This window comes from Humulus lupulus, chromosome 2 (genome assembly GCF_963169125.1).
Source record: "Humulus lupulus chromosome 2, drHumLupu1.1, whole genome shotgun sequence".
Lineage (NCBI taxonomy): Eukaryota > Viridiplantae > Streptophyta > Magnoliopsida > Rosales > Cannabaceae > Humulus > Humulus lupulus.
The window spans coordinates 253,603,105-253,747,283 of record NC_084794.1 but is presented as its reverse complement, the minus strand read 5'-3'; the positions used below and the strand labels follow the sequence as shown (position 1 = coordinate 253,747,283).

At 37.2% G+C, this 144,179-nt stretch overlaps 5 protein-coding genes, 1 non-coding gene and 1 pseudogene across 7 annotated transcripts; 3 read left to right on the top strand and 4 right to left on the bottom strand.

Annotated features, from left to right (window-relative positions):
- Positions 1–30,037: 30,037 nt before the first annotated feature.
- On the top strand, positions 30,038–31,721 carry LOC133819208 (uncharacterized). Its single transcript, XM_062252394.1, has 2 exons — positions 30,038–30,490; positions 30,593–31,721. The coding sequence occupies exons 1-2, from the start codon at positions 30,084–30,086 to the stop codon at positions 30,810–30,812; spliced, it is 627 nt and encodes a 208-aa protein (XP_062108378.1). The 5' UTR covers positions 30,038–30,083; the 3' UTR covers positions 30,813–31,721.
- Positions 31,722–31,743: 22 nt separating this feature from the next.
- Positions 31,744–33,558, bottom strand: LOC133819207 (uncharacterized). The gene is made up of 3 exons (XM_062252393.1): positions 33,113–33,558; positions 32,407–32,915; positions 31,744–32,232 (listed from the first exon to the last, which is right to left on the bottom strand). The coding sequence occupies exons 1-3, from the start codon at positions 33,543–33,545 to the stop codon at positions 31,774–31,776; spliced, it is 1,401 nt and encodes a 466-aa protein (XP_062108377.1). The 5' UTR covers positions 33,546–33,558; the 3' UTR covers positions 31,744–31,773.
- Positions 33,559–43,600: 10,042 nt separating this feature from the next.
- LOC133816646 (sugar transport protein 13-like) lies at positions 43,601–53,084 on the bottom strand. Of its 2 annotated transcripts, XM_062249021.1 has the most exons (6): positions 52,952–53,084; positions 52,542–52,867; positions 51,905–52,029; positions 51,514–51,805; positions 50,650–51,280; positions 43,601–43,641 (listed from the first exon to the last, which is right to left on the bottom strand). In XM_062249021.1, exons 1-6 carry the CDS (start codon positions 53,082–53,084, stop codon positions 43,601–43,603), a joined length of 1,548 nt encoding a protein of 515 aa, XP_062105005.1. The 2 variants fall into 2 exon arrangements, with proteins under 2 accessions (XP_062105005.1, XP_062105006.1); XM_062249022.1 differs by lacking the exon at positions 43,601–43,641 and having other exon boundaries at positions 50,428–51,280.
- Positions 53,085–69,840: 16,756 nt separating this feature from the next.
- Positions 69,841–69,947, top strand: LOC133820565 (small nucleolar RNA R71). Its single transcript, XR_009886970.1, has one exon. It is a non-coding gene; the product is annotated as a small nucleolar RNA R71 (small nucleolar RNA).
- Positions 69,948–74,648: 4,701 nt separating this feature from the next.
- Positions 74,649–84,556, top strand: LOC133819206 (uncharacterized; annotated as a pseudogene).
- Positions 84,557–111,068: 26,512 nt separating this feature from the next.
- Positions 111,069–112,268, bottom strand: LOC133816645 (uncharacterized). The gene is made up of 2 exons (XM_062249020.1): positions 111,669–112,268; positions 111,069–111,569 (listed from the first exon to the last, which is right to left on the bottom strand). The coding sequence occupies exons 1-2, from the start codon at positions 112,217–112,219 to the stop codon at positions 111,350–111,352; spliced, it is 771 nt and encodes a 256-aa protein (XP_062105004.1). The 5' UTR covers positions 112,220–112,268; the 3' UTR covers positions 111,069–111,349.
- LOC133815380 (uncharacterized) lies at positions 112,245–116,600 on the bottom strand. The gene is made up of 6 exons (XM_062248227.1): positions 115,928–116,600; positions 114,221–115,060; positions 113,497–114,129; positions 112,886–113,023; positions 112,499–112,788; positions 112,245–112,404 (listed from the first exon to the last, which is right to left on the bottom strand). Exons 1-6 carry the CDS (start codon positions 116,345–116,347, stop codon positions 112,245–112,247), a joined length of 2,481 nt encoding a protein of 826 aa, XP_062104211.1. The 5' UTR covers positions 116,348–116,600.
- Between the last annotated feature and the right edge of the window lie 27,579 nt (positions 116,601–144,179).

Here is a 144,179-nt window from a genome sequence, read left to right as displayed (position 1 = left end):
TAGTCGTAATTTACAATCACACATATTATTCTAGAAAGTTAAAAGGAAAAAAATTTAAAAATATATGGAACTATTTAACTCATCCTAAACACATTTTATATATATATATATGTGTAATATTTATGTAAAGTGATATATTATCGTAAAAAGTTTAAAAAAAAAAAGTTTGGGACTATTTTAACCCACCCTTTAGTTGGGTTAAAATAGTCCCCTAAATATGGGATTGTTTTGAGCATTGGACAAAAGATTCCACTCCCTATATGCTTACCAAACACATGTCTGGACACATTTATCCAGTCTCAAACGTTTGTCCGGCCTAACAAGTAGGCTCTGAAGGGATTCCTCTGACATAGTATCAGGCCATAAACGACTCCTTCATTATGGCTTCTGAGGTGAGCATCGGGTCTACCCCACCATTAGGGGAGAAACAAACACCAAATTGAACAACAGTCGAGAAACCTCAAAACCCAGATGAACTAAACACCATACAATCGCCTCTCACAGCACCCCTTCCACGTTCATCCTCTTCCATAGTCGACCCTCTCTCCTTCAGTTTTTTGTCTATAAACCAGACCATCGCCGTCAAGCTCGACGATTCAAAATATCTAGTATGGAGGATGCAAATAAAAAATATTATTATAGCCAACAGTCTTGAAGGTTACATAGATGGATCTATTGCTTATCCTCCTCAGTTCCCTACCACTTATCCATCTCAGACTGATCTAGCCTTTATATCTTGGCATCGGTATAATAGGCTTATAATGAGTTGGCTATATGCATCCCTTTCCGACAACATGCTCGGCCAGATCGTGAACTTCACCATAGCCTCGAAAATCTGGGCTTGGGTCCGGAATACAATTCGTTTGTTACACCACTGCAAGCACACCCTGCCACACCTTCCATTGAAGAGGTTAATTCCTTACTTCTCAGCTTTGATGCTCACCGGGACAAACAGAATGTCACTGCTTCCATTAGCTCCCTTCAAGCCAATTTCACTAACCTCCAACTTCCAAAACCCACGCCTAAACCCACCCCACAATATTTTCCTCCTCAGTTTCGATCTACTCACCCAACTCGCCCTCCTTTCTCCTTTCCCTCACAACCGTGGCTTTCTGATTCCCTTTGCCCACCATACAAACCCAAGTGCCAAATTTGTTTTAAACTCAGTCACACTGCTAATGCTTTCTACCATAGAACCAATATTCAATTTCAACCACAACCTTCACCACCACAAACACGTCTCTTCAATGCCTTCCTCACTCACCACAGCCTCTCACCTCCTCTGCTCCTTGCACCAAACATATCCACAAGTGTAACTGACCCGGCCTGGTATATGGATTCAGAGGCCTCTCATCACTTCACTTTGGATCTCAACTTGCTGGAATCTCCTCAACAGTTTCATGGTGGTGATTAATTCACTATGGGCAATGGTAAGTCAACTTCTATTTCTCATGTGGGCTATGCATCTTTACCTACTCCTACCTCTACTCTTAAACTCTATCAAGTTTACCACTCTCCCTTTTCGTCCAAAAATCTGCTTAGTGTTTCCAAATTATACCAAGATAAGCATGCTTATGTTGAGTTTCACCCTTCCTTTTTCTTTGTCAAGCACCAGGACAGTCATCACATTCTCCTTACCAGCGTACTTGATAAGGGCATTTATCGAGTCTCTGCTCCATCCTCCTCATCATCTGTTGTATCCTCGCCGCCTCAACTATTGTTGTCCACAAAATCATCTGTTGATCTCTGGCATTCCCGTTTAGGTCACCCGTCTCGTGATATTGTGTCTACTATTGTTTTTCTTTGTAATCTTTCTTTTTCCAAGAATGAATGTATTTATTTTTGCTCTTCCTATCAACTTGGAAAGTCACATAGATTGGATTTTCTGAACTTTGTATCCTGGGCTTCACAACCCTTTGAATTAATACATTCTGATCTTTGGGGCGCTATCCCAGTTACTGCCATTACTAGTGTTCGTCATTTTTCTTTGTTCATTAATGATTATTCTCATTTTACTTGGTCGTATTTACTCAAAACTAAAGATGAAGTTTTCCAAGCTTTTTACACCTTTAAAATGATGGTTTTTACTCAATTTAATTCTCACACCAAAATTGTTCACTCTGATTGGGGTGGTGAATTTTGCTCTCTTTCCACCTTTTTCAAACAACATGGCATTCTCCATGAGCTCTCTTGCCCTCACACACCTCAGCAAAATGGTCGGGTTGAACGTAAAAATCTTCATGTCGTTGAAACAGGTCTCACCCTTTTAGCACATGCTCATATGCCACTTCATTTCTGGCCTTATGCTTTCTCCACGGCTGTCTATTTGATTAATTGTCTTCCCACTTGTGTCTTACAATCTTGCAGCCCTTACCAAGTGTTGTATAATAAAACCTTCAATTACTCTCTCTTCTGTGTCTTTGGTTGTTAATGTTTTCCTTTCCTTCACCCATATAATGCTCATAAATTGGAATTTTGAACTTCTTCTTGTGTGTTTCTCGACTATAGAAGCCAACATAAGGGTATGTTTGCCTACAACACACCTCAAGTCGTGTTTATGTCACCCACCATGTTGTCTTTAATGAATATTATTTTCCCTTTCTCAATGCTCCGCCTGCTTCCACCCCCATCACAAACCCGCGTACTATTATAAACTTTCTTCCCTTTCCACCTACTGTTTCTCCTCCTACTACTCCTATATTTCCCTCTTCCCCACCTCAAAGTCCCCCTTCTCTTTCCACACCCGGTTCGTCCTCTCCTATCCAATCATCTTCTTCACCTTGTTCCTCCTCTACCACACCTACGGGTTCTACCTTTTCTTCTCCACTTTCTCCACCCACAATTCCCTTAGTAGTTGATTTGAATGGTCCTCATGAGCATACTATTGCCCCTTTGAACTTGCACCCCATGGTTGCTCGTGCTAAAGCAGGTATACACAAGTCGCGACTGTTCGTTTCTGTTGCTACTGGTACTCCGGTGGAACCCTCCTCATTTAAGGAGGCTAGTTCTTGTGTGGAATGGAAAGCGACCATGCAAAAGGAATTTGATGCCCTTCAATCTCAACACACTTGGAATCTTGTCCCTTCACCTCCTCAAGCAAAAATCATTGGATGCAAATGGGTTTTTCGCATTAAGCTTAATGCAGATGGCTCGGTGGATAGATACAAAGCCCGTCTCATTGCTAAAGGGTATCATCAAACCTCTGGTCTTGATTTCCATGAGACATTCAGCCCGGTTATTAAGCCAAACACCATTCGGTTGGTGTAACGACCCAAATTTACTAATAAGGCTTAAGGGCCTTGATTAGTGTGTCGGGAGGGCATAATTGGATTATATGTGATTTAATGGTTAAAAGCATGTTATATGATTATTTGAATATCTGAGATGCATGACTATGTGTATTAGTATGCATGTAGGCCTTGATTAGGTTAGAAAGGTGTTAACCGAGTTTTTCGGTAACTATAATTATGAAAGATAAGAGAGCTTAAAAAGAAAGGATTTCGAAAATGCAAACGGGATTTTTACGTGGTTGGGGCGTTAATGAGCCTTAGTACATGTTGACGCGGTTCTTCGGCAACAGGTAATTAAGAGAAGAAGAGAAAGAGATTAGCACTCAAGGTAGAACCGTCACATATATGAAATCTTATATAATGAACTAGGTGACTCAAGACACGTTTTTAAGTGGTTCAAAGGTTAAAATCCTTCTACTCCACTAGTCAATATTATTCATCCTCTCTGGGTATTTGGTTTACAAAGTATATAGTTCTTCAAAGACTATTTTTCCCAACCCCTATCAACTCCCAGGGTCTCCATATTTATAGGAGAAGGCACCTGGAAGTTGGTAGGGAGGTCATCCCGTGACCTTACCATTTGTCATATTAACTCTGTGGCATTCATGATTAATTCCTAAACCTGACACATAAGTGTGGTCTAATCAGCATGGAAGGAGATAATGGGCCGCACGGCCCAACCCATCCGTGGGTGTCTGACACGCACGTTCCTACTGCGTGTCTGAGAAGTCAGGGGGATATCAGACACGTGATGTCAGATATATGCACGTTTATCTTGCGTGCGTTGACTTCATAAAGGCTCAGAGCTTCCTGGGCTCCTCGTGACACGAACAGCTCGTATTACGAGCTGTTCTCCTGGCGTGGCCTTCAGATGCCCCTCTCGAGCTGAGAAGACCCGCCCTGGAAATAGGATCTTCGTCCTGTGGGCACCTCGGACTAAACCTGATTAGTCCGAGGCTCGTCCTGCTAATCAGCCCGTGGGAAAATCAGGGCGTACATCTGCCCCCCAAGCTCCTGCTCGTGGTATATGACGTCATGTATAGGAGACCACAGTAGGGGCTTTTAGACTTCCCCCACAACCCTTCGCATTCCATTCTTTTCGCAGGCGTCTGATACGTGGAACGTCGTGGGTGGCGACGGTACACTCTACGAGAACCGCATTAAATGGCCTAGCCTACTGACCAGCCGTCGTTTCATATTTCGAGTGGAGGGTCTTCCAAGAGCCTTTTACACGTGATCATTCCCTTGTATAAAGAGGGGGTGGCCACCCTACGCACGGGCCACCCTATCATTCAAAAATTTCTCAAATTTCCTTCTTCCTTCTCTGACTTTCCGAAGGACGAAACCCTCATCTCTGCTGTTTTCATCTTCTCCATTCACGAAGCCTAGGCGTACGAGTTTCTTCAAAGCCTTGGAAGCCACTGTACCAACGAAGCTCCTACCAGCGCAGCAATCTCGCTCACCATCCAGCCATACACTGTAAGTTTTCTGACCCAGTTTATTTTGAAAGCATGCCACTGTAGCTTAGGTAAAAAAATTTACTATAGCCACATGCAGGGGTTATCTGGGTTGCGTGGATATGGAGGGTGCTAGCCCTTCTTAGATTAGGGCACGCCTGCTGCAGGAAATCGTTTTAGAATATGGGTTTCAAGGTGTTTCTTCAGGGACAATTTCTGGGTAGGGCCTTTAGGAATTTTGGGTGCAAAACCGGGTAGCTTAGGGAATACGCCTCAAAAGCGGTTTTGCAACGTTTTGCCTATTGAAACTTTCCCCCCAAGGCAAATTTTTACTCTAAGCCCCCTGACACACGAATTCCGAGTAATCTGGGATCTGTTGAGGGCATAGGCGCGTGTTCATTGAACCGTGTGGTTCCACTCTCCACGGGCTGGGCTTACCCCAGCTCGTGTAACTAATACTTGCTTCATCCTTCTGCTTGGGTCGCCTTTTCTAAAGTGTTTTCTTTTGTTCGATAGGCGACCAGATGGCCCCGAAGAAGAACCTGCCCCAGAAGAACGTGGGAAGCTCGGCCTCCCAACAAGATAAAGGAAAGGCGGTGATGCCCAGCTCGCCGATTCCCCACTTTGGCCCGGCTGTGGAGAAACAGGCCGAGGTGGCCCCTGACGCGTTTTTCGAGGCGGAGAGAATCGTCTCGAAGATAACCGAGCAGGCCAAGATCACCAAACTCTTCATCACCCACAACATTCCCTTGGGGAAAGCCTCAGTGATTGCCCGACCTGCCGCAGAGGGAGAGCGGAGCTGCACGCCGCTCGATGAATCGTTCGCGGCCTGGAGCGGTGAACACTTCAAGGCAGGGGCCTTCCTCCCCCTGGACCAGTACTTCGCCGACTTCCTGAATTATGTGGGGTTGGCCCCATTTCAGCTCCCTCCCAACTCCTACCGTCTGCTGGCGAGGTTGAGGTATTTATTTCAAAAGCACGAGTGGGAGGTCCCCACTCCTGCTGATATTCTATACTTCTTTTGCCTCAAGGCCAGCCCGGACCAGCGGGGGCGAGGCGACGGGTTCTATTACTTAACCCGTTTCCCTAATACAGCGGCGGTCATTGAGCTGCCAAGCCACCCGAATGACTTCAAGGACCAGTTTTTCATGTCAACTGGGTTCTGCAACTGCGATCATCATTACTTTAATCGCCCTCGTAAGTGATCCTTGACCTTAGCCCGCCTTTTAATGGTTATATTATTTTAGCTCCCTCCTTATCCCACTTCTGACTTCAACCAATCTTGCAGCCATGTACGCGAGGACCGAAAAGTCCGCGACCCTCGGGGGTCAATACGACACACTGGCGAGCTTGCCCCCCAGTGAGAAAGACTACCGCGTGCTCGTGACTGACGAGACGATGGTATTCTGCAAGCTGATTTTCCCAAATCAGACTTTGAATTTGAAGAGGCCTCGGGGGCCGCCCCCAGCTCGCGACAACAGACCGATCGTCGCGGAGGAGATCGCAGACGACGAAGGTGAGGAAGAGAGTGACGAAGTTCCTCTCGTGAGGAGTAGGAAGAGGACCTTGGAGGTCGCCCAGATGATGGACGAGGAGAGGGTCCAATCCGGAGCAGCCGCGGGTCCCTCCGGCCAAGGTAATCCTTACTTATTTAAGAATGTAGATAGGGCCACTGCAGACCCCCGGCTGGTTAGGTTCAATCCTAGGAAGCTCGTCCATCGTCACCCGAGGAATCCGGACCTGGATACGCTCTTGCTCCATTGTGTTGACCGGCTCGTGCTGGATCACCAAGAGAGTCGGCCTAGGGGTACCGTAGTAGATAACACCCTAGCTTTTAGGTCGATCCTTTTTTAGGAGTATGGGACCAACTTACGCACGTGGCCGGCGCTCCAGAGGAGCATCTATGCTCCGGGGATTAGGCAGTATGTAGAAGAGTCCAGCCCCGAGTCAGAACCGGACCTAGAACCTGCGCCAGTTCGTGAGATAATCGTCTTAGGCTCTTCCAGCTCGGGGGGTAGGGCTCCCTTAGTATTTGCTTACTCATTGCCTTTAAACCTTTTGCCTCTATTTCTACACGATTGCTACCTTGTAATAACCATGTTTTTTGTTCTTGGCAGAAGAGATGTCTCAGTCCGGAGGTAATCTGTGGGGCATGGTCTTTGGCAGGAACCCCCCAGCGGGGCCAAGGTTGAAAAGGCTTCGAGAGTCCAAGAGCTCGGCTGGGACCTCCACCAAATCCCCGGCTAAGGAGAAGGAGAAAGCCCCTCCATCCCAGGTCGCGGGGGCGATCCTTCCTGTCGCCAGGACAGGACCCATGCCCCCGCCACCCCAACGATCTCCATTAGCCGCCCAGGACGGGGTAATGGAGATCAGGAATCCGGCCGCGGCAGCCCCGGATGTGCGTATCCCGGTCGATCCCCAGGATCTGGAGAAGATGCCAGAAGCATTCCGGGGGATGGTGTATGAGTCGGCGAGCTACGCCGTCAGCCATTTCTATAAGCTCAGGGAGAAGGAGCTCCGGGCCATCGAAACAATGAGCCCGGTCCGAGTTATAGAGTCTTCGATGGACATGACCTTAACGGTAAACTGCCCCATTCTCTTAAAGCTTTAACACTCACACGCCGCCTTTTTTCTTCCAGTTAGTTAATTTATCCTTCCTTTCTTGCAGGGCATTGCTGCCGCATACAGAGGCATCGCTAGGACCAAGGCCCAGCTCGAGGGTATGGAGGCTGAGCACCAGACCGCCCTTCAGGAGGCTCAGGAGGCGAAAGACGCGCTGGCGGCCTCTAAAGCCGAGCTAGAGAAGATCCGCTCCAAGAACCGAGAGCTTAAAAACTCCCTGGCCGCATCGCGGACAGATCTCGAGGTAGCGAAGACCGAGGCCCAGGCCGCCATGGAAGCTTCTTTGGAAGCCGAGCGGGCTGTCTCGGAGCAGTCCTTGCAAGACCTGTTCTATCACTGCTGGTCCCACAACCCGGATGCGGACTTTTCTTTCATGCCGCCGAACCTCTGGGCGTTTTTGCTGCCGAAGCTCCAAGCCCGCCTAAATAAAGAGGTACCTCCCTCGGAGACTGGAGAGGCCTCTGTCGCGGCGGAGCAGGACGAGACCGCGACCTCCAAAGGGCCAACTGATGGGTCTTAGGATACTTCTCTTTGGGCATTTTGAACTATTTTATTTTCCATTGTAATTTTTTCATGAGGTGTTTCCACCTTGAGACAATTTGCTCAGCAACCTTAACATATATATATATATATATATATTTTTATGCTTTTGGCTACAATTCATCTCTTTATTTTTATGAACTTAGTTCGGGTTAACCGTTATCTATATCCCGGGCTTTTAAAGAAGAGCCACGATCAAAATTAAAGTTAACCCCTAAGTTTTATGACCTGGTTAAAACCAGGAACTTGTTTTGAAAACTTAGTTCACGTCAACTTTTATCCATATCCCGGGCTCTTTAAAGAAGAACCGCGGTCAATAAATTTTAGTTAACTTCTAAGTTTTATGACCTGGTTAAAACCAGGAACTTATTTTGAAAACTTAGTTCGCGTCAACTTTTATCCATATCCCGGGCTCTTTAAAGAAGAACCGCGGTCAATAAATTTTAGTTAACTTCTAAGTTTTATGACCTGGTTAAAACCAGGAACTTATTTTGAAAACTTAGTTCGCGTCAACTTTTATCCATATCCCGGGCTCTTTAAAGAAGAACCGCGGTCAATAAATTTTAGTTAACTTCTAAGTTTTATGACCTGGTTAAAACCAGGATAGGACTTAGTTTGTGATAACTCTTATCCATAGATAAAAATTAACACCTAAGTCGTTAAGGAGACCTGGTTATATCCAGGTACCATATGCCCCCCAAGTAACTGGGAAAGGGTCTTTCGTGGTTACTTTAAAATCACACTTGCAAATAAAGAGAAACATTTGATTTTTATTTATACATGGAAGGTGACCTCCTAGGCCTTACAAGTGGCTCATTGATAGTATTTCTTTAGGTGGATGGCATTCCAAGTCCGCGGGACCGCCCCTCCACCAAGTCGAGCTAACTTATAAGTTCCCTCTTTGATGACTTCGATGACCTGGTATGGTCCTTCCCAGTTTGGTCCCAAAACCCCATCTTTGGGATCTTTCCCGGCCAGGAAAACTCTCATTAAGACCAAATCGCCGACGCTAAAGGCACGTCTTTTGACCTTAGTGTTGAAGTAGCGAGTGATCTTCTGTTGATAGTGGGCGAGCTGGAGTTGTGAATCTTCTCGCCTTTCATCCACTAAGTCTAGGGAATGGCATAGGAGCTCGTGGTTCCTGTCTTGGTCGTAGGACTGGACCCTATGTGACAGAACTTTAACCTCCACGGGGAGGACTGCTTCACTCCCAAAGGTTAGGGAGAAAGGCGTGTGACCCGTGGGAGTCCGATGTGAGGTCCGGTATGCCCACAGGACTTGGGGGAGCTGTTCTGGCCAGATCCCCTTTGCCTCATCTAGCCTCTTCTTGAGGCTCGCCTTCAAAGTTTTGTTGACAGCCTCGACCTGGCCGTTCGCCTGGGGATAGGCCACGGACGAGAAGCTTTTCACCATTCCGTGCCTTTCGCAAAATTCGATGAACAGATCGCTGTCAAATTGAGTGCCGTTATCGGAGACGATCTTCTTAGGTAGGCCAAATCGACATATGATGCTTTTAACCACGAAGTCTAGCACCTTTTTCGATGTTATTGTCGCCAACGGCTCTGCTTCGGCCCACTTGGTGAAGTAGTCAATGGCTACTACGGCGTAACAGACCCCGCCCTTTCCGGTAGGCAGGGTGCCTACTAGATCTATCCCCCAAACGGCAAATGGCCAGGGAGACGAAATCATTTTTAGCTCGACCGGAGGAGCTCGGGCAACCGCAGCGAATCGCTGACACTTGTCGCACCTTTTTACATATGAGATCGAGTCTTTGGACAAAGTCGGCCAGTAATAACCTTGCCTGAGAACCTTTAAAGCCAGGCTTTGCCCCCCAGTGTGGTCTCCGCAGAATCCTTCATGAACTTCTTGCAGGATGGCCTTCGCTTCACTTGGAAGAACGCATCGGAGGAGAGGTAGGGAATGTCCACGTCGGTACAACACCCATTCGACTAGCGTATATCTCGGAGCTTGATAAAGGACTCGTCGTGCGTCGTTGCGCCCTTCGGGTAACTTGCCCTCGACGAGATACTCAATAATGGGAGTCATCCAGGTCGGCCTGATGTCAATCATTTCAATTTCTGCCCGATCCCCGTCTATGCTATGTTTCTCCAAGAACTCAACTGGCACCAACCCCAGGGTTTCTGTCTCTCCCGAGGCGGCGAGCTTGGCGAGAGCATCTGCGTTGGCGTTCTGCTCCCGAGGTATCTGTTTGATTGACCCTCGCCCAAACGCAGACAGCTCGGACTTTACCTTTGCCAAATAGGCGGCCATCTTGGGTCCCCGCGCCTGATATTCTCCTAGAACCTGATTCACCACGAGCTGGGAATCGCTGAAGCATTGGACAGAGCTCGCCTTTAGCTCACTAGCTATCCTAAGTCCAGCCAACAAAGCCTCATACTCTGCCTCGTTGTTAGACGCCTTGAACCCGAACCTTAGCACCGAGTGGAATCTATGTCCCTCTGGGGATATCAGAATGATTCCGGCCCCGGAGCCGTTCTCGTTAGATGAGCCATCAACGAAGATCTTCCACGATGAGTGTGGGGAGGCGACCTGAGGTGAGTCTCCTGATGGAATCTCCTGGAACCCCGTGCATTCCGCCATGAAGTCGGCCAAGGCCTGACTTTTTATGGTAGTTCGGGGAGTATAGAAAATCTCGAACTGACTGAGTTCGACCGCCCACTTTAGCAAGCGTCCCGATGCTTCAGGCTTTTGCAAAACCTGCCTTAAAGGCTGATCGGTCATGACGTGTATAGAGTGGGACTGGAAGTATGGCCTGAGCTTTCGCGAGGCTGTGATTAGGCAGAACGCTAGTTTTTCCATCATTGGGTATCTTGATTCAGCTCTGAGGAGTCTCTTGCTGATGTAATAGACCGGTTTCTGAGCCTGGTCCTCTTCTCGCACCAGAACGGCACTAGCTGCGTCCTCAGTGACGGCCATGTAGAGGAAAAGAGGTTCTCCTACCTTGGGCTTTGATAGCACAGGCGGTTCAGCCAAATGCGCTTTTAGGTCGAGGAATGCGCTTTCGCACTCTACTGTCCACTCGAATTTCTTGTTTCCCCGGAGCAGGTTGTAGAAGGGCAAACACTTATCGGTCGACTTGGAAATGAACTGGTTCAGTGCTGCCACTCTTCCTGTGAGGCCTTGGACATCTTTCCGCGACTTGGGGGAAGGAAGCTCGAGTAGTGACCTGATCTTGTCGGGGTTTGCCTCGATTCCTCGGGTATTGACTATGAAACCCAAGAATTTCCCCGATGCAACACCGAAAGTGCATTTCTGAGGATTGAGCCTCATGCCATATTCTCGCAGTATGTTAAAACATTCTTCCAGGTCGGCAACGTGGTTGCTGGCAGTCTTTGACTTGACAAGCATGCCATCGACGTACACTTCCATGTTTTTCCCGATCTGGTCCGCGAACATTCTGTTTACTAGCCTTTGGTAGGTAGCTCCGGCATTCTTCAGACCAAACGGCATGACCTTATAACAATAGACATTAGTTAGGGTCATGAAGCTGGTATGTTCCTGGTCTGCCGGATTCATCGCGATCTGATTGTAGCCTGAGTACGCGTCCATGAAGGACATGAGCTCGTGCCATGCCGTGGCATCCACCAATTGATCGATCCTTGGCAATGGAAAGCAATCCTTGGGGCAGGCTTTATTCAGGTCGGAGAAGTCAATACAGGTCCACCACTTCCCGTTGGGCTTTGGAACTAGCATGGGATTGGCGACCCAAATTGGAAATTTGGCTTCACGAATAAAGCCACACTTTTTGAGCCGGGCCACCTCTTCTTCGAGGGCTTCGGCTCGGGTTGTTCCCAGACGCCTCTGTTTTTGAGACTTGGCAGGGACGCTTTTATCCAGGTGGAGCGTGTGCATGATGATGCTCGGGCTGATTCCTATCATGTCCCCATGCGACCATGCGAATACGTCTAGGTTCTTCTGCAGAAACGTAGTCAGCTCCGCCTTTCTTTTATCGCAGAGGTTCTTTCCGAGCTTAACCGTCCGTGATGGGTTTTGTTTATCGATGCTCACCTCCTCGAGCTCCTCAATAGCCTATCCTCGCCTACACGGGGGTCAATGTCCTCACTTAGGGCGAGCTTTTCGTCTTCGGAAATCTGAGGTTTTTCAATCTCAGGAGCCGCCTTGGGTCCCTGAGATTCCTCTTCATCCTGAATGCCCATCGTCACCTGCCCGGGTTTAGATTTTCCCTTCATGGAAATGCTGTAGCATTCCCTGGCAGCGAGCTGATCGCCCTTGATAGTACAGACCCCTGTTGAAGTAGGGAACTTCATGGCGAGGTGCCGGATGGAAGTGATAGCCTCGAAGGCTATGAGCGTAGGTCGGCCCAAAATGGCATTGTAGGCAGCGAAGCAGTCAATGACCACGAATTCGAGTAGTTTGGACACTGTTCGGGACTCCTCTCCTAGGGTGATCACCAGCTCGATTGTCCCTATCGCTGCTGATCCTTCTCCTGAAAGACCATATAGCATCATCGAGGTTGCCTTAAGCTCGGCAACAGTCAGACCCATTTTTTCTAAGGTGGATCGGAACAGGAGGTTCACCGAGCTCCCATTGTCCACCAACACTCTCCTTACTTTCCGGTTGGCGAGTTGGACTGCTACGACCAAGGGATCGTTATGAGGGAATTGGACATGGCCTGCGTCTTCCTCCGTGAAAGTTATCGGCTGTTTCTCTAATCGTTGCTGTTTTGATTGACGCTGTTCCGGGGCGAACTCCGCTCCGTTGTGGGCCTTTAATTCATTCACATACCTCTTCTGGGCGCCCCTACTCGTGCCAGCCATGTGTGGTCCTCCAGAGATGGTGGATATCTCTCCCTCGACCACGGGGGGAAGGACGTCCTGATCTGCCCGACGCCCGGGATGACTGGCTGGGACCTCTGGAACGGGTCGACTTGCCGGGACCCTGTTCCGCGAGTATTGCGCCAATGGACCTGCTCGGATAAAAGTCTCTATTTCATCTTTGAGGTACCTGCAGTCGTCGGTATTGTGCTCGACGTCGTTATGAAAAAGGCAGAATTTGGAAGCGTCTCTCTTTCCCTTAGGGTGCTTCAATGGCTCCGGCCTCTTCCAGGGGACCCGAGTAACGTTGGCCAGGAAAATATTTTCCCTGGTCTGGGTGAGCTCGGCATAGGTTGTGAACACGGGCTTGAACTTATCCACAGACTTATTCTTCTTCTGGTCGTGCTGGTTGTTTTCACCACGTCCTTTTCTTTTGCTAACACCGGGCTGGTTATTCTACGCGACGTTGGGAGTCGCCACTACGATTTTCGTCCCCGTCCCCGCGGTCTTCTCGGGGACCTGGCTGGTCCCGGCGGCCGAAGCTTCAGCTTCTTCCAAGTTTATCCACTCTTGGGCTCTGTTAAGGAATTCGCTAACCAAGCTGACTCCCCTCCTTTGAATATCTTTCCACAGGTCTCCGCCGACTAGGATCCCGGTCCTCATGGCCATGAGTTTGGAGCTATCGTCAGCATCCCTTGCTCGAGCAGCGACATTTGCAAATCTGCTCAAGTAGGCTTTCAACATCTCACCGGGCTGCTGCCTCACGTTAGCTAAAGAATCGGCCAGGATTTGGGCGGCCTGAGAGGCACGGAATGCCCTCTTGAAGTCCGCCGAGAAAGTCTTCCAGGAGCTGATTGACTGCCTTTTACTCTGCTTGAACCACTACCTGGCAGGTCCAATCAGGGTGGAGGGAAAGATCAAGCAACGCAGCTCCGGGCCGATGTTATGGGCCATCATTAGGGTGTTGAACATCCCTAAGTGGTCAGACAGGTCTCCATCCCCGTTGAACTTTGACAAGTGGGGCATACGAAAGCCAGAAGGGTATGCTGTTGCTGCTATATTGGGGGCGAAGAGTTCCATCTCATCCCCTGAATCATATTCGTCTTTTTCTTTTTCCGATAGGAGCTTCTTCATCAGCTCCTCCATCTGAGTTAGGCGCTCTAGGGTTTTGTCCTGAGATCCTGGGTTATTCCGGGGCTGTTCAACAGCTCCGGTCCCGTTGTACATATTAGGTGGGTTGTTGCCCCTCCTATCTTGAGATAGGTTATTTGGGACATTTCCACCGTTACGTACTTCGGATCGAACTCCCACTGAGCGGGCCTGGCTACCATCCCTAACTCGATCCTCTCTGTGAGAATTGAGGCAATCTCGAAGGTCGCCTCCCTGGGTAGTATGGTGACTTTGTGCTGAACTTAGTCGCTGGCGCAGGTCTCCTCCCGAGAGATCACTCCGTCCACTACCGGTCCAGTGACTCCTGCTGGACAGGCTCGGGGTGCGTCTTTGGCGGCTACGACCTGATCATTCCTCCGGCACCCTGCCGCGCCAGGAGGGTCCAGCTGACGGCGGATCTCTCCTGCTATTTCCGTAGGTCGGGATGTCTCGGACGAGCTGAGGAGACGGATATCTGATGGGAGAAGGAGGATGCCTGACCGGGGAGGCGATCCTAGTGCCGTCCGGACGGACTAAATTTGGTGGGGGCCTCTCGGCCCTGTCAGCTTGCTGGTCCCGCGCTGGGCGAGCTGGACGAGGAACTGGACGTTCTTCGGGGACGGGCTGACGTCTCTGGCCTTCCTCGGCCCTTCTTCGGGAATTTCCTCGATCTCTTCTGGGCATCCTCGAGGAAGGCTCAAAGCTAGGGGTTGACGTCCTAACCGAACGGCTGTACTGCTGCTGTCCGGTCCGAGGCATTTCCCTGAAGTTTGCCTCCTGATGGTGTGATGAAGGGGTGGAGATGGCTGCAGGAAGTCTACCCGAACGTCTATGCCTGGACCGATTACTCCGGCGAGACTTAGGAGCCTCGCCTTGCCTCTCTCCAACGTTACCGTTGGTTGTGAGAGGGGGTAGTCGGCTCAGAATATCCTGGATTTGCTGACCAGCTGTTGCTAACTGGCTCCTCAGCTGAACATTCTCCATCTCCACCGCAGAATAATAACATGGATTCGGATTAGGCGGCCGGGGTGCTGAACTACCAGTGTCGTCTTGGCCCGCTGGCTGCTTTCCTGGCCTCTGCTGGACTTCAGGAGCTTGCTCATCAGGGATGGCAACCTGGTGGGCCTCCTGCCCATCATGTTGTTCTGTCTCGTTGCCATGCCTGGATCGAGTGGTCACCATAGTTGGATGTCTGCGGTAGTACTAATCGAACTTGCTCTCAATGAAAGCACCAAACTGTTGACGCGGTTCTTCGGCAACAGGTAATTAAGAGAAGAAGAGAAAGAGATTAGCACTCAAGGTAGAACCGTCACAGATATGAAATCTTATATAATGAACTAGGTGACTCAAGACACGTTTTTAAGTGGTTCAAAGGTTAAAATCCTTCTACTCCACTAGTCAATATTATTCATCCTCTCTGGGTATTTGGTTTACAAAGTATATAGTTCTTCAAAGACTATTTTTCCCAACCCCTATTAACTCCCAGGGTCTCCATATTTATAGGAGAAGGCACCTGGAAGTTGGTAGGGAGGTCATCCCATGACCTTACCATTTGTTATATCAACTCTGTGGCATTCATGATTAATTCCTAAACCTGACACATAAGTGTGGTCTAATCAGCATGGAAGGAGATAATGGGCCGCACGGCCCAACCCATCCGTGGGTGTCTGACACGCACGTTCCTACTGCGTGTCCGAGAAGTCAGGGGGATATCAGACACGTGATGTCAGATATATTCACGTTTATCTTGCGTGCGTTGACTTCATAAAGGCTCAGAGCTTCCTGGGCTCCTCGTGACACGAACAGCTCGTATTACGAGCTGTTCTCCTGGCGTGGCCTTCAGATGCCCCTCTCGAGCTGAGAAGACCCGCCCTGGAAATAGGATCTTCGTCCTGTGGGCACCTCGGACTAAACCTGATTAGTCCGAGGCTCGTCCTGCTAATCAGCCCGTGGGAAAATCAGGGCGTACAGTACACGAGTCATTTGTCTTAGAGCTTAGAGAGCTTTTGACAATGGAGTTTTCTGCAAATTTGAGCAGAGTAATCGCTTACAAGCCAAACCTGGGATCCCCCCCTACTGTGCACAACTAGCACTATTTATAGGCAGTCTTGTGCAATGGGCTTGGGGCTGGACTAATCCTGGCCCAATAGAGATGTAATCATAGTTTGCTCACTAATGGAGCCATAATACAAAGGATTTGAAATATACAACATATATTAACCAAGGCCCATTGGGCCAGCCTAAACATGCTCACATTATAAGACTCGCGACAAACAGTTGCTTCAGTCTGGGTGTTACAATCCACGAGGATGATTCGGGGGACAAGATCTGTCAGTGTAGTAGCAGCACTGTTTCCCAAGAACAGTGTACGCTCCATGCATAACTTCTTGTTCATAGTTGAGGAGACCAACTTCTGTGTTTCTCGGGGACCTGTCAGCTTCAAGGAAGACCAAACTTTCCCTATCTGGAAATCTTGTCCGGGTTCATTCACTGATGGCCCGGTTCATTCTGGACAGGGACACCTTGTCCAGGATCATTCATTGATGGCCCGGACCATATGGATGGGGCACCTTGTCCGGGATCACTCATAGATGGCCCGGACCATATGGACAGGGCACCTTGTCCGGGATCATTCATTGATGGCCCAGACCATTATGGACAAGGTCTATCGGGACTTTCTTCCCTGTTCATTGGGCTCAGGGTGGGCCTGGATCTCTTTGAGGGAGCCCATGTACCCATCGTGCCACGCCACGCGTCCCGGGGGAAAACAGGGAAAACATTTACCCCCCAAGTCTTCATCCATGTTTGTATGGTGGAGACTTGCTTTACTCTCCCGGCTCAAATCCAAATATCCCGGGTATGAATTTGGGCCTCCCGGACCATTCATGTCCGGGATGAGACTAGGCTTTGTGCCTTGCGTCCCATTTGGTTTTAAACCCCCGGACCATTTGGTGTCCGGGATGGGTTTGTACCCGCCCGGACCATTTGGTGTCCGGGATGGGACTAGGCTTGGGCCTCACGTCCCATTTGGGTTTGTACCCGCCCGGACCATTTGGTGTCCGAGATGGGACTAGGCTTGGGCCTTGCGTCCCATTTGGTTTTAAACCCCCGGACCATTCATGTCGGGGATGGGTTTGTACCCGCCCGGACCACTTGGTATCCGAGATGGGACTAGGCTTGGGCCTTGCGTCACATTTGGGTTTGTACCCGCCCGGACCATTTGGTGTCCGGGATGGGACTAGGCTTGGGCCTCGCGTCCCATTTGGGTTTGTACCCCCCCCCCCCCCCGGACCATTCATGTCGGGGATGGGTTTGTACCCGCCCGGACCATTTGGTGTCCGGGATGGGACTAGGCTTGGGCCTTGCATCCCATTTGGGTTTGTACCCGCCCGAACCATTTTGGCGTCCGAGATGGGTTTGTACCCGCCCGGACCATTTGGTATCCGAGATGGGACTAGGCTTGGGCCTTGTGTCCCATTTGGGTTTGTACCCGCCCGGACCATTTGGTGTCCAGGATAGGACTAGGCTTGGGCCTCACGTCCCATTTGGATTTGTACCCGCTCGGACCATTTGGTGTCTGGGATGGGACTAGGCTTGGGCCTCGCGTCCCATTTGGTTTTGTACCCGCCCGGACCATTTGGTGTCCGGGATGGGTTTGTACCCGCCCGAACCATTTGGTGTCCGGGATGGGACTAGGCTTGGGCCTCGCGTCCCATTTGGGTTTTAAACCCGCCCGGACCATTCATGTCGGGGATGGGTTTGTACCCGCCCGGACCACTTGGTATCCGGGATGGGACTAGGCTTGGGCCTTGCATCCCATTTGGGTTTTAAACCCGCCCGGACCATTTGGTGTCCGGGATGGGACTAGGCTTAGGCCTCGCATCCCATTTGGGTTTAAACCCCCAGACCATTCATGTCGGGGATGGGTTTGTACCCGCCCGGACCACTTGGTATCCGGGATGGGACTAGGCTTGGGCCTTGCGTCCCATTTGGGTTTGTACCCGCCCGGACCATTTGGTGTCCGGGATGGGTTTGTACCCGCCCGGACCATTTGGTATCCGGGATGGGACTAGGCTTGGGCCTTGTGTCCCATTTGGGTTTGTACCCGCCCGGACCATTTTTTGTCCGGGATTGGTTTGTACCCGCCCGGACCATTTGGTGTCCGGGATGGGTTTGTACCCGCCCGGACCATTTGGTGTCCGGGATGGGACTAGGCTTGGGCCTCGCGTCCCATTTGGGTTTGTACCCGCCCGGACCATTTGGTGTCCGGGATGGGACTAGGCTCGGGCCTTGTGTTTAACGCCCAAACGTGACTTCCACTTAGCGGTGGTTGTAGTATAGATCGGGCGGTCGATTCCACAAGGAGGCAAAGAAATAAAGTTAGTCAATAAATAAAGTTTAAAGATAAATAATGTGAGGAAAATAGAAAGAGTGATATTTTTTTGTTGTTTTTTAGATTTAAAGATTAGAAATAAAGATAGATTAAAATGTGATGTAACAATAGGTAACAAGTAGGAAGGATCAAGAATCACCAATATGCATACTCATTTATTTGGATCTTTGATTCTCAAAAATTACACAAATGGATAGTTCACATCCCAACTATTCATTTGGAAGATTTAACATTAAAGCACATATATATTTTACAAAAATGTATTCAAGTGATTATTATTCCTTACTATGGAAAGATGAGATAAATCTTATGAGAAATCTAAAAATGACATTATACCATTGGCAATAATGTAATAAAAATTTGGACATAAAACCTAACACAAATATTACTTTTACCATTTATAAAATACATAGAAAGAGCATGACTAATTCTATATAGATTTTAGCAGAAGTAAATATATATGGGTGAGATGGAGAAAATGATAAAGATATTATCTATATTATTTTCACTAATTTGATAATACATAGAAAGTGCTTGACAAAATCTATATACTATTAGTAAACATAAATATAGATAACAAGATGAAGAAATAGAGATGAAAGAAAATAAATCACTCAAATATATAAACTTTAAATGAATCAAAAATACCAAACAAAGTCACAGTGCATATAGGATCATCCTAACCTTCCTAAGAAGGTTAGCCTATTATGTTAGACATTCTCATGAAATTCTAGAGAGAAAATATGAGAAATGAGACTAAAATTTGGTAGAGTTTTGCTACCTAAAAATTACATAGAAAATGTGAAGAAAGTGTCCCTATTTATAGATGGAGAAAATGACTAAAAAGAAATTAAATAACAATTTGGGTTTACAAAATAAATCTGAAATATTAATAATAAAATATGATTTTGAAAAAATTAAATCTTATTATAAATATTAACCTAGTTATTTTGGTGTGTGGTCAAAATACCCTTTTTCAAAAGCATCAAAAAAGATGAGCTTTAAAGCTCAAAATGGTAATTTTGCAAAGCCCAATACCCACAAAATATGGGTTGAAAGTGCCTGTGGCAGAAATGGGTTTTGACCCACTCCCAGCCAATGGGAAGGCGCCACGTAGGCGCTGGCTGGGACTGCTTGGGCCTTCGTGTGGCTGAAGGAGGACTGAAGGCAGATGGGCCTTGGTGATGCTGAAGGTTGACCGGGTCAACGGCTGGAGAAGTTGGGTTGTATTTGGACCTTGGAGGCTGGGAGTGAAGCTTCAACGTGAAGGAGTCAAGGGATGTAGAAGACAGGTGGCGCGCGAGCAAGGCACCACGTGGCGCTGGATGTGGAGAAAGAAACCAGGTGGGCCTGGGTTGATTTGGGCTTCAATTGTGCAAAAATGCCAACTTTTCATCATTTCTTCAATTTTATTTATTTATTTCTTCTTTCTTTTTCTCTATGCCAAAATGCACTTTAATTCCTACAAAATAACAATAAATTAAATTCTAATAAAATATTTTCATTTATAAAATAAATCATATTAATTCCATGAAAATATTAATTAAAACTTAATTTATTTTGACAATTAAAATCAACAAATGTACATTTTTCACCACTAATCACCTTGCATCCCATTTGGTTTTAAACCCCCGGACCATTCATGTTGGGAATGGGTTTGTACCCGCCCGGACCACTTGGTATCCGGGATGGGACTAGGCTTGGGCCTTGTGTCCCATTTGGGTTTGTACCCGCCCGGACCATTTGGTGTCCGAGATGGGACTAGGCTTGGGCCTCGCGTCCCATTTGGGTTTGTACCCGCCCGGACCATTTGGTGTTCGGGATGGGACTAGGCTTGGGCCTTGCGTCCCATTTAGTTTTAAACCCCCGGACCATTCATGTCGGGGATGGGTTTGTACCCGCCTGGACCACTTGGTAACCGGGATGGGACTAGGCTTTGTGTCTTGCATCCCATTTCCAAAGTAATGGGAATCGTCAGGCAGAGGGCCCTAATGAAGGTGTATCCTCAGGTTTGTCTTGAAGGAATGGTTGACTAAGCAATGGTTCTTCATTGCCTTGCTGTTGTCGGTGAGCAAGATCAAATACAACATGCCTTGTGTTCACCATTGTTGCAGATGTTCAAGATCAACTCAAGCTTTCTTTAGCTCTCAATGAAAGCACCAAACTGTTAACCGAGTTTTTCGGCAACTATAATTATGAAAGATAAGAGAGCTTAAAAAGAAAGGATTTCGAAAATGCAAACGGGATTTTTACGTGGTTGGGGCGTTAAGGAGCCTTAGTCCACGAGTCATTTGTCTTAGAGCTTAGAGAGCTTTTGACAATGGATTTTTCTGCAAATTTGAGCAGAGTAATCGCTTACAAGCCAAACCTGGGATTCCCCCCCTACTGTGCACAACTGGCACTATTTATAGGCAGTCTTGTGCAATGGGCTTGGGGCTGGACTAATCCTGGCCCAATAGAGATGTAATCATAGTTTGCTCACTAATGGAGCCATAATACAAAGGATTTGAAATATACAACATATATTAACCAAGGCCCATTGGGCCAGCCTAAACATGCTCACATTATAAGACTCGCGACAAACAGTTGCTTCAGTCTGGGTGTTACAATCCACGAGGAAGATTTGGGGGACAAGATCTGTCAGTGTAGTAGCAGCACTGTTTCCCAAGAACAGTGTACGCTCCATGCGTAACTTCTTGTTCATAGTTGAGGAGACCAACTTCTGTGTTTCTCGGGGACCTATCAGCTTCAGGGAAGACCAAACTTTCCCTATCCGGACATCTTGTCCGGGTTCATTAACTGATGGCCTGGTTCATTCTGGACGGGGACACCTTGTCCGGGATCATTCATTGATGGCCCGGACCATATGGACGGGGCACCTTGTCCGGGATCACTCATTGATGGCCCGGACCATATGGACAGGGCACCTTGTCTGGGATCACTCATTGATGGCCCGGACCATTATGGACAAGGTCTATCAGGACTTTCTTCCATGTTCATTGGGCTCAAGGTGGGCCTGGATCTCTTTGAGGGAGCCTATGTACCCATCGTGTCACGCCACGCGTCCCGGGGGAAAACAGGGATAACAAAAGGCATAGTCGTAATTTTGGCCCGTTGAGGGCATAACTATATATATATGTGAAAAATTGTCGAGACCACATTATTATGTGGATATATTTGTAATCTGTGATTCGAGGCGATCCTAGTGAGCGATTTAGCGAAAAATTCACGGCGGGGATTTATACCTGGCTTGGGTCAAGCCTGGGGGTATTTATGGGAATTTAGAGAATATATTGGAGTCTATTTTGATAATGAGGAATATAATTGGTGATTAGTTAGGTGTCGGGAAATCAGCGGTAAATATTAGAGACACTCGAGAAATTAGCGGGAATTTGGTGTAATGACCAAAATGCCCCTTGGTTGATTAAAGGCATAGGAATAAAGGGAGGGCAAATTGGTCATTTAGTTTATAAGGGATAAATATTATTAAGTTTTATACTTAGTGGATTGTGTAGAAAGAGCTGGAAGTCTGAAGGAAAAGGAAAAGAAAGGGGAATTGGAAGTCTTTTTCTCTCTCTCATTCGGTTGGAGGTCTCTTCTCCATTTCTTGAGGTTTCTTGGAGCTAAAACTCAGGAAGATTCTAGGCAGGAGCTTGAGGCTAGGGACCCTGGTTTGGCTTGAGGGATTGACAGGGGATACTCATCATTTGAGGTAAGGTTAAAGGTAGTTTTCAGTTTCTAGTTCTTGGTATTGTTGTGGATTTTGAGCTGAGTTTTGGTGGGGAATTTTAGGGAGTTGAGGTTGAAGCTTCGAGGAGGTGAAGGCCAAGCTAGTGAGGAGGATAACCTAGGTTGAGCTCATCCATCAAAGGTAAGGAATTCTAGTTCAAGTTTTGTGGTTTCAGCTGTTGTTCTTATTGAGTTTCTGAGCTTAAGGTTCAGCTATGGTGATTTCCTTGATTTGGGGTGCATGTGATTGAGTTATGTGTGGTTGGGATGTGCAGGGTGAGTTGGAGATGTCGGTAGGCTTGTTTTTATGTTTGGTTGAAGTTTGGAAGAGTTTTGGTAAGGTTTGGCTCGGGGAAAATCGAAGGAGGAAAATGCAGGGTTTGCTGTGCTGTGACTAGCGCTACATCACTAGTCATTGGGCGCTATAGCGCTAGGCTGTGTGGTTTGGGGCATTTTAGGCTCTGTTTGTAGCGCTATAGTGCTCTCCTTAGAGCGCTGTAGCGTTACCCTGTTTCCAGAAAGGGGGTTTTTGGGTTATTTTCAAGGGTTTTTTCCCGGGGGTTCGGGGTTTGATCCCACCACCTCGTTTGGTGGAATTAGGGCTTCGCGAGGACTCGGGATTGGTCCCGATGCTAGGTTTTGGATTTGAGGTTTGGTGATGATTCTGATTTATGGCTGTGATTAGGTGTACGCTAGGGCTCAGGCGGGATCGTGCTCGAGAATCAAATTGATCAAAGGTAGCGAATCTAAAGGTAAGAAAACTGCACCCAGTTATGTGTTTGTGATGGGACTAAGAGCTCCCTATATCTGTATGATGTCATAGATGGTATTATGTCATGGAACATGTGATAAACAACCTAAGGGTGCCGTAAATTATACTTCCGCACAGGGCGCGGCTCGGTCACTGGTAGCTGAAGACAACTTAATATTCACTGAGCTCGGTTTAAGCGGGCCGGATTCAGTGGGATAAATAGAGGGTGCGGCCTAAGAGCGTTAACCCTAGTTATCATGTGTGAATTGATTATTGATAAGGAATGATATACTTGGTATGCTAAATACTTGATTAACATGAATGCTTAGACTTTGAGTACATGCTTATGCGGTATGAGTTATCTGAATGTCTGTTGAATGATTATGATCTGTTATTGTGTTTTCTTGCTGGGCCTTGGCTCACGGGTGCTACGTGGTGCAGGTAAAGGCAAAGGCAAGTTGGATCCACCCTGAGATGGAGAGCTGCGGGGCTGAATGTACATAGTCAGTTGTTCAGCCGCCACGGCCGAGGAGTGGATCAGGACGAGAAATGCTTAACTGTCTGTTTTTCCTTAGAGTGGCTAATCACTGTATTTAAATCTTGAATCTTTTGTAAACAGTCTTTAACTTATTATTTTGGGATCCCACGTTAAAAGAATGTTTATCTAAGAGAAATGAGGCTTTTGAGACCAAAATCTTTTAACCCTGGACCAAATATAGTTTCAGTAACACGTTTTGAATTAAATGACTTGATTAGTAAGTCTTGCACCTTTATAAACATACAGTGTAACGGTCTTGGCTATCCAGGGCGTTACAGTTGGTCTTAGCTCTTGTTATCTCTTCCTCTTGGCCTATCACGCAACTGGACATTTAAAATGCCTTTCTCCATGGTGACTTGACCGAAACTATTTATATGTCACAACCCCAAGGTTTTGTTGATCCCTCCTCCCCACATCATGTTTGTAAGCTACAAGTCTCTCTATGGCCTCAAACAATCACCTCGTGCTTGGTTTCTTAAGCTCATCCATGCTCTTCTTGACTGGGGTTTCGTCGCTTCGAAAACTGATTGTTCCATGTTCATTTATTTATAATTGGTTTATGTTGACAACATCATTGTTGTGGGCTCTTGTGCCACTACTATTGTTGTTATTCTTCGGCACTTAAACACTAAATTTGCAGTCAAATATTTGGGTCCCCTTCACTTTTTCCTTGGCATTCAGGTACTTCCCACTCCCTCTGGTCTTCATCTTTCTCAAACAAAGTATATCAATGATTTACTCACTAAGACCGATCTCTTAGACTCCAAACTGGTCACTATGCCCCTTGATCTTGCTCCGCCTTCTCTTCATGATGGAGATCCTTTATCTTATGCTACGAAGTATCGACGTTTGGTGGGTGCCCTTCAGTATTGCACCTTCACTCGGCCTAACATCTCATTTTCTATCAACAAGTTGTACCAGTTTATGCATGCTCCCACTTCTGCTCATCTTCAGGCAGCTAAGTGAGTCTTACGCTATCTTAAAGGTACTAGTCATCTTGGTCTCTTTATTCAACTGAGCAACTTTTTTTCAGTGACATTGCTTTACTGATGCTGTTGGGCATCGTGTCCGGATGATCGTCGAAGTACTAGTGCTTATTGTATTTTCCTTGTTCTCAACCTCATTTCGTGGTCTTCCTCCAAGCAAAACATTGTCTCTCGCTCCAGTACTGAATCTGAATATCGCGCTCTTGCTAACGGAGCTTCTGAAATCTCTTGGCTTGAGTCTCTTATTGGGGAACTTGGATTTCGTTCCAAGCAACCCCCACTATGCATTGTGATAATATAAGCACTCTTCATCTCGCTTCCAACCCGATTCTTCATGCTCGCATATGTTGAGATCAATTATCATTTTGTTCGTGAACGTGTCAACCGTCGTACCTTGTCTCTCTCGTATACTCCTTCTGCAGATCAAATTGTTGACTGCCTTACTAAGCCGCTGGTTGCCAACAGTGAATATACTATGACTTTTCCTTATTTTGTGGCTTTACTCGGTGTGTATTGGACAGCTGTCCATATATTGCTTTTTCCTTCTTTTGGTATAAAGCCCTGTACCTTGTATTACACAAATTAGGGAGAATAGTAGATTGAAGGGATTCCTCTGAAATTATCCAGTCAATTTATGTATCAGATTATAATATAATATAAATTTGAACAATTCACAGTCAAAACTATTGATCTGGATTATGAACGGTATGAGTTTCGTACGTACTGGAACGGGACTAAATCATTGCTGCCTTTAAAACCTTTCAAAGTGAACTTTCTATATTTGAGTAATAATAATTGCTTTGGAGCGCACTATAAACCACAAAATTAATCTAGTAACATCATCATACTTTTCTAGAAATGTTAGTTATCATCACTACCAATATGCGCATCACATGTTCAATGACCCAACCAATATATAAGTTAAAACAATGAGCACGAGCATGCATTAAGGTCTTTTCAAAATTAGAGGGATATGACTCACCATCTTATATCAGGGCACTTTAAACTAATAAAATACCAACACGTTAGAGTTTATATCGCATTGAAAACTCACATTTTTTACAAAGTGCTACTTTTAAAAAATGGGCCAATAACCTAAAACTAAACACACGGGCTTTGTAAACATATATTGAAGTGGAAATTACATTTTATATGGACTTTTAATTGATATTTTCAAAAATATGGCTTTTTTTTCATCTTAACTTTTGTATGGCTTTTTATACTTTTTTATCACTTTTGTGGTTTTTTTTCCCATATTTTTGTTAAGATGTCTTTATTATGCCATATGCTGTTTCTAATGATAATTTTTTAATTCCAGGGGTAGTTAGGTGATTTTATTTTATGTAATTTTTTAAAATTTTACATAGGTAGTTTTTTTACTTTACCTTTTCCGATCAGTTGTTTCCCCTTTGTTTCCCGAGCGTTATTTCTTTTCTTTTTTTCAGTTGGTTGCATGCGGTTTGAGTTTGGTGTTCGGGGTTTGTTGATGAGTATTTTGGTGTGATTGGAGTCGTTTTCGGTCATCGTAGTTGTTGTTTAGGAGTTTGGTCGTCTGGATTTTTCAGAAATTTTGGTGAACTATCTTGATTGTTGTCGGAATGCGCCGATCTCCTCGAACTCCGACGGTTCCTGCCGACAATGCAGGAGCTAACGTTAAGGTATCGTGTTTCTTTCAGTGTTTTGGTTTGGTTGTTAGTTTGATTTTTGTTTTTTTGAGTTGGAATCGAATATTATTTGTATGTTGTTTTCATTGTTTATTTTTTCAATTTTTGAATTTATGTTTATGTTTTTTAAGGGAGGTAATGTTGGTTCTTCATCAACAAGTGTTGATGGCGGTTTGCGTTCTTCCCCTCAAGTTAAGGGTTCTTCAAGGATCAAGAGAACTGCTGCTGGGACAAAGAAAGATCGTCAGAGTAGAGTAAAGGTACCTAGTTACCTTGATTTGTTTTTTCCTATGTGTATTTGTATGTTTTTCCTTTTTGCTGCATGTTTCCCTTGAGGGAAATCTTATATGATATTTGTAATTCCCACATATATGATTAATATCATATGCTTTCATCTTTATATTAGATTATGATGAAACTGGCTCTGACTTGCTGTAACTTCAAGTTTAGAGCATGTTTTTTTATATATATATATATATATATAAATATCTTAATGTGTGTTTGTGTGTGGTTTTGTCAATTAAATAATGATAAAACTTCCTCATACTCCTTGTCGTATACTACTGATTTCATTCATGTCCAGTTCGACATTTAACAAAGTTCAAAGTAACTAGGTAACTAGAAAAACATACATATAAAACAAAGTTCAAAGTGCATTCTAGAGGTATTGTTTTCTGTTTGTGGTGCTTTGTTTCTTTGATATGGTTTAAGTATATGATTATGTTTAGTTTTTTTTGTCATGTGTTCTCATGTGGTCCCTAGTTTTTTTCAATTGATTTACTTTTATCATTTGTTGTTATTTTAATGTTTTTAAGTTTCCCTGTTATCTATGTTATGCCCTTACTGTTTCTTTTTTTATTATTTTTTTTTGGCTTTTTTAGGTTCCTAGTTAGTTGTTGATGTTTAGTGTTTTTTTTTTTTAAAGTTAATAGTTTATATGTGTTTGGCCTTGCTTTTCTTTCTGTGGTTCCTGTTTACTTTTTATGGTTTAATCGTATTATTATGTTTCTTAAGTTTTAGTGTCTTGTAATGTGTTATCATGTGGTCCCTAGTTTCTTTTGTGTTGATTTTATTGTATAATTTTTGTTTAGTTTAATGTTAGCTTTTCATTTTTCTGTATGTTTTCTACTTTTCTTTTTATTTTATTTTTTATATTTTTTTGTTGGATTTTTAGGTACCGAGTTAGTTGTTTACATTTATTGTTTTATAATAGGTACCTAGTTACCTTGTTTGTTTTCCCCCCTTCATATTATTCATAGTTTCTTTATTATGTTTACTGTTATTTTATAATAGGTACCTAGTTACCTTGTTTGTTTTCCCCCCTTCATATTATTCATAGTTTTTTTATTCTGTTTACTGTTATTTTATAATAGGTACCTAGTTACCTTGTTTGTTTTCCCCCCTTCATATTATTCATAGTTTCTTTATTATGTTTACTGTTATGTTATCAGTGTGTAATTGATTCTCATGTTTGTTTTTAGGATGCGCATTTCAGAATTAAACCTGACAGGCGTTTTGGAAGTAAAGTCCAACAGTGGAATAAGCCGTCTGTTATTAGTGAGATTAAGGCAGTTTTAAGTTCGAAACAAAAAGCAATGTTTCGAAGAACTCCTTTTGGTCACTTTTTGGATATGCCTGATATTACATTTCAGGCACAGTTATTTCATAGTGTTTTGCTTCGGGAGGTTTATCAAAAAAATGAAGAATCCGAGTTTTGGTTTAACTTGGGTGGCACATTAGTTAGGTTCTCAATCAGTGAGTTTGCCCTGATTACTGGTTTGAAATGTGTGGGCAGTGTTGACTTTGGGATGTTCAAAGAGGCTGATTTAGGGCTTAGGAAATCTCTTTTTCCGTTGTACGAAGGTAAACCCAGGAAGGAAGAAAAGCTTAGGAAAGAGGAGGTTGCATGTGCATTCAATGATAAAAACTTGAAGAAGAAAGGTGACGAGGTTGTCGTTAAGTTGGCTATTGTTCATTTGTTAGCCAATTTTTTGTTCGGGACACAAACTGAGACTCGCGTTGACAACTCATTCTTTGCCATGGTTGATTCCAATTTTGCTGAGATGAAGAAGTTTGCTTTTGGGAAAGTGTTGTGGCAAAGAACTAGATGTGTGATGCGGGCAGTTTTGAAAGATAGGAATGCCATGTATGATTGTGTTCCTAGGAAAGCTGATGGATCACTAGATAACTATAGTTATAAGTGCTATGGTTTCCCTATTGCTTTCCTTATATGGATATATGACACAATTCCCTCTTGTTCTCAAGCTTTGTGTAGACGGGTTAATTGTTTGTTTCCAAGGATTCTGAATTGGACAAGCAGGGGAATGTGTCATATCAGTATTTGGTTGATAACGTTCTGTTGGAGGAAGAGGTATTGATATTGTTTTATTTTTTCAATGTTTCTTTTCTTTTTTGTCGTTTTCTTTCTATTTTTTATTATGTTTGTTTTATAGTTGGGTAACTAGTTACTTTGTCTCATTTATTTTTGTGTTGCCTGTTTTTTTTTTAAAAAAATTGATTCTTGCAGTATGATGTTAATGTCATAATGCCTACTACTGAAGAATTGAGACTGCCTATTCTGAGAGGGTTGTCTTTTTAAAGCAAGTTTTCGCCGACAGATCCACCCGATGACGATGCTACTAGTTCCTCAGATATGCATCAGGATCTTATTGCCATTCAATCAAAATTGGTTGAAGTGCAAGATTCGCAGAAGTCTATATTGATTGCAATTTCTGAATTGAAGGCAGCCTTTGCATCTGATTTTGCTTCTGTTATATCTTTGTTGGATGGTATTAAGGCATCTATGGCAGCTGGTAATCATAATGTTGGTGGAGAGTTTGAAGATCTTATGCATGCTGAGGCTTCTTCGGAGGTAACTGGTTTCTGTTGTGGTGTGTGTTTCCCTTTTATGATGTCTATTTTGGTTCTATTTTGTTTAAAAATTGCTGGTTTTTGTATTTTTTAGGATTTTTTTGATGGTCATTCCTCTGGGGGTTACCAAAATGTTGATATTGGTGAGGAGTTGGGGGCTGATTTGGAGCATTCCGTTCAGATTGCTTCACAATTTTTTTCTACTGTTAAAGTAAGATCTTATTTTCGTTTTTTTTTGTTTAAGCAATTGGTTTTTTTCCTCTGTGTTTTCTTGTTTGTAATGTAGTATTGGTTGTATATTTTTATTTCTTTTTTCAGGAGCCAATTAAGGTTGACTCAAGTGTATGCTCAAGTCCTCAAACTCCCACATTTCATGTGTCTAATGCAATATGGAGAGTTATTAATGATTCAGTTGAGAGGCCACTTAAAGAGAGTAGTTCTTTGGAGGATAAAAGTAAGTGGTCAATTGTGAAGTATGATGATGCACAAGCAGTTGATACTGGACTGATTTTGGGAAGGAAAAGGCAAGCGAAGCCAAGCGCTGTTGTAAAATCTCCTTTCTTAACAAAATTTGGATCTTCTGAAGTTGGAGTGAAACAAAAAAGAAAGAGGACGATATTGGATAATATTTGTCCCTTTTCCAATGACCTTGGTGATAATCACACTAAAGAACAACTGTCTGAGTTTGATTCCTGGATTAATCATGGTTTGAAGAAAAGGAACAAGTATGTATAACCATTATTTGTTTTAAAGTTTGTTATATGTGTAATATGTATGATTAATTTGTTAAGCTTTTTATTTTGTTTTTTAATGTATTTTTCAGGTTTAAAAAATATGATGATAATTCAGTGGAGCCACCAATTAATTTCACTTTTGTTCATATTTCTGAGAAGGCTTGGTTTCATAGCCTTTATTTCTCTGGGCAATTCGTTGACTCATCGGTGAGATTCTCGCTTTTTTAATTTATCTGGTTTTTCATGTTGGAGTTCTTTTTTTTTTTTCTTTTTTTTTTTTTACAAGGTAATAAGTCTGGTGATCTATTTTATGTTATATATTATGATGTTATTGGGTACCCAGTTACCTTACTGTTTGCTTTGTTGTAGTTCATTGGGTAACTGGTTACCCAAATCATAGTAGATTTGTTTCTACCCATATCATTTTATAATCATGTATTTTATTTATTATGCAGCATATTGATGTGATGATGTATTACTTGAGGAGAAAGGTTAAATTGTCTACACATTTGAAGAGAAGAGTATCTACGACTGACACTTGTTTTGGGCAAAACATAGTGTTTATGTATGAAGATTTTAAGAAAAAAGGTAGTGGCGCATTTAAAATAGATGAGAGATGCGTTGCTTTGAAGATAATGAAGGGGGAATCCATGTTTTGTGCAACTCATTGGAATTTGCTTGATGATGTTGTCATGCCTGTTAATGTGAATGGTCTTATGCACTGGATTTTGTTGCACTTTAATGTACAGCAGAGATCTCTTACGGTGTATGATTCAATGTCTGGTGCAAAGCATGAAAATCAGACTTTACCTGTCGTTGAGGCATTTTCTGTTTTGATTCCTCTTCTTCTGGAGATGATTGATTTCTATGTTCGTAAAGATATTCATCTTGATGTTAGCCCGTATGATGTGGTAGAGAATGAGGCTTTGAAGTTGAGCATTGCTAAAGGCATTCCTCAACAGACTGATTGGTTAGTTTGTTTATTTGATTTTAGTTTTTTTTTTCTTTTGTGTTCTGTTTTGTTTATATGTTCTTAGTTGTTTTTTTTCTTTTTCTTTTTTCTATTATGCAGTGATTGTGGTGTGTTCTGTACTTATTTTGCTGAGCAAATAATTCTTGGGAAGGAGAATGAGATGCCTAAAAATATTGATGTTCGCCTCCTTCGTAAAGACATTGCTGTCAGCTTGTACTATCATGGAAAGAACAAAGAACTTGAGGGATACTTAACTAGCGATGAGTTCACTGAGAAGCTTCTGGAGAGGAGACAGAAAAGAATGAAAATTGCTGCATAGGCTTTTAGTGATATTATATTTCTTTTGGTTTTTTAATCTTTTCTACAACTGTAATTAAATGGTGCATCAATTTCTAGTTTAACAGTTAGCTTTTTTAATTTTCTTCTTATGTAAAACATTGGGATTCTTAAGGTCATTTTATATATACATATTAGTATATCGTTTTGTTAATTCTTTTGCTGTTAGCTTTTTGGAAGAATAATTTAGAGGGTAACCAGGTACCCAGGTTGTTTATTTTCTAACATACCAAGGGTAACTGGTTACTTAATTGTTTTCTTTTTAATTTTTTCCCCATTGGTTTGTTGTTTGTTAATTACATTTATTAATATATATTTTAGATAACCCTTTAAATCAGGTAGCTAGTTTTCTGTTTGTTTTTGTATTTTTTTCCACTGTTTTATGGAATAACTTGAGGGAAACTAATTCCTAGTTGGTTTGTTTAACTAATTTTAATGGTGATATTGGAGGGTAACTAGGTACTCAGGCTGTTTGTTTCATAATATACCGAGGGTAACTGGTTACTTAAGTGTTTTTTTTTTTTTTTCCCCTAAGCTTGTCTTTTTTAATAGTTATGCAACCAGTTTATTATATTAATATTAAAGTAACTTTAATATTATATATAGACGAGTTTGTGATAGAAGAAAGTAAAGGGTTTAATTCTTTTTTTCTTTTTTTTTGGCTTTGAGATTGTTATAGTGGGGTAATTTACCTTGTATTGAAACTTCAGGGTAACCAGTTACCTATATCGTTGTTTTTGTTGTTAGTGATTGTAGCATTGAAAAATAGAAGCAAACAAATCCAAAAAATTATTTTGAAAGGATTTTATAAGTTTGCATAACCAATCAATGTGTTTTATTTTGAAACAATCTTATTAAAATTCTGAATGATACTTGATGAATATGAAAGTATCTCTTTCAATGAGGAAAGCTATGAAAGGTTTGTTTTTCTGTAGAATGTGAATCTATGTCTTTGGCTTTTTCTGTTTATTTGGCTTCTGAAATGGAGGATTCCTGCAAGTCTTCCTGTTATGTCCTGGTTGTGCACATTTCCCACAGGTGATTATTACGTTATTTTCCCCTCTTGATCTTATTCGTTTCTTTCTTGGTCTTCCTGCAGGGATTGTTGAATTTGGAGGCAGCACTAGTATGTCCAAGTGTTGTGGGAGATTCCATTCATCTTTATGGGGCAAAGGATGAACATTTTCTTGATACAATGCTTTCAACGTTTCTGTTCTGTAGAATTTTGCACAATAATCATAGACACTCAAGTTTCTTTTTGCAATGACAGCTACTGCATGGCCACAAGGTATTTCATCTTCTTGGAACCTATTGCAAGTGCATGTTCTATTATGTATATTTACTGTGAAATTTATCCCCTTTTGATCACGAACTTGGTATTCTATTGTGTTGAAAGGCAAGACCTAAAAATAGTTTGTCATGAATTAGAATCAGATAATAAACATTTTAAGTAGACTTAAGATTTAAAGTAACTAGTTATGCTTCTGTGTAAAAAAAAATTCATGTTCTTATGGAAGGTAACTGGTTACCATCAATTGACAGTATAAGGATTTGTAAGAATATGTTTAGTTGCATACCTCATACTTCATTTTTGAAACAATGTCATGTCTCAATTCATTTTCTGTTGCTGTAGAGACTTTTGTGAATGTTCCATTTGCATTATTTGAGTTGTTCCAAACCCACTTTTGAACCAAACTTCTAAGGCATTCAACCAAGATATCAATGGGGAGATTTCTTGCAGCTTTTAGTGCAGCGTTGAGTGATTCTGCGATGTTGGATGTCATCATGGTGTATCTTTTTGTTGGCGAGTATGATCTTGCCCAAGTTTCATACTTGGCTTTTTCTAAATAGGGCCTAATGCGTCTATCAATTCTATCAAGGCCTTTCATGTAGTTTTCACATTCTGTCTGTGTGTATGCTTTTGCTGCTGCAATGAATTTCATTTGTAGTTCTTCTCCATGGCTCCCATACTTGCCTTTCAAATTATTGAGTAAGTGAAACATGCAAGCTCCATGGAAAGCATTTGGGTACACCATATGTACTGCATTGTCTATGCTCTTATGTCTGTCAGAAACTATAGCCAATCCTGTGTAGTACACATATTTTAATATAAAAAAACAAAAACCAAGTATTTTTCAATTTTTTTTTTTATTATTATTTTAGTGAAGGTAACCAGTTACTTTGGTCATATTCTAAAAGAAATAGCATGTATTTGTGTATTTTGTTTTGGTAAAATGTTCCTGTTTGTTTGTAAACAAGAATATATCGTTGAAGCTATCATACCTTCGGGTTCTCCATAGGTTTCTCGCAGTTTGGAGAAGAACCATAGCCATGAGTTATCATTTTCGGAGTCTGCTATTCCAAAAGCCAACACGAAAATGTTGTTGTTTGAATCTAACGTTGATGCTGAAAACAGGGTACCACCATGTGCATTTTTCAAAAAAGTTCCATCAACAACAATTATAGGCCTCAAGTATCTCCAACCCTTGATTGAGTTAGAGAAAGCTATGTATAGGTATTTGAATCTATCTTCCTTGTCTGTGAGTAGGTGTGTTATTGTTCCTGGATTTGCTTTTTTCAACATGTAAAGATATATTGGCAACTTCTGATATGAATCATCGGGGTTCCCTCTTACTAGACGCAAAGCTTTCTCTCTTGATCTCCATGCTTTTGTGTATCCCATAGTTACTCCAAAGTCATCATTCATATCATTCATGATGTCATTTGGAGTGTAATTTCTTTGGATTGACTTGTACTTATTCTTTATTAATTCCCCAACTATGATGCTTTTTGCTTGCCTATGGTCTTCCAAAACAATTTCAACAGAGCAAGTGTGATTTGGATTGCATTTCCGTACCTTGAATAAATCTTGATTTCTGTACTTAGATGCTCTCACCAACCAGTTGCATTTTTCATCTGCGCAAGTAACTAGGTACTCTCTAGGTTCTGATCTTTTTGTTTTGAACTGGAAGTTATGCAGCATTGCATAGTAGCTAAGGGCTGATTTGACTGTGTTCTTATCCTTGTAAATTTGTCCTTGCTCTATTGTGTTCACTCTGTAATCAGATATTACTAGTTGGATTTCATCCAACTTCTTTTTTCTTTTTGTATTGTCCTCAATTATGAAATCAGCTACTTCTTCAGCAAAATGGGGTATGTATGACACATTTATGCCCTCATTTGTTGTGCTTGACATTCCTTCTTCAAGTAACATTTGTTCATTGATGGAAGCTTGATTTGCTTGCATTAATAATGTCCCCACCTCCATTTCTTCTGCTGTAGCTTTCTGATTTGCTAGTAGAAGAAGGTCATTTTCATTGTTTGATTCTTGAATTATAGTGACACACAATGGTAAGTCTGTTATTTTAGTAGCAACTTTTTTCTTTATTTCCAGGAAGAACAACACTGAATTGTCTGTTACAACCTTCATTGGTGGTGTTCCTTTTTCTACTTGATAAGAAACTTCAATAGTTGCTGTTTTTTCCTTTATCTCCTTTTTTATCAGATTCACCAAGTTGTCAAGAGAACAATTTGGTGGTATTAATATCCCAGACATTGTGTATCCTTGGTACTCGTTGTTTTCATTCCAATTGCCTCCATATTGAACCAAAGAAGTAATATTGTCCATATCTGTAAAATTTGGCAATTTTTTAAGCAGTTAGTTGGTTCTAAATGGGCTAGGTAACTGGTTAACTTAATATTTAATCACATATTATCCTGAAGCATTTAGCTTTTGTAGGGTAACTGGTCACACTTAGTTTTATATATTTTATGTTTTTCAAATTAGTTATATATATTGATTGTTGTTGCAGGGTAACTTGTTACACTTAGTTTTACACATTGTTTGTTTTTTTTTTTGCAGGGTAACTGGTTACCTTAATAATGAATCATATATTGCTTATTTTTACCCTTAGTTTTATATAGTTGTAATTTCCTCTTAGTTTTATTTATTTTCTGTTTTTCAGGGTAACTGGTTACCCTATTGTTACTGATTGTTTTTGTAGTAAATCTTCTCAGATACATCAAATAATTTTTCAGAGTTCTTGTTTCTTGCCTATTTTTTTTTTTGGTTAATGAATGTAGAAAAACCAGTGGGAAGGTAACTGGTTCCCTTAATCTGTAATTGCATACCGTACTGAAACATTTGAGTTGAATTTATTGCATGTTATTCCAAGTAACTGGTTGTCGTAATATTTCTGAATGTTTCTTGTTTTTTTTCTGGTTAATCAATGTATACAAACCAGTCTTCGATATTTTTTTTCTATTTTTTAGTTTATAAATTGTTTTTGTTTCCAGCAAGCACATTTGATCATGATCATTTTTATTATAATCAAGATAATAGTTGCAAATAATATAGTAGATTGAACATAGTTTGCAAAAAAAAAAAAAAAAATGACAACAGAACAGAGTTGACAGAGGAAATGGTTTCTTGCTAACCTTGTTTTCTTGATCGTGTAGTGGATATGCAGGACGCCGGAATCTTCAAAGATTGCAGCTGGTTTGATTGGAAGAATGTTGGAATTTTTTTGATTTCTGCAGAAAGGGACCATTTGTTTAGTGATCAGATTTTTCTTGCATTTTTTTGTCAGAAGATGGGGTCAAACCTTTGCTAGAGTTGGTCGATTGGTGTGGTGATCGCCGGTGATCGCCGGAGATACTACTCGTTGCCGGAGAAGGAAGCTATCACCGGAGAATTGCTTGCCGGAGATGGAAGAAATAGTAACGTGTTTTTTTGATCATGTTTCACGCATGAGCAAATGAGCAGAGGAGAGGAGGATTGAATAAAAATGAGCAGGGTAATTACATGTGTACCCCTGATTTGTGCTGATGTGTTGTTGTTTAAATTTCAATTATGGCATATACTTATTTTTCCCATATTCTAAGTTTTCCTTGTATAAAATCTTCCATACATATTATAAAAAGATTTATTCCCATATTTTTGCACAATTATGGCTAAAAAGCCATATTTATGAAAATTTCCCTATATTGAATCATTGGGCGTAATAACATTGGGCCAATATATTTTTCTATGGGAAAATTATAAATTGTACGGTTTATTTTTAAAAAAAATCTAAATTTACGGTTATATAAAATAATAACAAGTTTACGATATAATTATTCGCTCTCCCTCATTTGTCACATAATTATGACTTCTGCTTTAGTTTTCACCCACAAGTTATTTTTTTTTTGTAGGTAACCATTTGGTACCCTGTGTTTTTACAAAGTATCATTTTGGTACCCTTTATTTTCAATAATACTCATATGGTACCCTGTATTTTAAATCGTACATATTTGGTACCCTAAACTCAAATTTAATTAATAAAATTTTACTAATTTAATCAAACTGCTGTCAATTATGTAAGTTCCAAATTTAAATTTAATTACTTAATTACATATAACTGATGACAGTTTGATCATATTGACAAAATTTTATCTATCAAATCTGAATCTAATGTATCAAATATGTATAATTTTAAAATATAGGGTATCATATAAGCATTATTGAAAACAGAGGGTACCAAAATGATACTTTGCAAAAACATAGGGTACCAAATGAGTAAATTCTCTTTTTTTTCTAAATCACCCACACAATAATTCCAACGATTCTATAAATATTTTTTATATGTATATATCAACTAAATTTATTTTTCCTTTTTGGTAATATTCTCCATTTTTTTTTTTGTCTTTCATAGTCTACATTTTATTTTATTTTTTTCCTCTATCTCTTTGTTTTTTTTTAATATTTTATTTTTTACCTTATGTTTAAATAGTTTAACAAAGCAATATATAAACAAAATAATTATGATATTGCTTCAAGAAAACATATAATGTTACTAATAAAAATAAACTTGTTTTAAATAAGTCAATCAATAAATTAGTAGTATATATGTTGAGAGATGAGATAAAAATAACAAAGGATAAATAATTAAAAAAATTGATCAAACTAAATAAATTTATGTTTTATTTATTGTGTTCGAATTCAATATCTATGAGATACATTAGTTATTGGTTTAATAATTATATGTTACAATATAGTTAATGATCGTCACAATATTATTATTTTAATATTTTTAAATTAGATTTATAAATCTTTATTACAATTATGCTAATAAAAATTATATAATATTTTTGTAAATATTAGTTACAAAAATATATTTTCTAATTATAAAACTAGTTTTAGAAACTTTTGTTACAAAAATAATTTTTTTAGTTACAATTTAATCTATTTTTAAACTAATTTTCTAAATATTAGTTACAAAAATGTAAAAGTTGTTTACCATTTAGTAATAGATGTTTACAAATTTGTAACAAATATTTACAATTGTAAAAAATATTTACAAATTTGTAATAGATTTTCATATCTTTATTAGATTTTAATGTATTTTTTATTTCATTTTAATAAAGTATTTTATAAATAATGAATATCTTAAATTTATATCTTTAAGTTGTATAGTATAAATATGATGGTTCAAGTAATTTTTTGGTACAATATGAAAAAGTATAATATTTTTATGTAAATTTTTGTTACGATTTCTTAACAATAAATTATTTTCGTAAATGTTAGTTACAAAAATGTCTTTCTTAGTTATGAAACTAGATTTGTAAAATATCGTTAAAAAAATAAAAAATTTAGTTATGAATTTGTTCGTAAGTTTTATGTGAAAAAAAAATACAATTCTAAAACTGATTTTTGTAAATATTATTTACAAACATGTAATAGATGTTTACAATTTTGTAACAGATATTTACAAGTTTGTAAACGTTGATCACAAAAAATTATATTTTACCACTTTTATTTACGATTTTAGCACTCCGTATTTACACTTTTACCCCTCTATGTTTTTATCCAAAAATTCCGTATTTTTGTAATGCACCGTATTTTTCAATTTTTTTTTTAACTTTTAGTGCATTTTTGTAGATTTCCCTTTTTCTTTCACTTTAGGAAATGTAAATTCCCCTCCCTGGAATAAAAGATCATAGATTGATCTTCTCCTTCAAGGTATCCTCCTTCCTACTGGGAATGACCTCGCCACCGACCTAATCGACGGAAAATACAACTATCGTTAACTCCTCATTGCTCTTGAGTCTATCTCCTTCTTCATTTAGGTTTGTTGTTCGCTTCTTTTAGATCTATTTCGTTTTTATTGTGTAAACACTACACGAATTTCATGTATTAGCGGCGGGGCACTCCGCCGCTAATACGCCGCGCCTAAATATTTGTTGCTAATAATGATTATTAGCGGCGGACTGACACACCCACCACTAATAATCATTTATTAGGGGCGAATATTAGTGGCGTAGCCCGCCGCTAATACCTTTGTCAGAGACATTATTATTAGCTGCGGAGTCTGCCGCTAATATTGTTTTTATAATATTTTTTAAAATAAATTTTAAATAAATTAATATTTATTAAATTTAATTATTTTAAAAAAAAAATTTATAATATAATTTAACAAAAATAAACATTTAATTAATTTAAACATAACTAACATTAAAATAAATATAAATAGCTTTAATATTTATCAACCTAGTAAATATCGCTATTGTCATTAAAAATAAATAAAGTATTAATTCAGTCCAAATATATAAACTAGTAACTAAATAAAATCATTAAGATTAATATTGAAATTGTCCTCATCTTCAACATTTTGGTTTGGCTGTGAGGACAACGGCTGTGGCGGTGGTGGTGGCTGTGGCGGTGAAGGAATATAAGGTGGGTGTGATGATCGTCCGAGCGTGAGGTCCCCAAACTGATCTCGGGGTTGTGGCTGTGGCTACGACCCGCCTCCAACCTCCCCATATCTAACATTAGGTAGTAGAGGCTGCATCGATCCTCCTGGAAAATCGGTAAAGCTAAAATATAGTGGAGGAGACTGGGAAGAGGGTCCAAAAGTGTATTGGTTTTGATACTTAGGAGGTTGTTGCGACGATACATGTGGCGGATACATTGGGTGAGGCTGGTACAGCTGCTGTGGCGGATACTGTGAAGGAGGCTGGAACTGCTGCTGTGAAGGAGGCTGATACTGCTACTGTGAAGGAGGCTGGTACTGCTGTTGTGGCGGTGTATGAAGGTCAGGATTGGCAGTGTTACTCTGAGAAGACGAACCACCTTCGGATTGTGGTGGCAAATACCTCTGCATAAAACTGTCAAACATTGGGTCATACAGTTTACTGGGATGCTCAGGTACCACAGTCTCAAACGTCTCACGAATTGCCTTCATCATCATAGCCATAATTTTCATATCTTCATTAGGCGTAGCAGCAGTATTTGCTTGGGACTGACTTTGATCTGTAGAGCTAGAGGATGTCTTTTTTGCCTTCCCTTTCGCCTTATAACCCACTCCTCTTTGGTAGTCAGATCTCTCCCTGAGTACTTTACTTAGTATCTCGTATTGATCGACCGGGGACGAATCAACGCCAGATACATTTAGAGATGCCTCACTCTGCTGTTGACTTTGCCTCTCAAGCTATGACCTCTGAACCTCTGCCGCCATTTTTTTCTGTATAAAGATAACATTATAAACAAAAATTAGAAACATTAGAAACAAGAAAACAATACTATTCACTTACATAATCTTGTTGAGCTGCCTCATTGACAAAAGATTTTGTCGATTTTCTCATATGAGCATCCCTCCAAGTATCAACAACATGCGCATCCGGGTTCTCCTGTACAAATGTAAACAAAATGTTTCAGAATGTGTTATTTTATAAAATTAAATTAACATATTGATGACGCTTAGCTGCCAACGACTTTGTGCCTTGTGTTATTACATACTTCATTTGTCTTCTGTTTGCTTGATTTTTAGCGGAACGAGCCAAAAATCCTTCGCTCAAAAACATTTCACAAATAAGCTGCCAAGCTGATAACTCTACAAAATAGAGTTATTTTACCATATTTTATATGCTAATTGTTACTTAGTTCTTGAGTTTTTAATTAACTTATTAAGTTTTTATGTAATTTTTAATTTATTAGTCTTATTGTAGTTTTCTAGATTTTTATATGTTTTTATAGATATTTTATTATAATATGTTGTAGTTTAATTATTTGAAATTTGTATTGTTAGATTATAAGTAAAAAAAATGTGATTTTATTGAACTTAATTGCCAAAGTAAATTAAATTTCAATTAATATTTTCATGGAATTAATATGAGTTATTTTATAATTGAAAATATTTAATTTTAATTTAGTTTATAATTTATTTTGTAGGAAAATTATTTCATTTGTGGCCCTTGAAAAGCAAGGAAATCAAAGGAAAAGTGGTAGTTTTGAAAGAAAGTAACAAGAAAAATAGTTTTTCTCCAAATGCCCACCAGGCCCACGCTACAGCCCAAGTGCCAAGCCCATTTCCTCCACCTCCTTCAGCTTCTCCCCAGCTGCCCCAAGACGCCACCTGTCGCAGCCATCACGCCTCTCAGCTCGCGCCACCTGTCCAAGCAGCCTTGCCCAGCCTCCACACCTTCAGCCTTCACATGCCCCAGCCTGATGCAATAAGCACATCCCTAGCCGAGTTTCTCTTCAATTTGGGCCAGCTCTCCACCACATAGCATTCGGCCCAAGCATCCCCTTCAAGCCCAACCGGCCTAACCCCCCTGCAGCCGACTGTCCCCAGCACCCAGTCGTACCAAAATCCCCTTGAGCCCATCAACTTGCTCATTTGTCCCCTATGACAAAAATGCCAACTTTTTACCCTTTTGCCTACACATTTTCACCACAACATCATCATTACACCCTATAATTTATCTCTACATACCATATTTATTTTATTTAATTAATTTAAATTGATTATTTTAATAACCTCACTTTGGCTATAAATATGGAGTTCCAAGACCATTTTAGGGTGCTTAATTTTTGGTTACTATCTTCTTTTCTCCCATTTTCTCTCTACCATTCTCTCTTCCATTTTGGGTTTTTCAAGAGCATTTTGCAAGTATGTATGTCATTTATTTTGTAATTTCTACTCTAGTTATGTGCTTCTAATCTTTTTCATAAGATTATTAAGATCATGATTAAGCAACTTGTAACTAGGTAATATTTATGTGTATGTTGATTTCCCTTGTAATGCAACAAAGTTTATGGGTTTTTCTTTTTCATATATTTCTTTCATCTTAAATATCTTGTATTTTAGATTGTTAGAACACATTTACACTTTGCTCTTCATTAGTGCATAAACATAATATTCTTTGTGTAAGATGTATCATTAAATTGTACACATCCATGCTTAGAACAAAAATATTATAAATAATGTTCATTGATTTATTTGTTATTTTATTAGATTGATTTACACTAAATTCTTTGAAATAATAATTTTGAAAAGTGAAGAAAAATCCTATCTTTTTAGAAGTAATTTGTGCTTAAAATTATAAATCTATTTAGAAAATGATAGTTTAAATTATTTTAACTATCACTAAAACTTGGGAATCAATATACTAATTAATATTATTAAACTTACATTTTGTGGATTCTAGTATCTTAATAATCTTTTCTTTTAACACTTATTTTCAACTCATTATTGCTTTATTTTTATTCTCTTAAATAGTTTTATTTTTCAATCTTTTATTTTATGTTCATAATATTAAAACTCATCAATCTTTGGAACTAGGTTAGAATTTATTACTTTTGATTTAAAATAGTTTTCTCTTTTCAATTTTAGACAACTCATTTGGGTTCGACATCCTTGCTTACACGATCACTATTCTATATGAACGATTCGTGCGCTTGCTATTTATAAATTTTTAAACATACCCGTTTTGGGTCCATCACAAGCCTCTTTAGTGCAATGGTCAGGTGGCTTAGAGAGGACATTCTCCAAATCTTTTAGTCCAACATAATGATTTTTGAAGTGTCTATGTCTATAGTTCTTTCTCTAGCGATATCTTTCCCCCATCTCCTTGTTGACAGTTGCCAGAACTGACTCACGTTGTGGATGACCGTCTATATTATAGTAATACTGCATTAAGAAAAAAAATATTAGATAACTTTGTAAATAATGGAATTAAATAATGAAAAGTACAAGATTTGTAATTTTTTTACCCTCATACGATCAAGCATTTGATCCTTAAACTGTTGAGGTACATCAGCAAAATCCAAATAATGGCCAGGACACAAAATGGAAACTAGAGTGCCCAACATGCGAATAAAAGCTTGATCCTCCTGCCCAACCACTTTGTTGGTCACAGGATCAAGCTCTAGATCCAATGGTTTCCCAGCTTTTTTCCTTCGTTCTTCAAGAACATTATTACTAGCAAGGCCACGACCTTTTCTTCTCGTCGGCGGGGCTTTAAAATTTATTAACAATAATCAGTATTAGTATTGATGTTATATTTATCTAATAATATAATTTATAAAAATAATTTTGATATGCAATATTTAACCTGACTCGCAAGATGATGGTACCCTAGAAGGATCTGGCGGGTCTTGACCCCCACCATCTCCGCCGTGATAAGTAGCTATATCAGCTGACATTATACTTCAGTTTAAAATTTATTAGTTAGTAATTAGCATTAAAATAGAAGTATATCACATTGAATTCATAATAATAATAATTACAAAGAAAAAACTTCATTATATTTAAATATATAGTTCTGTTACACAAATAGAAAAAACTAAACAGAGTAATCACTATCATTTCCATTAGTAATCGGAGACACATTTTCATCTTCACAAAACTCAACAAACAATTCATCTTCTGCATCTACAACGTCCTCATGTTCTGACATATCAGCTTCGTCGTCACCTGATAACTCTACAAAATAGAGTTATTTTACCACTTTTTATGTGCTAATTGTTGCTTAATTCTTGAGTTTTAAATTATTTATTAAGTTTTTAAGTAATTTTGAATTTATTAGTCTTATCATGATTTTATATACTTTTGTGTGTTTTTATAATTATTTTGTTGTAAAATGTTGTAGTTAATTATTTGAATTATTAGTGATAAAAAAATGTTGTATTATTGAACTTAAATGTAAAATATAATTAAGTTATAATTAATATTTTCAAAGAATTAAATTGATTTATTTTATAATTGAAAATATTGTATTATGATTTATTTTATATTTATTTTGTAGGGAATTTATGCTCTTGAAAAGCAATCAAAATGATGAAAAAATATGGTATTTTTGTGAAGAATAGCAAAGAAAATGGGCATTTTCCCAAGCAATTCGGGCCCATCAGCACAAGGCCCAATGCCAAGCTTCTCCATTCCTCTCCATTACACTGCCTCAAGTCTTCCACGCCCAACAAACCATCAACCACGTGACCCAGCAGCATCACTCCTCAAATCCAAAAGCACCAAGCTTCCTTCAGCAAATCAACATCACGCCTCCCAGCTGAAGCATCAATTTAGCCTTTTATTTATCTTGAGCCCATAAATTGTCCAAAAGCACCATTGTCCCCTTATGTCTAAAAATACCACTTTTTACCTTACTTTCTACACATTTTACCCCAAAACATCATAATTACACTCTATAATTTACCCATATTTTCCATATTATTATTAAGTTAATTAATTTAATCAATTTAATTAATTTAAATTGATTATTTTAATTTACTCATTTTGGCTATAAATAGGGAGTTTTGAAGACCATTTAGGGTGTCCATTAGGGAGAGGTTACTATACCAAAAACTCTACACATTTCAAAACCTCTCTATTCTCTTCATCTTATTCTTCTTTTTATTTTTTTCTATGTATTTTTAGAGGAAAAATTTGGGGGTTTCTCTTCCAAATTTTCCTATTTATATTTGTAATTTTTAGTGTGTATTTGCTATTCTAGTTATGAGTTTCTAATATTTTTAAGATTATTAAGGTGATGATGAAACAATATGTAACTAGATAGTGTTTATTTTGTATATTGATTTCCCATTTTGTGCAACAAAGTTTATGGAATTTTCTTCTTCAAATATATTCTTTCATCTTAAATATCATGTATTTTGGATTGTTAGCACATATTTAAACTTTGTTCTTCATTAGTGCAAATACATAATATTCTTTGTGTAAGATGTGTCATTAAATTGTACACATCCATGCTTAGAACAAAAATATTATGTTTTGCCTTATAAATAATGTTCATTGATTTATTTATTATTTCATTAGATTGATTTACACTAAATGCTTTGAAATTATAACTTTGAAAAGTGAAGAAAAATCTTATCTTTTTGGAAGAAATTTGTGCTTCAAATTATAAATCTATTTAGAAAATGATAGTTTGATTTATCTTAACTATCACTAAAACTTGGGAATCAATGTACTTATAAATATTATTGAACTTATATTATGTGGATTATAATCCTTAATAATCTTATTTTACCATCTTGATTTCTAATATTAATTTATTTTTATGTATTGTCTTAAATTTCTTTATTATTGTATCTTATTAGATTTTATTGTCACAAATTCTCATCAATCTTTGGAAATAGGTTAGAATTTATTACTTTTGATTTAAAATAGTTCTCTTTTCGATTTAGACAACTCATTTGGGTTCGACATCCTTGCTTACACGATCACTATTCTTTATGAATGATTCGTGCGCTTGCAATTTATAAATTTTTAAACATACCCATTTTGGGTCCATCATCACCCTCTTCAACAGCTCCAACATATGCAGCAGGTTGATCAGATTGCATAATCAACTCTCCGAGGTCCACAGTCAACACAAAATTTGATGAGCTTGTTTCATGTACAATATCAATAACATCATTAACCTCATCAGAATTGTCCTTAATGTCCCAAATCTGTCGATGATTCACATCTTCTACAACTTTCCAATCACGACCTCTAAGTAAATCATCGAGATAGAAAACTTGGTTAGCTTGAGTAGCAAGTATGTACGGCTCATCTTTGTACCATTCACCATTGACATTTATACTGGTGATATTATTTTCAATGGCTGTTTTCTTCATTCTTGGATTTGTATTAAACCATTTGCACCGAAATAATGCCACTGAATATGCACCAGTGAAAGAAAGTATCACTACTTCTTCAAGTGTGCCATAATAATTAAAACCTTCTATTCCGGCAACAGACACTCCACTATTCTGTGTGGTGCGCTTTTTGTCTCGATCGTGTGCAATAAATCGAACACTATTGACTATACAACCTTGGTAAAAGGTTGACAAATGATCTGACCCAGATGCTAAAGCTAACAGTTCATTACCATTTTCCAAAGACCCAAGCTTGTGCAAGTCATATATCTAAATACATAAAATGATATTAGATTCACAAAATATACCATTAATAAAATCACTGTTCAAAGTTCAAAGCTACCATTTTATGAAACCACGAACGAAAATTTTTCCTATGCAAACGATCATGATCACCATCTGGGTATTTTTGTTTAATCTCTTGTAGGTGTTCGCTGTTAATTAGAATAATGTTACGATTCTTGATAACAAAAACTGATAATAACCACACATGTTCTAATTTATAAGAGAATAAACTTACTCTAAATAAGGCTCAATTTCAGGAGAATTCTCAAGTATGAACCACTCAGCTATTTCACGAGTATTATGATCGAGAGTCTTCAAAGTTCCCTTTGTGAGTGGACGACATTGAGATTGGAAAACTGTAAGATTTCGTGGGATATAAGTTGCATCTTCATTTCGATCAAGACGGTTAAATCTTGTTTCAATGTCTTTGAAATACATTGAACAAAATGTCAAAGCCTCATATGCAACATAGCCTTCGGCGATCGACCCTTCAGGGCGAGTTTTATTTCCCACATAATTCTTTAATTTTTTCATGTATCTTTCAAAAGGATACATCCACCTCATAAATACCGGGCCACCCAATATTGCTTCTTCTGACAAATGTAATACCAAATGAATCATTATGTCAAAAAAAGTTGGAGGAAAAATCAACTCCATCTTGCACAATATCTGAATAAGATCATTTTGTGCTTCCTCCATATCTTTAACATTTAAAGTCCTCGAACATATTTGCCTGAAGAAATTGCACAATTCTGCAATAGTGGTCGATATGGATTTTGGAAGAAACTTGCGAACACCGAGAGAAAGTAATCGTTGCATTATCACATGACAATCGTGTGACTTCAACCCAATAATATTTGTATCATTCTCGGACACTTTCTTCTTCAAATTTGAACAAAAGCCATCTGGAAATCTAACTCCTTTTATAAACTGACAAAACTGTTACCTCTGCGCCAGAGTTAACATATAAGGAGCGTGCGGTTTCATCAGCTTCCCATTCTCATCTTCATAAATCCATAATGATTCTCTCACACCCATCTTTTTCAAATCATGTCTGGCATTAGTGGTGTCCTTAGATTTATCATTGTCTAAGAAGGTGCCAAGGAGAATATCACACACATTCTTCTCAACATGCATGACATCTATATTGTGATAAAATTTGTTTGTACACCAATACTCAAGCTCGTAAAAAATATTTTTTTTCCTCCAATTACCTTCATATACTCCTCTTTTACGTTTCACATCCCCAAACTGGACATGTTTTCCTGGAACTTGCGCTGCAAGAGCATTAACTTGTTCTAGTATATCGTCACAAGTAAACTGTCTCGGAGGACGTCTTCTCTCAACTTCTCCATCGAACTCTTTGTCTCTTCTCATTCGATGAGTACTTGGCAAGAATCTTCTGTGACCAACATAAGATGTCTTACCGATCACTCGGATGGACGTTTTGTCCTCATTGCACGTAGGACAAGCTTTGTATCCCTGACCACTCCATCCAGAAAAACTACTGCGAGCTGGAAAATCGTTCACTGTCCACAAAAGGGATGCCCGCATCTTGAACATCCTGTTGGTCGTACTATCTCTTGTATTAACTCCGTTAACCCACAGATCCTTCAACTCATCCACCAATGGTCTCAGAAATACATCCATGTCCTTACGGGGTGATTTTGGCCCAGGAATAAGGAGGGTCAACATGAAATAATTGTCTTTCATGCACAACAAAGGTGGCAGATTATAGTTTGCCAACACCACAAGCCACATGCTGTATGCAAGGTTCATGTTTCCAAATGGATTAAATCCATCAGCAGCTAAGCCCAGACGAACATTTCTGGGATCCCTTGAAAAATTAGGATGCTTGGCATCAAAGTCCTTCCACGCAGAGCCGTCCACCGGGTGTCGCATCACCCCTTCATCTTTTGATTTCCCGGCGTGATGCCATATCCTGTGTTTCGCTGTAATCCTTGAACTGTATAATCTTTTCAACCAAGGGGTCAACGGAAAGTAACGCATCACCTTGTGTGGCACTTTTTTCCTTTCGTCATTTCGGAAGTAATCCATCTACTACTTCCGCATACTGGACATGTCTCTTTAGGTGCATGCTCATTGTAAAATAAGCAGCAATCATACTGACACACATGAATGGACTCGTATCCCAACCCTAATTTTTTCAATCTCTTTTTCGCCTCGTAGTACGACCCGGGGATTTTGTTTTCCTTAGGAAATGCAAGCCTTAACAACTTTAGCAATTCATCAAATATGTTGTTAGGCATCTTCCCTCTAACTTTTAGATGCAATAACTTTGCTAAAAAGTTCAGGGATGAAATCCAATCACATCCAGGATACAACTCCGCTTCAATCTCCTCAAATAACTCGTCATAATACTGACTCCCACCGGGATCCCTTTCTACTTCCTCAGTTGTCGGTAAAAGGAAGTCTTCCACAACGTGAATCATCTCATCGTCTTCATTCTCATCAACCACCTCATCAGCAACAATTTCTTCCACCTCACCATGAAAAATCCACTTATCATAAGCTTGATGAAAGCCCCTATCGAATACGTGTGTCCGAACCACATCTAAAGATTCAAATCTATTATTATTGCATCTCACACACGGGCACCTAATTCGTCCATCAGAATCTTTATGTTCCGACGCCATCCTCAAAAAATCTTGGAGACCATTCCAATATTCTTGACAACCACGATTTCTCAATGTTGTCCAAGTCTTGTCAATCGCCATCTAAAGTGTTATAAGAGTGTGAGTTTTAGTAATGTGAATAGAAATGGATAACAAAGGAGATTTGTTACTATTTTTTAAATCTTATGCAATATTATAATATCTTATGCTATTTTATGATGTTTTATTAGATAATGTTATTTATAAATTATTAAAAATTAATCAAAAAATAAATTATTATTTATATAATTATTTATTCTTAATTTTTAAAACTTTTATTAAATATAATTATCAATTTCTATATTCATGTAATTTATATTAAATAATGTTATTCAATAAACAAATTAAATTAAATTATTTAATTAGACAATATTATATCAAACTTTTATTATTTAATTAATCAAATTAATAAAAAACAATTAAAAATAAATTATTATTTATTCATAATTTTTTAAAATTTTATTAAATATAATTATCAATTTCTATATTCATGTAATTTATATTAAACAATGTTATTCAATAAACAAATTAAATTAAATTATTTAATTAAATAATATTATATCAAACTTTTATTATTTAATTAATTAAATTATTAAAAATTAATCAAAAAATAAATTATTATTTATATAATTATTTATTCTTAATTTTTAAAACTTTTATTGAATATAATTATCAATTTCTATATTCATGTAATTTATATTAAATAATGTTATTCAATAAACAAATTAAATTAAATTATTTAATTAGATAATATTATATCAAATTTTTATTATTTAATTAATTAAATTATTAAAAATTAATTAAAAATAAATTATTATTTATTCATAATTTTTTAAAATTTTATTAAATATAATTATCAATTAATTTATTAATTTTTCCTTGAGAAACTTAATATATTTATCCATTAATATATTTATTAATTTTTCCATTTAATTTTTTCTTATAAAATAATATATATATATATATAAACATTAGTGAAATAACTATTGTTCATTGAAAACAATTCATCAAATGGTTTCCTATATTCTCATTTTTTTTAAACAAAAAATAAACAACAATATCAAAATGTCTCAAGTCTGTGTAATACATATTGAATATGATTTTTTAGAAATTGTATTACTTACAATTCTCAGAACACAGAGAAAAAAAAATTGATAAAATCCAACCAATTCATAATTGATAAAAGTTCAATTTTAGAATCTAAAAATTACAAAATATAAACATTGAAATTTTGTAATAAAAAATAATAATAAAATTCATTTGCAACACCCGACTACTAACTGAGAAATAAAAACGAAAAAGAGAGGAAAATGGACAAACAAATCAATTTGACGATACATACATATTATTAACATATATCCTTCATTTCTAGAATGTACTTTATATATATATTATCTTATATCAGAGAACACTATAATTAGAGTCAATATATTTGAAAAATGTGTCAAGAAACGTCCTACCTCGAAAAACTTGAAGTTTGGCTCCAAAGTGAAATAGATGCCCTCTTGAGTCAATAAAGAACGAATAACAAGATAAAACCTCTCTGCCATAGATGACACTAATTTTAACAAGGGCATTATAGAAATAGGAACTATGTAGCAATTGAAAATGAAATGTAACTTACGACGAAGGCGGCGACTGTGGGTGTTTCTCGCCAAGGGTGATGCTTCCACTGGTTCGGTGTTTCTCGGCGGTTTCGTCTGGTTAGAGAGAGCAGACGGAGAAGAGAGAATGTGAGAGGCGAGGAAGAAGGGATGCGATGAAATTTTAAACTGCTCAAGAGCATTAGCGGCGGGTCTCGCCGCTATTATTAGTCCCCGTGGCTAATATTATTATTAGCGGCGGGTAGTCCGCAGCTAATAATAGTAATTACCCGCCGCTAATATTATAAGTGGCGGTAAGTCGGCGGCTAATAATAGTAATTACCCGCCGCTAATAATAGTAGCGGCGGGTAGTCCGCGGCTAATAATAGTAATTACCCGCCGCTAATAATAATTAAAAAATTCTCGGGCTTTTTTATTACGTCTATTGGCGGCGGACTATACGCCGCTAATATATATAGATATTTTATATTTTTTAAAATACTCAAATATTATTAGCGGCGGACACCCTTGTCCGCCGCTAATAGTCTCTCTAATGGCGGCGGACTGAGCCCACCGCTAATGACCACGCCGCAAATGCCTATAATTGTTGTAGTGTATGCTCATGAACAGTTGTAACATGTCATCAGATCATAAGGCACACGCCTAGCAGATATAGCCCTATTCCAGCAGGCAAATGAGTTCACGTAATGTTGAGTATAACACATCAACCAATGACCATAACAGTTATCCAGGGTTTTTAGCACCTAGAAAAATAATAAATTTTGTAGTGATTTAAGAAAAAATAAGTAAAATTACTAGGAGAATACATACTAAAGTAACTTTCTTTTTCCATTTTCCTTTTACATAAAATAATGTTCCTTGAATTATTAGACTGAAAAATCGTTAATACATAGAAATGAATATTATGCATATAAATTTACTAATTTGAATATATGTCAACTTTTGCACTATCATTACATTTGAATTAGGCTTTTTTAAGAGTTTAAGAAATAATTAACATTTTTAAGAAAAAAAAAAGTGAAATAGTGCATTTTAAGCTAATTGTGCATTTTTTTTTCTTCTTTCTAAATACCATATAAAAATTTGTGAAAATTTATCTATGGTAGCGAATTAGTGTAAATAATCTAAAACCAGTGCTAGTAAAAAAACCAAAAAATAAAACAAAAACAAAAATTAATTCCTTCAATTTTGTTGGTGTGGAAATAAGAAAATCATTACAAAATCTGGGATACAAATGACCATAATAAGCAAAAACAAATTTGTAAATAACTTGGTAATATTCCTAAGCAAATTTAAAATTTTAAAAATCTTAAAACTAGCAATATATATTCTAGATCCCATTTCCCCCCATGAACCTCTTCCAAAACCAATGTTTCTTCCAAACCAACTCTGTCATTTCTTCAATCGGAACGTTCTTAGTCTCAGGAACCAAAAATATCACAAACAGAGACATTACCAAAACCCAACCCGAAAAGAACAAGAAGATCCCAAATTTGAAGTGGCAAAGCATGGACAAGAATGCCTGAGCTATAATAAAGGTGAAAAGCATATTCACGAACACAGTCACACTCTGGCCGGCCGACCTTGTTTCGAGTGGGAAAGTCTCACTAGGGATGAGCCAACCGAGGGGCCCCCACGACCAGGCGAAGCCCGATACGAAGGTGCACACCATGATCACCACTAGCATTGCCAGCCCCTTGCTCATTTCGTCGGAGTGGTCCTTGAGTTTTAGCCCTAGGATCACAGCGATCACCGTCTGGGATAGGAACATCTGAACTCCGGCTTCTAAAAGGAGAACTCTCCGCCCGACTTTGTCCACCGAGTAGATCGATACGACGGTGGAGAGAACGTTCACGGCACCGGTTATGACAGCGGAGTAGAGTGAAGCGTCGGCACCGAAACCTAGTGTGTTGAATAGAACTGGCGCGTAGAACATGATTGCGTTTATGCCTGTGAATTGCTGGAAGATCTGTACGTACGTATATAATTAAATATGTCTTTATTAGTTATGATTGGTTATAAAATTAAGTATAATTCAATATATAGCTCTCTTTTCTCTCTCTTTATTATTTTTCAAGCAAACAATTTATCTTTTTTCTTATCTTTCCTCTTATTTTGTAAGAATTATGAAAATATATAAATTAGTCTATTATATATATGTGTGTGTGTAGTCGATCGTGAGAGAGGAGTACTAGTGATAACCTGCAAGAAAATAGCGATGATGAGCTGAGGACGACTTGAGCGGTGAAGGAGATTTTTAAAAGGGTGTTTGACTAGTTTAGCAGAACGACTGGCCTCGACGATGTCAAGAAATTCAGCATCGACGTTGTTAGTTCCTCTTATCTTTCTCAGAACAGCCTTCCCTTCCTCTAAACGACCTCGTTCTATCAAGCTGTTGGGAGTGTCCACCACAAATAACGCCCCCAATGTCAGCAACACTGCTGGAATTCCTGCCAATGCCAGTGACAGCCTCCATCCCCATCCTCCTTGGATTCTGCATATGTTTTTAATTAATTATATATTAAGATTAATTATCTTCATTAATCTACATTATGAATAATATATATATATATATGTTTGTATTACACATTACCTGGCAGTGCCATAATTAATAAGGTTTGCAAAGAGAATGCCGATTGTGACATTAAGCTGGAATAAGATGTTTAGTGCTCCGCGAATCCTCGTTGGTGCAATCTCAGACAGAAACAATGGCACGGCCTGTTATATATATATATATATATATATATAATTGAAATTAGCAGATGTATAATTATTTAAGAAATTAAATATCTTATTAATCATATATAGTGATTCTGATATATCCAAAGAATTATATAAAAACAGCAAAAAAAAAAAGTGATAATATATAGGGAAAAAGAATAGAAATTTTTTTAAATAACAATCTATAATATTATTAAAAAAATTATGGAGAGTTTGCTAGGCCAAGTATTTTTTTTTATGGAAATAACATATGTCGTGTATAATTATTTAGTATATATAACAATAAATTAAATAATTAATTAAGACAGAAAAAAATGAAATAAAAAATAGGAAAGTACAAATAATAATTATTTAGGATTGATTGTTGTAATAGAATGTTTCAATATATCCTAATAACTACTTGAAGTTTTGTATAACTAATAAACAAACAAAATTACCGATTAAATTGCAATAGATTTTTAAATACATGGATAAATATATATATATATATATATGTATAAGAAATAAACCTGGTTAGCAAAACCGACTCCACAACCAAGCATGATCCTGCCAAGAACAAGCATGAGGAAGTTGATGGCAAGAGCATTGAGAAGGGTGCCGACTATAAAGAAAATGCCGGCAATCAACATGGTCAGCCTACGCCCGAGCTGTCTGGTGGTGTAAGACGCAGCGAATGTCGCAATCAAAGCAGCCAGGTACAGCGACGACGTGAACATTTGCAGCCCTTCGTTGTCGTATTTACAATAATTGCTATCTACTAATTCTTTCTCTTGAGTCCTCTTGTACACCAACGGGAAAAACTTTTTCAAGAAATCCGGCATAGCTGTCACACCCCCTTTATTTTTTTTCCCCAATTAAACAACATGTTAGTTAATTAATAATTATATATCATCATATAAAATATTCAAAAAACGCATACCTGAAATTCCAACATCGTAACCAAACATAAGACCGCCGGTGGCCGCCATTATACAAGAAATAACGACAATGGGAGTGATCTTCGCTTCATATTCTATTCCTCCGGCCGCCGTACTCAATCCTCCTACTGCCATAGTTGATGTGATAATAACTAAAGTCTTTTTTAATCAATAACTGATTTGTGGGAAATAATTAAGCATTAGGGGTGAAAACGACACAGTGTAAGATAAAAAAAAGATCTCTAAAGGAGAGGACAGGGAATGGAGATGAGTTATATGTAATTGAATTATAGGAGCCTTTAGAGAGATTAGTGAGTATTTATAACTACATTATTAGAAGAAATCTACATAGGTGACAGCTAGGTTATAGCTAAAGATAAGGATAATGGTAAATGAATAGGAGTAAATACAGATCATATCATATATCTACCAAATTAGTGTTAAGATTATATGGATATATACTTAATTGATATTATATATTAACAGCTGTTTATTTCTTTTTAATTCTTCCTAATATTGCTGAACTTATCCAGTCAACAGTTAATGTGTTGGATTTTATCTCTATACGACTAAGTTTAATATTTCCAAACTTTTTTTTAATGGGAGATCTGTTATCACCTAACATAAAGGAGAATCGCCTGGTTATATATTAAAATAGAAAAAAAATCCTTTCATTTGTGAATAATGATGATATATATAGCCAACTTTTTTTTTAAAAAAAAACAATAATAATAATATCTTGATCCTTGCTGATTTTGAGAAATCATAAGTATTCCTTTTTGGTGAATCAATTTTAGTATATGTAATAGCACAATTTTCCCCTTTTTTTTGGAAGTACAGAAATTCTGATATGCAACCAACAATTTTGTTTTGTTTTTTTTTTTTTTAACAACAACCGACGATTTATCTTAAATGCAGATAGTTGGACTCAAAACCACATGTCGTTATTACTTTCTTCAAATTTCATTTCTGCCCTGAATTTCAATTGTTTAAAATTGTACCCTTAAACTATATATTTTTTATTAGATTGTACTTTATATATATATAAATAAGGGGGTCAAACTAATTAAGACAATATAATAATATATATCATATATGCTCATACATTTAATAAATAAATATATCAATATTATCACCACTTCCATAAATATTTTTGTTGTATTGATTGTTAATATTGTTTTGGATTAATGCTAATATCCTTAGACAAAATTAACAAAGTCATTCACAAACACATTTTCTTCTATACATTTTCTCCTTTGTTCTTGATTTTTTTGTTTTTTCATCTTCATTTCTCCAGCTTTTCATTTCCGTTGTCATTACCAATCGTCGATTCAGGAGTATAATTTGTTCCCTTGTCTCTTGCTTCCATCTTTTGGAAATTTTAACATAAAACTTTGAATATCAAATTAGACCAAAGACGTTGCATGTCCATGAATACAATGTTTCAACAAAAAGAAAATATACAAAAAAGAAGATCTTCAAAATAATTAGAGTTTTAATATTCATATAAATTTTTATAAAACAGTTAATACAATTAAGAGTAACTTTATCATCTTATATAACTAAATATATAGATTATATCCGTTAGGTGATATTCATAAAGTGATTTGGTTTATAGTTATGTTTCGTTTAATGTTTCATCTATTAGGAAGAATTACAAAAAGAACAAGGGCAAGACAAAAATGGATTATTAGTTTTAGATTTTAAGTTGTGCTTTTTGTTTTTATTTTTAATGAACAAGTTCTCATATGATTTGTTTCAGTGTTGTTTGAACTGATTATCTCTTTTAAGTATATAAAAAAAAATCTCATTGTAGGACGTTTTAGCTATGTTTTAAATGTTCAACAATGTAACCGGTTATAGTTTATTACATATTTGTTTTGTAACTATAGTTAGAGTTGTTATATAAAGTTTGCATTTCAATGTTTTGTTTTGTAATTTTTGTTTTTCATTTATTTATTTATATATATTTTGTTTACTTCAAAAAATAAAATAACCACTTTTAAAGTCAAGCCTTATTTTCATTTATGTTAGATTGTAACTGATTTTCTTTGTCTTTATCATTTTAGTCTTTCACTTTTTTACAAATATTGTAACCGGTTACAATGGCTGATTACACACAATATATAATAAAAAAGAGAGTAAATGATGGCTAAATAACCAATATTTTCAAAAAGTTATACTTTTATACTTTATTTTTTTTTTGTAATAAATATACTTAATATTTTTAAAATATTGTACTTTTATATATACTTTATATTATTTTGATAAATAATAAGAAAGTGAAAGAAAAATATAAGATTTTAATTAAATTTTAAATAAAAAGAAAAATAGAGGAGCTGAAAGAGGAAATGGTGTGGTTTGGTTTGAATTTCAAATATAAATTTAAGAAGTTTGTTAAATTTGATTATGGTATTTTAGGAAAGTTAATTGGCTGAAAAAACTATATTAGTTATTGTTTTTAAAAGTTAACTTTATAAAATTTTCATATATGAGAAAGTCATATTTTTATAGAGTAATGTTAGGCACACACTTATTTTATATACCGAAAATGCACATAACGATGTTGCATGCATATTAAACTATTAAAAAAAATTAGAGTGGGACCCACTATTTTTATGTGTGATTTAAGATACATGTCACATGATCATTGTGTGCATTTTAAGAGTGTAAAATGACTTTAGTGCATACCATTACTCTTTTTTATATATATATTAACTATTAAAATCTTATATTTAAAAAATATCTCATTTTATTTTGGGGCTCATAAATTGACTTATCTCTGGTTAGACAATCTATAACTGTGTTTTTTTGCAATATTTGATTTAACACTTTCTTTTTTGACAAAAAAAAAGTCTTGTTTGAAAAAAAAAATGAAACAATTTTATTTGCTAACCACAGTGATTGGATTTGTAATATAATTACATCAACGTCGTTGGATTTGTAATATAATTACATCAACGGGTGTGATTAATTTTAACTTTTAACATGGCTTCAGGCCTAGTATTTTTTTTTTCACTTTTTGAACGGGTTACTCTCTCTCCAGCCCATTACTCTTTATTGATCCTAAGCTCCTCACCAAACCTTTGCATCAAAGTTCAACACGGTCGCAGTCCTGACCGAAGCTCTCCCATTGTCTTGAGTAGGGATGAATATTTGATCTGAAAAACTCGCAAACTCGCTCGACCTGTAATCAAAATCTGGATTTTTGCAAAACCCGTCAGATTCTGGTGAAATTCAATCTGAATCCGACATGGTTCGAGTAAGGTTCGAGTTTTGAAACTAAGGACACACGAGTTCGAACCTGAATCCGAACATAATTTTATTAAAAAAATTAGACTTTATAGATTAATGCATTTTTAAAAAAAAATTACCATGGCCCAATTTGTAAAAAAAATCAACATTACCAAACTAACAAAAAAGTTAAAAAAAAACATATGAAAAGTAAACAAAATTAAAAAAGTGTAAAAAAAATAGTATTTTTGAATTTTTTTTACCAAGGCCCATTTCCGGCCCAAAGCCTATTTTTGGACCAATCCCACCTGAAACCCGAAATCACCGCAAAAACTAAAAACTTCAGAGCGGGTTCGGTACCCTATTTTCCCACCCGAAACCCACAAAACCCAAACCCGAAAACTCGACCCGTATGCACCCCTAGTCTTGAGCAAACTTTGGGAGGTATTATCCTAATTTTATTTTTTACTTTTTTTTCATTTTGTAAAGTTTTAAAATTTTAATGCACTCTATTATAGGGCAAAGTATTTGTAAACCGCCGAACCCGAATAAACCGCTCAAACCAAACCGAAAAAATTGTCAAAAAATGAAACACGAATAACTTGACAGAAATTCACACCATCCAATTATTATATTGGGCGGTTTGAGAATTATACCACCTGCCCAATATAACATGAATAAACCGATTAATTTTTTTATTTATTTATACATACATATATTACTTATATTATTACATATATTATATGTAATATTAAATATTATTTTAAAATTTTTAACAATAAATTTATAATAATGTTTTAAAGTTTCAATTTAGAATAATATATATCTAAGTTTGGAATATGTATACTCTATTTTTAGTTTGTTGAATCTAATTATTTGAACATTAAAAGAAAAAAAACTTAAAATTGGTTTGGGCAGGTTAACCCGACCAAACCGCCTAAAACATTAAACGGATTAAACTTTTTTTTTCTTAATTGGACTATTAAAGTTTGATTTTTACAACCCGATCTTTACATTAGGTTGACTAAAATATGTTATAACCCGACTAAACTAACCGATAAACACCCCTACTCTATTAGTTAAAGTTGAGGTTTTGTGTTTCGTTGTTGGTAAACATTCTTAAGAACATGAAGTCCCATTTGGACATTTATTTGAATGATGTTGTTTAGGTTTTTGAAAGAAAATGTTAATGTTTGTATGAGAAAAGTGAATGTATTATAATACTTTCTATAATCTTACTCAACTATTTTTTTTTTTTACATAATTTAACGGCTTAATGATTTAAGAAGTAAAAAATTAAAGTCTTTGTACTTACCAACAATTTTAAAATTCCATGCTTTATTGAAAAAGATAAGCATTGTGATTGTAGTTGCCTTAAAAGTCATAATATGTAATAAAGTAACTGGCTGAGTTTGCAAATATATAGATTTGGGTTTGAATATTAATTAGAAAATAATGTAGTCTTGTGTAAGACTAGGATCCATATTATTTGATAGAAAGTTTCAGAACACCGCTTTAAGTAACTCGTATGGGAGTTGTTCTAATATATTATGGGGTACTTTTGCAAGTGCATATATCAATTATTCAACTTACAATTTTTATATAAAAAGTTATTCAATTTACTATATTTTTAGTATTCAATTTACTATTAAGAGGTATGAAATAATTGATTTCTATTTTTACCAAAATTAAAGTAATATGTTAATAGATATTCAAGGTAGCACTATAAAATTAAGTATATTTATTTTGTGTAACTTCTCTATCAATGTTAGAAAGTTTCTTGTGAACCAACTACCAAACAATAATTGGGACAAAAAATAGTATTAATCTGAAATAACTAAAGATGAAAGTATGGTGCTGTAAAGATCAAATCAGATCTTCTATTTTGGTAGTTGTAAATTTCAAGTATTAATTGTTAGCTTCTTGAACGTGTCTTCTCATTATTGTATGATCTTGCAGTGGTCGTGATCTATCATGATCCGGTTGCGACTTGATTTCATGTATTTTTGTGCCTATTAAAATTGTTGGGATTGTTAGACTTAGTTAATATGGTTAGGTTTGTTAATTGTGTTTCCGCTAAAGTTTGTTAAATCTGTTATTGAGGTAACTTGTTACTGTTTGTAACTTTGCCTTAATAAAAAAAAATTCACCTATTGTATGAGATTGATTCATTGTCATTTCAATAAAATTCTGCACTATTTTCTCTACTTCTCTTCTCTAAGTTTATGATTGGAGTTTAAAATAAAATGTCTGAGGTTGGTGTTTTCTATAAATATGAATTTGGATGGATAACAAGTTTAAAATAGTTCTCCACCATTAAACAAAAAAAAAAAAGAAATTCAAATTAAATCTAAAAACAAATATATTTTTTTTAAATTGACTTTTAAAAATTAAAAATAAAAATATAGTTAAAATAAATTGATTTTAATTAAGATAAAGTTCAGTATTGAATATAAATAAAACTACACACCCTAATTTTAAACTAAGTTTTTTCATTCCACTCAACCCTTCTTCTTCTTCTAGCTCTCCTCTCCTCATTCCTCACCTTCTTTGGTGGATCATACAAATGTAGGAAAAGAGTCACTCAGATAGTGGAGGCTTGCAGAGGAAGAAAGGTTGGGCCAAATGATCGGGCAAGGTGAGTCTGCAAGCGACATGGTAAGTTGGGTGGTGGGCTTCGTGACGGGGAGGCCCTTCAATTAATGCAAATAAATTTTTTATTTTGATATATATAAAAAGTGATATTCTTCATTAAACAAAAATCTATATAAATTGTGTTATTCAAAAATAAAAAATTATTCTAAGTCTACGTCTACCCTACCTATAGCTAGGATTGGCTTGAAATCTCTCCAATGCTTGAATGAAATAGATCTTGCAGATTGGATTATTAACTAGAAAATAATTAATTTTAATTTAATTATCTTTGAAAATTTTGATGTGTTTCTAATTTGGATATATTTGGATAGATCACAAGTAAAAAATCTCTGTGTTGAAAAATAGGGTTGCCTCTTCTTCCTTGAGCGCCACCGCTCTGATATTCCTCCTCTCAGCTAGAGCACTCTTGCGGTTGCGTGTAGGATGGTGCTTCTCTAGCCGAGTGGAGTGTGTGTTATTCTCCTTTGAGTTGTGTCGATCTCTTTCTCTCCTCTATTATTTAGCATCTTTGACCTCTCTTGCATTTCTGGAAACCAGTACATATTTGAGATAATCATTGCTATTGTGACATGACTTGGAAAAAATAATTTGACATTTTGAGGAAGTAGTGAAAAGCTATATAATGTGTAACAATGAGATTTTTTTTCAAATGATTAAATTGCTTGTTGAATTTGATTCAACCATGCAAGAACGTGTGCGTCGTATTATAACACATGAAACTCATTATCATTATTTGAGTCACAAAATCTAGAATGAAATAATATAGTTGTTGGCATGTGAAGTAAAAAAAATCAATCATTGGTAAAATTAAATAAGCTAAATATTTTTTAGGGTTACTTGATTGTACCCTAGATGCAAGTAATGAAGAACAAATGTCTCTTGTTTTAAGATGTGTGAATGTTTTAGATAGTCCAATATTGGTTGAAGATTATTTTTTAGAATTCATTAAGGTAAATGACACGTCAGGGCATGGGCTACTTAATGAACTTCGACATGCATTACATACTTTTAATCTTGATGTTGATAATATAAGTGGACAAGGTTATGATAATGGATCTAGCATGAATGGGAAAAACAAAGGTGTGCAAAGTAGACTACTTGAAATGAATCTAGAGCATTTTACACTCCTTATGCTTGTCATTCTCTAAATCTTGTATTTTCTGATATGGCTAATTATTTCTCCAAGACGGTGTCTTTCTTTGGTGTGCTACAACATATATACTCCCAGTTTTTAGCTTCTACAAAGAGATGGAAAGTTTTTACAGATCAGGTGCAAGGTTTCACTATTAAGTCATTGTCAGAAATATGTTGGGAGAGTCGTGTTGAAAGTGTTAGAGTAGTAAGAGATCAAGCTCCTTGTTGCGATATTTATAGCTATGCAAGTGCACACAGTCGCAGTTCGTAATAAAATGGTAAAAACCAAGTATCGTCCTCAAGAACTGATTTATCAATTACCAACCATTTAATCCTTTAATTCTATTTGATTAAACAATTATCAGAGAGTTTAAACTAAGAAAAATACTAACAAAGCGCAGTGAAGAATTAAACAAATTAACAAAGAAAACACAATTAGGACAATTATGATTCTCTATTTTTCCACCCTGTTATTTCCTAATGCAAACATCTATATCCCCTTCTCCCTATTCAAAAATAAGTTGCAACAACAATTCATAATCTGGTCAAGACTTATGAAATTCAATCTAAATGACAACTTCCTATATTTCTATGGTAAGTTGAATCATGTAGAGGGCATTAGCCACGCAACTCAGAAAATAAACAAATAATCTAGATACTTTCGTTCTAAATTAAATTTGCATCCAAACAATCAAAGCATATCAAATTTCACTTTTCAGATTTCAATTTGATTCATAAAATAGCAATTAGAGGTGATCAATCAATAATCGCACAATTAACATAGATTACAAGGAATTGAAAGAGATGAAGAAGAAAATCAATTTTGCATTAAACCATAACAAGGGTTTCCAAAAGATTCACATAAAAGCCCTAAAAGAGAATTTAGCCTATGATCTTCATTCTAGCAATAAGATAATTCAATTACAAACATGAAAATTGACAGAAAAAGATGATGAAAACTCAGGGACGAATCCTCCAATATGGTGTTCTTACTCCAGCCGTCGTCGTCTCTGATTAGCCTCTCTCAGTCGCCTATATGACTCCCAAAAACCCTACTGAAAATTCCCTCTCAAAAAGACTGAATTGCCCATAAAAAATAACCAATTATGCCAGAAATCGCGACCCCAGCGCTATAGCGCTAACATTGTAGCGCTGTAGCGCTAAACTCAGAAGAAAAACGGGAAAAAACTAGGCACCAGCGCTGTAGCGCTCTTTTGGTAGCGCTATAGCGCTAAAGTTAGGAACTATCTTCCTGAAAACTGCTTCCCAGCGCTGTAGCGCCGATGTTGTAGCGCTGTAGCGCTTAAGTCAGTGCTGAAGCTCTTCAAGAATTCTTCCTAGCGCTACGGCGCTCCCAAGGTAGCGCTGTAGCGCTACTTACAGAAACACCCAAAAGTCACAAATCCGTCTCGATTTCATTCCATTTTCGCTCCTTTTCAATATTTGCAACACTTAACGTCAATTACCCTGAAACAAGAACAAACGAGCATAAATCCGAAATAAAACAATCCTAACTAAAGAAAAATAACCTAAAAACTAGAACCATAAACGAGCCTAAAACTCGTTTATCAAACTCCCCCAAACTAAATCTTTACTCGCCCTCGAGTAAATCCTAAGTTAAACTAACAAAACGAAACAAACACAAAACGAACACATTAAACCATCATTACTATCTATACTACTTTGCCAAAACTCATGAACTCTCAATTGCAATAACAATAACCAGAATTTTAGCTCAATTGCCTTAAAGTCCGATTTGTAAAGTTCAATTAGGGAAATCCCAAATATATCATGAAAATTACTGCAACAATTGGACTCTATCATATATGCTCAACTCCTTTCAGACAATTCCACAAACCAAATTTTCAATACGCTTGCATCACTTGACCTTCTCCACTAATGTCAATAACATGTGTTTTGAAATCAAGAGGACTTTCACAGGTTATAGCTTGGCTTAGGCAGGGGTAGATAAAATTGTCATTTAAGCTCATTCGTTACCATAAGCATAAAACCTTAAAACCAACCAAATTTTTCTTTACCACACCAAAAATCACCCTTTTATACAATTAGAGAGAGAGAGATGACAACACTTTTCATTATTTTTCTTCTTTTCTTTTTCTAGACTTATCACTTTTTTTTTTTTTTTCAAATCACACTCCCCCAAACTTATTATTTTCTATACATATATATGATCAAGGAGTGTGACAAAGTGATAATATATATATATATTTTTTTTCAAAGACTTCTCTCTCTCTCTTTTTCTTTTTTTGTACAATCATACTGTATTCCCATCATACCAACTTCTTACTATTTTTTCCTTCTTCTTTCCCACAGATTATATGCTTATGATAACAAAAGGAAAAGAAAACAAAAATAAAGAAGTTAAGAAATTTAGGCTCAAATAGTATGATCAAGAACAAAAACAAAGTTTAAGGTTCAAAAAGGGTGACTAAGGATAATAATCAAGGTTGGCTTGAAAGGCACAATCGATCCAATAAAATTGCCTAAATCACTTTTCTAAACACATGTCATCAAGGATTTCGCCTCAAAGGCCAAACAATGCAAGTTCTATCGAATTCAAATTGTCATACCACCAACCCTAGTCCAACATATATAATAAACTCCAAAATGTTGCATTTTCAAAACATATTAAAAATTTCCCACAAAACCTTTAAATTAAACGCTAAACCAATTGAACCAAGCACACAGTTGAATTCAATTTCCTTTTCATGAGCAAAAACAAAGCAGCAACAGACACGAATGATGGTTTAACGATTACACTACAACTCAAAAACAAATTAAACAGAAAAATAAAAACAGCATAAGCCGCCCCCCCCCCCCCCCCCCAAACTAAAGATGCACATTGTCCCTAATGTGATAAAAAAATAAAAAACAGAGGAAGAGAACTTACCTGACCAGCCACATCAGTATGGCGGTGGTGGTGGATGGAACGAAGGGCCTTCGAAAGGCTGAGATTGCGGAGGTTTAGGTGCAGGAAAACCAGCAAAAGACGGTGGTGGAGGCGGAGGGTAAAACGGAGAGTACGGTGGATAAGGTGGAGGTGGAGCAAAATACGTGCGATCTGAATCATCTAGCGACCAGCGGTTCACCAAATTGTTTAGTTGAGCCACATGACTCACTTCATAATCATAACGCTGGCCTAAATACTGATTCACCATATGCTGCTGCTGAACCACATATTGATTATGTTGGATTAGATAATCCAACTTCTCATTAACTTGCTGCAAGCTTGAATTGCTATCGCTACCCACTAAAGCTGGTTCATCGTCCTCCTCCACAGCAGCTTCCATACGGCGCTTTCCCTTTTTTCTTGCTTGTGGCACATATAAAGAAGGCTCGGGATAGTCATTCATCAGATTAATGGATAATGGTTGCTGCAGCGAATGATAGATATCAGTAACGAACTCTGGGACACCAACCTTACAGCATAACATTATGATGACTGATCCATGGGCTAAACCACCAGTAGTGTGCCCTTTTTCAATGAAATTGATGTTGGCCTTAATCCAAATACCCGGATTAACACTCATTCCCTGCATCAATGCGTACATTAATAAGGCTCGATCCTTAGTCATATCAGATACATGACTAACAGGCATGAATCGAGCACAAACAAGGAACGCCCAAAATCTCGCCTCCCTGTTAAGCTGGCATGGTGCTATACTTTTAGGGAGGCTGCCAGATAAATTCCAAGGGGCGCCTTCAAAACACAGTTTATCAGCCACGGCCGCAAAATCTATAGAACCGCCCAAGAATTGGGCATATTCCTCCTCCTCTTGTTTGATATGCGGGACCTTGAACACCCTATTAATCGCTTCAGCAGTGAAGGGCACACGTTTCCCTCGAACAAAGACTGTGTCATTGTGTTTATCTCGTAGGTTGGCATAAAACTCATACACCAACGACACATTAGCCTGAGCCAGCCTTGTTACAAAATCGTCCCATTTCCTATTCATGAGATTCACCCGAACCCGTTCAAAGATCGGATGAGCAAACGGTTCAGACTGAAATTCCACTTCTCTCTCGGAGATCAAAGGTTTCCTGACAAATTTCTCATACCGCTCCTGAGCCTGGAAATTGATAAATCGAGTCTCATCATACTCATGCTCAGAACTTTCTTCCCTGGATTGAGACGCAGAAGCTTGCCCCTTTCCCTTGTTTCTACCCGCTCTTTGCTTGGGTGCCATTATCTCTAGTATCACCACCACAAGACAAAATTTTTACAGCACCTCCCCTATTAATGGACCTTTTTCCTCTTCACACACAGTAGCAATATTCAACCTTTCAAGCAAATCAACTAATTTCCCCAAACCCAAGTCAAAGAAAGGATTCACCCTCTTCAATCAATCAAAGCCAGCCAACCTCAAATATCGCAACAACACAAATCGGAAGAGAGGAAAGGGAAGAAGACCACTTACCAAACCTTTGCAATTGATTCCTTTACGCGTGAAAGTGAATACCCCCTTCAGAATTTCCTCTTTTTGCAAGAACTTGGATCATTGAAATTCTAGGGTTTCAAAATAGATTTGGGGCAAAATTGAAAGAGGTTGGAATGGAAGGGAAGAAAAAAAAAGAAAATAAGATGAAGAATGAAGGAAAGATGGAAGGTGTGTGGGGAGTTTCTGGGAAAAAGGCTGTAATGGCAAGGCTATGGAGGTATGGAGAGGATAGGAAGAAAGAAATAAAGATGAAGAAAAAGAAGGCAGAAGAAATGAGGGAAAAAAATCGCACCTTTCTTATTTTTAAGTGGTTTACTGGGCCGAGCGCTATAGCGCTATATGAGTAGCGCTATAGCGCTCATACGCGATTTGGGAGTGGGCCTCTGGAACCAGCGCTATAGCGCTGGTTTAACAGCGCTGTAGCGCTTGTTGAACCCCGAATGGCCTGGTCCTCTCTGAGAAGGGCGCTACAGCGCTGGGAAGCCTTGTTTTTTTTTTTTTTTTTTTCACGATTTTCACAGTTCAAAATTCATGAAAATAAAAAATAAAAATAACAACTAATTACAAAATCCCATCATTGTTCAAAACCAAATAAAATAAAATAAAATTTACAATTGAGAACTGCCTTCTCAAAGCGCTGTCTTTAACGTCATTTAGCCGGACGCTGGATCCCTCTTCAAAGAGGCTTCAGAAGAAGGACAGACTTTGCTTGATCAAAAGTACCACCCAAGTAAGGTTTCAATCTCTGGCCATTGACTTTAAAGGAATCACCTGAATTGCCCCGAACTTCTATAGAGCCATATGGAAAAGCTTGAACTACAGTGAAGGGCCCTGACCATCTTGACTTCAATTTGCCAGGAAACAGTCGAAGTCTTGAATTGAACAGAAGTACCTGCTGCCCTGGTTGGAACTCCCTTCTGATTAAGTTCTTGTCATGCCAAGCCTTTGTTCTTTCTTTATAAATCTTGGCATTCTCATAAGCCTCATTTCTGAACTCGTCAAGTTCATTCAGCTGCAACAGCCTTCGTTCACTAGCAGCATTCCAATCAAAATTCAACTTTTTCATAGCCCAGAATGCCTTGTGCTTCAATTCAACTGGTAGATGACACGCTTTACCAAACACCAACCTGTAAGGAGACATGCCTATCGGTGTTTTGAATGCAGTTCTGTATGCCCAAATCGCATCATCTAACTTTTTCGACCAATTCTTCCTCGAACTGTCAACGGTCTTCTCCAGGATGCTCTTGATTTCTCTATTCGAAACTTCAGCTTGCCCATTTGATTGAGGATGGTAAGGCAAAGCTTTTCGGTGATAAACTCCATAACGAGCCAACAATGCATCCAGTTGCTTATTCACAAAGTGTTTCCCTTCATCACTAATCAGAGCTCGGGGAGTACCAAATCTAGTAAAAATATGTTTCTGCAGAAAATTAAGGACAGTTTTTCCGTCATTGGATCTAGTTGATGCAGCCTCCACCCATTTAGATACATAATCCACTGCCAATAGAATGTATTCATTGTTGTAAGATGGTGGAAAAGGCCCCATGAAATCGATGCCCCATACGTCAAACAGTTCTACCTCAAGAATCCCTTGTAGAGGCATTTCGTTTCTCCTCTAGATATTGCCAGTTCTCTGACATCTATCACAAGCCTTGACAAACACATTGGCATCCTTGAATAAGGAAGGCCAATAGAAACCTCTTTGTAATACCTTAGCCGCCGTTCTTGATGCTCCAAAATGCCCTCCGCATTGTTGAGTATGACAGTGATTAAGAATGGAATGCATCTCTTCTTTAGGAACGCACCTTCTGATAATCTGATCAACACAGTGCCTATAGAGAATAGGTTCCTCCCAATAGTAGTGTTTCACCTCAGAAAAGAATTTCTTTAATTGCTGCCTTGACATTTCAGAAGGCACAATCTTGGCAACTAAGAAGTTCACTATGTCTGCAAACCAAGGGACAGCTAAGGTTTCACTTACCCCAAACAACTGCTCGTCAGGAAAATGATCATTGATTTGCACTGCTTTCTTATTTTCAGTCTCCTCCGCTTCAAGTCTAGAGAGATGATCAGCTACCACATTCTCGCTGCCCTTTTTGTCACGAATCTCCATGTCAAATTCTTGAAGCAACAGAATCCATCTAATCAGGCGGGGCTTGGCATCTTTCTTTGACATCAAATATTTAATGGCAGAGTGATCAGTGTAGACAATCACCTTGTTGCCAATCAGATATGGTCTAAATTTGTCGCAAGCAAACACAATAGCTAGCAACTCTTTTTCTGTGGTGGCATAATTAAGCTGAGCATCATTTAGAGTCCGACTAGCATAGTAAATAGACCTGAATACCTTGTCAATCCGCTGTCCCAGAACTGCCCCCACTGCGTAATCACTGGCATCACACATCAACTCAAAAGGCAATTCCCATCTCGGAGCTATCATAATTGGAGCAGAAATAAGCTTTTCTTTCAAGAAATTGAACGCCCTCAAACATTCGTCATTAAAATCAAAGACAACTCCATTCATAAGCAGATTCGAAAGAGGCTTAGACACCTTTGAGAAATCCTTGATGAATCTTCGATAGAACCCAGCGTGACCAAGAAAACTTCTAACTCCTTTTACTGAAACTGGTGGAGGCAGCCTTTCAATGGTAGAAATTTTCGCTCTATCTACCTCAATTCCCTCACTTGAAATTTTATGGCCAAGAATGATCCCCTCTTTTACCATAAAATGGCATTTCTCCCAATTCAACACCAGATTAGCCATCTCACAACGACGCAGCACGTTCTTCAAATTACCCAAACAGAGGTCGAATGATGAGCCAAAAACAGAGAAGTCATCCATGAAAATCTCAATACACCGGTCTACCATGTCTGAAAATATGGCCATCATGCACCGTTGAAATGTTGCAGGGGCATTGCATAGTCCAAATGGCATTCTCCTGAAAGCAAATGTGCCATAAGGACATGTGAAGGTTGTTTTCTCTTGATCCTCTGGTGCAATAGCGATCTGATGATACCCAGAATACCCATCCAAGAAACAGTAGTAGCTGTGGCCTGCCAATCTATCAAGCATCTGATCAAGAAAAGGCAAAGGAAAATGATCCTTCCTTGTTGCCTTATTGAGCTTGCGGTAGTCTATACAAATCCGCCACCCCGTTACAGTCCTTGTTGGAATGAGTTCATTGTTCTCATTTTTCACCACAGTCATTCCACCCTTCTTAGGTACCACTTGCACAGGGCTCACCCATGCACTATCAGAAATTGAGTAGATCACCCCAACATCCAAATATTTAAGAATCTGGTCCAATACTACATCCTTCATGGCTGGATTGAGTCTTCTCTGGGCCTCTATGGATGGCTTGCTATTCTCCTCCAATAAGATTTTATGCATCACTGTCCCTGGGCTTATTCCTCTAATATCTTCCAAGGTCCACCCAATGGCCAATTTATGCTCCCTTAAAACCCTCAACAGTTTCTCCAATTCTACCTTTGACAGGTCAGCTGACACAATGACCGGTAAGGTTTCATTCTCTCCCAAAGAAGCATATTGCAAGTGATCTGGGAGAACCTTTAATTCCAACGGTGGTGGCTGCTGAATGGAGGTTAGCGGTTTTTCAGTCGCATCCGCTAATTCTTGGAACTTTTTCCAATATGGTAAGAAAGAATTGATCCAGTTGACACATTCTCTGATCTCAACGTCCTCATCATCATCGCCTTCATCACCCAATAATACTGCCTCTAAGGCATCACTGCTCATCCTTCTCTTGGAGACTGCCTTTTCTATCACATCCACACTAAAGCAACTGTCACTAGCCACCGGATACTTCATAGACTTGAAGACATTAAAGACCACCTCATCTCCTTGAACTCTAAGCTTAAGCTCTCCTTTTTGAACATCAATAAGAGCTTGGCCTGTGGCTAGAAATGGCCTACCAAGAATAATAGGGACATCTGTGTCCTCCTCCATGTCCAGAACAATAAAGTCAGCGGGAAATATGAACTTATCCACTTTCACAAGAACATCCTCAATAATACCTCGTGGATGTGTTAACGATCGGTCTGCGAGCTGTAAAGTGACAGTTGTTGGTTTTGCCTCCCCCAAACCAAGTCTTTTAAACACAGATAAGGGCATCAGATTGATACTTGCCCCCAGATCACATAAGGCGTGCTTACATTCAAACTTGCCAATGGTGCAAGGTATGGTGAAACTCCCCGGATCTCTCAGCTTTTGGGGTAACTTCCTTTGTAAAATAGCGCTGCACTCTTCAGTGAGTGCTACAGTCTCATAGTCCTCCATTCTCCTTTTCTTTGACAGAATCTCCTTCATGAACTTAACATAACTGGGCATCTGCTCCAAGGCCTCCGCAAAAGGAATGTTTATGTGCAGCTTTTTAAACACCTCAAGAAACTTAGAAAACTGTTTATCAAGGGTAGTCTTTCTAAGCCTCTGAGGGTATGGAACTCTAACTGGCTGCTCAATGACAACTGGGGGACTCTGATCTGACTTCTGATGGTCTTCAGTAACCCTTTCTGAATCAGACTGTGCACCCATCTCTTTTTTCTGAACTACTGCCTGTGGAGGTCTAGGCTGCTTTGTTTGCTTTCCACTCCTCAGAGTAATTGCCTGAACTTGCTCCTTGGGGTTGACTTCAGTATTACTAGGCAATTTTCCCTGAGGTCTGTTATTGAGCATATTGGCCAACTGCCCAACCTGTGTCTCAAGGTTTCGAATGGAGGATCTGGTCTCAGTCATGAATTGAGTTTGTGTATTAGTAAGAGTCAACAGGGCAGCTTGCAGTTCATTAGGTCTCTCAGGTTGAGGCATTGGTTGTTGAGGCCTAGGCTGCAGTGATGACGAAGCTTGATTCATAGGTGGCTGAGACATGTTATTCTGAAATTGGCCCTGAAACGGAGGTTGTTGGCCTTGATTATTCTTCCACGAAAAATTTGGATGATTTCGCCACCCTGGATTGTAGTTGTTGGAGAATGGGTTATTGAGTGGCCTCTGAAAATTTCCCACCGCTTGAACTTGGGCGTGATCCATTAGGGTGTTATTATTACAGATAGGGCACTGATCGAAAGAATGAGCACCACCACACATTTCACACCTCACTGCCATCTGAACCGCATTAGCAGACATACTACTCTGTTGCAACTGCTTGGTCAAAGAGGCTACTTGCGCTGTTAAAGCAGTAATCGCATCTAGCTCATGCACCCCAGCTACCTTTCTAACTCCTGATGATCTTTCCTCTGACCACTGATGGTTGTTTGTAGCCATGTCCTCCAGCAGCTCATAAGCACCAGCTGCACTCTTGCTCATAAAAGTACCACCTGCTGCAGCATCTATAATAGTTCTGGTTGTTGGACATAAACCATTGTAGAAATTCTGTACTAGCATCCACTGTTCAATGCCATGATGAGGACATCTTCTCAGGAGTTCCTTAAACCGTTCCCAAGCTTCATACAGTGACTCCCCGTCATTCTGGCAAAAGTTATTTATCTCTCCCCTCAGTTTAGCAGCCTTTGACAGAGGGAAGAATTTGGATAAAAATTTCTGAGCCAAATCTTTCCAAGTGACAATGGAGTTTGGCTGCAGAGAATTCAGCCAACTCTTAGCTCTGTCCCTTAGAGAAAATGGGAAGAGCCTAAGCTTGATTGCGTCATCACTCACCCCATTATATTTGAAGGTTCCACACAACTCCAGGAAGTTGGACAAATGGGTGTGAGGATCTTCAGAGGGCAACCCATTGAATTGCACAGAGGACTGCACCATTTGTAAAATAGCAGGCTTGATTTCGAAGTTGTTGGCCTCTACAGCTGGTGGGCGTATACTATTTTGTACTCTCGTCAGAGTGGGTAGCACATAATCTCTCAGACTCCTCTCAGCGTTGGTCTGAGCCTAAACCCCTTGGACAACTCCTGGATTTATACCATTCCTGCCATCCCCATCATTCTGTGCCATCTTCACAGAATTCTGGGTCTCTCTCTTATTCTTTCTGATTTGATTGCAAGACTTTTCGATCTCGGGATTCAGAGGAACAAGTGTGGCTTTTCCTTTCCTGCCACGCATATACCAAAATTCACCTGAGATAGACAAATTAAGCAACTAAACAGATTAGAAACGAGAGAAATAAAAATCAAATTAGAATAAAAATTAATTAGACTGATATTGATAATTTTCAGTCCCCGGCAACGGCGCCAAAAACTTGTTGCGATATTTATAGCTATGCAAGTGCACACAGTCGCAGTTCGTAATAAAATGGTAAAAACCAAGTATCGTCCTCAAGGACTGATTTATCAATTACCAACCATTTAATCCTTTAATTCTATTTGATTAAACAATTATCAGAGAGTTTAAACTAAGAAAAATACTAACGAAGCGCAGTGAAGAATTAAACAAATTAACAAAGAAAACACAATTAGGACAATTATGATTCTCTATTTTTCCACCCTGTTATTTCCTAATGCAAACATCTATATCCCCTTCTCCCTATTCAAAAATAAGTTGCAACAACAATTCATAATCTGGTCAAGACTTATGAAATTCAATCTAAATGACAACTTCCTATATTTCTATGGTAAGTTGAATCATGTAGAGGGCATTAGCCACGCAACTCAGAAAATAAACAAATAATCTAGATACTTTCGTTCTAAATTAAATTTGCATCCAAACAATCAAAGCATATCAAATTTCACTTTTCAGATTTCAATTTGATTCATAAAATAGCAATTAGAGGTGATCAATCAATAATCGCACAATTAACATAGATTGCAAGGAATTGAAAGAGATGAAGAAGAAAATCAATTTTGCATTAAACCATAACAAGGGTTTCCAAAAGATTCACATAAAAGCCCTAAAAGAGAATTTAGCCTATGATCTTCATTCTAGCAATAAGATAATTCAATTACAAACATGAAAATTGACAGAAAAAGATGATGAAAACTCAGGGACGAATCCTCCAATATGGTGTTCTTACTCCAGCCGTCGTCGTCTCTGATTAGCCTCTCTCAGTCGCCTATATGACTCCCAAAAACCCTACTGAAAATTCCCTCTCGAAAAGACTGAATTGCCCATAAAAAATAACCAATTATGCCAGAAATCGCGACCCCAGCGCTATAGCGCTAACATTGTAGCGCTGTAGCGCTAAACTCAGAAACAAAACGGGAAAAAAACTAGGCACCAGCGCTGTAGCGCTCTTTTGGTAGCGCTATAGCGCTAAAGTCAGGAACTATCTTCCTGAAAACTGCTTCCCAGCGCTGTAGCGCCGATGTTGTAGCGCTGTAGCGCTTAAGTCAGTGCTGAAGCTCTTCAAGAATTCTTCCTAGCGCTACGGCGCTCCCAAGGTAGCGCTGTAGCGCTACTTACAGAAACACCCAAAAGTCACAAATCCGTCTCGATTTCATTCCATTTTCGCTCCTTTTCAATATTTGCAACACTTAACATCAATTACCCTGAAACAAGAACAAACGAGCATAAATCCGAAATAAAACAATCCTAACTAAAGAAAAATAACCTAAAAACTAGAACCATAAACGAGCCTAAAACTCGTTTATCACTCCTCAAATAAAAATAGTTTTACTCCACTTGGAAAATAATTACAATGAAGATGCCAAAACAAAAAATGATGTCGAGACTTTAGCAACATATAATATTCAAAATTTTGAATTCTTGTTGCTGATCGTATTTTCTGCATACGACAATGTGGCCTAAATCGGTTGTCGTTTAGCCTTCCTCGAAACCTAGAACATAATATGTGGGTGTCACTCCTATCACTGCTGAAGAACATGCTCGGCTGGTTATCAATGAGAGCCACCTCCCGAGAACCTAGACGGGGAGTTGCCTTCTAAGTACCAACATTAGTCCAACGAAGCTCCTCGGGTTGTGATCAACTTATTAAACCTCGAGGACCCTTCTTCACGGAAGGAGAACGCTCTTTCCAAGTGTCAACCAGAAAGGCACTCGGGACAACAGACACATGCCTAACACATCTAGTGGTTGCAGAGATCGTGTTTTCGGTTCCATACAAAGGGCAAAGGGTATGTTCCAAGACGCCGCCTAACATGGGGATACATGCAGCTACCCCTTGACAAGTACCAAAGAGCACATTTCCCAATAAAGCAGTGGGCTTGACATCCTCGTATTTGGCCTGCCAAATAACTAATGTGACCCACAAGCCTATTTTATGAGAAGGAAATCATCATTTATGTATAATTAATCTCATTATGGGAATACTATCGTAATCAACTCCCACTAATGAGCTTAACCCCCCTCAACCGCCTATAAATAAGGCTAGGGTATCTCTTGTAAATGATCCCCAACTTTTAGTGCATGCAAAGACGCAGGCTAAATTCTCAGAGAACTTGAGCTTTGCAATTTCTTCATCCTCAATACAATTGATTCATAGACTATGATTAATTAATAGCTTGAACCACGTAAAATTTGGTGTTTGATTTCCATTTTCTTTGAGCCTCTACTTTTATTTGTAATTGACGAAAAAACCATTCAACATTTGTTAGGCTTGATTAGTTGGTATGATCTATTGTCTGTTGTGAACAATGTTAGAAAAATTCGTCGAAGTGAAGATATGCAATTTGATGCAACTATTAGAGAATTGAAAACTCTTATTTCCTTTCTCAAAAAGTATAGAGAAACTAGGTTTGAGGAGGCTATGGTTGAAGCTACAAAGATAGTAAGTGAAATGGAAATTGAACATGTGTTCATTGAAAAACAGACATGTCGCAGAAAGAAACAATTTAATGAGAGTACTAGCAATGTGGTCATACAATCACATGTAAACTCTTTTAAAGTCAACTATTTCCTCTACATAGTTGATCAAGGCTATTTCTTCATTTGAATCCGTTTTGACTAAATCTATACTCATTTGAAATATTTTATTATATGTATATAACTGATAACAATATCTTTTCTTCTACAATTAGATTTGAACAATCTGAGAGGTTTGAAGAAAATTTGGGCTTTTGTTAACTTAGAGAAATTAAAATCTACATAAGGAGATAGTTTGAAGAGTTTTTCTGCTAATATAATAAATTTAATTAATCATGGTAGATTTCAGATCTTAACAAGGATGATCTATATCATGAGTTACAAATGCAACGACATAATTTGCCAAAAGAAACAAAAAATAGCAATTGTTGTATTGAATGATATAAAAGAAGTCGATGGCAGTTACTCGAATGCTTGGATTGCTTATATGATTATGCTAACGATTCTAATCACTATTGCCCATGCGGAAATGAGTTTTCAAAATTGAGGTTGATTAAATCTTATCTTCGATCAACTATGTCCCAAGAAAGATTAAGTGGTTTAGCAATGTTATCTATTGAGAAAGATATCGTTAAAAAAACTTGATTATACGAGTTTAATTAATACTTTTGCATAAAAAAAAAAAAGCAAGATGAGTCATGCATACTTAATATTTTTTAATATGTAAGGTTTGTCTAATTACGCATTTCTTGTTAAGGAAAAAAGTAACGGTTACAATAAAAAATAAAGTTTAAGTATTTATATTGTTAAAAAAATAAGTTAATTATTTATGTCACTAATATTTTATTATATATTATATTAATATAATTAATAAATATTTATTTTTAATTAATTTTAAAAGTATATTTAATTAAATATATGTAATATTCTGTTAAAATTAATAAAAAAAAACCGTTATAATCAAAAGAAATCTTTAAATACACACTTTTAGATAGAAGATATGATAGGACAACCAATTCTACATCATATGCCAACTAAATGAGAACAATACAAGAAACTATAAGTGCTGAAAAAGTGTGAACATTTATAAGCCTATAAAAGTGTCCCCCATTAAATATAACAAAATTTTAAAACACTTATAGCCAATAATTTTTTAATTTTTTTTTAATTTGAATAGGTAATCCACAAGTATCGATTGGAAGAAAGAAAAAGAAATAATACAGAATTATATTTATTTTAGTTTTATTTAAACTTTAGATTCTATTCGAATTATTAGTTGATTTGTAATTTTTAGTTTTAATTTAGTTTGGCTTTTATTTATATTTTAAAATTAAATTTTTTTTTTTTGGAGTAAATTTTTAATTATATAATTTAAAAAATCTGCGATGGGCAGCAGTAGCCGAGTCACGAGTGTGGAGTAACATATAAAAGCCTCTCGCTCTATTCATTCATCGTTCATTTATTTAGTATTATTAATATTAATATTATTATTTAGGGTTAGTAGGTCTGGGACAGAGAACATGGGTGCTGTTGACTATGGAAGCAACGACACAAAATTTGATGAAGCTGACTTCACTGACTCCCAATTGGTACATCACGTCAGAGATGCACTTAATTCAGTAAAAAGGGTATCCAATCCTATTCTTTCTATTCTGTTCTGTCATATTATCATATCATATTATATCATATGATTGCTCATCCTTAAATAAATGTATATTATTACCTTTACCTTTTTTTCTTCTTCTTCTTCTTCTATTAATTAGAAAGAACAGTTAAAGCTCTCTATATATGTATTTATATAATATTGGTACATATTACCCTTTGTGAGACATGTGATTTGGTTTTGCTGATATGAACAGGGAGATACTGACAATTATAATCAACTTGTTGCTGTATTGCACTACAGACCACCCCTTAAGCCTGAAGCAGTTGCCTTGCTTGTTGTGAGTCTTGTATAAATATAAATATAATTATATGAATCTAATATATTCTACTTAAAGAAAACTAGCTAGCTAGCATTTTCAAGTTAATTAGTCATAAATAAATTTTGTTTATGTGATTGGCAGACAAGTTTGAAGGCACTCACCGGTTCAGTTAGGTGCCTAGATAATGTTCATCATCATTCACTTCTTACTTCGGTTAGTTGGTTCATACCCTGGACCTCTCATCATTACTACTCTTATCTCTCAACCTTTTATCTTTCTTGATTAAATGTTTGAAACCAAATTGTTTGTTGTTTCAGATATTTTCTATGAGTCTGTGGAGCTATGAACCAGATGTAACAGATGCATTGCTTGAACTAATCACTTTGCTGGTATGTAGTGATCTTATTTAATTGGAGCATAACTACATATATGTGCAAAATTAATATATATATATATAATAAGTACTGTTCTATAAGTTATACAGAGTTTTAAAAAAGGATTGTACTAATTAATTCTTATAAACTAAATAACATCAGAGCATGTGAATTGTTGTTAGTTAATAATGCCAATAAGATAAAAGTTGACTGACAACTAAGTCTTAATTCAAATTAGTAAGAAGAAATAAATGAAAAGAGAATAAGGACACTTAGAAAACTGAATTGGAGGGTATGTTTTTATCGTTCTTTGAATAATCTCATAGTACAGTTAAATTACGATATAATCCTTGGTACTGTTTCTTCTTGAAAATGTTGCAGGCTGCTACTAAAGGAGAATATCGAGATTCATGTTTGAATATGCTAGTACACAACTTCACACCTCCTCATTCATTCATAAATGTGGTGAATCAGCCACGTGGAATTGCCAGAAAGAACCAAGTTCTATCTCAGGTTCATTTAACTCTAAATGTTATAATTGATTTGGCTCCTCTTACCCCAATGAAGTTATTGCCAAAAATAATAGAGAGCATGCCAAAAGTAATATATAGAGAGAAACTCTACACCCCTCAAGAAAAAGTGAGTCCATTGAATTATTAAGTCTGAAAATATTATAACTTGATTACTTTATGATCGTGTATATAGTTCAAAGTTTCTAACACAGTGAAATGTACTTTCCTTGCAGATGACTTTTACATTTTATGTGGAAAATATGTTGAGATTGGAGAAAAGTTCATTTGGTGAACTTTTCAGAAGCACAATTCTATCTGGTGTGGTGGATTTGCTGAGAGATTTGGATGTAAGGAGATTGAAACATTTTTTGATAACTGAGTTTATTATTTTAACATGACAATATAACTATTGCATACTCTAATTACAGTTGCAGATTGGATGTGGTGACACCTCTCTAGATGACTCATATAAAGGAGTATTTAAGATGGAACTAGAAGATGATGAATTGAAGGAGTGTAGTAATGATGAGGTATGATTCTAATGATTTCACTTCAATTCAATCATAGAATTTGGAATTTTCCTGGTTTCTAACTAATGGGATCAGACTAGCAATAGCAAATTAGTTATTATTGTTGAAAAGTTCAACAAACTTTGTGATCATGTGTCTAGCTCAACATTAACCAAGGAGTTATTTTGTGCAGCTTCTTAGAGATCTAGGTCCACAAAGTAAGGCAGCGTCACATCGGTGTGCTGAAATATTGGATAGCTTGATGGAGGTAACCTTTGAACATCTTAAAACATGTCAAGTCAATGGCCGTTTAATTGAGGTATCTCTTAATTCTTAACGCCCCCGAAAAACTCTGTTTCTCTCTGATCTTATGGCCTCTTATGTCTTGGACTAGCACCCAAAAGTTAGTGTTGTTTTCAAAACTGTGTTTGTAGGTCTTTGAAACTCTACTTCAATCATTTCAGAAGACTGTTATGACTGCATATAGATCAAAATTTTCCCAGGTTATAATATATCTTCTCTTCATATTGTGTTCATTTCATTTCTTTTGTTGTGATTAGAAGTAGTTTATTGTGATGCATGAGCTGAAAATACAAGGTTTTATTTCTTTCTTTGTTGCAGTTTGTAATGTTCTATGCCTGTGTTCTTGACCCTGAAAATTGTGGCTCGAGATTCACTACGATGCTCACAGATACTTTTGCTTCTGACCACCCCCCACCTTTAAGGTAATATTTCTTGGTTTAATTTAGTCTTCTGTGTTTCTTTCCTTTTAATCAGTTGGGAACACTTAAGATTTGGAATGAAATATTCATTATTGGTGTGACATGACATGGTTCTGGTTTTGGAGAATTTTAAACATGCCTGCTTTTGTCAAGTATACTATCTGCCATGTCACATGAACAATGGAAAACCTGGGATGAGTGAGTTGTAAATTGGACTGAGATGATCACCTAATTTCTTCCAAATATATTTGCAAACTTTTGATTTGAAGACATTTCCCTCCCTTGATTTTTGTGAGTTAATACAACTTCATATTATCTATAATTGAGTAGGTTAAGTACTCTTGTCCTAGAAAGCTTTATATAGCTGTCTATATGCTATAAACTTCTTGGAAATTCAATACAGTTTTAACTTTATATCATTAACAGTTGAGGGTATGTAATGTTGTCCAAGAAAACTTGATAGACCAGGCTAGTATATGTTACAAACTTTTTGGGAACTCAGTGTTAAGGAATGAATTTAATCCTAATCCTCTGTTACAGCTGTTAATAACAAATTGCTACAGCTGTCACAATTGCTGCTTTTGTGTGCAGGACCACACGTATCTTTGTATTATTTTGCTCGTACAGTTTGTTAGAATATTTTTTGTTATTCTTTCTGTTATGATGAAATGCTGTAATATGTACCATGTCCTTTTATGAATATAAATACAATATTGCAGCACTCAGCATATTCAAGCTGAGATTTCCATTTCTTTTCTCCCGTTATATCCAAATTCTCTCTTGGTATCAGGAGCCATTCTCCGGCGTCTTGCCTCATGTCGCCAAACACTGAGCTCTCTGGTGACCAACCAGCTCTCTCCGATAGCAGCGTTGCTAATCAAACAGCTGCGGTCCACCATCCAGGCACCAACAGTATGGTTGCCGTCTCAGCTTCACCCTCTCTTGTTTCTTCCCCTTCTCCGGTGCAGAGCACCCTTACTCAACCTTTTTCTGTTAAGTTGGACCGCAATAACTTTACCATGTGGAAATCTATGATACTCCCGATGGTTCGTGGTCATCGTTTGGAAGGTTTTTTAACTGGTACAAAGGTCAAGCCCGCTGAGTTTCTCCCTCTCTCAGCTAGAGCTCCAGAAGGTAGTGCTCAACCCAATCCGGCATTTGAGCAATGGATAGTTTCTGACCAGCTTCTACTCGGCTGGTTATATGGTTCGATGACTGAAGGCGTGGCCACTGAAGTTATGGGCTGCAACTCTGCTGCAGACCTCTGGCGTGCTCTTGAAACCTTATATGGTGCTTATTCTCGAGCTAAAATGGATGAGTACCGTACGAAAATTCAGACGACAAGGAAAGGATCGTCTTCTATGGCAGACTACCTCCGTCAAAAACGGCAATGGGCAGATGTTTTGGCTTTGGCAGGTGACCCCTACCCTGATCATCATTTGGTTGCTAACGTTCTCTCTGGTCTTGATGCAGAATACTTACCTGTTATTTTGATTGTGGAGACTCGCTCATCTACGTCTTGGCCTGAGTTACAAGACATTCTTCTGAGTTTTGATAGCAAAATGGAACGACTGAACTCACTCTCCGGCGGCACTAAGATCCTCAACGGCTCCTCCTCTCCTATGGCTCATGCTGCTACCAAATCGCCTCCCTACCCCTCGGGCAGAAACTCTTTTTCACCCAACCGTGGTTCTCGTGGTCCCTCTCGGGGTGGTGGTCGCTTTCGGAGCCGTGGAGGAAGGGGTGATTCGAAGCCTACCTGTCAAGTGTGTGGACGTTTTGGTCACTCTGCTGCATACTGTTACAATCGGTATGATGAAAGTTTTATGGGTTCTACTCCATCGGGTGCATCTCTGTCTCAAAGAGGTCCTCACGGTTCTAATTCTGGTGCTGCCGCATTCATAGCCACTCCAGATATGGTCGCAAATGACTCGTGGTATGCTGATTCTGGTGCGAGTAACCACATCACCAATGACCCTAGCCAAATGACTCACAAGACAGAGTACGATGGTAAGGAGACCTTGACCGTGGGAAATGGGAATCAGTTGAATAGAGCGCATGTGGGAAATGGTGTTTTGAATACTACTGCAACATCTCCTCTGTTGCTGACAGATTTATTACATGTTCCTCATATTAAGAAGAATCTCATAAGCATTTCCAAACTAACACTTGATAATAATGTTTGTGTTGAATTTTTTCCACATGTTTGTTTTGTGAAGGACATTTCCACAAGGAAGGTGGTTCTGCAAGGGGAACTTAAAGATGGACTTTATCAATTTCGAGAACCTCCAAAGACTTCATCCCACCAACAACTCATCCATTTCAATCAAAGCTCTTTCTCAAATCATGTTCAGTGTTTTTCCAGTGTTATGTCAAAAGAAAGCCAGCCTGTTGCTGAGCATTTTCCCCTTTCCATGAAGGATAAGTGGCATAGGCGCTTAGGCCACCCATCCAGTAAAATTTTGCATAGTGTTCTAAATGTTGCTAATGTAAAACTTCTCAAAACTGATAATGAAACTTTTTGTGAGGCCTGTCAATTTGGCAAATCGCATGCTCTCCCCTTTCCTTTAAGCAATTCTCATGCCAAACACCCTTTAGATCTAATCCACACCGATGTATGGGGTCCTGCTCCGATTATGTCAAACACAAATTTTCGTTTCTATATTCACTTTGTCGATGACTATAGCCGTTATACTTGGATTTATCCTCTTAAGGCAAAGTCAGATGCTCTTGGTGCTTTTAATCAATTCAAACTCTTAGTTGAGAACCAATTTGATCGAAAAATCAAAATGCTTCAGACGGATTGGGGAGGTGAGTTTCAATCCTTTGCTAAATTGGTTGTTGAAAATGGCATCCAATTTCGTCATTCATGTCCTCATACCTCCGCTCAAAATGGACGAGCGGAACGAAAACATAGGCACATCGTAGAGATGGGGTTAACACTCTTAGCACAGGCCCATATGCCATTGAAATATTGGTGGGATTCATTTCAAACTGCCGTCTACCTCATAAATAGGCTCCCTACCGCTGTTCTAAAAAATCAATCCCCCTTTGAGGTTCTTTTCTCCAAAAAGCCTGATTATAACTTCCTCAAAGTTTTCGGTGCCGCATGTTATCCCTGCCTTAGACCTTATCAAACACATAAATTCCAATACCATTCCGTGAGATGTGTTAATCTTGGCTATAGTGAAGTGCACAAAGGGTATAAGTGTCTAAGTAGCATGGGTAGGATGTATATTTCTCGAAATGTTATTTTTAATGAGAGTGATTTCCCATTTAAATCTATTTTTTTGAATACTTATGCTCCAGAACAAACCATTGATGTCCTTGTTCCATCTTGGTCTGCTTGTATTAACCCAATACCAAGCACTCACTCACAACCTCATGCGGCATCCATGTCTCCATTGGAACCAGCTCACAGTGATAAAGGTCCACCTGTTTCTCCCTCTGCAGAACCACCCTCACCCGAGTCAAGTGGATCCTCTAGTGCTTCCCACGAGCACCATCATTCACCTCAAGTATCTCCTCACTCTATTGGTCAGCAAGTTGATGGTTTATCTCCTGCAGAAATGGTTGATACTCAGTCCGAAGCTGTTGCTCCTTCCCTTATTCCAGTCGCTCCTAGTCACCCCATGATAACTAGAGCAAAGGCTGGTATATATAAGCCAAAAGTGTATCTTGGTCAATCACAGTGGCCCTACGCAGATGAGGAACCGAATTCAGTAACTGAAGCACTTCAACATAGTGGCTGGCAGCAAGCCATGGTTGAAGAAATTACAGCTCTAAAAAATAATAAGACTCGGACTCTTGTACCTAAGGAGCCACGGATGAACATAGTCAGCAATAAGTGGGTTTTCAAAGTCAAGAAAAATGCCGATGGAACCTTTCAACGACTCAAGGCGCGTTTGGTTGCAAAGGGGTTCACTCAACGCCCCGGGTTTGATTTTGGAGAGACATTTAGTCCAGTAATAAAAGCTTCCACTGTCCGTATTATTCTTGCCATTGCCGTGTCCAAGTCATGGGAGATACGCCAATTGGATATCAACAATGCATTTTTAAATGGCAAATTGGAAGAGGAGGTTTTTATGTGCCAACCAGCTGGTTTTGAGGATAAAGCCAGACCTGATTTTGTGTGTAAACTCTCCAAATCGCTCTACGGACTAAGGCAAGCCCCGCGGGCCTGGTTTGACAGATTGAGAGCAACTCTTCTTAGCTGGAAATTTCAGAATTCTAAGGCCGATTCTTCTCTATTTTTCTACAGATCAGCTGCTGTCATAATCATGGTCCTTATTTATGTGGATGATATTATTGTAACAGGAAATCACTCTGGTCAACTTCAACTCTTTATCTCTCGGCTTCATACAATGTTTGCTCTCAAAGATCTGGGTCCACTTCACTTCTTCCTTGGCATTGAAGTGCATCGAGATGCAACAGGCATTTACTTGAATCAATCTAAATATGTTAAGGAGCTGCTCTCACGGTTGGGAATGCTACATCTCAAACCTTGTCCCACTCCCATGACTATTGGTAAACCTCTCTCACGTACAGATGGTACCTTGCTTGAAAATCCCACTACCTATCGCAGCCTAATCGGTGGCCTACAGTATTTAACACATACAAGGCCTGATCTGAGTTTTGTCGTGAATAAACTTAGTCAATTTCTACAAGCCCCCACATCTGTACACTGGCACGCTGCAAAACGGGTACTCAGGTATCTCAAAGGAACAATTCACTACGGTTTGCACATCAAATTTTCAGAAAAGTTACATCTCACCGGCTTCTCCGATGCGGATTGGGCTTGCTGCCCAGATGACAGAAAAAGTATAGCAGGGTACTGTGTTTATTTGGGAGATACTTTGGTCTCATGGTCCTCTAAGAAACAAGCCGTGGTCTCTCGGTCTAGTACCGAGTCAGAATATCGTGCACTTGTCCAAGTATCTGCCGAGATAGCATGGATTCAAGCTTTGCTTCAAGAATTTGGCTTTCCACTGCCTGCCACTCCCATTACCTGGTGCGACAACATGGGAGCAAGTGCACTTGCTGCAAACCCAGTCTATCACGCTAGAACCAAGCACATCGAACTCGATGTTCATTTTGTTCGCGATAAAGTACTACAGAAAACTTTGGATGTGCGCTATGTGCCCTCTTCAGACCAAGTTGCCGATTGTTTCACAAAGGCTCTCACTAAGGATCGGTTTCATTTCCTTATTAGCAAACTTGGAGTGATTGATATCCCTCAAAGTTTGAGAGGGGATGTTAAGGAATGAATTTAATCCTAATCCTCTGTTACAGCTGTTAATAACAAATTGCTACAGCTGTCACAATTGCTGCTTTTGTGTGCAGGACCACACGTATCTTTGTATTATTTTGCTCGTACAGTTTGTTAGAATATTTTTTGTTATTCTTTCTGTTATGATGAAATGCTGTAATATGTACCATGTCCTTTTATGAATATAAATACAATATTGCAGCACTCAGCATATTCAAGCTGAGATTTCCATTTCTTTTCTCCCGCTATATCCAAATTCTCTCTCTCAGTACAACTTATATTTATTAATAGTTGTGGTTGGTAATTAACTTTGTCCTAGAAAGCTTTAAATACTGGCTAGAATTTTTTATTCTTCTTGAATGCCCATGTAACTGTCACTTGGAAATTCTAGAATTTATTACTCTATGATCTGTTGCTAACTTCAAATTTTATTTATTCCAGGATGAGTGCTGTAGCTTATCTAGCCAGTTATTTGTCTCGTGCAAAGTTTTTGTCAAGAATCTCAGTCATCAATACGCTGGAAAGGTTGCTACTAAAAGTATAATATGAAAAGAAAATCACGAGAAGTGTATCATATTTAATGCTATTTGTTTTTTGTGAATCTGGTGTTAGGTTGGTGAACTGGTGTTTGGATTATTGCAAATTGCAGAAAGGCAAAATAGACCCAAAAGTGCATGGAGTTTTCTATTCTGGATGCCAGGTAACTAATAGTAATGTCGCCTCTATTTCCTATAGCAGTAAAAAAGCATCATCACTGACAAACTCAAAAACAGCTTACAGTAGTATACATATAATAACAATAATATAAGCCTCCATTAACAAAATCTGTGTCCAAGCATCACCAGTAAAATTATTGAGCTGCATTACATAATCATTATGCTTTCATTTCTTTATTTTCTAATTTAATAACTCAAACTGATCAAATTTTTTCTTGATGCAACTGTGTGTCTTTTGTATAGGCCATCATGTACGTGTTGTGCTTCCGTATGAGATCAATGATGACTATTCCTCTGTTCAAAGCACAACTATATGCTTTAAACATTATCTTGTCTCACAAATTGAACCCTTTGAAGGTAATGAGAACATGATTTAAGTACTTTATTTTTGTTAGTCCTTTTATGTCAACGACCTTGAGCTAGCTTCATCGCACCATTCACGGTATCTAATTTCACTTACTTTTCTTGACAAAACAGATTTGTCTTCATACAGTAGTAATTGAGTTTCTACAACAGGCGAAAGCAGCGCGGTTGTTCACTACATCTGACAAGTTCAAATTCGATAACTATCTTTCATCCGAAGTAGTCATAGATTTTAAAGACAGGGAAAGAGAAAAACTACTTGACATGTTCTTCCCATTTGATCCATATTTGCTCAAGAATAGTGAAAGGTTTGTATAGTTTTCCTCACACTCTCTAAGAGCTTTGGCCTTTTAAAGCCTCTCATTTACATGTTTTTCTTTGCTTTCTTCTTTTCTACAAAAATAAAGATTCATTCGGCCAAATTTTGTGTACTGGTCAATGGTCAATGGTCAAATCCACTTATGATGACGACGAATGTAATAAGGATGAAGAAGTAGCGGAAGAATTTGTGGAAGAAAATGAAGAGAAGATGATGAATAGTGTGACTATGCAATGGACAAAATGCCCCCAAGATTTAGACCCTCCACAAGTCCTGAATCTTAATTATTGTAAATCATTTTCCTCTTCTTCTTTTTCCTTTGGTCAAAATGCATTTTTTTAAGTTTTTTTTTTCTTTCACAAATGAGTTTTTAAATGTTTTTCTTTTAATTGAAACTTTTTCAAAAATATTTGTTTCTGTATTATAAAATATATATCCAGCATACATAGTCTATTACTTAATCTAAAAGAGTAAGTTTTGGTCAATTTTTTTTTGTTAAGTATATTTTGTCCTTTTGTGGATATTATGCCACTTTTTGTAGCATCTCCTTTTCTCCTTTTTTTTTGAGACAGAGATGTAGCATCTCCTTCCTGATGCTTCTTTCTTTTTCTTCTTCCTTTCTTTATTTTTTTTTTCTAATTAACAGAATGTTTTGAGAGAAATTTTAATTTTGATCATTTTATTTTCTCACTTCTATTTCAATTTTATATTAAGCTAAAATGTAACATTTGTATTATATTTAACATTTTATATTCCAAATCAAAACTATTAATATTTTTTAAAATTTAATCTTACATCTAAATCTAGATAAATATTTTTCTGAAATTAACAATAAAAACTATTAATTTTAATTTATTTTATTTTTTCACAAAAATATTCAATGACTAGAATGGGTTTAACCATTCTGTAATCACCAAATATGACTAATATATATATAAAAAAGTTATTTAGGATTTTTGCTCCCCGAATTATGACGTATACATTATCATAACTGTTGACGCCGTTTTTCGTCAACAGTGAAAGGAGAGCACGTAAACAATAACTGATAATGGCCAATTAAATTATGACAATACAAATACACGATTTTTACGTGGTTCAGCAGTTAAATTTGCCTAGTCCACGAGTCTCTGTTATTGAAAATTATTCAAGGATGAATTCTTCAGAGTTTTCTCCCAAGGTTCAGAATTTCGGGCATTTACAATAGTGCATGACCTCTCTATTTATAGAGAAGGTTTGCAGAATATTATCCCACATATTTTGGGTAATTACTTTTTTTGTGTAAATAAAATAAATGGCTTTAAATGCCTATAATCAGATATAAAAGGAAACGTCCCCTGAAGACCAGGGGGCGTATAACTAACCAAATAATATCCCATGATATTATGGGATTTACAACAATAAATGCAGACTGCGTCTCTTGTGGATAACACTTGTGGATATTCAAAGTTATTATCACATATCTCTGAGGCTTTATTCTCCCAGGTCTCTCACACCATCGTTCGAGCTAACGACATCTCCCGAGGTCACATGTCTTTCGAGATCGTATGCGCGTCTGGCTCGGAACCCCTGATCCGAGGTCATTCCTGAAGGTAGATGCATCTCGGAAGCTACCTTTCGAGATCGTGAATATTTCGAGGTCACCACAATCGAGGTCGTCTCAGTTTTGCAAGCTCGATATGTAACCCTGGAGTATACTTCAAACTGCACGAGTTCATTCGCTGCGAATCCAGCTTTCGAGGTCACATTTAACATGGCTCGAAAACTGGGTACAACACATACCCCTTGATTATTTCAGGCTTTTAAAAATTTCTCTCGAACTATTCACAATGTTGTAAAGTGGGACTTTCGTCCAATTTTATCAAATGTGGCTAACGATATGCTGAGTGAAATTTGACTATGATGCATTAAATGGGGTACCATAGCAAAAATATCTTACCTACTGTATACATATGCATTTGATCCTAGTATTTCCATTAGTTTCAAAAATACCCCTCTCATTTGTTTCCCACTTTCTCTCTCTACTCTCTCGAACTCTCTCTATTCTCGGTCCCGAAACCAAAATCCTCAAAAACTTTCACTCTCCTTTCGCGCATTCACTATGGCTTTGTCTTCCACGACCACGGCAGCACAAAAAGTGGCAAGAAAACCATTGCCAGAGTAGGCGGGTAGGCAAGAAAACCCACGAGATCGACTAAACAACCCCGAAATAGGCAAAGGTGAGGGATTTACTTGTTTATTCTGCAATAAATTGTCTGGGCCTGGTTTATTTGTTAATTTTTTGTTCATAGGATAGATCGGGGATGAGGTATGAAGAAATCTGTTTTTTTTTTAGATTTTTATTCACCTCGATAGAAATCGATAGGCCTCGATAGTATCGGTTAGGTTCTGGCCTCTATAGAATAAGGCATATTTCTGATTTAGCGTGTTCCTCGATAAGCCTCGATAGAGTTAGATATATTATGATTTTCCATTGCCTCGATATACATCGATAGGCCTCGACAGTGGTGCCTAGCATCAATATTATTGAGGCCTCGATAGAATTAGGCATTTTTATGATTTTGCATGGGCCTCGATAGAACTATGCATTTTTTGATTTTACATGGGCCTCAATAGGCCTCGATCTGCCTCGATAAAATTGGGTATTTTCTGATTTTACCTATGCCTCGATAGACCTCGATAGGCCTTGACAATAATGGTCAGCATCAATATTATGTGCTACCTCGACAGGCCTCGATAGGCCTCGACAGACCTCGATAGTTTATATGCTGCTTAATTTTTTTAAACCTCGATGGGCCTCGACATGCCTCGATGGTCCTCTCGATAGTTACCAGATTGTTTAAAATTGTATTTTTAACATTTTTTTTTTGTTTTTTTTTTCAGATGCATGATTTCATTGTACCATTGGAGAAGCATTTTCCTAGTCAGGTCACCTATAGGGGTAGTGCTTACTTGGAAACCCTTATAGAGCAGTTTAAGAGGCACATGCTAATTGAACAGGCACAGGCATGCCTGTTGGGACAGTTCTTCAAGGCTAAGCCCTTTAGTTTTTCTGGGGTTTTACTGCATCATCTTATGTTGCGGAAGGTGGGAAGCAAGAAGCCTGAAGAGGGCTAATTCTACTTGGGCAACACTCTTTACAGATTTGGGATTGCAGAGTTTGCCCTACTCACCGGGCTGAATTTTGGGAACACCCCGTCCCTAGATGAGTTGAGAGAGCATCTTTCAAGTGATTGGATCATCCAAGAATACTTTAATGGTGATTCCAAGGTTAGTTATGGCCAATTGGAAGATGCTTTGAAGGCCTCGACAAACCCAGAAGATGCATTTAAGCTGGGTTTATGCTATTTGATAGAGCGGGTACTGAATGCCCCAGAGAAGTCAACACGGATATGGGGTGATTCCCTGAAGATGGTTGAGGATCTTCACTACTTTTTCAAGTATCCATGGGAGAAGTTGTCCTTCAAGAAGGTTATTAGAGGAGTTCAAAAGGACATGCAAAAACAATTGAAACATTATGAGGACAAGAAGAAAGAGGGTTCAAGAAAAAAACAGAAGGAGTCGAAGTATAGTATATATGGCTATGCCCCCGCACTTCTGTACTGGGCTTTTGAGGCCATGCCAGTTATCGGGAGTAAGTACGGTGAGAATAGTGGGAACTATATTCCCAGGATGCTTAGCTGGGCTACAAAGATCAATATCACTCTTTTGACAGCTGAGTTGGTTCCTATGTTCGCCAAGCGTAGAGTAAGTTCCAGGCAACCTTACTTCAGAATCAGACTACGATCATGGCTCAGTTGGTGCAACTAATTTTAGTGGTCTCAAATCAATCCACCCACTTAAAATCAAATACAGAGTCTGATATCTTGCATGAGGACTACGAGCCCGATGATCCACCTACCCAAGCATTTTGATGACTTCATCGACCCAACAAAGAGGATGAGAGTAGATAAACAGGGGCTAGTTACTGAACCTTTGAGGGAGTGTGACCCACAGCAAGAGAAGAGCTTCCATAAGTGGATGATTGGGAAGATTGACAACAAGAGGTATCGGAACGTCCATACTGGGATGCACAGTGTGGCATGGTTCTTGCAGTATCACACGGTTCAAACTTGGCTTTGGGATTCGGTATGTACATTGCATTTATGTTTTCAATTCAATCATAAAATAAGTTGATGGTACTAACGTATTTTCATGCTTTTACATCATATTGATACCGCTCTGCACATGCTACGCCGCTAATGCCACTTTTATCATGTCGCATTTCAGAAGGATGCTGCGATCATGAACACCACCTTCCCCCAAGTGTGCCTAAGTCGTTGGCATCATTTCAAAGAGATCGAAACTAAGTATACATGGGACGACGATGTGCTGAAAATGCTGAAGGGCGATAATAATCAATTCCTCGTATCCTGGTACAATGTGAGTGAAGTATATTTTGCCTTGCACATCGAGCAAGTTGCGCATTGGATCATCATTGAAGTCTCAATTTCATTGTGGTGCATCAACATTTATGATTCCAACCATAGCGTGCTTAGTCCGACTCTGTTGGAGGAAGTGATCAAGCATTGGTGCTTATTGTTGCCTTCGTTGTTGTGGTGCTCTGGCATGTTTGATGACCATGATGACCTCTAGACATATCCTGAGCAAAAAGCAAAGCCTTTTTCGTATTTTCGTATTTCTCTTGAGGAGTGTCCTCAGACTAAGACAAGGTATTCCTCTATTTAATTAGTGTTTTTTGAAATCTAAATATTAAAGTTATTTTTATCTTGTATTGACACAAAATCAATTATATGCAGTGGGGACTGTGGTATGTTTGCCATCAAACATATCGAACATTTGGTTTCCAGGCTACTACTCGATATCGTTATCGATGAGAACATGCAGCATTTCAGGACCAAGTGGTGTGTGGACCTATTCTATCGGAATTTGTCACCGTGATGCTCTTTACATTTTCTTGATACACCTCTTGTATAGTATAATATATAGTTAGTTTTGTATATGGGTTTTTATCAAACATTATTTTTTGATAAATTTATTAAATAAAAAACTACTAAATTCACAGAATCTGTCTACCTCGACAAAACTCGATGGGTCAAACGAACCGCCTCGATAGGTAAAAAAATAATACTTAACCAAATATGTCTCAATAAACCTCGATAGGACTCGATTGGCCTCCTTAGGTAAAAATAATACTTAAACAAATCTGCCTCAATAGGCCTCGATAAGACTCGATTGGCCTCGATAGGTCCAGAATAATATTGGACCAAATCTGCCTCGATAGGTTTGGAATAATACATAATGATATATGCCTCGATAGGCCTTGATAGGACTCGATTGAACTCGATAGGTTCATAATAATACATAACGATATCTGCCTCGATAAGCCTCAATAGGTCTGGAATAATACATACGATATATGCCTCGATAGGCTTCGATAGGTTCATAATAATACATAATGATATCTGCCTCGATAGGATTCAATTTTCCTCGATGGGTCCAGATTAAGGCCTATCGAGATAGACTGACTACTGTGCCGAGGCCAATCGAGGCTTATCGAATCCTATCGAGGCAGATAGGAAAAAATTTGTGAAGACTATTTTTTTAGATCAAAACCAACAAAGTATTAGGAGAGGTACCTGAATATAATAAATGCAGAAAAATCAATTGAATTATTACAGGATACAAGTTTTAAAGCCTAGCCTTACATGACTTCCTGTTGTGCCCACTACCACCACATCTGCTACACTTACGTGGCTTGACGATCTTTTCCCCACGTGAAGCATAGCGGTTTGTCTTTCCCCTACCCACTTTCTGCTTCCTGGGCCTTCCTACAAGGGTTTTCTCAACGGGGACGCTGACAACCATATCTCTGATGTGATCACGGATTACCCATTCATTCTCGTTCCCAACAGGGTAAATAGTTTCCTTATAAGTGTCCATCAATGCCTCGATTCTATAGTAAGGGGAACACAATGAGTAAATGCTTATGCTTCTTTTCTGGTTGTAGCAAAAGCATGTACACGGGGTATCCCAATGGTTTGGAACATGCAACAAAAGCATGATTTTGCGGCCAGGTTCACCTCACCATCACCATTACCATCGACCACAAGAAATTCATGATGACCAAAGACTTGGACATCCAAGAAAATTGTTTTCTCACCTATTTGTTTCACATCCTTTTCCATCTCAGGTGATAACACAGTTGTTGCTTTTGCATCTCTTTCACGTCTATAAACAAACCAAGATTGAAGAGTGAATCTTATGAATTCAAGGAAAGTGGCAACTGGAAAGCTCCTTGCCTCCTTGGTTTTATTGTTAAAGCTTTCTGCATAGTTACTCATCATGATATTGTATCAGTTTCCAGGAAAATAAGCGCTACTCAACCTTTCAAAACCAATTCCCTCAACATATTGAGCAATGGGCGGATCAATTACCTTAATCTTGTCAAAGAACTTGTGAAATTTTGTTCTTCGAAACGCGTATGCTGCACACCCCATGATGTTTTGACAATGGTCAGTTTTGAATTTTTCCACCACATTCATACAAATGCGATGGTAACATGCATCGTGATAAGCATCTGGGAACACAAGCTCCAAAGCATAATTAATGATTTTATGCCTGTCCGATACAAAAGCTAGGTTGTCAACATCCCCTATGGCTTCCTTCAATTTTCTCATGAAAAAAGTCCAAGAGTTATGGTTCCACTGTCCACCAATGCAAATGAAATTGGAAACAACCAGTTGTTTGCATCCAATGCAACAGCACAGAGCATGTGGCCACCATACTTAGTCTTCAAGAATGTGTCGTCCACACAAATGATAGGATGACTTTACTGGAATCCACGCATAGAAACACCAAGGGAAAAAAAGCAATACAAGAAAGGACCATCTTCTACTACAAAATCAGTAATTGTACCTGGGTTCTTATGCTCCAACTAACACATGTATCCAGGTAACTTGGAGTATGATTCCTCAGGTGCCCCTCTGACATACATACGAGCATTTTCTCTGTATCTTCATGCCTTCTCATAGCTTATTTCGACCCCAAAATGGTGCTTCATGTCCACCCTTATGTTGTTTGTCGTGCACCGAGTACCATCGGTAGAAAATTTTCTCTTGATTAGGTGGCCAACAACCCAAGGTGATGCTTGACGGTGGTCCTTATCTCGAATTTCTTGTGAGCAAGTGTGTACTTCGTTGTATATATTATTCTCGACCATTTCATATCGCATTTTTTTCTTACCCCTCAATCTCCAATCACAATCAGGATCCTTGCAGGTAATGTACCATACATCAGTCCCAAATTTCTTCACCATAAACTCAAAATTATTCTTCATCGCAAATATGGATGCTTTGGTTTTCAATTCAACCTTGTTCTGAAAGAACTTGCCAAGGTGCAATTCTCCTGAAGCTTTGCTAGTTGAGGAATGATGTTGATGTGAGGTCTCTATATCCTCTTTGGTGAACATGGGAGCACTCCATGTTCTACAATCTTCACCTAAGTCCAATGGAGAACTCCATCTAAAACTATCATCGGTTCTACTTGGACCTGGACGACTACTGCTGGTCCTAGGTGTTTGCCAATCTTCTATTTTGCGCTCATCAACTACCATAACATCTGAACTCTGTGTTGGCAAATATTTCGTAGTATCTGGCTCATCGTTGACATAAGGATCGTAGCCATAGGGATCGTACTCCGCTTGTCATGAAAATATGGCGGATCTCTAACAGGGATATCATCATGGACTATAACGTCTGGATTTGTCTCAGGAATAAATGTCCCAATCTCACTTTGAGTTCCTTTGAAACCATGACACGGTGGAGAAATGTTCTCTTCAAATCAAACTTCTTTATTAACGTTGGGAGAGGTCAATGCATTTCTTATACCTCCCTTCTTAACCAATGTCACACATAGAGGAATCAACTTCTCTACACATTTTGATGCTAACCCAATGAATGCATGCACATGCCTATCAATTTTTATAATGGTAGGTTTGATGGATTGTGAGAGGCATGTGTACGGGACCTCAATTTTCAAGTCATGCACACATTTATCCACTTCTCATCGTACACAATGTCAAGCAGTTGCTCATACGTCACACCCTTCTCCAAAGGCAGAACTTGATTTTAATTCATCCTTGAAAATCCAATCCCTATTTTCCAGTTCCCAAACACCAATGAATGCAACAAATATGGAAACAATCAAATATGTATCAAAAAAACAAAAACATAAGTCAAAAAAATTAAAACTATAACATAAAACAACAAAAAATCAGTTTCTATCGAGATATGTCGAGGTTTATCGAGGTCAGCCTATCAAGGTCTATCGAGTACAATCGAGGTACATCGAGGCAGACTGCCCAACAAATTTCTTATGAACCCATCGAGCCTCATCGAGGCCCATCAAGGCATTTTCTACATACATTAAGTTCTATGCCTCTATCGAGGACCATCGAGTCTCATCGAGGTAGCCATTTTCCCTAAATGTGTGAGGGTTTTATCGAGGTCCATCAAGGATCATCAAGTCTCATCAAGGCATATCGAGGTATCCAATTAATATAAACATATGAGGGTTTTGTCGAGGTCCGTCGAGGACCATTGAGACTAATCGAGGCAGACAAAAAACCCAAAAAAAACCAAGAAAGAAACGAAAATCCATGCCGACAGTGAAAAATTACAATAAAACATGAAGGATACACAGATCTGTTCGAAAATAGCAAAAACAATGTAGATAAACAAGTTTCCTCACTACATATAACAAATCGTATGGATTTTGGAATCATGAAAGATTTTGAAAATCGTATGGGTAAGTATGGATTTTGGATTTTGGAATAGATCCATACTATTTCCAAAATCCAAAATGAAGTTCTTGCCTTGAAATGATTCACAACTTTCCCTTGACATCCAAGCTCGAAAATTAGTATAGATTAAGTTAATGGTGGTTGCCTTGTTTTTTTTTTGGTGTATGAGAGCTTGAGAGATAGATAGGGAAAACGTGAGAGATAGAGAGGGAGAAGACAATAGGAGAAAGAGAGAGGGAAATTTATGATAGGGGCATTTTGGGAATCCAGGAGAATACTAGGATAAAAATGTAATGTTTTTTTAGCTTGGTATTATTTTGTTATATGGGCCACTTTTATGCATCAATAGTCAAATTTCTCTATGTTGACGTGACTTTTTGCTTGCTGATGTGTCTTGGCTACGTCAGCGCCACATGTGTATTTTTTTAAAAATAATTTAAAAATATTAAAAATATTTTTTTTATTATTAAAAATTAATAAATTTAAAATAAATCATGGTTTATAAAAAAAATTATTTTGTAAGATTTAATTTAATTTATATTATTTTTAGTGTAATGATTTGTTTTAAATTTATTAATTTTTGATAAAAAGGAAAGAGATTTTAATATTGTTAAATTACACATGTGGCGCTGACGTAGGCAAGCACATCAGCAAACGAAAAGCCACGTCAGCATGTCGTGAGCCACATTAGACAGAATTGGATGGAAGTCCCACTTTACAACACTATGAGTAGTTCAGGAGATTTTTAATGGCCTAAAATAATTAGGGGCATGATAATATATAGGTCATATTTCGGGGGGCAAAAATCATAAAAAGCCTAAAAAAAATTATTACGATAAATTTTTGTTTTTTTATTTTCATTTCATTGTGTACAAGTTAAAAAACTATATTTCAATAAAATTTTGCTCTTTTTTATTCATTTTGTATCATATGTATACATATTTTTTATTAAAAAGAATAGGGAAATTTACAATTATATACCTAAAATGTAAAGTATTTACAAAAATACATACAACTAAATTATTTACACAAATACCAACATACTGGATTTTGAAAAAAATTGGGAAATCCCACTTCCTGAATTTTTTTTTTATGGGTTGCAAAAATTTACCTTTTGGTTGCTTACGATACAGATAAGAAACCAATTGGTAACTTTTTATATTAAAAGCTTTATTTTTAGATCATATTATTCCAGTACCTTTTGGTTCCCTCCAAAACTAATTTGTAGACATCTTAATATATTAATTAATTATTTTTAGGTTATATTATTATTTAAGATACATTTTGGTAACCTCAAGTTTATTTCAGAAACTAATGAGTTGTTATATAGTATAATAAGTTACTATATAGTTTGTTAATAAAAATTAATTTAGTATACTACACGGTGACTTTTAACAGACTTTTTTAGTCACTCGTGTATATCACATGTCTTATTATTTAAGCTACTTTTACGTTACCTTCTAAACTATTTTAGAAACTAATTAGTTATCCTATAGTATAAAAAGTTACTCTTATAATTCCAAGTTACCATGAATAGCTTATTAGAAAATGATATTATTTAGTATACTGCATAATTAATTTTAAAAGCAACTTTCGTTTCTTTTAAAAACATTTAAGATACAAATTGGCTACATTTTGATATATGACTAAATTTTTTGGTATGCCACAAATTTAAAGCAACCAACAAACTTAGTGAGTTACCAAAAATAATCTTCTTATGTTCTCTTTAAAAGTTATCAAACAATATCATAAAAAATCTATTTTAAAAAGGTTACTTGAAATGTTTCTAAAATAGCTTTAAAGTTGTTATGGTATCTTTTAAATCTAAAATAAGAATACAAATTTTGGTATATTAAATTTTGTTTCAATTTAAAATTTAGTTACTTTTTGGCTAACAAAATATATATAAAAAAAAACTAAAATGTTGCTTTTTTATTCTGACATCAAGCTTATTTTAGAAATTAATAAGTAGTTATATAGTATAATAAGTTACCATATAGTTTATTAATAAAAATTAATTTAGTATACTACACTGTGACTTTTAATAGACTATTTTAGTCACTCATGTCTTTCACATGTCTTATTATTTAAGCTACTTTTACGTTACCTCCTAGTCTATTTTAGAAACTAATTAGTTATCATATAGTATAAAAAGTTACTCCTATAATTCCAAGTTACCATGAATAGTTTATTAGAAAATGATATTATTTAGTATACTGCATAATTAATTTTAAAAGCTACATTTTCGTTGCTTTTAAAATCATTTAATATACCAATTGGCTATCTTTTGATATATGACTAAATTTTTTGGTATACCACAAATTTAAAGCAAACAACAAACTTAGTGAGCTACCAAAAATAATCTTCTTATGTTCTCTTTAAAAGTTATCAAACAATATCATAAAAAATCTATTTTAAAAAAGTTACTTAAAATGTTTCTAAAATAGCTTTAAAGTTGTTATGGCATCTTTTAAATCTAAAATAAGAATACAAATTTTGGTATATTAAATTTTGTTTCAATTTAAAATTTAGTTACTTTTTTGCTAACAAAATATAAAAAAGAAACTAAAATGTTGTTTTTTTATTCTGGTTATCTTTTCCGGCAACGGCGAAAAAATATATACTTCCAATATATCAAAATGACTACTTTGAAGAGTAGGTCGTGGTAGTCCCACTCTTGAGCTCAACCGAGTAGCAATGAGGCCGGAAAAGAATTTTGAGGTTAAGAAGTTTAGAGAAAAAAAGTAAGGTTAAAAAAAAATAATAAAAAAGAGTGGCAGGCGCAAGCCTTTTTTTTTCTTTTTTATATTGTTGGCTATATAAACTTGTCGAAGTCTTGAAGAAAAAAAATAGTATAATGATATTTAAATGCAGTATAAATAAACGACAATATTGTAAATAAAATAATACACATGAATATTATAAATAAAATACAAAAAATGGTACTAGTTGTAAATTTCCCAAAAGAATATGTAGATATACATATTTGATCTTATAATTTTATTCTCTTTTTTGTATAATGTTATTTTTGTTTTTAGTATTTAATTTTTCTTCAATTTTGTATGTGTAAAAAAAAAGTGCATCATTCTTTTTACTATTAACGGATATTTCTTATTTGTGCCATTGTTTGTTTATTTAATGTAATTTATTTGGTTAATTATATGTTTTTTTTATTTACTCACAAGTTGCGAAGATGATTGTTATAAAATTATTATAGTGTATGTAATATTATTTTGTACAATTATTAGAAGTACTTTCTTAAAATTCATGTCAATGTAATGCATCTTAGAAATATTATATTTACAACAAAGATGAGAGATTATATGAAACCGTCCAAATATATGGTGCTTATATTATTGTTGTTGCTTGTGTCGCTATGGTTATTTTAACGGATTGATACTATTAATTCATAAACAATGATATATTATATTGTTTCCATTTAAAAAGTTGTAATGTTTGTAATTATTATTTTTGTGTGTTTTTTCGTTCAATAAAATACTTATGATCAATTATTTATTTATACTAAACCGTGATGTTTTTGTTTTAATTATAATTTCCTATTACACAAATTTAGTGAGTAACATATAATTTATCAGTGTTAGTAGCAATCACTACTACAAAAACTGTTTTTTATGACACTTTTTTTGGACACTCATCTAGATGCGAGCCCTAAGAACATTTCCTAGACTTTTTAAGACGCTCAGTGAGAGTCTTTAAAAAATATTTATTAGGATACGCAATGCGAGCCCTAATTACTGATGTGAGTCATAAAAGACTATAAGGAAATTTGAGTCAGTGAAGACGTTCACACTTTAAGCGCCCTAAAAGAGTATTGAGGGTGCTCAAAGTGGACCCTAAAAATAATAAATAAATAAATAAATTAACAAACTAAAGTTTTATTAATAACTAAATTTTAAAAAATAAAATAAAACAAACCCTTTCTCCGACTCATCCCTCATCATCTATCTCTTTCCTCTCTCTCGGATACATTTCTCCCACCCGATCGACCTCTCTCCCGCCTGCGTCTTTGCAGAGCCCAACGTCGCCTTCCCCGCTGCCACCAGCAACACGCGCCAGCCAGGGAGCTTCAGAGGCCACCGAAGCTTCGACCCACACGAGCCCAAACCCTCACATACCCCCTAAGGCGGACAACGTCGCCTTCAATCTTCCTGCGATTTTGGGTTTCCCAAAGTTTCCAACGAGATTCCGACCACCTTGGGTTGTTGTGAGTCGAGCCACCACCACCATCGTACTCAACACTTTCATGCGAGCAAAGCTCAACCAAGGATCAGGTTAGAAGTCACCGGATTTCATTTTTGGTGTTTGTTGGAATCTATGGAGTCCAATTTTTTTTTACTCCAATCCGGCCACCATGTTCTGTTCCACGAAGAACCACCACCACCACGACGTTCCCCGAGTGTTAGGCTTCGAAAGCTAGTCACTGTTTTCTCGAACCACCGTCGTAGGGTGGTGGCGCCGCCGCTATCGCCAGAGCTCCAATGGGAGTCTCGACCAGCAACCACTTTTGGGTGTTCTGAGGTTCATCTCAAGCTCCATACATCATCCTCCACCTCGTGTCACTATCTGAGCATTTGGTATAATTTCTAACCCAAATTTTAATTGTTTTGGGTTATATAAATTAATTGTGAATTAAGAAATAAAATGCAGTTATGAGTGAATTAGCATACTGTGATTTTACTGGACTGCTTAGGGATTGTCTATGTGTTATGTTTGACAGGTTTTTAAAATTTGGGAATACCCAATTTGCAGTCTGAGGGAAGGAAAGTGCTTTCTTAAATTGCATACCTATACAGGGGTTCAAGTTTCGATTGATATTTGTGGAGTGGATTATCTCTCTCGAAAACGAAGATTTGAAGTGATCTATAATTTACTGAGTACTCGGTATAACTCACGCATTCATGTACAAACCAATGCAGGCGAAGTAACACGAATATCTCCGGTAGTCAGTCTATTTCCATCAGCCGGCCGGTGGAAGCGAGAAGTTTGGGATATGTTTGGTGTTTCTTCCATCAATCATCCGGATCTACGCCGTATATCAACAGATTATGGTTTCGAAGGTCATCCATTATGAAAAGTATGATGCCCGTCTTTATAGAAATTTACCGACTCATATTGAGTTATCTTTATAAAACCACGATTAGAATAATGATTTATAAGGATTATAGAATTATGCTTTCTAGTTTCAATTATATTTCATTTAAAAAAAAACTAATTTATAGGTTTTGGAGATAAAGAGATTATAATTTGTGTGTGGTATATGTGGACTCTATTTCTTAATGTTGTTGTTTCTCTATTATTGTGTAACTATAGTATTAATATCGTACATGTTCTTGCTAATCTAATTTGTCAATTTTTGAATGTATGTTGTGTCTTATGGTTTGTTATGTTTGATGTGTCTTGTAGTTTGTTTTGATTAGACTTTTCCTTGTTGTCTCACATGTTAAGAGCAAATTGGGGGCAATTTCTTCTATTTTTTTATGTAATTTGATATTAACATTATTATAATTTTAGAAATACTAATTAGTTGTATATGATTTTAGTTGTAATTAACAAATTGTAGTTCCCTGTTATTTAATAATTTTCATATATATAAATGTTTCATTATTATTCATATTTGTTTTATAGATTGAATATATAAGTTTTGTTATTTTAATATTTTTCAGATTTTTATATAAATATTTTATTTAAATCATAATTTTTAATTAAAAATAAATATAAATTAATCATTTTAAAAAATTAAAAAAAAAACTTTTAAAGGCACCTATTGTGTTTAAAAATATTTTTTTAGGGCTCACAACGTGAATTCTAAAAAACTTCACTTTTTAAAACCCTCAAATAGAGGACTCATGCCCGCGGGCTCTAAAAAATTTTTTAAGACTCGCATTCTTCGTAGTAGTGAATATTAATTATTTGTTATTATATTTTCTTCAATAAAATTGTAAGAAATAGTATGTATTTTATTATTTTTATTATCTATATAATTAATGTAAAAAATATAATATATAAATTTGAATTTATCAATCACTAATCATTAAATATTTCATAATTTCTATAACACATGTTTATATTTTAATTTTTTTTATCTAATCTATACATTCGAAATCATAAAAAACTTTATAACTAACAATTATTTCTTTAAAACAAATTATCATACAACCCATATATATAAGCTACACATACAGAGCACATGCTACCACCTAGTATATATCAAAAATCTATCTAACATCTACTACACATGTTCCTTACATAAAATACCTTGTATAACTTAAAATGAAAAAAGTCATATATTTTAATTGATACCCTATTATTTGTCTTGGACCAACTTAATTCTTTATTGTTCAATTAATACTATTTTAATACCTCATATTTGGTAAATAAGCTCAAAATTCTATATTTTCACCAATTTTGGTAAATATTATTTTTGATAAAAAAATTATAAATATGTTTTAAATCTAGAAAGAATGAAATAATTAAAATATGTTTATGAAAAATTTTATGAGGTAAAAATATTTAATAAATTGATAGAAAGGTGGTATTTTAAACTAACTTATCACATACAAGGTATTAAAATAGTAGTAATTAAATAATAAAACACTAAATTGGTTACTAAAATTGGTGTAATCCTAAAAAATAATACAAAACTTAAACAAATTAACTTAAGATAAACATATGATATTATTATAAAATATATGAAAAAGTTATTCTCTTATAAAAAGTTATAAAAATCATATATTTAAATAAAAGTTTAAAATCCTGTATTTATGTGAAAAAAATAAAACAAAGCTCACTGTGACATTATATATAAATATATATGGGTACTACCCATAGATAATTACTTTAATATTAATCATCGGATTAAAATCAATGATCCATATTTATAGTTGTTAATTAATATTTTGAAAAATAAATTTTGATTTTTTCAAAATTTTGGAAGGCTTACTTGATGAAAAATGTGTATTTATTATGAAAATATAATATTGTAAAATTTTTATTTTTCAAATGCATGTCAATTTCTAAATATAGCTAGTGTCTCTCATTGGTTGTAAACAATATTAGTTATGGCAAAAAAAAACTAAATTCAAAATTAATATAGAAAAAAATATTTACCTGTTGGTGACTTGCTATGCCAAGTCACTATGTTGTCACATTATCATAATTGTTAATATCCATCTATGGCTAGTAACTATTGATATGTCTTTCATATATATATATTAAAAAGTGTATCTAACGTATTATTGGTTTAACAATTTTCAGTTTTTTTTGTCAATAAGATACTTAATAATTATATTAATATAAATTTAAATATTATTATAATAATATTTAATACATAATCCTAATTTTCATTATTTTTTAGTTGTACAAGTTAAATTTAAATTTTAAATTCAATATTCAAACTCAAATAAAAAGATTTAAATTTGATATTTTTTTAATATTCAAATATATATTTTTTTAAAAAGTTAAACGTGATTACTACTAATATTTTCAAAAGAATAAATATATGACTAATATTATCTATTAAAAAATTAGATAATTTCACCAAATTATGATTCTCACTTAATTAAGTGATTAGGAAATATTAATAGATAAAATATAGTTTTTAATTATATATATAAAAAGTACTATTATCAGTTTAAACATCTAATTTAGATGGGATATATATGAAGCAACTTTTCTTAAACCTGTGAATAATGTTTTGGCTTTTTTTTTAATATGTTCATGTCATACAAGAGCCGACTCAACATGTTATGTGGCCTTAGGCCAATAAAAAAAATTTGAGGCCTAATTTTAAAGAGAAGTTTACATAAACATGTGAAAAAGTATTCTAGTTTCTATATTTATGGATAAAAAAAGAAATGCCACAAAATATGGTGATTTTTGCAAAAAAAAATAAACAAAAAGTTTAAAACATGGTGTTGACGACGTTTTCGTCAACTAAAAACAAGAGCAATTAAGTAAATGTATAGTTTAGCAAGAAAAGAAGAACATAGATCTCTACATGGTTCAGCAGTTAAAATCTGCCTACGTCCACGAGTCACTTATATTAAGATCTGTGATAAACCTTTTTTTAAAGCAATTTCACAGAGTCTTTCTCAGTACAAAATAGTGTGTGAGTACAAATGACTAAACCCAGGCTATTTATAGACTCGATTCCAAAAATTCTCCCTTAACCTTAGTGATATTACACGATACATATCAGGTTTGAATTTGAAATACAAAACTGTTAATTAAAATACAATTAATTGCATTAATTGTAGATAAATATTTCTAAACAATAGAGTTAATTACACGGTTTGAATTAAATCCCCATGACTAAAGGGATTCTCTAACGACATCTTCGTGTATTAGTTTAATGCGTCTTCAAGCTTGAACGATGCTTCAATGCACTTTTGAGATCATATATAGCTTTGAGCTCGTCGTTCCCGTTGTCGCTACCTCCTTGCTTGAGGGGTCCATCGAGCTCACCTTTCGGAGGAGACTTCTTGCTGCCTTCGTGCCTGCAACTCATGCCAGAGTGCAAATGACATGACTTTTTGGAACTTCATGTTTATTTGTATAAGTATAATGTTAATGCTTATTAATTACAAGGTTACACTTCACGAGCCTACATTTCGAGAATGTTTCTTTATTCTTGAAATTTGGGTGTAACACATGTGAATTCCATAAAATATAAAAAATGGATTACCATATTTTTTACACAAAACTCTCTCACACTCTCTCATTCTCTCATCTTTCCCTCACGACACCTCTCCTTATTTTCTCCTTTCACCCTCTCTCCTCCCCCACTTGGTTCATTCCTCTCAGCCCTCCACTAATGACACCACCTCCGCCTTCCGCCGGTGACATAACCCCCCACCCCCAAGACGATGATGCAGTTCCACCCCCCTTTGGTTTTTTTTTTTCTTCTTCTTTTGGTTTTAATGTTATTCTTTTTGTTGTTCTTGTTATTCTTCTTCTTTTTCACATCTAATTTTGCATTTTAAATATGATTTTGTACTTTAGATCTGACCTTTTTTCTTCCAGCTCTAACTGTAAACAGGTACCATCACGATTTGTTTAGGTTTTTTAGTTCAAATTTGATTTTTTTCTTCAAACCTGTTTAAGTAACCCGGTACTATGGAAATTGTTTTTTTTTCAAATCTGAATTTTTTTTTTCAAACATAGTTGTAACTAGTTACGATTATGATTAGTTTATTTTTTGTTAGGATTTGATTTTTTTTCCAAGTCTGGATAAGCAACCAATTACCATCGCAACTGATTCATTTTTTCAGATTTTTTTTTCTTCAATCCTAGTTGTAACTAGTTACCATCATGATCAATTAAATTAATTTTTTTCATACATGTTTTTTTTTCTAGATTTGACTAAGTAACCAATTACAATTCAGTTGGTATTTTGATACTGGTACATTACTAAAACAAATCAAAACAGTTACCACAACAACACTCAAAAAATAAAAATGGTTTTGATAGTGGTAACCGGTTACCACACATCACTAAAAAAATTGATAATGGCATACGCTTACTAACACATCACATAAAAAAAAAATCAAAATCGTTTTGATAGTGGTAACTGGTTACTGAGGAGAAAATGTTGAAGAAGATAAAAAAATGGAAGCAAATAAGAAGAATTGGGAACAAAAAGCTTGGTGAAGAAGGTCTTAGTTTTTGTTTTTAAAAAAATAATGTAAAAAAAAATATTTTTATAAAATATGAATGATAAAAAATATGACAAATAGATTAAAATTATAAAAATAACCTCAAAACATATTAAAATTAGTTACTAAAATTGTATAATTATAATATGGTATACAAATAAAATATTACAAACATATGGGGAAAAAACTCCCATAAAAATGTAAGCAAAAAAGATATGCCACAAGTGAAGAAGCGTGAAGCTCAATTTTCTCTCTGGCCATGGCGCGGAGACGAAAACTTGTGCAAAAGCTAGTTCAGCCAGAAGATAGGCAGGAGCTCCCTTCATCCAAAGAAGACGCATTAGTTCAGCATCTGCCTGGGGAGAATAGTGAGACTGTTGATGAGGAGAATCCATCTTCTGAGTTCCCTGAGATAGCTGGTACTGCCGGGATAGCTCCTTCTCCGGTGGATCAACCTGTTCCAGATTTGGGTTCTTCGTCGTGGGCGGAAGAGGTAGAGGCCCAATCATTCCAAGAATCTGCTAAGGAAACCTAGACCCGATTTAGGGAATCACTTCCTTCACATGGGTGTACAAAGTTGCAATTCAAGGAGCCAATTCAAAAGGATGGTCAAAAAATTGCACAGTTGGATATAGAGGAAATTGAAGTTGAAGCCTCCTTCTGGAAATCAGCCTTGATCTGTGTGGTGATTGGTGCTAATCCTCCATTATCAGTATTTGAAGGATTCATCAATAGAATCTAGGGTAAGCTGGGGATTGAACGTGTGGCAAGAATGAATGCTGGCTTCACTATGGTCAAATTCAAGGATGAAGCAACTCATGATTTGGTCCTGGAATTAGGGGTGATACATTTTGACAAGAAGCCAGTAGTTCTTCGACTTTGGACAACTAATATTGATTCCTTGAAGTCAATAAAATCGATTCCAGTGTGGATCAGGCTTCCAGATCTTGGGTTACAATACTGGGGAGTAAATTGCTTGAGTGCTCTTGTTAGTACAATAGGGAAACCTATAATGATTGACAAGATAACCAAAGAAAGATCGATGAGAAAATTCGCTCTAGTATTAATGGACATGGAGATTTTTGAAACACTACCTTGGTATATCAATTATCTCAATGAGAGAGGTCAAGTTATGGAACAACTGATCGATTATGAGTGGCTACCTATGAAATGTTCCCAGTGTAAAAAGTTGGGACACACAGCTGCTACTTGCAAATTTGTGACTGGAGCAGTTTGGATGAAGAAGGAGGGTTCGAAAGATCATGTAGCTGACTCTATTGAGCCTAATGAGATTGGTAATACTCCAGTGGTTGCTCAGGTAATTCCAACTCAAGCACAATCAAAGCAGATAGGTGGGTCTCAATCTGAGGTGATCACAAAAGATCAAGGGTGGGCTTATTCGAAAAAATCAGGGATTCTGAAACCAATAAATCAAGTTCCATCTCAGAAAACAAGGAACTCATTCAGTGTTCTTCAAGAGCAGCAACAGGTACTTATTGACCCATCCCCATTATTGAATTTGAATGGAGAGTTTCAACGTAATGAGCTGGAATGTTAGAGGGTTAATAAGAAGAGTAAGCAGATGTCCATCTTAAATGTCTGTAGATTGAATAAAGTTGGTATTGGAGCTCTCCTTGAAACTAAAATTAAGGGAGAAAAGCTTAAGGAAGTTATGGGTTCTAGTTTTATGGGTTGGGATTACTATAGCAGTTCGAGATTGGAGGGTAGAATCCTTTTGATTTGGAAGGCTAGCTGGGTTAAAATTGAAACTATAAAAGATCAAGATCAATTCCTTCATTGTAGGGTTCGGCTATGTTCCACAGATCAGGATTTTTGTCTTATAGTTGTTTATGGCTCAAACTAGTTGGAGGCCAGGAGATCTCTTTGGTCTGAATTAGCCAATTTAACTTTCTCTGTTAAACCATGGCTAATTGTAGGTGACTTTAATGCAGTTTTTGATTCAAATGATAGAATGGGAGCTAGGGCTATTACAATGAAAGAGCTAGAAGATGCAAGACATTGGCTTGATCTTGGCTTGGTGGAAGAAATGAAGATAATGGGCTCGTATTATACTTGGTCGAATAATCAGGAAGGGGGAAATCGTATTTTCTCCAAGTTAGACAGGGTGTTTTTCAATGAGGATTGGCTGGACTCTTTTCCTAATGTTAATGCATTTGCGCATTGGGAGGTAGTTTCAGATCACTGTGTTATACTTTTGAAGCACACATCAGTTCAAAAAGAGGGTTATCAGCCGTTTCGTTTCTACAATATGTGGATTGCTCATCCTCAATTCAGATCAACAGTCTTGGCTAACTGGTATAAGCCTTTAAATGTTGAGGGCCGTGGATTGGATCAGATTGCTTGGAAACTTACTCGACTCAAGCATGAACTGAAGAAATTTAATTGGAGGGTCATTGGAGATGTAGTCCGAAAGTATGAGGAAAGTAAAAGAGTTTATCAACAAGCTAAATCCATTCTTTTCTCAGACCCGAAGAATCACAGCTTTTTTTCTGCTGAAAGAGCCTCTTTTCTGGAGTTTAAGAAGCAGGAGAAAATATATGCCAGTTATCTTTATCAGAAGAGTAAGATAGATTGGCTTCGTTTTAGTGATGACAACTCCTCAGTTTTTTATGCTAGTATGAAGAAAAGGAAAATAACCAATAGGATTGTGTCTTTTGTGACTGAAGGAGGCCGAATTGAAGACAATTACTCAAAGGTGATCAACCATTTTGTTCAGTATTTTCAGACTTTCTTGGGTTGCTCAAGTAAAGCTTCAGGTTATATAAATTCTTCCACAATAGCTTTGGGTCCGATTCTGAACTTTGAAGATCAGTTGGAGATGATTAAACCTTTTTCTTGTCAAGATGTCAAAGCAGTAATGTTCAGTATAAATTCTATTAAAAGCCCTGATCTTGATGGTTTTGGAGCTGGTTTCTTTAAAAGCTTATGGAAAGACATAGGGAAAGAGGTGTCTAAGGCAGTCCTTGAGTTCTTTGACACAGGGTATATTCCTAAGTCTATGAACAGTACTATTTTAGCTCTCATTCCTAAGATTGATCATCCTACTAATGCTGTTGAGTATAGACCTATTGCTTGTTGTACTACTATTTACAAATGCATCTAAAAAATGCTTTGTCACAGACTGGTTTCTGTTCTTTCCAATTTGATCAATCAGAATCAAGGGGCTTTTATTAAGAATATATCTATTGCTCATAATGTCCTTATTCTTCAAGATCTAATTAAGGGTTACAATAGAAGACAAAGTTCTCCTCGCTGCTTGATGAAGATAGATATCAGTAAAGCTTTTGATTCCATAGACTGGGTCTTCTTAGAGAATCTGCTGAATGCATTTAGATTTCCTGGTCATTTCATTAGGTGGGTTATGATCTGTCTTAGAGGCTCTTCCTACTGTTTACTTATAAATGGTCGGATTCAAGGCAGTTTTCAAGGAGGTAAAGGGCTTCGTCAAGGTGATCCTATCTCTCCTTTGCTTTTTGTATTAGTGATGGAATACCTTACTCGAGCTCTTCATAAACCTGCTAAGGATAAAAGCTTTAGGTTTCATCCTTTATGCAAACCCTTAAATTTAATTAGCCTTTGCTTTGCTGATGACTTACTGCTTGTTTGCAAAGCTAATGCAAACTCTATTCAGATTATACAAAGATCTTTTGAAGCCTTCTCATCTTCATCAGGTTTGATCATCAATAATCATAAGTCGAGAATTTACTTTGGAGGAATTTCGGATCAAGTGAAAGCCTCTCTGCTGAAACTTACTCAGTTGGCTGAAGGGGTTTTCCCTTTGATCTATCTTGGAATGTCGTTGAGACCTACAAAATGGAAGGTTATGGACTGTGATTTAATTCTTACGAAAATTAGACTGAGATTGCATGGTTGGGCCAGCCTATGCTGGTCGTGTGCAACTAATTCACTCAGTTTTGTTGGGGATAAGGAATTACTGGATGAGTATCTTCCTTCTACCTCAGAGTGTCATTAAGGAGACAGATCGCCTTTGCAGGATCTTTTTGTGGGGAGGAAAAGGTATCAGAAGTAAATTTCATTTAACATCATGGGATCAAGTTTGCAGGCCTAAAAGTCATGGTGGGTTAGGCTTTAAAGAGGGGCCTCTGTGGAACAAAATCATGCTTGCAAAATACATTTGGGTTATTTCATCTAAACAGGACCTATTATGGGTTAAATGGGTGAATTGTATCTACTTAAAAGGGGACCAGATATGGGACTATGTTCTGCATCAAGACTTTAGCTGGTACTGGAAAGAGTTGATCAAGCTTAGTAAATCTCTATCTATCTCAACTTTGGACTTAGCTGTTGTGCAGGGGAAACTCCAGCTGAATAAGTTGTATCTCTTATCAATTCCTGGCTGTCCTATTAATAGCATGAAGGCTGTTTGGTGCAAGCTTTTAGTGCCCAAGCATAGGTTCACATTGTGGCAATCTATTAATCAGAAATTACTCACTAGGGACTTGTTGCATTCCTGCCATCTAACTATCCCTTGTCTGGCTTGTCCGGTTTGTGAGACAGATATGGAATGTCATTCCCATTTCTTTTTTGACTGTACCTTCTCCAAGGGAGTACTTCAATCTGTTTTTGGTTGGCTGGGGGAGCTCATCTGGCCTGAGAAATTTGAAGACTGGTGCAATTGGCTGGCTGAAGCTAGAAAAGGATGCATGGCTCGGGTAGTATTAGCTACACTTGCTGCTATAGTTTACTACCTCTGGTATAACATGAACAAGTGCTGTTTTGAAAGCAATAGCTTTACTGTTTATCATTTAAATTCTTTGATTAAAGATTCTGTCAAAGCTAGAGTTCTAAGTCTTAACCTTAGAACCAAAAAGTTGTCTTCCAGAGAGAAATTTATGATCCAATTTTTCTCTAGATTGTAATTGAGGGGGAGTTTTGCTCCGGCCTTTTGCTGTATCTGGTTTGTTTGATCAATAATACATCATTTTCTTGATAAAAAAAACAAAAAAAAGATATGCCATAAGAAACATAAGAAAGAAAAAAAAACTGTTATATTTTTCGAAGTTTAAAAAAAAAATCTAATATTTAGTGTAATTTCCTCATTTTTAAAAGAGTTTTTTTTGGCCTTATTTTTTATTGGAAGATACTTCTTCAGGCCTTATTTTTTTTTTTCAAAAAAAAAAAACACTTCCTCTGTTGCCTTTGATTTTCATTAAAGGATGTTTTTTGAGGCTTTATTTAGAAGATACTTCTTGAGGCCTGATTTAAAAAGGGGAAAATTTTATATATACGGCATTTCACCAAAAGAATTCGAAAAATACGGTAATACATACTTCTTACAATATTACGGTAAAAGTGAAGCCCACAATTCACGGAAGACCCAACCCAATACGGAAGACCCAACATTTCCCACCATTATATACCGAAGACCCAACCCAACCATCACAACTCGGCCAAAGTTTTTGTAACATGCTGTACTCAACATTTCCATGGATTTCAGCTTACAAAACCGAGAAAACAGGGAAAAAATGAGAAATTTTCTTCTGCAATCTACTGCAAATTTTTTGAATCGATGGGTCTACAAAACAAATTACACGATATCTGTTTTGTGGTAAGTTTCCTTGAATCGATGGGTCTTCTATTTTGTTATTGGAACATAATTTATAGCTTTCGGAAATCATTAAGATAATTATAGCAAAAACATATATTTTAACACATATCTCCACAGAATCATAAACAAAATTTACCATAAAAACATTTGAAAATCCTGAAAACCTTTTATAAAAAAAAGAAACTGTTACAATATTATAAAGATGTTTCTTAGATTGTCTCATCTTTAAGTTATTTGCTCTTCCTTGTGCAGAATTTGGTCATTTAAAAACCAATAAAAGGACGAGTTTATATGCTAAATTCTCATTTTGTTGGGGGATGTGTTATTGAATAGCTTGTGCTGGATTGGGTAGTTTTTAACCCATAAGGTAGTTTATATCCTATTTTGATTTATAATGAAAATATAAAATTTCTACATATCAATCTAATTTTTCTTTTTATTCATCTGCAGCCATGAATCCAATAACATCTTTGGTATATTATGATGGTCATTGGAATGAAAATAATGTGTATGAGGATTTCAAAATGCTGGGAGTGTTAATACCATTAGATTGCTCATTTACAACACTAATGAATATCTTGTCTACAGAGTTGTCTACCATTCTGTCAACAGAAAATGCAACAATTGAGTACCAGATTGCAGAAACATTGCCTCCATTGAAGATCAAAAGTGATAGCTCTATACAATTCTACTTGGAGTGCAAAAGAAATGACAAAACACTCACAAAATACCCTTTGATAGTTTCTGTAACAGAGAACAACCAAACAATTACCTGTGGAGCACTTCAAAAGATGAGTTCTACTGTTGCTTCAAGTAGTAATAATATAGAGAATGATATTTCGGACACATCGACATTCTCTATAGATGAACCTCAAGGACTACCAAATTTTATTCAGTTGGCAGATCAAATTACAGATTTGATTTTGGAGAAGGAACGACATGAATCAATTCCTGAACATATTGGAACAGAAACTACAATTATAACTCATGCAATTTCTGATGGAATAAGAGAAAAACAGGTATACAAAAACAAAGAGGTTCTTACAACAACAATTGGTCTCTATGCCATAAAAAAAAAATTTCAGTTCAAGGTCCACAAATCTTGCAAAAAAGAATATCAGTTGAAGTGCCTTGATTCAGAATGTACGTGGTCATTTCGTGCTGCAAGATATGGAAAGACAGATATGTTCCAACTTAGGAAGTTCAATCGTGCCCACACATGTTCCTTGGACATTATTCTTGGAGATCACCGACAGGCTTCAAGTAGTATGGTTGGGAATGTTGTGAAGACCAAGTTCACAGATCCAAAAACAAATTATAGACCTAAAGATATAGCTAAAGACATGTTGGACAGATATGGAGTTTCCATGAGTTACCAAAAAGCATGGCGATCTAAGGAAAAAGCAGTTAATTATGTACATGGTTCAAGTCAAGATTCCTACCGAGACATTCCACGATATCTGCACATTTTGAAGCACAAAAATCCAGGTACTGTAACAGATTTGCAAATTGATAGTCTAAACAGATTTAAATATCTTTATATGGCTATGGGACAATCAATTCTAGGTTGGAAACATTGCATTCCAGTAATTGTTGTTGATGGAACATTCCTAAAAGCTGCATTTGGTGGTACACTTCTCACAGCTTCAACACAAGATGCAAATAGACACATCTTCCCATTGGCTTTTGCTATAACAGATTCGGAAAACAATGATTCATGGGAGTGGTTCTTCAGAAAAATAAAAGAATGTTATGGAGAAAGAGAAGAGTTGTGTATAGTTTCAGATAGACACGAAAGCATAGAGAATGCTATAAAAAATGTCTTTCCAAATGTAACTCATGGAGTGTGCTCCTACCATCTTTTCTGCAACATAAAGACCAAGTTTAAAACAGACGCAGAGGCAACCAGTATTGCATTTCATGCTGCTGCAAAAGCTTATAACATGGAAGATTTTGAAAAATACATGAAGGACTTGGACAGTTTACATGAAGGAATCCGTCCTTTTCTGGCCAATGAGGTTAAATATGAAAAGTGGGCAAGAATCCACTCCAAAAGTCGTAGATATGCAGCTATGACTTCAAACATAGCTGAATCCATTAATGCAGCACTAAAAGAAATGAGAGAGCTTCCAGTAACAACATTACTCGAGTGCCTTAGAAACCTGATTCAAAAATGGAGCTACAACAACAAAAAAGAAGCAGAAGCAACATTTACAGAATTGCCAAAGAAACAAGAGGAATACTTAAGAAAGAACTTTGTCAAGTCATTAAGAATGACTGTAAGTACTACTATTTCCTTTATTTATAAATACCTCTGTATTAATATACTTCCTTGTTCATTATTATAATTTCATTGCAGGTAGAACCAGCTAGCACACTCATTTACAGTGTACACAATGGTTTAACAACAAACATTGTTGACATTGCAAAGAAATCTTGCTCTTGTAACAAGTTTGATTTGGATGAATTACCTTGTGAACATGCCATGGCAGTCATTAGAAAGATGAACCTTCAGTATAAAAAATATTGCTCATATTATTTCACAAAACAAGCCATGTTGAACACCTATAATGCATCAATACATCCATTGGGAGATCCAAAAACATGGAGAGTTCCGCCTGATGTTGAGGAAATAGAAGTACTACCTCCAAAGGGAAACAGAAAAAGTGGAAGGCCAAGGAAAAAAAGGTTTGTCTCAGCAAGAGAAGGGTCTTATCAGCTTAAATGTGGAAGGTGTGGAGAGCTTGGGCACAATCGAAAAACCTGCACAAACCAGCCTCTATTGAGAACAAAAAAACAAAAAAGCACTCAAAGCTTATAGATTAAAAATACTTTTTATTTGAATTTTGAAACTTTGTATGTTTCAGTACGGTGATTGGAACATTACTTATCACTATTACTTGTGATAAAGAATTATGAAATTTTATTGAATATATGGAATATTATAAAAACTTAGGAAAATGTTCAGGGCGTTATCTGTAAATTTTTGTTACATATTTGATACAGATATATCTGAAATGAATATTAATGTAACATTTTGTTACATAATTGTTACAGATATGTTACTAGTTTCTCACGGACACTTCCAACATCAAATAAATGTGAAATAAGTTCTTTTATCAGCTTATGCTACGCAATTTTGCATGAACTTAGGTTACAAACTTTTAACAGATGTTACCTAAAACATGAAATATAAAAATAAAGTTGTGAACTCAAGTTACAAACTTGAGACACCTCTGTACAACATTCCTCATAAAAAAGGGCTAATATCAAAATTCATTGATATGCCACAGTATTCAAAATATTCAAACATGATACTTGCTTGAAAGTTTGCAAAACAAAGACACAAAAGTTATCTTGCCATAAGTATGTATCTTCTTTACAAGATAAAAGCCAAAATGTTAACTACTTTGATGCTCTCATACTTCCATTGCATTAACATTCAACATCTTCTTGCTCATTCTTCCTCTGAACTCCCCATCAGATAGATAGCCTTCATCTTTCTTTCTTTTAGCATGGACATATAGCTCGACTGCAATTTTGTTTCTCTGGAAACTAACATTCAGAGGATTGGGGATATTTTCAATAAGTCCATGCATAAGAAATTCAGCAAACTTTATGATAAAAATCCCACAATCGCTACAAAAAAAAAAAAACAACAAAATCAGTAACACATAAATGCATATAAACAAAATAATGCAACCAAAAAATAACAATAACTAAAAAAAAACCACTTACTTGTTACTCTGTTGTGGAACCTCATCATCAAACACAATGTCCAACGGGTGACACATATCAATGCCCTTGAATGCTTGTGCATTTAGATCAATATCTTCCCTTGACTCATAAAAATTATTTAAAGAAAGAAACAAGGGCAACAAAGTAGAATATGCTTCAACAACTTTCAACACTTTCTTATCCATAACTCTATTCCTCATTGAGTTGTAGACTTTAAAAAATCTCTGCTTCACGTTGAACTCCCCAAGAATCCAATGATTACAGCCAACAACAGTCATATTAATAGGGAATAAAATGAAATCTACTAGCGACCAAGGGGTGTTACAAAGCATTTTATAACCACAAATATACTCAAAAATAACACTGTTATGCGATATAACAGATCGATCACAGTCACTTGACAGATACACATCATACAGAGCAGTGATAACTTGATCAAAAGAGTTATCTGTAGTAGTAACTCTAACATTTATCAACTCACAATACTTGGCTTTTTTTCTAAGGTAATAAAATGCCACATTAATATGCTGAAAAAACAAGAAGCAAACCATAATAAGAATAATGAAAACAGTAAAACTAAAACAACTTAATAATAATAAGGGAAAAAAATACCTCATTGTCCAAATCCCTCCCAACTTTAACTAAATCATAAAACCAAATTTTTCTCTCAATCTCAGTTACACAAAACTGAAATGGCTCCTTAATGATACTATTATTATCATCAAATTTCTTATACCTGTAACAATTATAAACATTTAAAAGTGAATTATGGTGAAACAGAAACTGAAATACAAAATAAATAAAAAAACAATTAAAAAATAGAAGCATACTTATTATTTTTTCTCAGCCCCAGAGAAAACCACTTGTTAAAAGAGTCTTGGTCAATTTGATTAGGCAGATCAAAAAGATTGTCTCCAAAAGCATATCGTCCCACAACCTTCCTTTTAGACTTCACAACCTCCAAATGTTTCATATCCTCAGAAGAAGATGATCCAAATTGGTTAACAAAAGGAGATTGCAAAACTGTAGCAGGCTTTGGATTCCTTTTGCCAACAACAGGAGTAGACACAACTACTGGATTCATCAAAGAACCAGCAATGGGTGTTGCCATAATAACTTCCTAGAAACAAAAATAATATGAAAAACTCAATAATACAACTATTGGAACATATTGCAAAAAGAGAAAACAAAATACAATATCTGCCTTGTTTAGTTACCTTTTTCTTTGCCAAATCACCAACAGCTGCATGAACAACTTTATCAAAAATCTCCACATTCATGTTGTTAAAAATATGAGCCTCTTCTTCTAGATCTTTAACAACATCAGCTACATCATCATGAGGTTTGACAATATTCTATGGAAAAACAAAATTTTATAAATTAATACAGAAATACATGAATACATTACCTTAAAAAAATACAAATCATGAAACCAAAATAACCTGGTCATAGCTCTGGAAAAAAAAGTTGTATATATAATAAAAAATAATAATTGCCAAACAAAAAATTCCAAAATTCATAAGTTTACAAAAACATAACAGAGTTTATACATGCTCTGGAAAAGTCTTGTACAAAACTAACTTAGAAATAAAAAGTTTACAAATTAATAACAAGAGGTTTACAAAACAAGAATTCTAAACTTTCTCTTCCACTTCTCATACTCCAATGGAAACAAAATCAGATTCCTATCAAAAAGGGAAAACAAAAATTAATAAAAAGAAAATATTAATTATATATATTAACAGAAATATAAACATCTATAAAATATAAAATAAAAAATAACAAACCAACCAAGCAATAAAATTAATATTTAGATAAGAATACATACCATTGTTTCTTCAACATCATTCCCAGTAGTCTTCTCATTCTCATTTACTGTATCATTCTTATCATCTGCAATTACCATATCTCCAGCAGCATCTTCTTGCATTGCTTGAATGCATTCATCAAAAACTTGGGTAAAACTTTCATTCTCAAAAAACTTATCCTTTTCCTTTGAAACACCACCACCACCAGAAGTATCACCAACATCAGCTCCCACAAAACCAACATCAACATGATCAATATCATCATTAATACCACATGATTTTGGCCTCAACTCACCTAACATTTCCATAACTACCTTGTGTTTTAAATCTTGATCGTTTTTCAAATTAACCAACATCTCCATCAATGCCCTATGTCTAGATTCACTAGCAGACTTTAAAAATGCAATTTCCTTAGACATAATGTTACACTTCTTCTGACATTCATCCACAATAATTTTCATATCAGAAAAACCAAATGTCACACAAGGAACATATGATGAGGAAGGAGCCTCACTGGTTGGTTTCTTTGGAGGAGCAACAAAATCATCATCCTCAAAATCAGCAACATTCATATCCTTGTTGCACTGGAAAAAACCTTCAAGCTTGAAGGCATTGTTCTCTTCATCAGTGGGCAAAACTTTAACAATTTTGGTCTGCAAATAACAACACAGAAAAATCAGTTTACAATATTAAAAAAATCAAATAAATTCATATATAAAGAAAAGCAAAAAGAATAAAAATTACCTTATGTAATGAAAACACATTCCTCTCAAGCTCCTTATGAGATGGGATTGCAACAGATGACCAATTTATAATCCTAGGCAGACCACAACTAACCTTCTCACAATAAGTTCCCTCTAAACTAGGAATTGATTCGTAAATGAAAACTTGGAAAACAAATGGCAAACCATTCAACTTATAGGTTGGGTAAGAACCTTGCCGAGTAATAACAACTTCATTTTCCCTTAAAGCATCTCTCAAAGATGAGAGAGTCACATTAAAAATATCCTTTCCCCATGGAAAATGATTAAAACCACCACTATCACAAAGATACAAGTCAGTTTTTTCAATGTTCTTCTCTTTTTGCCAAGCATACAAAAAGTTAGTGATCAGGTAAAGTACAGCCATCCTAACAGCCTCATCATCATTATCAAAATTGGCAGCCTTAAACCTTTCTTCAACAATAATTCTTGAAATGCCCCTTGTATGGTCACCAAAAAATTTCGAATACAATCCAATAGGATTACTATTCTTAATTCCACCTCTATCAATATCACCAAACACATTTAACCCAGACAATAACCCAAATTCACCCAAAGAAAACCTAATCAGCTTTCCACAAACTTTAAACCACATTTCATTTAAGTTTGGTTGGTTAACTTCTCTCAACAAAACATGGTGAACCAATTTAGCTTGATTAGCATAAGATTTAAGGTTTAGAAAATGACCAAAGCAAGTCTTACTAAACAAAACCTTTTGAGAGTCAGTCAATTTTTCTGAGATCACATTGATCTTCTCAAAACCACAGTGAAAATTGACTCTTGCTCTATAATGATCCTCATGTTTGATAAAACATTCCATATGCTGCATAGAATAATAGACAACCAACAAAATTTTAAAACAAGACAAATCAAATGATTAGATGACAAGAAAAACACAAATTGATGAAATGAAATTAAAACAGATACAATCAAAACTTGAAAAAATGAAAACATATTTCAATAATATAAAACCTATTATCTTTAAATACAAAAACTAACAAATTGGAACTTGTAACATATGTTTACAGAAAAAGAAAAACATATTTACAACATCAGAAAGAACATTAACAACCTTGTAACACTTGGTTACAAAACTAACAATAGGAACTTGTAACATATGTTTACAGAAAAAGAAAAACATATTTACAACATCAGAAAGAACATTAACAACCTTGTAACACTTGGTTACAAAACTAACAATATAGGACCTGTAACATATGTTTACAAAAAAACAAAAACATGGTTACAAGATCAGTAATACCATTAACAAACATGTAACATATAGGTACAAAAACCTAACAAAAATTAACAAAATTAAAAACATAAATCAGATCAGAGCATGAACAACATAGAAAACATATTTCAAGAATATAAAACCTAATATATAAAATACACAAACTACCAAATTAGAACCTGTAACATAAGTTTACAGAAAAGAAAAACATATTTACAAACATCGAAAGAACATTAACAAACTTGTAACACTTCGTTACAAAACTACCAAATTATGACTTGTAACATATGTTTACAAAAATGGAAAACAAGGTTACAAACATCAGAAATACCATTAACAAACCTGTAACACTTTGATACAAAAAAATAACAATTGTTAACAGCAACAAGACAAATAGACCCATAAAAAACAGAAAAAAAAGAACAAAACGAATTTAAACGACACAAACATAAATACCTTCGGTTTATCCAGTAAACCAACATTCTTCTTCGCAATTTTTCTGTTAGCCTTGCACTTTACTCGACTAGAACCTCCAATAGATAGTTTCTTAGATTTCTTCGCACTGACTTTGCTCTTTGACAATGCAACATGTTTTCGCTTCAACTTTTTCCCAATTAAGTCAACACTCGCATGCATGTCGCCCTCCTTCAACTCATTTGAACCACCAACATCATCCTCGATCACATTAGGAAGGGGAGAATCCAATGAATACTTCAAAACAGCTTTCCCTTTAGACAAAGGAGAAAGATTACTCTTCAGAAGTTTCCCCTTCGTTTCGGAAGACTCTTGATCGTCGGAATGCTTCGAGGATGCTGGGCCAGAGAACGCAGCACCCGACCGAGCAGGAGATGCAGACCCCGCACGAGTGACAACCATTGTTTAACCAGTCAATGCCAAACGATTTTGAAAAAAAATGAAGAAACTCAGTTAGGTTTTCGGACTCGGCCAAAGAAAAAATGAGAAACGGAGAATGAAACAGATGAAAGAGAAAGAGAATACAAAAAAACTTCGGGGTTTGAAATTTGAAAAAAAGACTTTATAAAAAACCGTATATTTGAAATAAAAAACCGTATAAAAGTAGGCAACCGTATATTTCAAATTTTTTTGCTTTATACGGTGTATTATGTAATTTTCTCTTTAAAAAGTTAGAAAAAATCTTTCTATATTGCCTTTAATTGTCATTAAAAGATGTTTTTTTTGAGGTTTTTATTTATTTAAAATTTATATAATAATTAATATAAATTGATATATTTTTTTAAATAAAATTAAACGAAATGCGTTGTTTTCACTTATTTTATATTAAAAATATAAAAATATATATCTTTTTTACAAAACGTTATAATTTCTTTAATGAGAAAATGCTACTATAGAATTAAACTTCTCTTAATTATTTGCGTGGTATCTTTCCATGAGTGTTAGCTCATTGAGTTTGTAACATAATTTTTCATTTGAAACAATAGATAAATACATAATCTTTGGCATGGCCATAGTTCCTAATTTTACTGAAATATTTTAGCTATATTTCCCAAAAGAATAATATACTTATTTTTATTATGCTAATAAGTATTAAAAAACAAAGTTTGCTTTGAAGAACTAGAGAGAGAGAACACATACATATAAAAACATATTCACACGGGTACTTTTGGTTTAATCAACATTTAATTTGAAAGAAAAAAAAAAGTTTTGTCGTTTTCGAAGAGTGAGTCCAAAAGAGAAAAGTTGAGTGAGTTGTTGTTGTCTTTAAATGAGTGGGCACTGTTCTCAAGTGAAAGAAAGGCAATTTGTGAGTGAGGTGGTACAATTCCCACCGTACCCCTCAGATGACCCCAGGTCAGGTCCCCACCCCAATACCCACCCAATTTGCCTATTCATCATCCGTATTTTGACACTTGTCACCATCCCACGTGTCAACCTCACACTCTCCCTACCCTAAATCTAAACCAACACAAGACAAGACTTGCCTTAATGACGTATTGGACTTCAGAAAATTTATTAATGACGTAAATTTGCCTCTCTTTTTATTTTTCACGAAATTCTTCCTTCAATGCTATGCTATGCTATGCTTGCTTATATGTTATGTTTTGGGGTAACGTTAGAAATATTTTACGTAACATTTTTTAAAATGCAATTTTTATATGATGTGAGATATAGTAGCAGATGTAGGCAAAAATCTTGAATATTAGAATAGATAGATATATAAAATATATTTAATAAAATATAAATAATACATGTGAAAATTGAATAATAACAATTTATACAAAAACAAATTATATTAGAAAATATTCGGGACATCTGTCCCTCTAATTTTATATTGGGTCCACCCATTATTAAATATATAAATTTTCTTCATAATAAATTAGACGGGACGAAGAGTATTTCCAAGTTCTCACTTATGAGGGTGACATTTTTGGCTCGGATTCTATTTATACTTTAAATTTGTCAAATTATGAGTGTTTTACTCCAATTTTCTTATATATAAATCTGCATCACATGTGATAAGTTCTTTTTTAATGCCTAATTTTTTTCCCCTATAAGAGTAATCTCTTAATCTATGTGCTACTCTATTATTTAAAATATTTTTCTAAAACATATATTTTTTTATTTTATTTTTAAATTTTACATTATACCATACATCAACTTCTTTATGTATTTTTTTACATTATTTAAATATTATATCTTTAAACATATTTTATTAATTAAAGTAAAATAATTAAAAAAGAAAAAATAAATAATAAATTAATATACTAAATGGGAGAGAATACTTATAAATAAAGAAAAATGATAATATTAAAATATTATATAAAAGATATGTAAATGTTATGTAAATGTACATATAGATTAATTGAAGTTTGTGCATAGCTATTATAAATATATGTATAAATAAGCTGATAGAAGATGTTTTTGTGAGTTTTAGCTAAATATTATAGAGAAAGTGTATTACAAAATATACCACTAAAACATTTTTTTTTTATAATTTAGCTCAAACTTTTACATTATACCATATATCAGCTTCTCTATTTTTTCTCTACATTATTTAAATATTATATTTTTAAAAAATATTTTATTCATTTTAATAAATAAAATAATTAAATATAATCACACTCATATATATACAAAAGTTTATAAAAACATAAAAAAAAATATTTATAGCTTGATGAATAGTGTTTCACTACATATAGAGAAATACTATTCATTTAGGTAAAAAAATATAACTTTACATCACTCATTGGAAGACTATTTAACAATTTTTTCTCTATATTATAAAGAATTATACATTTTACATCATTCATTGAAGGTGCTCTAATAGAGATTTTATCCCAAATTTAGGTATTATATTTAACCTCTCTAAATCTACTGTCTTTTAGCTCTACAAAGATCAATTGAATGAGTTTCATAATTACCAATACATTTCCTTGCCAAATTTTTTTTCCCATCTCCAGAAATCCACCAAAGATCTAAATAACTTCCCATTCAAAAATTAAATATGGTTTTGTGGAATTTGTCATTGAGTCTCTCTCTGTCAAAATCTTTTTTACGGATATATTTATTAATATATATTTTTTAAAGTTTTTGATGTATAAAATGTTCAGAGGTTGTAATTTGTAAATAAAAATAAAAATTATATTTTTTGAAGAAAAAAAATAGAACAGTCAAATGTTTAAAATAAATAATATGTTATTTTAATATAAGTAATTGGCGGCGAAAATAACTAATTTTTTCAATTTATAGAACTTAAATACCTAAGCCTTTTTTTTGTGTGTGGCTAAAATACATTCTATCACCAATTCTTGGCAGCTGTAGGTATATTGGTGTTAACTGCCACATGTACTTCAAGATGTTCAATTTTTAGTAGTTGACGTCATTTAAATTTTTCCCAATCAGAAGCTAGTGTTCCACGTCACTTTGTATGAGCCAAATCATCAAAAAAAAATTCCATGTCAACAAGTTTTGATATTCAAAATTAAAATTTAAACCTATTTATTGAAATGTAAATAAATCATAATTTAAAAAAAAAAAACCTTTTATCGAAAATTTAAATTAAACACAGGTTAACACACTAAAGTTACTAAAATGTCTAAGTTATAGAGAGAGAAGCTAGAGTTGGAGAAATCTAAGGTTCTTCGTTGTTGATTTTGGGTGGAGCATTGAGTGTTAGAGAATATATTATATTGCTCAATGGAAATGGTAAAACCAAAATACAACTCTATGCAAAAAATACAATAGACAATGTAATATTTAAATAAGTATAACAACTATGTTGCTCAAAATACAAATAAATAAAAAGATTTAGAAGAGGAATGTCACAAACTTAAAACAATAATAATGCAAGTAAATAAGAACAACAAGATCAAAAGAATGAAAAGAATAATAAAAAGAACACAAACTCTCACACAATCAAGGTGTAAAGTAATGAGGATCACCAACTTGAACAAGGTTCAAGACCTTTGTCCAAAAGCTTATTTCCTCTATTCTCTAAGCACTAAGGGATCTCTCAAAGAAATAACTCTCTGGAATTATCAAGCCTCTATGGTGTATTTTTCGGCCAAGTGCTTTGTGGATAGAAAATGATGTCTTATAAGTGAGCAATAGACTCCTATTTATAGAGTTTTGAGACACCATTTGAATTTCAAATTCCACCAAACCCCATGGTTGTTACCAATGATTAATTGGATGCTTTATGGAATTAAAATAGAGATTTGGGAGTTACTTGGTTGTTGGAAACGTTTAAAATTGGATAAAACCGGAGTTTGGAAAAGGATGTCTGCCTCTCTAGCCACGGCCTGAAAAACACTGGCCTCGGCCCACAACGTTTTTTCAGCTACCAATTTTCCAAAACGTTCCAAATTCATTTCCACTTGATTTTTTAACTTTCATACACATTATGGGAGTTAAAATCACATCTCTAATAGTCATATCTCTTATGGCTTTGAGAAATTCAAACCAAATGTCTACACATTATTGGGTAATATTTGAGAGTTACAAATTTGTAACTCCAAAATATGTGACATTTGAGCACATACATGTGTCCAATTTTGTGACTCTTAATAATATATTACAAGGTGTGACAAATCACATTATGTCACATTATTTAATCTAACATTATATTATTTAAAATAATATAATATTCCCCTACTTAGATTAAATAATCACTTTTTGTAACACTTATTTAATCAATAAAAACATTATATTAAAATAGGGATAATTGCGGCATAAGTCCCAATGTTTGAGTTTTGTAGGCGGCATAGACCCAATGTTTATTTTTAGTGGCAATAGTACCCAAAGTTAGTAAAAGTGTAATTCCGTCAGTCTCCTCCGTTAGGTCTGTTAATGAGCTGATTAGGCAGACACGTGTTACGTTTTTATTGGTCCAAATCATAATTATTTTTAAAATATTATTAAGCTGGACCAATCACGGAGTGACCTGTGTTGGTCTAGTCATCATGAAACGGAGACCTAACGGAGGAGGCTGACGAAATTACACTTTTACTGACTTTGGGTACTATTGCCACTAAAAATAAATATTGGGTCTATGCCGCGTACAAAACCCAAACATTGGGTACTTATTGCACAAATATCCCATTAAAATATAATACTAAGTGAGTAAGAAAATTACAGAAGGAAGATGAAGTAGTTTAGTTGGGATTTTCGAAAATTTTACAGGATGGAGAGTGGCGACTTTGACCTTGCACTTGCCGACAAAGGATCGTAATGGCTTTTTATAGGGAAGAAGGTAACCCAACGCCTGACTATGGTAAGTGTTTTTTTTAACCCTTTTTGAAAGTTTTTGTGCCTTGGTTAGGTGTTTCAAAATTCCTGAGTTGTTCATGTAACGCCCTAATTTCTCATAGATTATCGAGAACACAACGTTGAGTTATAATCGTAAATATTGCTCTTTTATTTAATAAAAACTTAAAAATAAATGCATGGATCCATGGTTTTATAAAAACAAAATACTTATCTTTAACATAAAAATGAGCAAAATTTAAATAAAACAAACTTTAAAATAAATAAATGAATAAATAATTTGGCCCGCTTGATCTTGCTCGACTATATGGTCCCCAACGAATACACCACGAAGCTCTTAGGTCCCACTCGCCACTGGGCTTTCTATCCTTAATTTCCTGAAAAAACAACATCATAAGGAGTGAGCTTCTAAGCCCAGTAAGAAAAAGACAAACAAGGGTTAGTCATATAATCAAACATAACATATATTCACCAAAGTCATACAAACACAACATCTAGATCATATCATATCTTAAGTCATAATTCTAAATCATAATCTAAGCCATAAATCATAAATCATACTCTAAGACATAAGTCATAGGTCATAAGTCATAGATCATAAATCATAGGTCATAAATCATAACTATAGGTCATATATCATAATCATAACTAAAAATAACAAATCAGATATAATAAAAAGATAAGTGCTTATACAGGGGTGGCAATTAAGCCCCGGACAAAAGTCCGTCATACACCGGACATAGGTCCATCATAAAGTTTTGGCAACCGAGCCTACCAGATATAGTACGTCATACATCATTGGACACCTTAGGTCCAGACACACTTACCCCTTTATTGTACCTGAAATGTTAGGTCATACAAACATAAACTATATCATACATTACATAAACTAGATCATAATACTAAACTATCTAATTTTCCTTACCGACACCGGGATAATTGAGAACAAATACGGAACTTGGAACACTCCTAAAACCAGCAATAAAAATAGCGAGTATTTCTAATGGACAAAGATGAATGGAATAGAATTAAACCACCAAGAAGAAACTTACCGAAAAGACACCTTAAGTTCAAAGAACTTAAAATCCTAACCACAAAACCATAACAAAAGTTAGAACCTGAATGAAAACTAAAGAAACTAAGGAATCAAACAGAATGAAACTTAAGAATAAGGGTACCTCAGTTGACCTTATGGATTAATCTAACTCCAATACTGAAACACTCTAACCTCACTTCCCAAAGTGTTTTATAAAACTTAAGAGTAGAAAAGCTTTTTCCCAACCCAAGTGTTTATCACTCTTATGGTCTCATTAGCACCTTGGAGTCTGATCACAGCTGAAGAGTAAGTGAAAGGGCTGGGTCCTAAGTCCTATTTATAGAGTTCTAGGAATAAAAATCTTCTTTTTGGCTTGAATAAAAATAATGAATTTTATTGAAGATATTTGAATATTCGTCAATCAGAGGTTGGTCTAAGGAGCCAAAGTTGGTTTTTAAAAATAATAATAATAAAAAAATAGAATCCTAACTTCTAACTTCCTAAATCTCGTAACTCTAAAATCAACTATAGTAAAATTAACATAACTAGAGCTATAAGACTTCAATTTAGACTATCTTTATACCGATAGAAAGCTAATTCAATTATCTACAACTTTCTAGAAATACTAGTTTTCAAAATTCATAACATAAATAGGTCAAAAATAGGTCAGAAGTTACAGTACCATAAAGTTACTGGAAAAATCTATTTAATAATCTAAATAACAACCTAATCCATAATTATATAAAATCGTGACAAATGTCATGCTCCTAACAGATTCTGGTGAAGAATAAATCTTATATTTCCCTTATTTTATCATTAAAATAATAATTCCTTAATAATCATGCATATTGACAAGTGTCATAATCCTATTGGCTCCATCTAAACCTTAGGAATAACCATGCTCGTGACAAGTGTCATATTCTTATTGGCTCTATCTAAACCTTAGGTTATAATAATTATCATATTAATAACCAGCAATATTAATCAAATCTTATGTTATAATTAATATTCTTAAACTATAGGTTAAACTTATAAAATCCATAACTATTGCTAGGAGTTTCCAACTAAGTCCCGGTTTGAACCAAAATCCACGGAATCTAAAATACTACAACTACTACTATCTAGCTAACTAAGTAAAATTCTGGGACGCTACAGTTCAAGTAGGGACTAAGGTTTAGATAGAGCCAATAAGAATATAACACTGAAGCTACCAAAAAAAAGGAAGCAAAGGCTAAGGAAATAGATGGAAAGACAAAATGGGCAGGGGACTTCACAGGGAGTTAACACTGAAGGAAGATATTGTACTAGGTCTTCACAACCGGCGTCTTAAAATTTCTAGAGAGGCATCACTAAACTTTTGAATAGAGTAGTGGGCATGTGTCAAAACTAAGAATTTGACCACTTTTGGATGTTGTATTTTGAGACTAAATGTTATGTAGTATTTTGTTGGCAAACAGACGAGGACATATGGTATTGCATTTTGAAATAGAAAGTACACCTCTCTAATACTTTATTATATTGTACTATTAGATGATTTATTTTTCTCATATGTGCTTCCCTTGCAGTCAAATACATGAAGAAAACAACAATTAAACACTTGCATTTTCAGAAAGGGCTAAATAATTTGTTGATTGAATTAAACAAGCAAACAACAATTACAAGATGTCCATTAAAAAAAAGTTACAAGATGGTTCTTTCAAAACCACATTTTGAACAAAATATATATCATTACAAATCCCAAAACCCACTTCCACCATTTACATTGTTTATGTACTACAAAAGTAGTTTCACTTTCCTCTTCAAACACTTGGTTCCTTTCATCTCCATGTATACTAAATCTACCATCTACTATAGAACACCCATTAATTGTTGACTGCCCATTGTAGCCACCACGACTACAACATCCACTTAACATGTGTTGCCTAGTCCAACCACCATGGATACAACAACCACTGAAGCCTTGCTTCCCACTCCAACCACCAGGCATACAACATGAACTTAAGCCTTGCTGCCAACTCCAACCACTATGGGCGTTTGTCAAAGAAAGTTCATCCTCCAGAGTATGAATTTTGTTTATCAATCCTTGTTTGCCCTTTGATCTATCACATATATGACAGTCTACCCATTCAAAAAAGTTACACCCTCCATCATTATGTATTCACAAAATCAATAAAACCCAGACAACATGAGCAAACACAAGAGAAGAAGCCCATAAATAAACTAGGAAATAATTTTTTTTTTATAAAAATGCTTCTTCCTGGATTTCTACTAGTCCAAGACGTTTTAATCATGGCTGGTTTTGGGGGATTGCAATTTCAACTCCATCGTCCTATGCTATACTTCACGTTTCTTCTTTTCGTGCCATAGGTCTTCTAAAGAGTTGTTAATGGAATCAGGTATATATGAAAACTTATTTATGATTCTTTTTAATTCTTATTTATTTACATTTCAATAAATAGGTTTAAATTTTAATTTTGGATATCAAAACTAGCTGACATGGCATTTTTTTATGATTAGGCATGTACAAAGTGACGTGGAACACCAGCTGCTGACTGGGAAAATTTAAATGACATGGACCACTAAAAATCAAACATCTGGGAGTACATGTGGCAGTTAATAACACCAAGGTACCTACGATAGCCAAGAATTAGTGACAGAAGGTATTTTAGCCATAAAAAAAGCTTAGGTATTTAAGTGCTACAAAATGAAAAACTTAGGTATTTTCGCCCCAATTATTCATTATTTGTCATGAAATCAACTTAATAATCCTTTGGTTGATTATTACAGTCTCTTTTAGTTTTTTTTTTTAAAGTGAATATTTCAGTATTTCATTGTTTGTCTTAAAATCCATTTAGCACCTTATTATTTAATTAATATTATTTGAATATGGGAAATTTGAGCTTCCATGCCTAAAGAGCACCCTTATTGCAAAATCATACCTTTTAATGGAAAAGAAAAGGAAAAATGATCACTTCCTCTCACATCTCTCTCTTTCTTTCTTTGAGCACTTAGACTATGACACAAGCTTCACCGCACCTCTATTATTCCCTAAACAATCCACCATTCCCGTCACCAAAACCTTGTCATCATTTTCCTCTTTATTTCATCATTGTTAGCTATAAAGGTTAGAATTTTACTGCTTTATATATATATATTGAATAAAAATTAAAATCTAATTTAGTGTTGGGATTAATACTTGTTTTCTTTGTCTTGGTAATCTTCGAGCTCAATGATATTTTATTTGGAATTGATGTTTTTTCTATGTTCTCGAGCTTTGGAATCTCGGTTTTCCATTATTTTTCAATGTTTTTGATGCTTATTCAATGTTTGTGATGGATTTAGCAAGGAAGCACTTTGATGATGCTTCTTTGTGATTATTTGATTGTGTGATTAGAATGGAAGGGTTAATAATTCGATACATTTGGATGGGTTTTGATGCTTTATCTAGAATTTTGAAGGATCGGTGATTTGATATGTTTGGATGGGTTTCAATGCTTTGTCTAAGATTAAGAAGGAAAAGTGATTCACTTCATTTCGACGATTTTTAATTCTTTGCCGAGGATTAAGAACAAAAAGGATTTCAATACATTTTGATGGGTTTCGATTGTTATTCGATGGTTCTCCATGTATTTGGCAATCAATTAGTTCGATTATGTTTGATTAGTTTTGATTATTTTTGATGTAAATGTATTTGTAATTATTAATGGTTTTCAATGAGTTTTGATGACAATCGATGGTGCACACATTTTTTTATTTATGTCATATTGAATGCAGATTCAATAGATTTTGATGCAATACACTGTTCTATTTAATATGCTTTTTTTTTTTTATCATTCTCAATTTTTTTTGGTCTTTTTTGCATATGCCAAATAGATCACTACGTACGACATGTGACCTACAAGGGTACAAACACCTTAACCAAAATCAATGAGTAATTTAAGGTGCATAGGCTCGTGAAAATGGCAAAGGAATCCATTTTTCAACCATTCTTCAATACACATAATCTATAATTTTTTAGAGCTCTTCTTCATTAATTACTGTTTTGTCAAATCTCTTCAAAATTTTACGGTCGAGCTACACTTTTATTTAGGATCCACCCAGTGTAAATTCAAGATTGGTGAGCTTGTACTGATTACTAGACTTAACTTTACTAGGGTGAGTCTGAATTGAAGGACCATCTTACCGATGATCACATCATCAATGAGTACTTCAATGAAGCATCCAGTATATAACAATCTCAGTTGGATGTCATTTTTTGGGGGTCCAATGATTAGGACCATATTTAGAAACTTAGATTGTGTTTTTTGGTCAATGGGATACTATTTGGAGAAATATGTTAATGATGGTGGAGGACTTAGAGTGCTTCTACAAGTTTCCATGGGACAAATGGACTTTTGAGAAGACCTTATGGGAGTTAGACAAAGACATGTTGCACCTTCACAAACTTGTCTTGAGTGAGAAGGTGAAGGAAAAGGATTCAATGAAAAGTGTATAGCTTGAAGCCAGGTACATGGTGTACAACTTTGCTTCTATTATACAATATTGAGTCTGCGAGGCTATTTTAGAGGTTAGGAGGAAAATTGCCTCAACCTTTGGAAACAGGGTCCCTAGAATGCTCAACTAGAGAAGCAACAGGGTTTTGCAAGCATCTAGTGTGGTGACAATGTTGAACAAGAAGAAGGTAAGTTTTTTAAAGTGTTAAATTAAGTGGATACATGTCTTTTTAAAGTGCTTTCTTTTTTACAGTAAGCCTCAATTTGCCAAGAGGGAATACTTAGTCGCATCATTTACAGACTAAGAAGTGATACTTCACAACTCATGGAGGAAAACATATTCATCACATTAAAGCATTAAATATCTTTGTTGTAAATGTTGAAGCATTACATTTAATATTATCTCCATATGTATTAGGATGACTACTTTGTGAGCCAGGTATTCTGTGTCCTTAGTTTTCCTACTATGGCATTGTCACTGCTAATTATACTTTATGTTCTTCTTCTACTTATTGGGGATGTGTAATATCTAACCTCTAATTTGGCATGTGTACAATGTTATCATCGTAACTATTATCTCGTACATCTTCCTTGTTATTGACACTCACATTAGCAACTGAATTATCATCAACATGGGCTAATACTCATACAATAGATTTTAAGAAATTTGGTATTAGAACAAATGTTTGAACTTGACTTTGAACTTCCTTATTTTTACTAAGCCTAAGATATGTTTATGGAACAAAAATTTGAACATGACTTCTTACTTCCTTATTAATACTGAGAGATGGATAAACAATGATGTTCTTTGAAACAATAGTGACACAAAGTGGAATCTGATGCTGGATAGACGTTGATATTTTCTTAATGAATATAGACACATCCCCCACACTTTGAAGAAGAGCGGGACCTAAGGATTATCCACCACATGTATAAAGAACTTCTAATTTCAAGTCAAACAATGACCTATCCACCACAAGTACTTCATACGGCCTGTCAAACGTTTGTAAAATAACTTACATCCCTTGTAGATTCCCCTTTAGAAACTATATTGTCTCATTTTTGTTTCCACACACCATTGTATGAACCAAATACGTGAACTCTTAAACCTAAAAAGAAAAAAAATCACTTAAATTAGAAATATGTCCAAAGCATCAAAACAACATCGTAGAAGCATCAAAATTTTATATATCCTTCGTGATAACATTCATAAAAATAAAAATAAAAAATCTTAAAAGCATAAAATTGTATGAAAATTTTCTAAGTTATATATGATTTGACCATCAAAATTTCAACAAAAAATGTGTTGAAGTTTATCGAATTATCCTAAGTTATACATAAATTATTCATAAAAAAAAAATTGAGGATGCATCGAAGTCTATCAAAATTTTGTAACCTAAAATCATATGGCCATTGAACATCCATTAAGTTACAATAGATATTTATCAACTTGATAGTTCCCTGAAGAACATCTATACTTAGATACTTATTGATGCACCATAAAAAAAACTGAAAGCACAATTGATTTACATAAAAAAGAATTCCCCAAAAAAACACAGTCGAATCCCATATTTGAAAGAAAAAAAGGAATCAACAAAATTTCCAAAATGACTATAAAAGTATGAATATAACTACTCAAAATGTAAATATTTATGCGTTAAAGCTACACTCATCACTATATAGGGTTGCAAGGTACTTATCAATGAATTTTCTCTTCCAAGATATAAAAGTTAGTATATATGTGGGTTTAAGATGCTAAATATTTTAGTTTTAAGGTGAAATCTTTGAATCTTTGTGTTGTGGGAAATTTAAAAAAATAAATGAGTGAGAATTGGGAGTGAGGTGGATTTTTATGATATAAGTGCTTTGTTTTACCGAGAACATTGAGATATTATAGGTTCTCTGGAATAAAAGCCAATTTTGGATTGTTTGAATGGAAATGTGGATTGGTCTATCATTAATTCCACCATTGTCACCATGATCCCAAAAGCGAAAGAACATGTTTCTATTAGGTGAATTTTGACCTATCAATCTATGCAACGTCATATATAAATTTATTTCAAAGGGTTTGATTAATAGATCAAAACATTTCCTTACATCAATTATAAGTTCTACCAAAGTTCTTTTGTTATAGGAAGACTCATCACGGACAATGCAATTATTGCTTATGAGGGTCTTCACAATTTGAAATTAAGAAAGATAGAATGAAAATGCTACGCAACGATGAAGTTGGATACGAGCAAGGCTTGTGATCGGGTTGAATGGAACTTTGTTGAGAGAATGCTACTTAAACTTGGATTCATGCTCGAATGGGTTAATAAGTTGATGAAGTGTGTTACTTATGTTCGATATTCGTTTCAAATTAATGGTTCAGTCTATGGTGAAGTGACTCCAACAAGAGGTTTAAGACAAGATGACCTTCTCATACCTTATCTATTTTTGGTCTGTGCATAAGGTTTTTCAACTTTGATTCGACAAGCAGAACAAAGACGAGATATTATGGGACTAAGAATTACTACTAATGCTCCATCTATTACTCATCTCTTTTTCGCAGATGACAGCCTCATCATTATCCAGGCATCTGAAAGATCTTTGCAAGCTATTAAGAACATCTTATCTCTTTATTTAGGATGTTCAGGACAAGTAAAGTCACTATTCTCATAAGAGATTAAACTTTAAGAAGCAAATAAAGTCTTATTTAGCTTATTTACTATTTTTATGAAGGATCTCATGCAAATTATTTTAAATCAAGATTTTCATAATCAAAAACAAAAAAAAATGAAAATCAGGAATATGTGTTGTTAACTGGCTTTTTCGTCAACTGCCAAATTAAAAGAAAAGCTTGAGAAAGAAGAAATATAACACCATATTTTATGTGGTTCAGTTATTAATTAACCCTAGTCCATGAGTCACTTGTATTTAGGGTGAAGTACTTGCAAATCTCAAGTTTTCTTGATATTCAAGCAGCGTATATGCTTACTCTAAATGTTGGGATTGAATCCCTTTACAAGTTATGCCTTAGCCCTATTTATAGGCAGGTAAGAAGATTAAGCTCATTAATTGGAGCTGATTAAAATTATTCCTCTCTTAATGAGGTTTTGTTATTACATAAATGAAACATTCAATATTGAATAAGTTTGTGGGCCCCAGTGTATCTCAATGGGCCCAATATGAGGAGGCTCAGCCCATAGCTTTATTGGAAAAAGCATCCCTGACAGTGTCAATGGGTAGTTGAACGTCTCCTTATGTTAGGCAACGTCGTAAGATATCCTTTTTGCTGCTTGTACAGAATTGACAACACGATCTTTGTGGCCACTGGGTGTCAGACAGTTGTCTGTGGTTCAGAACGCCTCCCTAGCTGACACCTGGCAACTATTATTTTCCTTCAGAGGAGGTTCTCCAACACTTGGGTGATTTAAACAAGGCTTGATAGTCCTTTGGAGAATTACATCCTGACAAGGTTCTCAAGAAGTGATGATCTTGGATGATACATTCCTCCCGTGATGGTGATGATGATAAGAAACTGGACTTAAGCTTTCGATGAGCCTTAAACAACCTTTTAATTTATGTCGTGTGTCGACTGGTAAAACACAGACAACATGTGCATATTAAAAGTAAGATATGAAATACACATAATAATCACTTAGATGTACGCAACATAATTAAATGACTCCTCCTTTTTTATTCCTTAACATTTTGTTCTTGTTGATTGCTAGGTATTGTCAAGAATCAAAATCGCTTGAATAGTACTACAATCTTTCAAGTCTTTATCTGATCAAACTTAATTTAGTGTGGGCTAGTTCTCAACACATGAGATAGAAAACTAAGAGAAAGAGAGAAAAGTGAGAGAGAGAGAGAGAGAGAGAGAGAGAGAGAGTGTCTCTGTGTGTGTATGTGTGTGGTGCCTAGGGTTTAGTTTTCGTGGAGTTTTCACTTACCAAAAAATGTACAACCATAATCATCACATAAACATCTTTATTTATAGCCCGAACCTAGGGTATTAATTGATACATTTAATTATTAATTAAATATTAAAAAATAATTAAGGTATTTTAAAAAAAAATTGGCTTAAAATATCTACTCTTGGCCGCCCACTATAGTGTGGGATTTGCCAAGATATATGTTTTGAATTTGTTTCCCAATATGATTCAAATTCAAAACTTATGAATTTTTTTTAATATTAATTAATAAAATCCTTGTCAAATTAACTAATTATAATTTGAACATTGATTCATTCTATTTTATTAATATTAATACTAATATTAATTAATCAATATTAATAAAATTCTCTCTTGAGTATTTCCAACAAATACTCAATTTTTCTCTTATATCTTTACTCTTGTAGTTGTAAATATCAATAAATAATGTGACATTATTTATTCTCGTTGACATGGTCAACATGATATTTATAATTAATAATTAAATCAACATTTTGAGACTATTAGGTCTGATTTAATAAGAGACAACACAGGGACCATGGATCCATGAATGCAAGTTATAATAAGTTCTCGTGAATTCATTTAACAAATAAATATTATCACAACTTATTAATTTCAAATGACTCCACTATAAACTCAAAATTGAACTCTTGATTCATAGAAAGTGTTTACCCATATAAAAATGCGATCCATTTTTATAAACATTTTCGTTTATCAATCCTCTATTGATGACTTACTATAAGTTGGATGTAAATTATTGTTTTACCACTCATTTATATTTTTTCTTTAACTCCCACTAAGTCTCTTGTAAATGATAAATTCGTGAAGTAAATTACAAATATGAGTGATCATTCATTTAACCATTTGGACTTAGCTATTAAAGAAGTCATATTTTCACTTCTTGCACAAAAACTATAGATTTCATATCTATGATAGATACTCTGATTCAATTATATTACTAAATCTCCAAGATGTAAGTGTTTAACAAGTTATTCAGAAACTAGAAATATATTAAGAAGTAAGAGTTGAAAAGAAAGAATTGGAGATGAACAATCACAATTTTTACGTGGTTGGGGCGCTAATGAGCCTTAGTCCACGAGTCAATAGTATTAGGCTTTAGAGAGTTTTTGACAATGGAGTTCTCTACAAGTTTTAGCAGAGTATTTGCTTATAAGAGAAAATATGGGGATCCCCTCTACAGTGCACAATTGGCCCTATTTATAGGCAGTCAAGCACATTGGGCTTGGGCCGGACTAATCCGGGCCCAATAAGGATGTAATTACAGTTTGCTCGCTAATGGAGCCATAATACAAAGAATGTTACATAGTAAGATGTAGTTAATTTGGGCCCATTGGGCCAGCTTAGGCGTGGCCAAGCCTTACAGCTGCCCATTGTACGTTAGCATGGACTGGTCCGCGTGGGCTTCTAAGGGGATCCTGGAGATAGGGTCTATCAGAGTAGTGGTAGTATAGTTTCCTAGGAATAGTGTACGTTCTGTGCATACCCTCTTTTGTAGGTTAGTTGAGGAGACCAACTGCCGGATTTCATGGGGACAGGTCAACATTAGGGAAAGCTAGGCTTGCCTTATCCGAAAGTCTATTCGGGTTCGTTTACTAATGTCCCGGTTCACTTATCGGAGTCCTGGTTCATTCACCAGGACTCGGGTTCATTTGCCAAGATGGACTTCGTGACACTGAGTATCTCCCCTGGATCCTTGATAAGGCCCGTCTCCATCAACCAGTTAGTCTGCTACCTCAATTGGCATCCCGGAAGATATAGGTTAGTCGGGGCTGGGAAGATGAGTTGGGCCTGTATCTTAGTCCCAGTTCCTTCATTATGCTCGCGCCCATTAAATGTTGTTGGGCTCGATGGTACTTGGGCTATCTGGGATTCTTCCTTCCCTGTTCACCAGGTTCAGGATGGGACCAGACCTCTTAAGAGGGCCCACAGGCCCATTGGGTCATGCCATGTGTCACGGGTGGAAAACAGGGATAACATTTACCCCCTAAGTCTTCATCCATGTTCGCATGGGGGTGACCTGCCTAGCTCTGCTGGATCAATCTCAAATATCCTGGTTCGTTTGCCAAAAGCCGGGTTCATTTACTTGGGGGCCATTTGGGCGATCCCCATCCTTTCAAATTCTCAACGTCTAATACACATGTCTCTAGTTTGATGGTGTGTCTATGCTACTCGCGCCCTAAAAGTCTGGAAATAATCTTTTGATTGTCCAGGTGACTGATGGGTGTCAGCGCAATTCTCGAGATGTCCCGTCTGTACGAAAAAGGTTTATTGGGTACTCGAGTGGGCTGTTTAATACTTTTGCACCATCCAAAATCATTAGATGGGGATAGTCTCGAGATATTTAACACAGGCCATTGGATGAGGAAGGTGCGGATCGTGGATTGATGAATCCACGATTTAGGATTTGATTAGGCCAATTAATGCCCTTGCATCATTTGGGACCGTCGGATGGGGATAATCTTGGGATCTCCACTGTGGACCGTTAGATCAAATAGTGGATCTTTTCCCTATAAATACCTTGACAGGCTCATCTCCAAACTTTACTCATCCCATATATTCAAACTAGAGAGCAAAGAAAGCTTTGTATGTCCCATTGCTGACGGGATTCTCCAGCAATTGATACACCTTCGTGTCCACTTATTTTTGACGAGGCCTCTTTCCATTCAACCAGCAGACAATTTTGTCCTAGCTCACACGTCTGGGAGTGCCGAGGAACTGCTGCATCATCTTCTCAGATTCAAGACTGAGATTATGTCGGCGTTTTCGCCTGATACTCTACAAATCTCAAATCCAATACCTCACAGTAAGCTTTCTAGTCAATTTCTCATTTCTTTATTCCTTTTTAGTTTTTTTTATTGTCACGTTATTTCTACGACCATAAAATCGTTAGGGTCTTGACCACCGTGTATGGTGGTTCTAGGTAGGATAGTGGTAGACCTGAATTGCAGATTTTCTAGGTGATAACTCATCTTAGTCTGGTTGTCCCAGATCAATTCGGACGCCTCAATACTATTTGGGATGAGTTAGAAAAACCTTTGGATTTTAGTTCCTAACTTAAGATCTTGGGATCTCTATTGGTCCCGGATCTAGGTTCGAAGGGGACATCTCCAAGCAATTTTAGGAGAACCCCATACCTCAACCGGTTTTCTTCGGTTTTGGTGCTAAATGTTTGGTTCTCATTTTCTTTGTTGCTTCTAGGTCCCTGATCATGAGTGGCGGCGTGACTTTATACGCAGAGGATATTGTCCAGGTGGGCCCCGTAGTCTTGGAGGGGACCAAACTTCCCACCGGAAACACGTGGGAGATGGACAGGGAGAAGAATGAGTTCCAGAATTACCGGATGTTTCACCAGCTGGAAAAAGCTCTTGGAGTAGAATCGAATTTGGGACTTTTCTAAAACCAACTGTCCCGGAAGGAGGAGAAGGCCTATACTGGCGTGTGCATGTTCAGGGCCTGGAGCATAGGCCATATCAGTGCGAGAGCTACTCTCCTAGTCCACAACTATTTCGTGCAATTACTCAAGTTTATGGGGATCGCGCCTTTCCAGCTTCTCCCCCAGGCGTACAAATTGCTTGCGGGATGGAGCATATTCTGTGCGTTGAAGGAGATCCTGGCGCCCACTCCCACAGAATTGTTGTATTTCTACAAACTGGAGCTGCAAATCAACTCCAAAGATAAGACGAGGGACAAATTTTATAGACTGAAAGCCTGCGGAGTTAGTCTGGCTCCATTCAGCATATGGAAGCACCCCCAGATGTCAAGCACTATTGGTTCATGACATCCGGGTTCCTCCTGGAGAAGAACCCCACCCTGGTGCTGGACTTCCAGCGTATGGGTAAGTTATCCTTCTTCACTTTTTTACCCAGTCATTAGTTTTGGTTACCAGATACTCACAATCCTGGAAAACAGGTCCATATGCTCAGACCCGGCTCAGCGAATCGATCTTGGAGCGAAAAAAATTCTATGACACTCTGAGTACCGAGGAGCTAGAAGTGGGGGGCTTCATAACTATGGAGAACCTTCGGCTGGTCAAATTAATTGTCGCGAACCATTCGATAGATGCCCCTAGATTTCGGGGGCTAAAATGTGAGAGGGATCCCACCTTGAGGGAGGAGCTGGCCCTCATCCACATCGAGGTAATGGAGGCCGAGGCCAAGGCGGACGCGGAAAAAGCAAGGAAGGAACAGGCCCGTCAGTTGGAGAAGGCCAAATTTGAATAATTGGATGCCCTTCTCGAGGGGAGGTAGCCTAACACCGAAGCTCCTGAAGTTAGCATTTTGGGGCAAGGTAAATTGTCTCTGATTTTAACTTATGCCCCTCATTTTGAGGGCTTAGTTTGGAATAGGCAACAATACCGGGATTATTTGACTAAGACTGTTAGCAGCGTGGGGCATCCTTGCCCCATTGTTATAGACACGCTGACCCTCATGCACTCATCCTGGTTCCTCCAATACGGTAGCTTTTTGGACCTGGATGACATGGAAGATCAAAGTCATTCTTTCGCCCTAGAAGAGTTGAATCGTGCCCATTCCATAGATGAGGGTTTGTCCCGGAGGACTTTAAACTTAAATGTTCTTTTTATTTTTGACTTTCGCCCTTATTCATGTACTTTACTGACCTGTTTTCTTTTTTTGTCTATCTCAAGCGATCCGTAGATGTCTGTACGCCCTAGTTTTCCCACGGGCTGTTAGCAAGCTGAGATACAGCCTAAATCATGAGATTCGGCCTAATCATGTCTACCACGTGGACATCCCCAAGACCGGAGCTGCCATAGAAAGATCCTACCTCCTCAGCTCGAGGTAACCTAAGGGTTCGCCAAGAATAAACTGAGTTTGGACTCTGAAGGCCACAGGACGAGGGAAGCATCCAGCTCGTGGTACGGGCTAGAGTTGGAGGTTGTGACCCTTTATAAATTCAACCACGCAAGGTAAATGTGCATATATCAGACATCACGTGTCTGATATATCCCTGACTTCTCGGACACGCAGCGTGAACGTGCGTATTCAGACACCCACGACTGGGTTGGGCCGTGCGGCCCATTATCCCCTTACCTATTGATTAGACCACACTTATGTGTCAGGTTTTAGGAATTAATCATGAATGTCACAGAGTTGACATGATAGGTAAGAAGGTCACGAGATGACCTTCTTACCAACTCCCAGGTGCCTTCTCCTATAAATATGGAGACCCTGGGAGTTACAAAGGGTTAGATTTTATTGTGTAAGAAATACCCTGTAAAAGAATACCAAGCATATAACAATAATATTGACTGGTGGAGTAGAATGATTTTAACCTTTGAACCACCTAAAAACATATTTGTGTCACCAGCCCATTCTCAAAAGATCATTCATCTATTTCGGTTCAACATAAGCACTAATCCCTTCCTCTTATCTTCTTAATTACCTGTTGGCGAAGAACCGCGTCAACAATTTGGTGCTTTCATTGAGAGCGAGTTAGATTGGTGCTGTCGCAAACATCCACTATGGTGACCACTCAATCCAGACATGGTAACGAGACGAAACAACATGATGGGCAGGAGGCTCATCATATCGCCATCCCCGACGAACAAATTCCTGAGGTCCAACAGCGGCGGGGCAAGCAGCCGGTGGGTCAAGATGACACTGGGAATTCGGCGCCCCGGTCACCTAATCCAAACCCAGGTTATTACACTGTGGTGGAGATGGAGAATGCTCAGCTGAGGAGCCAGCTAGCAACAGTTAATCAGCAGATCAAGGAGGTGTTGGCCTGACTACCCCCTCTTACAACCGACGCTAACGTCGGAAAGAGGCAAGGCGAGACTTATAAGTCCCGCCGGGGTAATCGATCCAGGCATAGCCGCTTGGACAGACCTCCGACAGCCAACTCTATTCCCTCATCGCATCGTCGAGAGGCAAACTTCGAAGAAATGCCTAGAGCCGAACAACAGCAGTACAGTCGTTCGGTCCGAACTTCAACTCCCAGCTCCCAACCAGCCTCGAGCGCGCCCAGGAGAGCTCGAGGAAATTCCAGAAGGAGATCCGGGGAGGGCTCACAGCACCATCCCGTCCCCACCAGCCATCCTGCGCCATGTCCAGATCGCCAGACGCGGGACCCGCAGGTTGGCAGGGATGAAAGGCCCCCACCTAACTTGATCCGCCCTGATGGAACCAGGATCGCATCCCTGGTCAGGCATCCTCCCTCTCCAATAAGATATCCGTCTCCACCTCGGCCCATCCGAGAGATCCCAGCCTATGGGAGCAGTAGGGGACCTTCCCGACGTAGCAGGGTGCCGAGAGAAAGCCCGGATCCTCACCACCAAAGGCAGACTCCGAGCCTCTCTAACATGAGCTACTGGACCGGCAGTCGCCGGAGTGACCTTTCTGGAAGAGACCTGCGCCAACATCTAAGCTCGGCACAAAGTCCTCAAGCCACCCAGGGGGCAACCTGCGAGATTACCTAAACTATCATAGAGGAGAGCCAGTAGGAGGTGGTAGCCATGCTCGCTCAGGGGGAGACCTGTCCGAAGTACGTAACGGTGGGAATGCCCCAAATAACCTATCTCAAGATAGGAGGGGCAATAACCCACCAAATATGTACAATGGATCCGGAGCTGTTGAGCAGCCCCGGAATAACCAAGGAAATCAGGACAAAACCCTCAGATGGAGGAGATGATGAGGAAGCTCCTGTCGGAGAAAGAGAAAGATGAATATGATTCGGGGGACGAGATGGAGCTCTTCGCCCCCGGCATAGCAGCAACGGCTTACCCACCTGATTTCTGTATGCCGCACCTGTCCAAATTCAATGGAGACGGAGATCCGTCGAATCATCTAGGGATTTTTAACACCCTGATGATGGCTCACAACATTGGCCCCGAGCTGAGGTGTCTGATATTTCCCTCCACACTGACTGGACCAGCCATGCAGTGGTTCAAGCAAAGCAAAATACAATCAATCAGTTCTTGGAAGACTTTTTCTGCTGACTTCAAAAGGGCATTCCGAGCCTCCCAGGCTGCCCGCGTCAAGGCCGATTCTCTGGCTAACGTGAGGCAGCAGCCCGACGAAACTCTGAAGGCTTACCTGAGCAGGTTCGCGAACGTCGCTGCTCGGGCCAGAGACGCGGATGACAGCTCCAATCTCATGGCCCTGAGAACTGGAATCCTCGTCGGAGGGGAACTCTGGAAAGATATACAAAGGAAGGGAGTTAGCTCAGTGAACGAATTCCTTACCAGGGCCCAGGAATGGATCAACTTAGAGGAGGACGAAGCCTCAGCTGTAGGGACCAGCCAGGTCCCCGAGCAGCCCGCTGGAGTGGGGACGGAGGTCGTGACAGCGACCCAAAATGTCACATAGAATAACCAGCTCGGTGGAAGCAAAAGAAAGGGGAACGGCGAGAACGGCCAGCACGACCTAAAGAAGAATAAGCCCGTAGACAAGTTTAAGTCCGTCTACGCGACTTATACGGAACTCACCCACTCCAGGGAGAATATCTTCCTGACAAATTCTACTCGTCTCCCCTGGAAGAGGTCGGAGCCGTTGAAGCACCAGAAGGGGAAGATAGACACCACCAAGTTTTGCCGTTTTCACAACGATGTTGGCCACAATACCGATGATTGTAGGCATTTGAAAGATGAGATCAAGACTCTCATCCGAGCCGGTCCCTTGGCCCAGTACGCGCGGAACAGGGTTCCAACAAGTTGACCTGCTTTGGAAGTCCCGATCAGTCAGCCGGGTCTTGGGTAGATCAGGACGTCCCTCCTCCCGTGATAGGAGGAGAGATATCCACAATATATGGAGGTCCGCATATGGCTGGCACGAGTAGGGGTGCCCAGAAGAGGTACGTAAACAAACTCAAGGCACATAATGGAGTAGAGTTCGTCTCGGAGCAGCGCCTGCCAAAGCAACAGCGATTGGAGAGGCAACCGATCATTTTTACAGAAGAAGATGCGGGCCATGTCCAGTTCCCTCATAATGACCCTCTGGTCATAGCAGTTCAGCTCGCTAACCGGAGGGTTAGGAGGGTGCTGATCGATAATGGGAGCTCAATAAACCTTCTGTTCCAGTCCACACTGGAGAAGATGGTTTGACTGTCACCGAGCTGAAGGCGACCTCCATGATGCTGTATGGTTTTTCGGGAGAAGGATCAGTGGCTATAGGGACAATCGAGCTGGTGATCACCCTAGGAGAAAGACCTCGGACAGTATCCAAACTCCTCGAGTTCGTGGTCATCGACTGCTCCGCTGCATACAATGCAATTTTGGGACGACCCACGCTCATAGCCTTTGAGGCCGTCACTTCCATTCGCCACCTCGCGATGAAATTCCCCACTTCCACAGGAATATGCACTGTCCATGGCGATCAGCTCGCTGCCAGGGAATGCTACATCATTTCCATGAAGGGAAAATCAAAACCCGGGCAGCTAGCAATGGCCATCCAAGGTGGTGGAAAGGAATCTTATGAGCCCTTAGATGATCCTGAGATTGAAAAACCTCAGAACGCCAAAGGGGAAAATATCGTCTTAAGTGAGGATATTGACCCCCGAATAGGCGAGGACAGGTTCGAGCTCCAGGCTATTGAGGAGCTCGAGGAAATAAACATTGATCCGCAGAACCCTTCACGGATGGTCAAGCTCGGGAAAAACCTCTGTAGCAAGAGGAAGGCGGAGCTGACTAAATTTCTGTAGGACAAACTGGATGTGTTTGCGTGGTCACACAAGGACATGGTGGGAATCAGCCCGAGTGTCATTATGCACACCCTTCATCTGGATAAAAGCGTTCCTGCAAAGTCCCAGAAGCAAAGACACCTTGGAACAACCCGGGCTGAAGCCTTAGAGGAAGAAGTAGCCCGGCTCAAGAAATGCGGCTTTATCCGTGAAGCCAAGTTTTCGATTTGGGTCGCCAACCCCGTGCTGGTCCCGAAGCCCAACGGGAAGTGGCGGACCTGCATCGACTTCTCCGACCTGAATAAAGCCTGCCCCAAAGATTGTTTTCCATTGCCGAGGATTGACCAATTGGTGGATGCCACGGCGGGGCACGAGCTCATGTCCTTTATGGACGCGTATTCAGGCTACAATCAGATCGCTATGAATCCGGCGGACCAGGAGCACACCAGCTTCATGACCCCGACTAACGTTTATTGTTACAAGGTCATGCCATTCGGGCTGAAGAACGCCGGTGCTACGTACCAAAGGTTAGTAAATAGAATGTTCGAAAACCAGATTGGGAAGAACATGGAAGTGTATGTTGATGACATGCTAGTCAAGTCAAAGACTGACAATAACCATGTTTCTGACCTGGAAGAATGCTTCAAGATACTACGGGAGTATGGCATGAGGCTTAATTTGCAGAAGTGCACTTTTGGAGTCGCGTCGAGAAAATTCCTGGGTTTCATCGTCAATACTTGAGGAATCAAGGCGAACCCCGAAAAGATCAGATCATTGCTCGAGCTTCCCTCACCCAGGTTGCGCGAAGATGTCCAAGGCCTGACAGGGAGGGTGGCAGCCCTCAATCGGTTTATTTCAAAATCCATCGATAAGTGCTTGCCATTCTACAACCTGCTCCGAGGAAATAAGAAGTTCGAATGGACAGAAGAGTGCGAAAGCGCTTTCCTCGTCCTGAAGGCACATCTGGTCGAGCCACCTGTATTATCCAAACCAAAAGCAGGAGAGCCTCTTTTTCTCTACCTAGCTGTCACAGAGGATGCAGCTAGTGCCGTATTGGTCCGAGAAGAAGACCGGATTCAGAGACCTGTCTATTACATCAGCAAAAGACTTCTCGAAGCTGAATCCCAGTACCCGTTGATGGAGAAATTGGCGTTCTGCCTCATCACGACCTCTCGAAAGCTCAGGCCATACTTCCAGTCCCACTCAATACACGTCATGACCGATCAGCCTTTAAGGCAGGTTTTGCAAAAACCTGAAACATCAGGACGTCTGTTAAAGTGGGCTATCGAACTCAGTCAGTTCAAGATTTTGTACACCCCACGAACTGCTATAAAAAGTCAGGCCCTGGCCGATTTCGTAGCAGAGTGCACAGGATTCTGGGAGGATCCTGCAGAAGACTCACCCAGGTCACCTCGGCCCAGGCGTCGTGGAGGATCTTCGTGGATGGTTCATCCAATGAGAATGGCTTTGGGGCTGGAATCATTTTAATATCCCCCGAGGAACATAGATTCCACTCGGCGCTGAGATTCAGATTCAAGGCATCCAACAACGAGGCCGAATACGAAGCTTTGTTGGCCGGGCTGAGAATAGCCCAGGAACTGAAGGCGAGCTCCGTCCAATGCTTCAGTGACTCACAACTCGTGGTAAACCAGGTTCTGGGTGAATATCAAGCACGAGGACCCAAGATGGTTGCATACCTGGAAAAGGTAAAAGCCGAGCTGTCCGCGTTTGGGCGAGGCTCAATCGAGCAGCTACCTCAGGAGTAGAACGCTAACGCAGACGCTCTTGCCAAGCTCACCACTTCCGGAGAGATGGAAGCTCTGGGGTTAGTTCCGGTAGAGTTCTTGGAAAAACCAAGTATAGAAGAAGCCAAGATGAAGGTCGAGATGATCGACGCTAGGCCGACCTAGATGACCCCCATCCTTGAGTATCTCACCGAGGGGAAGCTACCAGAAGGGCGTAATGATGCGCAGCGAGTACTGTATCAATCTCCCAGGTATACGATAATAGACGGGGTGCTATACCGACGTGGGCACTCCCTACCTCTCCTACGATGTGTTCTTCCAGGCGAGGCAAAGGCCATCCTACAAGAGGTGCATGAGGGTTTTTGCGGAGATCACACTGGGGGGCAAAGCTTGGCCCTAAAGGTCCTGAGGCAAGGATATTACTGGCCCACTCTGTCCAAGGATTCGATCTCGTATGTCAAGAAGTGCGACAAGTGCCAGCGGTTCGCCTCAGTTGCCTGAGCTCCCCCAGTCGAGCTGAAGATGATCTCTTCCCCATGGCCGTTTGCAGTTTGGGGGATCGACTTAGTTGGCGCCCTCCCCACTGGAAAAGGCGGGGTCCGCTACGTCGTGGTAGCCATCGACTACTTTACGAAGTGGGCTGAGGCAGAACCTTTGGCAATGATAATTTCCAAAAAGTCCTCAACTTCGTGGTTAAGAGCATTATTTGCCGATTCGGACTGCCTAAGAAAATTGTTTCCGACAATGGGACTCAATTCGACAGCGACCTCTTCACCGAATTTTGCGAAAGGTACAGAATTGTGAAAAGTTTCTCCTCCGTGGCCTATCCTCAGGCGAATGGCCAGGTCGAGGCCGTCAACAAGACGTTAAATGCGAGCCTCAAGAAGAGACTAGACGAAGCCAAGGGGGTTTGGCCAGAACAGCTCCCCCAGGTTCTCTGGGCATACCGGACCTCGCACAGGACTCCTACGGGTCATACTCCTTTCTCTCTGACTTTTGGGAGCGAGGCGGTCCTCCCGTGGAAATTAAGGTACCTTCGCACAGAGTCCGGGCATACGACCAGGATCTCAACCACGAGCTACTTTGCACTTCCCTTGACTTGGTTGATGAAAGATGAGAAGATTCGCAGCTCCAGCTCGCACATTATCAGCAAAAAATCACTCGTTATTTCAACTCAAAAGTCAAAAAGCGCGCCTTCAGCGTTGGCGACCTGGTCCTCAGAAGAGTTTTCTTAGCCGGTAAGGATCCCAAAGATGGAGTATTAGGACCGAACTGGGAAGGACCATATCAAGTCATCGAGGTCATTAAAGAGGAACTTACAAATTAGCTCGACTAGATGGAGGGGCAGTCCCACGAACTTGGAACGCCATCCATTTGAAGAGATATTATCAATGATTCCCTTGTAAGGCCTAAAAGGCCATTTATTATGTATTAAGCAATGAGAATTAACTTTTCATTTATGATTGTACATGTTTACAAGTGTAATCTAAAGTAACCACGAAAGACCCTTTCCCAATTACTTGGGGGGCATATGGTACCTGGATATAACCAGGTCGCCTTAAAGACTTAGAAGTTGATTCATATCGATTGATCGTTGTTTTTCTTAAAAAACGCGAGATATGGATAGGGGATTAACGCGAACTAAGTCCTATCCTGGATTTAACCAGGACATAAAACTTAGAAGTTAACTTAAATCGATTGATCGTTGTTTTTCTTAAAGAGCACGAGATATTGATAAAAGTTAAACACGAACTAAAATTTCAAATTAAGTTCCTGGATATAACCAGGTCATAAAACTTAGAAGTTAACTTAAATCGATTGATCGTTGTTTTTCTTAAAGAGCACGAGATATTGATAAAAGTTAAACACGAACTAAGTTTTCAAATTAAGTTCCTGGATATAACCAGGTCATAAAACTTAGAAGTTAACTTAAATCGATTGATCGTTGTTTTTTTAAAAAAAAAAGCGCGAGATATTGTTAAAAGTTAACACGAACTAAGTTTTCAAATTAAGTTCCTAGATATAACCAGGTCATAAAACTTAGAAGTTAATTTAAATTGATTGATCGTTGTTTTTCTTAAAGAGCACGAGATATTGACAAAAATTAACGTGAATTAAGTTTTTTCGAAATAGTAACTAAAGTGCGTAAAGACAAGGAAATAATTCAATTAAAAATAAAATTGATAATTAGATTGTCTCGAGGTGGAAACACCTCATTCAAAAGTTACAACAACAAAAAAAAGTAAATGATACTAAAGGAAAGGGTACAAAAGAGGAAGGCCCTAAGCTCCGCCAGGCTGCCCCATGGAGGTCGCCATCTCGCCCTCCTGCTCAGCTGCACCGAAGACTTCCCCGGTCTCTGAAGGTGCTTCTTTCTCGAGGCGAGCTTTAAACCCCTCCAGCAAGGGTTCCCAGACGTCCGCTCCCAAGAAGGAGAAGTCACCGTCCGGGTTGTAGACCTAGCTGTGATAGAGCGTAAAGACAAGGAAATAATTCAATTAAAAATAAAATTGATAATTAGATTGTCTCGAGGTGGAAACACCTCATTAAAAAGTTACAACAACAAAAAAAAGTAAATGATACTAAAGGAAAGGGTACAAAAGAGGAAGGCCCTAAGCTCCGCCAGGCTGCCCCATGGAGGTCGCCATCTCGCCCTCCTGCTCAGCTGCACCGAAGACTTCCCCGGTCTCTGAAGGTGCTTCTTTCTCGAGGCGAGCTTTAAACCCCTCCAGCAAGGGTTCCCAGACGTCCGCTCCCAAGAAGGAGAAGTCACCGTCCGGGTTGTAGACCTAGCTGTGATAGAGCGTGTCCTCCATGGCGGGGCTGGAGGCTGCCTTCTCGGCTTCTAGAACGGCCTTGGCCTCCTCGGCCTCGGCCTTCGCGGTCTCTAGCTCCGCCTGCGCAGTGATGAGGGCGGCTTTGATTGCCTCGACCTCTTGAAGCTTGGGGCGGGCTTCTTCCAGCTCAGCTTGCGCGGCCACCAGGGCATCCTTGGTCGTCTGCAAGGAAGTCTGGTGGGTGGCCATAACCGCTTGATGCTCGCTCCTCATATCCTCGAGCTGGGCCTTGGTCCGGGCTATGCTCCGGTGAAGG

Excerpts from the sequence above, each read along its gene's own strand:
- LOC133819208 (XM_062252394.1), top strand. The coding sequence starts at position 30,084 with ATGTATGAAGATTTTAAGAAAAAAGGTAGTGGCGCATTTAAAATAGAT. Across the intron at positions 30,491-30,592 it reads ATTCCTCAACAGACTGATTG|TGATTGTGGTGTGTTCTGTA; the intron begins GTTAGTTTGTTT and ends TCTATTATGCAG.
- LOC133819207 (XM_062252393.1), bottom strand. The coding sequence starts at position 33,545 with ATGAATGATATGAATGATGACTTTGGAGTAACTATGGGATACACAAAA. Across the intron at positions 32,916-33,112 it reads AACCTATGGAGAACCCGAAG|GATTGGCTATAGTTTCTGAC; the intron begins GTATGATAGCTT and ends TGTACTACACAG. Across the intron at positions 32,233-32,406 it reads TTTCAAAAATGAAGTATGAG|GTCTTGCCTTTCAACACAAT; the intron begins GTATGCAACTAA and ends AACTATTTTTAG.
- LOC133816646 (XM_062249021.1), bottom strand. The coding sequence starts at position 53,084 with ATGGCAGTAGGAGGATTGAGTACGGCGGCCGGAGGAATAGAATATGAA. Across the intron at positions 51,806-51,904 it reads ATTAATTATGGCACTGCCAG|AATCCAAGGAGGATGGGGAT; the intron begins GTAATGTGTAAT and ends AAACATATGCAG. Across the intron at positions 43,642-50,649 it reads GAGGTTCATGGGGGGAAATG|ATCATCACCTTAATAATCTT; the intron begins GGATCTAGAATA and ends ACATATTGTTTC.
- LOC133816645 (XM_062249020.1), bottom strand. The coding sequence starts at position 112,219 with ATGGTTTGCTTCTTGTTTTTTCAGCATATTAATGTGGCATTTTATTAC. Across the intron at positions 111,570-111,668 it reads GTTCCACAACAGAGTAACAA|CGATTGTGGGATTTTTATCA; the intron begins GTAAGTGGTTTT and ends TTTTTTTTGTAG.
- LOC133815380 (XM_062248227.1), bottom strand. The coding sequence starts at position 116,347 with ATGGTTGTCACTCGTGCGGGGTCTGCATCTCCTGCTCGGTCGGGTGCT. Across the intron at positions 115,061-115,927 it reads GTTTACTGGATAAACCGAAG|CATATGGAATGTTTTATCAA; the intron begins GTATTTATGTTT and ends TATTCTATGCAG. Across the intron at positions 113,024-113,496 it reads ATGATGTTGAAGAAACAATG|AATATTGTCAAACCTCATGA; the intron begins GTATGTATTCTT and ends GTTTTTCCATAG.